Source organism: Myxine glutinosa, chromosome 2 (genome assembly GCF_964187855.1).
Source record: "Myxine glutinosa chromosome 2, kmMyxGlut1.1, whole genome shotgun sequence".
NCBI lineage: Eukaryota > Metazoa > Chordata > Myxini > Myxiniformes > Myxinidae > Myxine > Myxine glutinosa.
Window position 1 is genome coordinate 250,902,216 of NC_136262.1, and position 144,179 is coordinate 251,046,394.

At 45.4% G+C, this 144,179-nt stretch overlaps 2 protein-coding genes across 2 annotated transcripts; one reads left to right on the plus strand and one right to left on the minus strand.

Annotated features, from left to right (window-relative positions):
• Window positions 1-35,091: 35,091 nt before the first annotated feature.
• Window positions 35,092-89,494, minus strand: SUCLG1 (succinate-CoA ligase GDP/ADP-forming subunit alpha). The gene is made up of 9 exons (XM_068105942.2): window positions 89,245-89,494; window positions 73,228-73,328; window positions 56,297-56,413; window positions 46,284-46,496; window positions 43,765-43,822; window positions 43,325-43,408; window positions 42,798-42,949; window positions 42,437-42,625; window positions 35,092-36,471 (listed from the first exon to the last, which is right to left on the minus strand). The coding sequence occupies exons 1-9, from the start codon at window positions 89,285-89,287 to the stop codon at window positions 36,445-36,447; spliced, it is 984 nt and encodes a 327-aa protein (XP_067962043.1). The 5' UTR covers window positions 89,288-89,494; the 3' UTR covers window positions 35,092-36,444.
• Window positions 89,495-90,723: 1,229 nt separating this feature from the next.
• On the plus strand, window positions 90,724-92,411 carry LOC137433623 (uncharacterized). The gene is made up of 2 exons (XM_068125923.2): window positions 90,724-91,279; window positions 91,418-92,411. Exons 1-2 carry the CDS (start codon window positions 90,755-90,757, stop codon window positions 92,264-92,266), a joined length of 1,374 nt encoding a protein of 457 aa, XP_067982024.2. The 5' UTR covers window positions 90,724-90,754; the 3' UTR covers window positions 92,267-92,411.
• The last annotated feature ends 51,768 nt before the right edge of the window (window positions 92,412-144,179 follow it).

The window sequence follows — 144,179 nt, forward strand, 5'->3', positions numbered from 1 at the left end:
CTCTCTGCCGCTCCATTCCTCATCCCTTAGATCGGCAGTCTACAGTCTCCTCGCTCTCTGCAGACCTGGACAAAATCACAGACTGGGCAAAGAAGTGGAACATGTCTTTCAATCCTGACAAATCTCACACTCTTACGATGTCTCTCCGAAAAGACCGACTGGACAACCCTCCCATCTACTTTCTCAACAATCCTCTCCAAGAAGTTCTTTCACTCAACCTCTTGGGTCTCACAATCTGACATGATCTTTCCTGGGAAAACCACATTTCCAAACTGGCCTCCAAAGCCAGTCGACGACTGGGCATCCTCCGTCGTGTGAAGTCCTTCCTTGGCACACCTGAGCTCCTCACCACATCCAAGGCTTTCATCCGCAGCTCAATGGAATACTGCTCTCCCCTCTGGGCTGGTGCTCCTGCCTCACATCCAGCTCGGCTTCACGCTGTTGAAACCAAAGCTTTCAGAATCATTGGAATCTCCCATGATGAAACTGACTGAGGGCCTTTCACTCTCCCACAGCAGGCAGGTGGCTGGTCTTTCTGTATTCTACCGACTCCTCTCCGACCTTGCTCCCCCTGCTCTGTCTGTGCTTTGTCCCACAAATACTCCTTCAGGACGCACAAGATCTGCCACCAGCCCTCTTCTGGTGAAATTGCCAAAATGAAGACTCTCTGCTCACCTTCACTCTTTCATTCCTCTTTTCTCCTGCCTCTGTCACAACAGCTGTTCACCACCATCTCGTATCTTCCCCCATCCAAAACCTTGATCTTTTCTACCCCCGTTCATACACCCCAAATCTACCTTTTTCAAATTCCAATCTCTGTCCTGAAAGTTCTTGTAGTGTCCATGTTGTTTATCCCGTGTACCCTGCCCTAGCCCTCTCCCTTCCACAGATCTCCCGATGTCCCTGTTCCTTACTGTTGTTGTGCTTCCCTCTCACCCATATTGTCTCCTGCTCCCTTTATTATATGTTATATAATCCAAGTGTTAGCTCTTACACGAGGCTCGACTGAGTATACAAAACAAGTAAACGAAAAAAACATGTTTTAGGGCTCCACACTTTTTTTTTTTTTAACGCTTCAAAGCAATTTTTTTAAATATATATTCATTTTTAAAATTACATTTTGATGGATGAAAATGTACCAGAAAAGAGGACCGTGGCCTAAATTTCAGCTCTCTCTGACGTATGGAACGTCGAAAACGAATGGCTCAAAGATTTGAAACAGGACAAAGTTTAGATGAAGTTAAATAAAAGTGTGTAATAACAATAAAAAGCTTGAGAAGATTGATTGATTGTGTGCTCTACTCGAAGGCAGGTCCTTGGCTGCTTAGGAAAGGTGATTTGCCATTGTCTTCACAGTAGGAATTTGTAATATGTTCAGGATGCCAGTGATAACTCGCCTTCTCTCTGCACAGGACATCACGGAATCTTTAACATACACCAACTAATGACAGCAGATGGGATACCCGGCTTAACTTCCATCCGAGGGATGACACACACACACAATGATGAATCACCCTACCTGTGAAACACTGGTATGACAGACAGTGTCCATGTCTACTTATCCCTGCCTAGTGGGTGCGGCGTACACTGTGACGTGTCTGCTATGCCCCGCCCAGTGTGCATATCATTAGCGCTGTGTCTCTTGCACTTGATCAAGCTTTCCCTGAATCCAAGATGACGATTAGATGATATATTTTAGTTCAATATTCTGTTAATGCAACATAATCTATGTCCACAAAATAAATCCAGAGATACGGAGAGAAAAGGAAATGACAATGGTCAGAGAAATGCAACAATTGGATACAAAGGTGAGGAGATGAAAGTCAAAAGTGATGGAAATATATTTTGGGGAGAGGGGGGGGGGATGGGTGGGGCCAATCTGATTTTAGGGCCTGATTTTTTTATGCCGTGAACAAACTTTGGTACATCATGGGTTATGAAGGTTGTTTCATCGAAATAGTGCGAGTAGTTTCAGTTGAAAAAGCAAATTTCTATTTTGGGGGATCAAACCTGGCTCCACTTTGACCCCCGGTCGACCCCCTTCGGCCTTGATTTTTTTTTTTCAAGCCGTGAACAAACTTGAGTCGCAACATTCCAAATATCATTTGTGCCAAGTTTGGTCACAATCCCATCAGCGGTTTCGGAGAAGTTGCAAGTGTTTACGGACTGACAGACGGACGACGCACCATCGCATAAGATCCCCGGCACTTCTTTCCAGGTGAGCTAAAGATAGATCGTGAACATGACGAACGAGTGAAAAATTATTATTATAAGGAGAAAAGATAACAATGAAATAGAGCTAAAACTACATTTAAATTGTATTTGGCCATCAAGAAAAATGTCTTTCTCTAATGTCGATGTTTTTATCATATTTCCCACCAAAACATGATGCATCTTGTCATATTCACTATTTCCCCGCAGAATGGAACCGACCGTTTCGCGGGAAGGAAACAAAATGGCGTACACAGCCCACGTGACCAGAATTTACCGGACACATCATGGCGTAACTCTGTTTTTCAGGGACTCTGGGGACGAGAGAGAGGGTGAGGATAGAGAATGGAGGGAGAGCGGTGTGGGAGGTAGGGGTGAGCAGAGGGTGGAAGGCGAGGAGTGTGGGGGAGATAGGGAGTGAGGCTAAGGATGGGGGGGGGGATGAGAGGAGTGTGGGAGAGAGGAGTGTGGGAGAGAGGGAGTGAGGAGAGAGGGTGGAAGGAGAAGAGTATGGGAGAGAGGAAGTGAGGATGAGAGGATGGGCAGAGACAGAGGGTGGAGGGACAGGAGCGTGGGAGAGAGAGGGAGCGTGGATGAGAGGATGGGCAGAGACAGAGGGTGGAGGGAGAGGGGTGTGGAAGAGAGAGAGGATGGAAGGAGAGGCGCGTGGGAGAGAGAGGGAGCGTGGATGAGAGGATGGGCAGAGAGAGAGGGTGGAGGGAGAGGGGTATGGAAGAGAGAGAGGATGAAAGGAGAGGAGCGTGGGAGAGAGAGGGAGTGTGGATGAGAGGATGGGCAGAGAGAGAGAGGGTGGAGGGAGAGGAGTGTGGGAGAGAGAGGGAGTGAGTTGAGAGTGGAAGGAGAGGGTGGAAGGAGAAGAGTATGGGAGAGAGGAAGTGAGGATGAGAGGATGGGCAGCGGCAGAGGGTGGAGGAAGAGGAGCATGGGAGAGAGAGGGAGCGTGGATGAGAGGATGGGCAGAGACAGAGGGTGGAGGGAGAGGGGTGTGGAAGAGAGAGAGGATGGAAGGAGAGGAGCGTGGGAGAGAGAGGGAGTGTGGATGAGAGGATGGGCAGAGAGAGAGGGTGGAGGGAGAGGGGTGTGGATGAGAGGATGGGCAGAGAGAGAGAGAGAGGGGGGAGGGAGAGGAGTGTGGGAGAGAGATGAAGTGTGGATGAGAGGATGGGCAGAGAGAGAGGGTGGAGGGAGAGGGGTGTGGATGAGAGGATGGGCAGAGAGAGAGAGAGAGGGTGAAGGGAGAGGAGTGTGGGAGAGAGAGGGTGAAGGGAGAGGAGTGTGGGAGAGAGAGGGTGAAGGGAGAGGAGTGTGGGAGAGAGAGGGTGAAGGGAGAGGAGTGTGGGAGAGAGAGGGTGAAGGGAGAGGAGGGTGGGAGAGAGAGGGAGTGAGTTGAGAGTGGAAGGAGAGGGTTGTGGGAGTCAGGGGTGAGGGGAGAATGGGGGGGGGGGGGGTGGAGAGAAGGTGAGGGGGGGGTGGAGAGAAGGTGAGGGGAGAGGGGTGTGGGAGGTAAGGGTGAGCAGAGAGGATGGGGTAAGAGGGAGTGAGGGGAGAGCGTGGGGAAGAGAGGTGAGGGAGGGAGGAGGTGCGGAGAGGAGATTTTCCTGTTGAACTCAAACAAGCAGAATCTCTCTGCCAATGCCGATGCATTGCTACATGCGACTACAATAAGCTCGACAGTTGAAATTGAAAGCGCGAAACGCGCAGGAACTTTTAACGCACAAATGAATGCGAAAACATTTATTTTCCTCCAGCTTATGGCGGTTTCTCTTTGCTACCTTCAAACATTTTCCCCAAACAAGCTGTCAAGATATACTGACTTGGGCGAAGCTATAATGAGGCACCGAAAAGCTGATAACGTTATCCGAGTGAACCTGAAAATGGAGTGAAGGCGAATTGTCTCTATTTAAGATATCGCACAAGCACGATACAAGGATGTTGGAGAGATTCGTTAAATCGAGAGGTGGAAATCTGCTTCTTGGAAAATGGAGGTACCCTTCAGCATCGGTAGAAAAGGGAATACAATAATATACTGGTAGCTATTTTAATATGTGATATGTCACAAAAATCACGACTATATAACTCCATCAGAGCAGTTTTATACTTGAATTTGAATGATGTCACGTGATCAGTGCTATGGACTCAATCAACAAAGAATATATCCTCTCCAAGAAGTTCTGTCGCTCAAGCTTTTGGGTCTCACTATCTGCCATGATCTTTCCTGGGAAAACCACATTTCCAAGCTGGCCTCCAAAGCCAGTCGCCGACTGGGCATCCTCCGTCATGCGAAGTCCTTCCTTGGCACACCTGAGCTCCTCACCACATACACGGCTTTCATCCGCAGCTCAATGGAGTACTGCTCTCCCCTATGGGCTGGTGCTCCTGCTTCACACCTAGCTCGTCTTCACGCTGTTGAAACCAAAGCTTTCAGAATCATTGGAATCTCCTGCGATGAAGCTAACTCCAAGGGCCTTTCACTCACTCACCGCAGGCAGGTTGGTGGGCTGTCTGTCTACTACCGACTCCTCTCCGCCCTTGCTCCCCCAGCTCTGTCTGTACTATGTCCCCCAAATATTCCTACAGGTCGCACAAGATCTGCCAGCAACCCTCTTCTGGGGAAATTGCCAAAATCTAGGCTCTCTAATCACCTTCACTCTTTCACTCCTCTTTTCTCCCACCTCTGGAACAAACTCCCTCACTCTCTTCAATCCCATTCCTCCCTCCTGGTCTTTAAAACAGCTGTTCACCACCATCTCTTATCTTCCCCCATTCAAAACCTTGATCTTTTCTTCCCCCACTAATTCACCCCAAATACACTTTTTTGAAATTCCAACTTCTTTCCTGGAACTCCTAGCAGTGTCCATATGTTTTATCCCTCTCCCACCTCCCCCCAAGCCCTTTCCCTCCCACAGTTCTCTCGATGTCCCTGCTCTCAAATGTTGCGTTTGTGTCCTTCCCCCTCTCTCCCCATCTTGTCTACCGCTCCCCTTATTTTGTGTTTTATGTGTCGGTCTGACTTTTTGTGTGATTAATGTTAGCTCTTTCACGAGCCTCGACCCTGTATACAAAAATAAGTAAAAAATTTATATATACAGTGAAACCTTGACTTACGAGTTTAATTCGTTCTGTGACCGAGCTCGTAACTCAATTTGCTCGTTTCTCAAATTAAATTTCCCCATTAAAATGAATTGAAATGTTATTAATCCGTTCCAGCCCGCCAAAAACCACACCAATTTTTTTTAAAATATATATATATATATAAATATCTCGCGCTTTATATTTCACCTGTATGCAGCATACAAGTTGGCAGGATGGCCTGGACTGGAGGTACGCACACTTGACTCCAAACTGTCCAGCCTGGGTTTGAATCCCGACCCAGCTATAACCTGTCATGGGTGAATCACAGGCAGGGTGATTCATCAATGTGTGTACCGCTAAACTGGGTGCCCCGTTTGCGTCCCATTAGTTGTTGGATGTTAAGGATCTCACCGTGTTTTCCACATAGAGAAGGCGAGCTATCGCCGGCACTCTGAACAAGTTGTGGCCTGGCATGCTCTTCTCCTCTGCCGTTATATACGTCCTCCTCGGCATCTTTTTCCAGAAGAGCCCGGTCTCGTCACAGTTGAAGATTTGCTGGGGGATGTATCGTTCGGCTTCTATCAGTTCGGCAAAAGTTATAATAAAATCTTCAGCTGCCTTCACATCCGAGCTTGCTGCCTCGCCATGCCTGACGACGGAGTGAATGCCGGTCCTCTTCTTAAAATTATCAAACCATCCCCGACTGGCTTTGAATGACTCTTCCGATGCCTTGTCCGTTGATGTTCCCGCCGTCTGCTGCACCAAATCCCCGTAAATGTTACGTGCCTTCTCACACATGATGCTCTCGGTCACGGTATCTCCTGCGAGCTGCTTCTCCGTCAACCACACAAACAACAACTTCTCCATCTCTTCATGGATAGAGGTCCGGAGCTTTGAAATAATCTTAACGCCCTTGGCTGGCGTTATAGCCTTTATCGACTCCTTCTGCTTCAAAATCGTACATATCGTAGAAGTACTACGATCGTACTGCCTCGCCAAGTCGACAACACGCACACCTCGCTCATGTTTTTCGACGATTGCGTGTTTTATATCCAAGCACATCATCCTCTTCTTCTTCTCAGTACTGCCCTTGGCACTCAATTTCTTAGGACCCATGGTTAAAACTAAGAAATTTTCCAAAATAACCAAAATGCGAAAACAAAGCAGCAGCGATATACGGCAGAGATGCTTGCACGGCAAGATAACCACGTGACTGGAACCCACCTGGTGCCGGGTGGCGTAAGCTCGTAACTCAGATCTCGGCTCGCATCTCAAAGCAAAAAACCGCCCGAGCGACGGCTCGTATCTCGGAAAACTCGTAAGTTGGTGCACTCGTAAGTCAAGGTTTCACTGTATATATATATATATATATATATATATATATATATATATATATATATATATATATTGTTGCGGATCTTCCACCGGCCTTCTCCCCTTACCAAGGGGGGATTAGTCCCCTTGTCTTTGACTGGCCTGGCGGGACTCGGGACCTATGACGTCCCTCCCAGACAGCGCGAAATAGGGTATTAGGACTAGAATTCGCTATTACCTAATTACTCGCACTGCCCTGAAACGAGGAAATAGGCCCCGCACGAACCACGCGTGTTGAGACGCCGAGCGGTGCGTACACGCGATCCGTGCTGTTTAGATGGTGAACCCGGTTCTCGCGATCTTATTCGTGCCACGCTGTCAATGGCGAAATCACAAAGGCGATATAATTGGAAAAAGGAATAACAGGTTTATTTACACTATTCACAATGATTCCAGAAAAAGGGGACACAGTGCAGCCTTAAACAGTCTTACTTAATACCCAGGACAAACGGGCCCATCACACACACACACACACACACACACACACACACACACACACACACACACACACACACACACACACACACACACACACACACACACACACACACACACACACGGGGCTTGCAGCTGCAGGATGATGTTCACCATGTCCAGGAACGGCTCCCATGCAGCTCCCTCCGGTCTCCGGCTCGTCCCGTGCAGATGGTAAGAGGAGAAGGCAGGAGCTCTCCGCATGTCGTCTTGTACGCACAGGGTTATTACGGGGCGAACGGTCGGGTGTGGGCTCTGGCGGCTAATCACTGGCAGGTTTATCCGCGTCTACTCGCGTGGCTGAAGTAGGCGCCATTCGCCACCGGCGCGTCTGGCTGCAGCCGTGTACTCGTATCGCCAACGCCTCTTCTTCCTCCCCTCTGGCGCGTACGTTATACTGCGAGGTACAGTTCAAAGCCTCAAAGCGAGTGATGCGAGTCGAGTTCTCCTGCCGACAAGTCCTCTCTGTAACAAGCCCTTTCTCTCCTCTGCGAGTCCTTTCACCAACCCCTCTCCCAACAAGTCCTTTCTCTCCTCTCTGCGAGTCTTCTCCAAGGGCTTTGTGCAGCGACTTATATAGGCACGCCCTGCGAACCTTCTCAAACTCACCAGACGCGCCTCTTCACACCCCCTCACGCCATGCCGCTCGAGCCCTGGCTGGCTGGTGGCTCTTACCGTCATCGCCTCTGACGCTCCGATCTCAACGCCGCCCCCACCCCGACCCCGCGCTCCTCCTTCTCAGGCCTACCTCGTGTTACTTGACTAGTGAGCGAGAAAAGGGCAGAAAACTGAGCGGGCAGCCAAAGCATAACAAACTGAGCGGGCAGCCAAATGGGGCGCGGGATCAATTACGCCCATAGAGGTGGAATTGGAGGGTGGACGCAAAAATGAGCGGGACCTAATCTCATGTCTTTACACAACGCAGATATTAATAGGGGAAATGGCCTATACTTACACATACTATGACATAACTAATACTACAAGTGGGCCTACGTGTTGCTCATGTGACTAACTATGGGGGGCAAACCTTTCGCCTTTAATGATCAATATGTGCAAATCTCAAAACCGTAGCAATATATATATGGAAGTTCCACAGGTCATCATACATATTATACATGTACAGGATGCCTCAATCAAATGCACACAGACTTTGAATGTATAATCAAATGGTGATTGGCCAAATTGAACCCAACACGAGAACAAAGTTACGAAATAAATGACTTCTATATTCTACTTCATGAAGAGTATGATAACTGCAGGAGAAGTGTCCTCAATGACAATCAAACTTAATTGAAATTAAGAAGAAGAAAGAACTAGAAAGAGCAATCAGAGACTGCAGACCCACGCCAGGACGCGTTTTTAATGGGGTTTTTTAAGGCTTTTGCGTGAAAACAAATGTGGCGTCCGAACCACATGACCGATGACGTCATCATTTTTGGTTTCTCCACCAATTTATCCCTGGATGACGCTCAATACATTTCATCTTGATCGGATAAAGTTTTGTACTTGTCGAATTATGACGTCAAAATGGAGGCACCTATGACATAATCATTAACATATTGTCGCGTTCCTGGTGATTAAAATCTTCCAAGGAAACGGATTTTCGAACAGGCTTTAACTGTGAGGCGTTCAGTCAAAATATAGAGGAGAATACGCGTGGGGGGTGGGGGGGGGGGGGGAGACCGAAGAGCTTACCTTCACGAGTCCACCCGACGTCCTCGACCCTGCAATAAATTAACTAAAACAAAACGGAATTAAAATGTACAAAAATAAACAGGTTTATCAAAGAAAATGCCGGTAACAAACAAAACGCACACATGCACGGACGCACGGACAGAGGGGAAAACCATAGTCCCCCTTTCGCTCCGCGGTGCGATTTTGTGGCACTTGTCTCAAATCGGCTCATGTATATCGTCAGGAATCGCCAAATATAGTATGAGGCCTTGGCAGGAAACGCATGTTCGCTGGCGCGCAGCGCGTGGGTGGGAAGAAAAGACCAGGCCTCCGTGCACAGTTCGCTCTTCCAGCCGTGCTTATTTTGTCGTACTCGCACGGGAAACCGCAGCTCTCGGTCCGCGGCTTTCTCTGCACACGACCACTAGTAAGATCTTTGAACACGGCCGTATGCGATGGTGTCCAAAATCAGAAGGGACAAGATGTCGGCAAACGACCGTTCACGATGAGATCCACAACGAGAAGAACCAAAAGGACGTTGACGACGAGAGAGATAAAATGTTGACCGTTCACCAACAAAGTCCAGAACGAGAAGACGCAAGAGGAAAAAATGTCGACCAGAGCGTTCTTTTATTGTCCAGGCTCTGACGTCATCTCAACACATCATCCTTGCCTGATCCAACCAGTGCGTGCCACCTCTTCGTAGTCCATCTCTGCTCGACGAACCGAAACAAATCTCCTGCTCTGCAGGGCGTGGCTCTCGACCTGCCTGTCCTTGTGGTGATGTAGCGGCTACGGCGCCAGCGGTACTGCTTGATGCCCGGTTTGCGGTTAGTTTTTATATTTAGTGCCATTAAATGCACAATTCTGGCTCTTTGTGTGGGTGCTGTGTCAAAAGGAACAAAGGAATAGATTACAGAGGCAACTACACACAGGGGATTAATTTACCCATAATCCCTCGCTAATTAACAAGCCCCACCCCTCTGATGAGGACGAAAATACAAGTTTACCCGACATCCGGTCTACACAAATTCCCTACTTATGGTACATCAAGGTTTCTTCTTCTTCATGACAGTCGCAGCACACTACCTATGCATCCTACCTGGTCTACAGTATCACTACCTCCCTACCCCCCACACAAACTTAACAATACGTTATTCCTCATGGAGTTCCTTACAATGAGACGTCTCAATTTTTTTCGATGCAGTGCTTTCGGAGATATAGAGGTGCAAAGTTTTTCATTTTTTCCAAGATGGCGCCTGTACCACGTGACATATGACGCCATAATTATCATTTTTAAAAATTCACAGGTGGAGGTGCATCTATGTTGAAAATGTCCGAACAATCGGACCAACGGTTGCAGAGAAAATCATATTTATTCTGTGCAGACAGACAGACAAACAAATGGACTCAAATGTAATACCCTCTCCTCTGGCGAGGGTAAAAATTGGCAAACTTTAATAATTCACCAGCACAGATCTATTTAATAACCAACAAAACTAATATGACAACAGGGTGACCATGAACCATGACAGAGCTCTGATGAGACAGCACAGAACATATACAGTACTTAACCGAATAAATAAAGAACCACACTAAGGCTGTGAGCCTGCACAACAACATTAATTGTCGAGAAAGATATGGATTGGAGAAACAAAGAAAAAAAAGAAAAAAACAAGTAGATACATTCAAAGTACATCGTCCCCATGCCAAATAAATAAATAACATCCTCCGACGCTGCATTGCCAGGGCGCGGCGATACTGGTGATACCGCCGAGCAGCACATAGAGACGGTATCGGGAGGGTGAGGTGTACAATTGATTAATTGCATAATTAAAATCAATAAATAATAATAGTAAAATAATTTCTTAATCAATTGGCTCATAGCATACCTCAACCACCATTGTTTCATCTGAAGCTGTAACTTTTTGAAAATTAATTTAAAGTCATCAATCGAAAAAAAACAAAAAAACAATTGAACAATTCAAAGTTCAAGTCAATCGGATGAAAATTGAGGATTTTAGAAATTTGAAAAAAGGTGGTTGACCTTTGGACTGTTGACCTTTTGACCTCGAAAATATATAGGATTTTGTCGGACCACGAACTCTACCATTTGGTGAAGTTTGGCTAAGATCGGTTTAAAATTGTAACCTGTAGGCGAGTACAAGTGAGCGGACAGACAAACACACAAACAAACACAAACCAGAGTGATCAACATACTTGTCAAAAAACATTTTTATTTTTTTTCCAAGTAACAAGCACAGATACATTTCAAAATACACAGCCCCCATGCCAAATAAATAAATAACATCCTCCAGCGCGGCATTACCGCCAAGCAGCGCATAGACAGCTTTGGGAGGGAGAGGCATCTTACTATAATTCACCAAATGTCCATCCGTCTGTCTGTCTGTCTGTCTGTCTGTCCGTTTGAAGGTACCGCAAAAACGGCTGAACCGATCGCAACGATATTTTGGGTGGGTAATCCTAGGACCACCTGGAGTAAAATAGGCTATATCGTTTTTCCAATTTTTCAGATTTTTCCAAACACGATGGAATAATATTTACCGATATGAGTAGGTGATAAATGTTGCTTCTGGGACACCTCCGTTTAACATGGGAAATCCCTATCTAATGTCATTTACCCCCTTGTCTTTTTCAAAAATCATAAACACCTCTATTTCTCCCTCTATGAACCTATAATCCTTCTCACCTTATGAACCTATAATCCTTCTAGCCTTATGAATCTATAATCCTTCTCACCTTATGAACCTATAATCCTTCTCACCTTATGAACCTATGATTTTCTTCCTTTATGAATCTATAATCCTTCTAGCCTTATGAACCTATGATCCTTCTCACTTACATGTAATTTTTACCCTATTCCCCCCACTAGCCCCTTAATGTAGTTCCTTAGACCACTCTACTAATGAGCCTATAAATATATTATCTCTTTCTAACTTTTTAAAGAGTTCCATTCTCCTATAGAACTCATCCCCATCAAGTATATTTATAAAGTATACAGGTTCCTTAACCTTTTGTTGTGAAAGTATAAAGTGGTATGTTTCACGGAGGGTTCTTGTTTGACCTCCTCCTCTCCCACATACCATTTTAAAATTATAATATTTATTATCCGATTGATAACCATTAAAGTTCTCACTCCACTCTAATATATTTTTCTTCCCGCCCTCCATTACCCCACTTAACAAATGAATACGTTTATCCGTCTTGAGAACCTTCTGACCAGTGATTCTCTCAACCTCTTGAATCTGATATTTTTCACATTCGTTGTGTTTTCCATTTATATACCAAGGTTGATTACACCTCCACTCTTTAGTCTGGTTGATACTTGTGGTTCTATCATTTATATAATAGAAAAAAGGTGGTGGTAGCCCGTTAAAATCCCTAACCCCCCTTTTTAACTTATCACTTATATATATCTTATCACTTATATATATCTTATCACTTATATATATCTTATCATTTATATATCTTATCACTTATATCTTATCACTTATATATCTTATCACTTATATATCTTATCACTTATATACTTATATAACCATAAGGGAGACTATCAATTCCATTTTCTAAAATAAACCTCTTATCATCAAAAGCCCCCAATGCTTTCTTATTCACCTCTTCTGAATATAATTGATGTTTATAACTTCTTATTCCATTAATCTTTCTAAACTCTTCTTTCTTTGTTGTTAAACAGTTATAATAATCCTTAAAGTTTATTGTTTCTTTAATGACATTTTTCTTTACACCTTTTAACTTCTTATCAGTCTTTTCAACGTTATTCACAATGTATTTATAAGCATAAGCCTTCGACCTCAATCCCACAAATTCACTCATAACATTTCCTCCCAATTAATCCTTGAACTTTCCAATCACCTTTTTATTTTTAGAAGAGAACAACTCACTCTCTGGACTGTAATTACTTGTATCATAGATATTAATGTCCTTTTTCATGTCTGAATAAACATCATCAGTATTAATTTTCAAAATAAAACTATCAGTATCCATATACAACAATGACACATTATCCTTATACTTTGATTTTAGATTAATATAAAAGTAATCATACATTAATGACTTTGACAAGTCAAGAATTGATGTTCCAATGTAAATAGGTTTGTCCATTTCAATACTCTCTTTAACCAAATGGATCGCACAAAAGTTCTCAGTAAAGACCTCAGCTCTAGTAAAACTCGGTCTATTAATTAATTTTGATGCTTGTTCCCAAGATGTTGCTAGTCTGATATTTTGTCTTTTCCTCACATTCTCCATGGTCTTACCAAAGACCGCATTATTCATCAATTTATAAAAGTCTTTCTCAAAATCTGTTTTTGACTCTGTTCTTCTTTGTGTATTAAAATCAATGTACCCCTTTAACCAATGACTTTGATTGAACTTTAGAACCCTGTGGATCTTCTCTACTCTTAGACCTTTTGATAAATATTGTCGCAAATTTCTTTGGTGTAGTACATAATTTTTCTTGTTATATAATGTAGTAAGTAATTTTTCTGTTGATTCACCTATATCAAACGATCGTTGATAATCACTCAACCATTCTTTCTTTGGACTTTCTTTCTCACAAGCAAATGGAAGATCTTTATGTTTGATATGAAGTTCTTCAGGATATTTTAAATCGACCTCAAAATAATAACCAACCTTTGAATCATCCAATTCTTTTTGTGTAGAGATACATACATCTTGTAAAACCTTTGTGTAGTCTTTTTCCTTTACCCATCTTAGTTTCCCATAAGGAAGAGCTTGAGACATTGCCCAGCCATACAAGTTGTTTGCGTCATAGTACATCAAGTAAGAACTCTCTTTCGTTGAATCATAATTTGGAAGATATTTGTTATTTGCTTTTGCGTATCTGCTTGAGCATACTTGTGAAATTCCACCTCTTTTTGCCTTTTCAATCATCAAAAGCATATCGACATCGGTTATCAAATCCAAAGCTTGTTTTGTCATTTTCAACATCGCGCTCCAAGCCAATCCAGGTGCTGTGTAGTAGTGAGCAGGATCCAATCCATATCCAGTGCGACAAACAGATCTAAAGGCTTCAAATACATCGGCCAATAAAAGCACATCAGTTTTGAGATACAAATCGTGATACTCGCCAAGATTCTTGATGTTATATTTTTCCCAAACATTTTGTGCGTGTACATAATCTTTATCAGATATATGACTGTTGTTTAATTTGTTATCGAAATTTTCTTTTAAAGGAAGTTGTGTTTCATTGAATCTCTCAAATGAGTCCATATAGTCATAGGGGTAAATTCCCTTTTGTGTTATAAAATCTTTATCTGAAAAATACTCTGAACGACATGGAAACTCTTTTAGATTTTGAAGCAAGTTAGCCAATGGACTTGCCATGAATTTAAATGCATCAAGAAATCTGATGAGTAATAGGAGATGTGTGAATTGTTTTTGTGAATGAAATGTATTTCTGATCTGTGTTAGGAATTGCTGAAATGTGTCCAGATGTCTTTGAAAGTTCATTAATAAATAGATGCGTATCATAATGAGCATTGTTATGAAGAAAGACAGGAATGAAAGAGGGGAGTTGATAATTAATATTACAACTTTGATGAGCTGGACCTCTATATTTACCAGTGAGATGACAATGATCTCTAACCTTTAGACCTTCACCAATTTTTTCCTCACAAATATGACAAACATTGTTTTTTCTAAATTCCCTTTTCTGTTCACTCGTCAAGGACATTGGTTTATTAGTTTCTCTCATTATCTTGGTTAATCGGACACAGTCTTTTTCTAGTCGTTTCACAAACTCCTCTGGGGTATTTGAGCCTCTATGCTCCTCTAACTTGTTATATTTATCACCAACGGATGATTTGATATAATAACAAAAACCGCAAGGAGTATGTTTTTGATATTTATTTGTGTATGATTCTTTTGAATCTGGAGAAGCAGTATCTATTTTTTCTGGAATACTTTCAAAATCAGCGTATATAACAAATGGATGTTTGATCTTTTTCTTTTCATCTTTGAATGTGATATTTGAGCCTTCTTTAGGCATATTGATTACCATTGATTTATGTTCACCACAATAATTTGAATGTTTATCTAATCTTTCTTGTGTATGGAAGAAGTTAAGACAACACAAACAAATATATATTTTATTTGTTCTTTTACATACTTGTGGTTTTATTAATTTAGCAATATCTTTAATGTATGTATAATGTGATTTTCCTCTGAATTAAAATATAGAAGATTAATATGAGTTTGTTTACAATTGTCAGAAAGCTTTAAAACCTGAATGCTGTTTGTTTCTGTTAGACCATAAACATTAACTGATAAATTATTTATCTTTTCAAATTTAGGAATATCATTTAAAGCCATCAGAAACTTTAGATCTTTTGTATTTAATGTATTCTCATATTTTTTATAATGAGATACTCTTTCATCATGAAAATGTGGAGGATGTAAGTGTGCTAGAATAGACCAGAGAAAACATTTATTGTCTTTATTTTTGATATTGATAACTGCTTTTCTATTTTTGATAACACTGGGTAAATCAATGTAGGAAGAAGCTTTTAGAGGATCTGATTTAAGAATATGAATGTCTATGTAAATAATTTTTCCTATATTGAATCCACTTCCTACGATTGAATTATCCACATCTTGCTCTTGTTTAATAAGTTCATCATAGACTCCTGATGTTTTAAAATCTTGATATGAAGATATAAAGTGTGGCTCAGTTCTCATGTATGGTGTATCGATAACTCCTTCGTCCTTTGTCATTTCTAATTTTACTCCCATATAAAATTTAAGTGGTTTCATTTCTTTTAGTGTTTTTTCAATCAACGTTTGAACAGCAGGTTTAACCATTTCTACAGCATCAACTACAGACTCTGGTTCAGGAGGTTTGAAGTTAAAGACTCTTATTTTAATATGTCCTTTGAATGCGCCATCAGAGTTTTTAGTTGTGATAAAATTTGATAAATGTAGAATTGTTTTAAGATGTATTTCGAAGCCTTTCTTGAGGATATTTTTATTACATGCAGAACAGTGTTTTGTTTCCTTCTGAATAGGAGATAGTAGGTGAAGTAGATTAAATGTGTGTTTGTTAGTTTTAAGGTGTCTTTTGTATTGTTTATATTCTTGTTCACAAACGTCGCAATACGTTGCTTTGATCATATTTATTTATATAGTAAAATTATACTTCAAACAAAGTGCCTTTTTTAGAGGCTTTTTAAAAGATGAAACTGTGCTTAAAGTAAAACACCTTTGAGCTTTTCAACTCGTTTTATGTATATAACTTTACTTAAAGTAAAACACCTTTGAGCTTTTCAACTCGTTTTATGTATATAACTTTACTTAAAGTAAAACACCTTTGAGCTTTTCAACTCGTTTTATGTATATAACTTTACTTAAAGTAAAACACCTTTGAGCTTTTCAACTCGTTTTATGTATATAACTTTACTTAAAGTAAAACACCTTTGAGCTTTTCAACTCGTTTTATGTATATAACTTTACTTAAAGTAAAACACCTTTGAGCTTTTCAACTCGTTTTATGTATATAACTTTACTTAAAGTAAAACACCTTTGAGCTTTTCAACTCGTTTTATGTATATAACTTTACTTAAAGTAAAACACCTTTGAGCTTTTCAACTCGTTTTATGTATATAACTTTACTTAAAGTAAAACACCTTTGAGCTTTTCAACTCGTTTTATGTATATAACTTTACTTAAAGTAAAACACCTTTGAGCTTTTCAACTCGTTTTATGTATATAACTTTACTTAAAGTAAAACACCTTTGAGCTTTTCAACACGTTTTATGTATATAACTTTACTTAAAGTAAAACACCTTTGAGCTTTTCAACTCGTTTTATGTATATAACTTTACTTAAAGTAAAACACCTTTGAGCTTTTCAACTCGTTTTATGTATATAACTTTACTTAAAGTAAAACACCTTTGAGCTTTTCAACTCGTTTTATGTATATAACTTTACTTAAAGTAAAACACCTTTGAGCTTTTCAACACGTTTTATGTATATAACTTTACTTAAAGTAAAGCGTCTATGTATTAGCCAGAAAGTTTAGATACTCTAGTTCATCAATTTCAATTTCACTATCTGAGTCATCAATAAAGCTACTCTCATAACTATCATTTGTTCACCAACTATTAGTATCATAACTATCTTCAGATCCTAGACTCTCAGGATAATAACTCTCAGAGTATTGACTGTTAATATCACTCATTTACATACCATTAAACTTCCATCAATATCTATATATTTTCTTTCATTAGAACTAATAACCACAATATTTTTTACATTAAATGTTATTTTCAAATAATCTCTAATAATCAGAGTACGGAATGATAGTTCACCACTAATATTCATATTATTAATTTCACCCACATCTTTGGGTCTATTAAAGAATATACAAATGTTTCCTCTAGAATCGTTGATGGTCTTATCATTCATTTTCAAAGCTTCTTTATCAATGACCTTTTCAAGCTTTGAGTAAATTGTTAGTAGTAGTGGAGAAACTTTTGTCAAATTTACTTTAATAGAGTTATTAATTAACATAGCTTGTCCCGTAAATTTAATAAAAAGACACATGTTATTCTCCATTATGGGTTTAATCCAAAAATTTCCATATTTATCTTTGTTCAATTTAACATCTTTGACATATTTTTCTATATCTTCCACCGAAGTAGAGATTGATTGAAATTTGTCTTTTGTGTTTTACTTTAAGCACAGTTTCATCTTTAAAAAAGCCTCTAAAAAAGGCACTTTGTTTTAAGTATAATTTTACTTTATAAATATGATAAATTCTGAAGGATATTTAGAATTTCCAGACTCTCCATATGATAAATTAGAAATCTGCCACCATTGTGGTAGAATAGGGCTTAATAATGAGGGTTCATATAAACAATGTATTTTCTGTGATTTAATTTTAATTAATGATAATAAAAAATATAGAAAAATATATAACTCTTTTAAATTAGAACCAATAATGAATTACTTTACAAGATTAATAAGAGAGATGAATGTTAAGTATTATGGTGATAATACACCATTTCTTACAAGGGAAGAGACTATTTGTATTGAGGAAATGTATAAGGGTTTAATGATATTTATTATTCAAAATAATTTTAATGGAAATGTTAATACAAGATACTATATAAACAAAATAATGGATTATTTTGAAATTAAACCTGAACTCAGGATAAAATATAGAGTTTCTCAAAAAAACTCAAAAAAAGTTAGATGACTTGTTTTCCAAATATATAAATGAATGATTTTTTACCCGTTTGGGAAAATAAGATAAAATTTAATAACCATAAAAATCTTCCAAATTCATTGAGATGTCTAATAGTCGGTTCAAGCGGATGTGGAAAAACCTGTTTACTTTTAAAGATGCTCCTTAGTCCTAATTTTTTAGATTATGATAATTTAATAATTTTTACAAAGTCAAGTTTTCAACCCGAGTATCAACTACTCTCACAGGGTTTTAATGCGGGTCTTAAAAAGGAAGACATTATCGGTTTATTTAAACTTCAAAACAAACTAAATGATTATAATATTGATGATATAATACAATTATTTTGTGATACACAGAAATCAAAATCAAAACCAAAACCCATAACTTGTATTCTCAGTGATAATACGGATGATATACCTTCACCTCAAGATTTAGATAAATCAAAAAAGAACCTCGTTATCTTTGATGATTGTGTTAATGAGAGAAACCAAACAGTAATGGATAGCTACTATACAAATTACAAGAGGGAGACATTCTTCTTGTAATTGTATTTATCTTAGTCAGTCATATTTTCAACTCCCTTGGCGCTCAATAAGAAACAATGCTAATACTTTTATTTTATTTAAGTTAAATTCAATAGATACAAATAATTTTTGGAGAGATAATTGTTCTACATTATGTAGTAAGAAGGAATTTGAAAATAATATGAAACACACGATTGGAAAATATAAATATATTGTTGTGAAACAAGATGAGATACTAAATGATATTTTTCAATAAATAAATACAGAAAATGAATACCGAAGAAAGAGTAAGAAAGTTTAAAGAACATCAAAAGTTGGTTTCAAAAGTTGTAAAGCAACAGGAAGACATAAAGAAGAAAAGGAGACAGAAACTAACTGGTGAAGAAGCCTTTGAAAGAAAACAAGAGAAATTTTTTAAACCACTTTTAAAAACTCAACAAACGATTTCACCTACAGTTCCCACGGTAGAATTTACTCCGAAAAAATTTCAAATGCTCAAAGATTTCAGTCAAATGACAGAGCAAGAACTTGGAGAATTAGAATATGATGATGAAGGATTATTTCAGCATCTTGAGAAGGTAAATAAACTTTCCAATTATATTGTAGAAGCTCTTCAAAACAATGAATATTTGAAGGGTTCAAAAACCAGAGCAGGTCTCATTCCAACAGAAGAACCAGCACAGTTCCATCTTGTGAAAGAAAAGTTATTGATATTTAATGATAAATTGGTGTTCTTAAGTTCTGACCAACCAAATGTTGAATTAACCCCAAGATTAATGTTTCTTCTAACAAAAGATGGACATGCTAATTCACCTTATTTTGATGAACCGCTTGATATGGAAAGAGAGGAAGATAGAGAGTATATTGAGTTGCTAAACGCACTTGATTATGGAGTTTCTGTTGCTGGTAAAAGTAAGAAGAATGAGAAGGAGAAACATATTATTGATGCTTTAAGTAAGCTTGGTTCGGGTGTTAGTTTTCTTCCAAATGACCCATCACAATTAGTTAATAGGTTATTATTGTTGTTAGGTAGTAAGAAGGCTGGAAACAACAATTGTTTTAATGAAGCATCTGCCATTTTAGATCAGTTGATGAATATGAAAATAATTAATAAATGTCAATACAAAGATATTTTATTAGATATTAAATAAGATGAGAAGCACAATTCTTAGTTTTAATTTCACAACGAGTGATTACACAGCTTCATTCCCTTACCCACTACAACTTGACCCCACAAAAGAATATGAGGCTTCTTTGTTGTCAATGGAGACTTACAATACCCTTTTTAATATCACAGAGAAAAACAACAAGTTTAGTTGTAATCCAGGAAGTGGATATAAAACTATAACCATTTCACCCGGTGCTTACGAGATTTCTCAAATATCTTCAGAAGTCTCTCGCCTTATGAAAGAAAAAGGTGATGAACCAAAAAATATTGTAATAGATATTCAAAAACACACTTCAAAATCAACTATTAAACTTAAAAATAATTATAAAGTTGATTTCACGATTGAAAATTCGTTCAGAGAGCTATTGGGTTTCTCTTCTAAAAAGATTGAAACTAACGGGACGTCTTACAGTGATAATGTCATTCAAATATCCTCCAGTATAAATTCAGTATTAATTCATTGTGATTTGATTGATGGTGCTTATAACGATGGAATAAGAACAAATACAATATTTTCATTCAGTGCATACTCAACCCCGATTGGTTATAAATTTAATATGGAACCAAAAAATCTTGTCTATTTACCTGTGTCAGGAAAAAACCATATACAGAGTAAATTTTAAGATAACCGACCAAGATAATCGTATATCCTTTAATGATGAAATTATATCCATCAGAATTCACCTACGTGAAGTTTTTCAATAAATAAATAATGGTTATTGTGAGAAAACACGAGTTGGGAAAATATAAAATAATTACAGGGGATGGGATGTTCCTTTCACCATATTATAAGGGTGAAGGTATGTTTCTTGGTAGAGGATACTATAAACCAGAGACAACGGGGTGTGGGACATCAATTTAGAAATAAAGGAGATGGGATAATTGATACTCTAATGGGTATTGGTTCAACCATCCTTAAACATAAAGACCTAATTGGTTCAACTGCTTCAGCCGTGGGCTCAGTTGCGGGTGCTATAAAGAGTATAAAAGATGCTCAAAAGGAGTCTCATAAATTACAAGCAATCAAAGAAATAAAAAAAGGTAAAACAACTATCTTCACAAGAACGACAAAAAATCATTAAAATACTTGGGTCAGGGTTTCAACGATTTTAATGCTATATAAATACAAGTATGGAAGCGATTGATAGTATCTATGATTTGGATGATACGATTATCATTTCAAACTCTACTAAAAAGGAAGACTATTTTAAGGTAAATGCTATAACAGGAACAGACTGGAATTCAAACGGAACAAAAAGTTTTGAAATAAATAATCAACAAACTTACTTGAATATAGCTGATAAGTTTCTTGCTGTGTAAATTTAAATTCACTAAGGCTGCGAATAATACTAATGCTACACTCGTAAATGATTTCTTCTGGAAAATGTTTGATAGTGTCCGCCTGTATATTGGAACACAAGAGGTTGAAGCGGTTGATTTATGTCTCTGCTATATCTGAAATGATGAAATTTACACTATATTCGTTTAGTGATAGAATGGGTAAGGGAGCTGTTCGTTTGGTGATAGAATGGGTAAGGGAGCTGTTGAAGGTTTTATTCCTGATATGTCAACGGGAACAAATGCTGACCCTGGTTATAGTCAAAGGAAGTCAATGTATAATGATGATACAAAAGCAGAGAATAGTTTTACCGTAGCAGTACCTCTGAAAGGTATATTTGGATTTTGTGATTATGATAAAGTTTTGTATGGTCTTAAAATTAGATTTCAACTACAAAGGAATGATAATGTAAATAGATTGCTTTTTGGGGTTGAAAATGCTTTTGGCAACAATAATAAATTTGTTATTAATGATTTGTGTTGGTATATTAGTGAATATACTCCTAATCTTAAAACGGAAGAGATGTTAAATAGAAGACTTAACTCAAAGAAACCGCTAAATGTATCATACCTTAAAAGAAGATGTCAACACGTTAAACTGGAACACACTACCTACACTTGGAATTTGGGTGTTCTTGAAGGAAAGCCACGATACCTATGGCTCATTTTTAAGAAACCAGATGGAGAGGAGGGTACTGATAAGAATAATGCACTGAGTGATAATGCTAAGGTGAAACAACTTCGGGTTTCTCTTGATGGAACATTTTATCCGCGAGATAGATTGGAAATTGATTGGGAAAAAAATGATTATGCGGAAGCCTACAAGTCTTACCAAAAGGTGTGTGAAAGCAACGGTAATAATGAACCTATTTTGGATATGGTTGCGTTTCAAAAACTTTATACCATCTACGCAATTGACCTGAGTTCTCAAAAGGAAACTATAAAGTCTAATAGAGTGGATACTTCTCTATACATTGAAAGAGGAGAGAATGAAGAAGTTGATGCTTATTGTTTGCTTTTGGAGGAAACAGAATTACAGATTAATACAGATAATGGTGTTATGATTAATATCACATAGGTTTTTTCTCATAAATAAATGAGTAGGAAAGAACTAGTATATGTTAATCAAATCAATCTTAATAAATTAACATCTTGTATTCAAAATCAAAAGCCTTATATTATTAACGTTAATACAATTCAAAGAAAAGGAGCAGTAAGAATTGATGTTTTACTCACAAGAGAGCAGGTAAAAACACTAAATGATGCTGGTTCACTTAAAATTAAAATGACAAAACCTATGTTAAAGAAATATTCAATACAAGAGGGAGGATTTCTCCCGTTTCTAATTCCTTTATTTGCTGGTTTAAGTGCGGCGGGAGCATTGACTGGTGGTATTTCAGCAGCGGTAAAAACTGCTAACGAAAGGAAGGCACAACTAAAAGCTCAAAAAGAATTGGAAAGACATAACAAGGAGTTGGAGAAACAAATTAGTGGAAGTGGTGTAATTGTGGATTTTGCTCAAAAACTTGAAAGTCTACCTGATAAAGCTAGATTGTTAGTTGGAGATATGCTTTCCTCTATCGCTCAAGCGGGTGTTAAACTAACTAAAAGGGGTAATGGGTTATATCTTTCTCATAAATAAATGGATAAATGGTTTAAACAATTTGGAAAGAATACAACGTCAAATATAGAACTTACTAAATATTGTAAAAAACTAAAAATTGATAATGTGGTTATTTGTATGAGAGATGAATTTAAAAAGTTGTCCAAGAATACAATGAATATTATTATGAATTTAGACACACAGAATGGTTCTCATTGGGTTTGTATTCATAATAGTCAGGATAAATATTATTTTGATAGTTATGGTATGCCACCACCTGTTGAAGTAATACAATTCTTACAGAATGGTGTTTATCAAACATTTCAAGTTCAAGAAATTAATTCTAAATGTTGTGGTCAATTATGTTTATATGTATTATTTCAACTCAACAATAATGAAAATTTTTATGATATCATTTTAAATCTAATATAAATGACTTATGTTGGAAAAGATGGTTCTATCTTTGGAAAATCCTCTCAGGATATTGATTTATCAAATTATTATACAAAGGCACAGGCTGAACGACAAAAATATAGTATAAGTAAAAATATTAATATGAAGAATACTTATAAATTAATCAATTATCCAAACCCGACAGATGCGAATGACTTAATTAGATTTAGTGATTTATCACAATATATATTTTAAAAGAAAACAGCACGTTTTGTTAAACAAGTAAAATTTACAACCACAACACCCGGTTATACTGACCATACACCTTTCCTCATTCAATTTAACTATCTGCTTACAATTGAATTTTATAAAGAAGGACATATAGTTAATATGTGAATCAATAAATGGAGGTATGATATGCCTGATTTAGGGTATAATTGGTATTTTTCAATAAACTTAGAAGACCTACATGATTTGAATCAGTCTCGTAAAGAAGAATATTATCCGCTTGGTGAGGATAAGGATTTATGTGGAAGTACAATTGGTAAACAACAAATACATGATTTTAAGAAAAGAAAAATATATGATAGTATAGCGATGGTTAACATGACAAAGAAGGAAGGTAATGAGATAAGGATAGAAAGCCGAGGAATACAAACCGATTTGGTAGTGGGAAGATGGGGTGGTATTACCTGTTATAATATTAATCTCACATATATTTCTGATACATAAATGGCAGGAAAAAGACTACAAGAGAATTATAATTTTTGTATTCAGGGATACCTACAAGAAAAGGGCGCTCGGTATTACATACCTTATGATTTGGAGCATATACATGGAAATTTTGTCATAAAAAAGTGGCCTTATACTGATATTGCTAAACCCACAAATAGAGACTTGTTTAAAATATTAAATAAAAATGAACTTCTCAAAGTTATCTATATAATTATAAAATTGAAATCTTGCGTGTTTGTATGTAACATTCGATCGGTCCGGGGGCGTGGCTTACCCCTTTGACAGAGTAGTAATATCCACCATTTTATTAACTCGCATAGCTTTGAGGCCTGTTTTGTAGGCCCGTGGTGTCTTGCTCTCTCTCTGTTTTATTTCAAATCAAATTCGATATATAATTTCATTTTTCACAGTCGCTAACATAGTTTTAGACTCGGTTGAAAAAAAACGGGAAGAAAATCCGATGAAAGTTTCCGTTTATAGAACGAAATGAATTCTGAAAGGCTTGTATCTTCAAGGCCATTGAGTCTGTTTCACGCCTTTATCTTCAATCTAAGTCGCCATCTGATTTCATTTTTATCGATGGTTTTAGACTCGGTAAAAGAAATAATTGAGAACATTCACGCACACACGGGAAATTGCAGAGATATATTTTAAAAATCGCGCCACGTTGATATACGAAAATACACCGCCTAAAATAACAGGCATACAGTATATATCTTCGTCATTTCATTCCACATTATTACCCGGAAGTAAAATATGTTTCAGGAAATTACCGAGAGATATTTCTTCGATTTTTTTAATTATTTATATGCGCATACACTTTAAATAGGTTTATTTGAAATCTTTAATTTTCACAATGTAATTTATTTGTCATTTGAAGATCGGCAAAAATATGTTTCAGGAAATTACCGAGATATTTCTTCGATTTTTTTTATTATTACCGCTTCCATCTGATTTCATTTTTATCGATGGTTTTAGACTCGGTAAAAGAAATAATTGAGAACATTCACGCACACACGGGAAATTGCAGAGATATATTTTAAAAATCGCGCCACGTTGATATACGAAAATACACCGCCTAAAATAACAGGCATACAGTATATATCTTCGTCATTTCATTCCACATTATTACCCGGAAGTAAAATATGTTTCAGGAAATTACCGAGAGATATTTCTTCGATTTTTTTTATTATTTATATGCGCATACACTTTAAATAGGTTTATTTGAAATCTTTAATTTTCACAATGTAATTTATTTGTCATTTGATGATCGGCAAAAATATGTTTCAGGAAATTACCGAGAGATATTTCTTCGATTTTTTTAATTATTACCGCTTCCATCTGATTTCATTTTTATCGATGGTTTTAGACTCGGTAAAAGAAATAATTGAGAACATTCACGCACACACGGGAAATTGCAGAGATATATTTTAAAAATCGCGCCACGTTGATATACGAAAATACACCGCCTAAAATAACAGGCATACAGTATATAGTTTCGTTATTTCATTCAACATTATTACCCGGAAGTAAAATATGTTTCAGGAAATTACCGAGAGATATTTCTTCGATTTTTTTTATTATTTATATGCGCATACACCTTAAATAGGTTTATTTGAAATCTTTAATTTTCACAATGTAATTTATTTGTCATTTGATGATCGGCAAAACGATAGCACAAACACAATACTATTTGCAGGAAGAATGTCGTATCAACCCTCCGACGGCGCTACGGACGCGGACAACGAATCACACCTCACGTCTATGGACGCGAATAGCAACATCCGCACGAATCAGTCATCAATGATTTTCATTGACGCGCCTGGAGGCACAGGGAAGACGTTTCTTATTAACCTGATTCTCTCTAAAGTGAGAGCGAGTGGAGAAGTTGCCCCCTGCGGTGGCCTCATCTGGCATAGCTGCTACCCTCATGCCTGGTGGAAGAACAGCGCACTCAAGGTTCCAAATCCCTCTGACACCGAGGGAAGATGGCGTATGCAACATCGATAAAAATTCCACTATCGCAGACCTCTTTCGAAGTACAAAACTCATCGTGTGGGATGAGTGTCCTATGATCAGGAGAGAGAGTTTCGAGGCTGTGGATCGCACGTTGCGTGATGTATGTGACAAAGACGAGCCTTTTGGAGGGATCTTGACGATATGCTGTGGTGATTTCCGTCAACGTGATCGGAGATAAGGGCCGAAATCACGTGTCACAGGTAAGTGATTTAGAACGCTGGAGAGGTGAGCCTTATGGCTTGCTGGCTCAAATAATCTCCCTGATGATGTCCAGCGTTCGCTTTAATTCTATTCTCATATCTATTCAAACTGACATTGACCCAACGGGTCATGGGTCGTCTAGGGGTAGCATCATCATCATCATTGGTTGAGGGGTAGCATCATTGGCTGAGGCGTAGCATCATTGGCTGAGGGGTAGCATCATTGGCTGAGGGGTAGCATAATTGGCTGAGGGGTAGCATCATTGGCTGAGGGGTAGCATCATTGGCTGAGGTGTAGCATCATTGGCTGAGGGGTAGCATCATTGGCTGAGGGGTAGCATCATTGGCTGAGGGGTAGCATCATTGGCTGAGGGGTAGCATCATTGGCTGAGGGGTAGCATCATTGGCTGAGGTGTAGCATCATTGGCTGAGGGGGCACATCATTGGCTGAGGGGTAGCATCATTGGCTGAGGGGTGGCATCATTGGCTGAGGGGTAGCATCATTGGCTGAGGGGTAGCATCATTGGCTGAGGGGTAGCATCATTGGCTGAGGGGTAGCATCATTGGCTGAGGGGTAGCATCATTGGCTGAGGGGTAGCATCATTGGCTGAGGGGTAGCATCATTGGCTGAGGGGTAGCATCATTGGCTGAGGTGTAGCATCATTGGCTGAGGGGTGACATCATTGGCTGAGGGGCGGCATCATTGGCTGAGGGGCGGCATCATTGGCTGAGGACCGACATCATTGGCTGAGGGGCGACATCATTGGCTGAGGGGCGACATCATTGGCTGAGGGGCGACATCATTGGCTGAGGGGCGACATCATTGGCTGAGGGGCGACATCATTGGCTGAGGGGCGACATCATTGGCTGAGGGGCGACATCATTGGCTGACGGGCGACATCATTGGCTGAGGTGTAGCATCATTGGCTGAGGGGTAGCATCATTGGCTGAGGGGTAGCATCATTGGCTGAGGGGTAGCATCATTGGCTGAGGGGTAGCATCATTGGCTGAGGTGTAGCATCATTGGCTGAGGGGCGACATCATTGGCTGAGGGGTAGCATCATTGGCTGAGGGGCGACATCATTTGCTGAGGGGCGACATCATTGGCTGAGGGGTAGCATCATTGGCTGAGGTGTAGCATCATTGGCTGAGGGGCGACATCATTGGCTGAGGGGTAGCATCATTGGCTGAGGGGTAGCATCATTGGCTGAGGGGCGACATCATTGGCTGAGGGGCGACATCATTGGCTGAGGGGTAGCATCATTGGCTGAGGGGCGACATCATTGGCTGAGGGGTAGCATCATTGGCTGAGGTGTAGCATCATTGGCTGAGGGGCGACATCATTGGCTGAGGTGTAGCATAATTGGCTGAGGGGCGACATCATTGGCTGAGGGGTAGCATCATTGGCTGAGGGGTAGCATCATTGGCTGAGGGGTAGCATCATTGGCTGAGGGGTAGCATCATTGGCTGAGGGGCGACATCATTGGCTGAGGGGTAGCATCATTGGCTGAGGGGTAGCATCATTGGCTGAGGGGTAGCATCATTGGCTGAGGGGCGACATCATTGGCTGAGGGGCAACATCATTGGCTGAGGGGTAGCATCATTTGCTGAGGTGTAGCATCATTAATCGATTAATCAATAAATCCAAAATATCCTTTATAGCCACATCACTTGGTCACTATCGTGTCCACATCACTTGGTCTTCCAAGCTCAAAGGATAGCTAAGATATCACCCGGACAAACAAACAAGAAACCAGAGTGACAAGCATTACGCTTAGGTCCCCCGTCGTTGGTGATGAGTTGACAAAGTGGAAGACGCAAGTCGGCCATCTTGGATTTTGACGTGGCGACCCAATTTTCAATAGCGTTCTTCCTTTTGCGTAGATACACCCACACACCTGATTAGAAGTTAGAAGTTCGTCTATTTTTCAAGATACTTCGCTCACAAGGTTCAGACATATATATGGTGGCGGCCATCTTGGATTTTGACGTGGCGACCCCATTTTCAATAGCGTTCTTCCTTATAGCGTTCGAGATACACCCACACATCAGATTAGAAGTTGGTACTTCGCTTATTTTTCAAGATATTCCGCTCACAAGGTTCAGACATACATGGCGGCGGCCATCTTGGATTTTTACGTGGGTTGCACCCACACACCAAATTAGATTTCGGTCCTTCGCTTACGCATGCACAGACGCACGCACGCACGCACGGACGGAGGGGAAAACCATAGTCCCCCTTTCGCTCCACGGTGAGACGGGGGACAAAAACTGAGTACTCCCTTTCAGCGCGCGTCATTGCCGGGCCTCCTTCGGTGCCCGGAAATGACATCATGCAGCGCTTGGAGATGACATAGGAAAGGAGCGTTGTACAATAATGGAGCAATTGTTTGTGATTATGTAAGTATATTGTCACGTGACTTACCTTGGTGAATACCTTAGGGAAGCACAGATGACCAAACGAGCTGTTACTCCGAGGCGTTCAGTTGAAAAAAAAATAGCGGAGTTATTACGTGTGGGGGAGCAAAAGGGAGGGGGGAAACCATAGCCTTACCTGAACAGCTTCCACCAGACGTCTTCACACCTCGATAAATAATCTCAACCGACACAGGTTTAAAATGTACAAGAATAAATGCCGGATTTATTAAAAGAAATGCAGGTAATACAAAATAATGCACGGTAAATAAAATCTTAAATGGGACGTCCCCGCACACAGACAAAGGGGAAGATAACTGAACATAAACATGTTTGGTTATTCAATTGCACAGCTCGACTCGACCGGTGCGTCTAGTCGGGACTCGTCCAGGCCCCGAGCGCGCAGACTGGACGCGGCTCCGTTCTTGGTGGGAAAGTGCGCTCGTTCGTTGGCACGAGTAGGCCTCAGTCCGCCCTCGTTTCACTAGGCCGCGCACTTTGGAGCGAAGTAGGCCTTCCGCGCAAAGCGAACAGCAGGCGTGCAGCACGCTCTTCAACCCCGTGCTCATCCACCCATCCTCCACACGGAAAACCGCAGTTCCCGGGCCACGGCTCTGCCTCCTCATGACCACCAGCAAGATCTCCAAACACGGCCGTTCACGATCACTTCCTTGAGCCCGAGAGCAAAATGCCACCGTTCGTACGAGGTTCAGGGCGAGAATGCACAAGAGCAACCAATAACAGTCAGAGCGTTCTGAACTCCCCACGCGAAGAGGACAAAATGTCGGGAACACAGTCTTTTGTTCCTCGGGCTCCAACGTCATCTCCACATGTCTCCGTCCCGACCCTATCAGCCAGTTCCATCTCACCCTTACCCGTCCTTTTAATCAAACCCCACCCAATCACGGTTCCTCGGGGTGTGGCCTCACAGATCTTTTGTCCCGTGTGCTTCCAAAGTCAGGGTTGTTAGCACCAGTGCTTCATGCATGATTTCCGGTGGCTTTTTAATTAGTGAGCTTAATGGGGAGTCGATTGTGTGGCTTGGTCTTGCCGATTCTCACTTGATTGCGTGCCTATGGTGTGGTGCCAAAAGGGACATAGGAATAAAGTACAGAGGCAACGACATACAGGGGATAAATTACCCATAATCTCTTAACTAATAAACATACCCCACTCCTAGTAATGGGTACGAAGGTGCACTTACATGACACACGGTCTACCGGATCCATACTTATAGTACATCGAGGTGGTTCTACTTCTTCGTGACAGTCGGAGCACACTAATCTATACACTCTACCTGGTCTATGGTATCACTACCCCCTGCAAATGTAATATATGCACGTCCGCTCTTCACAAATTGGTTGGTCAGCTGACCTGATGCCACCCACAATTGTAACCTGAAATACTTAACCCAAATTACCCAGAGGACCCAAAAGACCTCCCCGCCACCAAAACTACCGTCCCCCCTGGGAGGACCCAAAATATCCTGATGACACTAAAGACCCAGAGGACCCAAAAATTTGTAAGGCTGAGGCTTCAGACTTTGGCATGCTCACGCAGCTGTACCGTCAAATAAACTGTTCCAACCAGTCATTTTGACGGACTTTTCTACGAGTACAGTATAACCAAGCTTAGCAGAATTCCATTGTTGCATTTCCTCCTTTCCTATTCCATACACCGCTCCTTTCCTATTCCATCTCCAGGCGCTGCATGACGTCATCTCCAGGCAACGAAGGGGACCCAGCAATGACGCAAGCTGAAAGGGAGTACTCAGTTTTCACTCCAGTTTCTTGTTGTTGTTTGTTTTGTTTTTTGTTTTTGTTTTTTTTGTATACTGAATCGAGGCTCGTGAAAGAGCTAACATTTATTTCACAAACAAATCAACCAGACAAACAAAACACACAAAGAGGGAGCGGAAGACAAGATGGGGAGAGAAGGGGAAGCACACAACCACAACATTTGAGAGCAGGGAGAAGTGTGGGAGGGAGAGAGCTTGGGGGCAGGAGGCGTGGGAGGGGGAGGGCGGGGGGGAGAGGTATAAAACACAAGGGGACCGAAATTAGCGGGGGTAGAAAAGATCAAGGTTTTGGATGGGGGAGGATAAGAGATGGTGGTGAACAGCTGTTTTAAAGACCTGGAGGGTGCAGTGGGATTGAAGAGAGCGAGGGAGTTTGTTCCAGAGGCGGGAGAAAAGAGGAATGAAGGAGTGAAGGTGAGCAGAAAATCTTGATTTTGGCAGTTTAACCATAAGAGGGTTGCAGGCAGATCTTGTGCGACCTGTAGGAATATTTGGGGGACATAGCCCAGAGAGGGCTGGGGGGGCAAGGCCAGAGAGGAGTCGGTAGAAGACGGAAAGACCACCAACCTGCCTGCGGTGAGTGAGTGAAAGGCCCTTGGAGTTAGCTTCATCGCGGGAGATTCCAATGATTCTGAACGCTTTGGTTTCAACAGCGTGAAGACGGGCTAGGTGTGAGGCAGGAGCACCAGACCAGAGGGGAGAGCAGTATTCCATAGAGATTTCTTGATTCCATAGAGATTCCATAGAGCAGTATTCTTGTGAAGGTATATTGGTTGGTCTTGTGCGTTACTTGGCAAAACAAAAAAAAATTGACAAGTATGTTGATCACTCCGGTTTGTGTGTTTGTTAGTGTGTTTTTTGTCTGTCCGCTCACTTATACTTGTCTACAGGTCACAATTTTAAACCGATATTCACGAAACTTCACCAAATGATACAGTTCGTGGTCCAACAAAATCCTACATAATTTTGAGGTCAAAAGGTCAACATAGGCCAAAGCTCAACAACGATTTCAAATTCCTAAAATCCTCAATTTTCATCCGACTTGAAACTTGAATATGATTTGCATATCAGCTTAATGAAACCAACCACTCACTATTTTTGAGGTCAAGATAAGCCGAATTTCTAAAATTGTCAATTTTCATCCGATTAACTTGAGATTTGAAGATGATATGCATATCTGGTCACCGAATTCAACCCCCAACAATTTGAGGTCAACATAGGCCAGATTTCTAAAATCTTCAATTTTCATCCGATTGACTTGGAAATTTGAATAGGATTTGCATATTAGCTTACGGAAACCAACCACCAACTACTTTTGAGGTCAACATAGGCCAAATTTCTAAAATTGACAATTTTAATCTGATTAACTCAACTTGAATAAGATTTGCATATCAGGTCACATAATTCAACCACCAATAATTATTTGTGAAGTCAAAAGGATGCTCGACCGAGTGCCATTCTACTTTGTTCTATTTTACCAAGTGTCTCTCCATGAGTGATTTTTAATTCTGTCTGTTTGTCTGTCTGTCTGTATGTCAGTCACCATCAGGTCACAATTTTCAACCAAACTTCAACAAAAGCAAGAAGCCTATTGTTTTTGGGGTCAAAAGTTCAATAGGTCAACATAGGTCAAAGGTTACCAACTGTCAGATTTTTTAAATCCTCATTTTTCATCCGATTGACTTCAAATGTGAAGAGGATTTGCATATTTGGTCACTGACATCAACCACCAATTATATTTTAGGTCAACATAGGCCAAATTTCTAAAATCCTCAATTTTCATCCGATTGACTTGAAATTTGAAGAGGATTTGCATACCAGGTCACTAAATTCAACCATCAATTATTTGTGAGGTCAACATCGGCCATAGGGTCAACATAGGCCAAAGGTTAACAACTGCGATGGAGCTTCTAAAATCTTCAATTTTCATCCAATTGACTTGAAATTCGAAGAGGATTTGCATATCTGGTCACTGAAATCAACCACCAAGTATTTTTGAGGTCAACATAGGCCAAAAAGTCTACATCGGCCCAATTTCTACAATCCTCAATTTTCATCCAATTAACTTGAAATTTGAAGAGGATTTGCATATCTGGTCACTGAATTCAACCCCCAACTATTTTTGAGGTCAAAGGCCAAAAGGTCAACATAGGCCGGATTAGTAAAATCCTCAATTTTCATCCGATTGACTTGTAATTTTAAGAGTATATGCATACCAGGTCACTGAATTCAATGACAAATTATTTTTGAGGACATCATAGGCCAACAATTTATTTTCGGGAAGTCGCAAGTATCGTGCTATGAATGATCGTTTTTAAGGCCATTTTCCCCCGCTGGAGCGGGGGTTAGCCTTGCGGGCCCCATGACAATCATGGTTCCCTGTTTGAGGCAATGTTTTTATGGCCAGATGCCGTTCCTGACGCCATCCCTTGGTCACGCTCTTACGATGCGCAGGGATACGGTGTACCTATTCTAAACCGGGGTACACACCGGGATCATTCATCCAAGCAAGCTGGTACTCAATTTGCCGACCTCGGAAGGATGACAGGCTGAGTCAACCCCCCTGGCGTTAATTCAGCGATCGACCGGGATTCGAACCCAGGATCCTAGGATCCCAAGCCGGCACCCTGACCGCTAAGCCAACACCAGGCTTATGCACCAGGCTTATGCACAAATATGCTATGCACAACATATTTCTTGTTTTCTTGTTTGTCCGGGCAATATCTCAGCCATCCTTTGAACACGGAAGTTGACATTTCGGCATAATAGTGAGCAAGTGCTTTGGCAAAAAAAGGTATTTTTTGTTTTTAGATGAATCAATCAGTTGATTATTTAATTAATTATTATCGGTTCATTAAGTACTTATTTATTTCCTTTCTCATCTACCCATTATCTCAGGCACCTTTTGAGTTAGGAAGCTGATATTGGGACATGCCAATGACCAAGTGATTTGTCTATAAAGGATATTTTTGATTTATTCATTAATCAGTTAATCGATTAATCAATTAATTTTTATTTTTTTCAATTAATGACTTGTTTAATACATTTTCAAAAAGTTACAGCTTCGGATGAAGCACTGGTGGTTTAGGTGTGCTATTAGCGAATTGATTAAGAAAATTTTATGACCATTATTTATTGATTTTAATTATGCAATTAATCAATAAATTATTGTACACCTCTCCCTCCCAATACAGTCTCTATGAGCTGCACGACGGTATTGCTGAAGGCGCTCCGGCAATGCCGTGCTGAAGGATATTTCTTTATTTGGCATTGGGGCAGTGCACTTTGAATGTATCTGTACTTGCATATAGATTATGTTCATGACAAAGCGTGGACACCACCTGGTGGTGGAGACAAGTAATGCATAACTGCCCCTGTCCTGTACTATGAATCCCACCCGGCATGCATCAATGACACCCATAAGAGGAGGTGGGAGTATTACGTGTTTGGGTAGAGGAGCAGCCCCCCTGTGTTGTATACATATTATATAAAGGCCCCACATCTTCACACTGTGCTGTGTGGATACAAGAATGGAGTCAGCTATTAATTAGAGAGAATGCCATGGAGATGTCCCATGAGCATGGGTTCCCAGCACACGGGTGCTTTTCAGCACACGTTATTGTCGGGAAGGCCAAGGAGAGTTAATGACCTGTCTTTCACGAATAAGTTGGCCAGTACTGATGTTCGATTGAAGGTGGCAGGGTGCCCAGCGAGAACTTCCCTAGTCTTCACTAATGACACCATGGGATCTCTAACGTGCACCAACGACCATAGCTAGTATATGGAACATCTACATTAACATCTCATAGATGACGCGCACATTGATGCATCACCCTGCATGTGAATCACCTGGGTGGCCGTTAATATCCAAGTTGAGATTGAAACCCAGGCTGGTTACAGCTAGAGGGTATATATTATATTCGTATATAAAATACATAATTTGATTCCAGCAGGAGTCAGTGAGTTAAAATGCAGTCCAGTGTATTGAGGTGCCATATAATGAAGCGTGCCTTCTTTTTATCTGGCTGGCCTATGCAATTCCACCTGTTCCATTTTAAAATATCACACAGCAACTTTTTCAGAGGATACATATACACCAATACCAGATAACTAGAATCGGTCGTGTAATGGTAGAGCAGCCACTCTGAGTCTGGTAGGTCGGCGGTTCAGACCCCAGCCGAGTCACACCAAACAACCTGGAAAAATGGTGCATGCAGTTTCCTTGCTTGACGTTCAGCATTTAAAAGGATAAAAACATGGCCAATCCCAATAGGTTGGCATCCATTTCTCTTCAGGAAATGCACCAATGATTGTTGTGAAAAAGCAGCGCCATTGTTGTGACATCGCTGGTACCCAGAGTTCTCTGGGAAGTGACGGCGCACACCTCAAATTCAGTGGCTCTGTCTGTCTTGTCTAACAATCTGGTGTTGTCGGTATGTTCGTCTGTATGTCAATGTGTGTGTGGCAGCTCTCCACCACGAGCCTTATATCCTGTAAAAAAAAGCTCAAAACACCTGTGTGGGTCAAATGTTGGGTGATGCCCCCAGGCCCTTGCATCTTTTGAACTCCTCGTCCATCTAACCTCTAAGCAAATGTGAGCCTCCAACAAAGTAAAATCACATCTTCAGACATGTGTACTGTTCAAGTAGTAAAATCCCTCCGCCATTCACCAAAGCATTTGACAGCAAACATCCTCGAGATGAAAAATTCCCAACATTATCCTATTAAGAAATTCTAACGAATTACCAGCTTAGTGCTCCCACCAGCATAGCATCCTGTACACTGCCACATTATGCCTGCACAGCAGCAGAACCACCTCGTGGACAGCAGAGAGTACCTTTAATCAATATACTGATCAGGAGTACATGTTACACATTCATGTCGTAAACGTTTCTCCAACAAGATTAAATCAACGGTGTTGCAAAACGTTTTTTGTTCAATATCATTGCTAACGTAGTGGTCCATATAGTATACATTGATGGCAAGTTAAGCCGGTCAAACACTGTGGTCATTCGTCCATACGATTTCAAGGCAATTCGCCTCCGTCTCACTGGGGTGCAACCCAAGAGTCGCCTCGGGTTTGCATCACAATCGACCGTACGTTTGCTTGGATTAAATTATTCCACAAATGACTTCTCTCGCCGCTCGAGCACTGGAATCGGTGCTGAGTATGATGTCCTACAACATAAGCAAGGCCAGTGAGGAAATGTCACACATTTGATATCTCTTGAGGCAGGGTTGGTAAAGCTGTCTGTGAGGGTTTAGTAGAGCCGTCTGCAAAAAACTAATAAATAAGCAAACACATTCAATCATCGTATGCCATGTCCAATTAGTTAAGAGTTGGCTGCCCATAAAGCATTGGCCCAACGTTTACACAAACCGGCTGGCGTGGACCGACGCTTGACTAAGAATCACCACTGAGCAAACATGCTAATTCAACCAAAACCCTGCGAGAGAAATGCAACATGGCTTTACACCCACTTGACCATCAAATTGCTCGAGAACCATCCACACGCTTCTGGTTCAAAAATTTAAACTGGAATATGAAAATGCAGAAAAAAATCATGCCAATACATTTAAAATTCGCTTGGAAAAGGCTTCTGGTTTGCACGAGTGGGTGCCTGTAATGCTGGCAATACCTCCTGAATAATTGTGCAGGGTACGCATGGACGCGTCCGCGCAGTATGTGGTTGAGTTTGGAGATGCAATTATTGACTCACGTAACTTGTAACACATGAAGACATGTAAACATCATGCAAGAGGTAAAGGGCAATGAAGCCTCAGCAGGTGCGGCTGTGGCTATATCAAAAGCAGCTCAACAATCTGTATAATCATGTGATGCATAAAGCGCGACTCCAAGCCATCCTGGTCAAGTGTTGGCCTCAAAAGGATGAGAATTACACCCGTTTGACCTCCACTTCCGAAGACAAGTAGCCAAATTGGTTTTGTGCCACACACAGGAATAATAAAAATAAAATCGAAACTTGTAAAGCATCATTCTTATCATCACACTAAGATGTGGCGTCATGCCAAAACAGGCAAGTGCATAACACTTTTATTGGGTGAAGTTAAACAAACGCCGGTAACCGTTGCCTCGTCTCACGTAAAAGAGCCGCATTTCTTAAGCACGCAACAATTGATGGAATCACATGTATTTGGTATTGGTCGTCAGACGTCACAGCATCTTCATTTTCTCGAACTCCTACGAATGTAAAAATATATATATACACATTAAAAAAAAAAAAAAAAAAAAACCTGCTGAGTACAACAAATAAAATCGGATAATCCTTCATATTTAATTTTTAATTTCATTCCATATTTGCATTTTACAATATTGCACACAACACACATGCTGTATGCCTTAAGGCCTTTCAAAATAGCAGAGAATAAACTTTATATATCGTCAGTAAGATGGCATCGAAAACAACTTGAGAATCATTAATTTTGGTGGGCAAGTTTGGATTTTATTATTTTGTATGCAGCCCGGGGCTGCTGGTTGCATCGTCGCTGGGAGTGCTGTGCCACTGATGCAGTGGCCCGTTTCCAGAAGCCGGTACTCATTTAACGGCATGGCAGGTGCTCAAATTCAAGACATGAAGATCTTAAGCCAGCCTCCTTTGCTGTTAAGCCGAACACCAAGGCTTGGCTGCCAAGCTTGGAGAGATTATTCCAAATCATCTTCCATAGGTCATACTCCGTCTGTTACAAAATCAGCCAACATCACTGCATTGTTAAAAAAAAAAAAAAAGGTGCAAAAACTGATCCTTTTAACTACAGACCTTTCAGCTTACTTCCAATCAGCAGAAATGTCATGGCATCAAACATTACAGTTAATATGAAATCTTTCCTTTTCTCCAACAACCTCATCTCACATCACCAATTCGGATTCAGACCAGGTCACTTTACCCTGGACATGCTGCTTCTACTCACCAAACAATGGATGGAGGCCCTCAATGTCAGACATTAGATCATGGCCGTCTCTCTGGACATATCTCGTGCTTTCGATACAGTCTGGCATTGTGCCTTACTGTCCAAAGTATCTACCTATGGCATCCGAGGCAAACTCCACACATGGATTGCTTACTTCCTCGACTCTCGTAGCAAACGTGTGGCTCGCAATGCAATCATTTCATCTCGTCTCCCTGTCAAGGCTGGAGTGCTCCAAGGCAGTGTTCTAGGCCAGTCCTATTCCAAATCCTCATAAACAACTTCTCTGACTCTGGAAAATCCTCCTTATCCAATTGCTGATTACTCCATTCTCTGCCATGAAATCACTCATCCTTCAGACAGGCAGGCTACAGCCTGTTCCCCATCTTCAGACCTTGACAAAATCACAAGCTGGTCAAACACTGAATGCTTTCAATCCCGACAAAGCACACACTCTCAATATTTCTCACTCCAAAAGCAACGTCTGGCAACGTTTGGTGGTGGAGGTAAAGAGAATATAAATACTAAAATGCAATTTAACATACCCAGAAATTAAATGAACAAATGACCAGCCCTCAAATTAAAAGATATGACAAAACAGTTACATAAAAACTCCAGGAAAGAGCAGTTGAAAAGGCAATCGATTGGAATGAATGGGAAAAATCCTTTGATTTAATCCCAAAGGCAGACTGGACCAATGAGAAATTACGCAATATCCATTGGAATTGAGAATGAAAAGCAAGAGGAAGTAAAGTAAAAAGTAAAGAGTTATTTATCGAGTGGGCAAAAACAAGGCTCCTTTTGGTTCTCCCGAGTTTCCTTGTAAGCACGCCATGCAATTGACAAGCAGGAGCAGACGTCGATTATTCCTTTGACACGGGAGAGATAAAACTAAGAGCCATTTGCCAAACCAAATTGCATGTCTTGGAGCGAAGTTGCAAACGCTGATCAAAATCAGTTGGACCACAATTGACAGTGGATTTGTGCCGTTGATGCATCAATGGATTCTGGGATTAGCTTGCAAAATATGGCTTAAAGTCCATATTTTCAGCATTATGTAATAAACATCTAAATAAAAGATGGCCTTTTTGATCAATGCCACCTGAAATTGTAGGTTTATGATGCTGGATGGTCAGGTGGGAGGTTTAATGCAAGTAAACATCCTTTTTTAGACAGTGCAAATGCAAGTGGATTATAGGAAGGATTGTATGCAAGCGAATGCTTACAGGTCAGAATCCTATTGAAACTCCATTTCGGGTGATTATTTTGCTAATCAAACTGTGAATGCTGATCAGGTTTAATGATTTCTCTATCCAAAGTTGACATGCTGGGGCTTTTTTTGTATAAAGAGTCAGGGCTGGTGAAAAAGATAACATTACACACGAGAACAGGCACGGACCCATAAAACATACAATAAACAAGCATTCTGAGTATTGCGCTGCAATACATGTCCCCTACCAAAGTTCAAAGTGCCATAACTTTGTCAAAAATGATCGAATATGCAAATTTATGCACGGTTGATGCTGGTTTTCAAACTTGATCTGAGGTATGCTGAGACACATGTGTGTCATGCCTCGCCTCGTTGATAAGCCTGCAAGGTCACTCCGTGGAGCAGCCTGCACGTATTGCACTGTGTGAATTATATAATTACCAACTCACGGTCTGATGTACGAGCGATTCAAGAGATATCCATTTTTTTTAATATTTCCGTTTAATTAACGATATCTGCCAAACCACGTGCCCTATCGCAAATTCCAAAAGGACATTTTAGTGCTGAACAGATCTGTGAAGTTTCCCCTCGATTGGATCAAAAATGAGGGAGGAGCTCGGTTTTAAAGGTTCATGCTTAAAAACATCATAACTCTGAAACCATGTGACGCATGACGTCATGCTCGCTGACTTTTTTGCTCGTAATGGGTATGCGATTCTGCCTGCAAAGTTTGGCCTCGATCTGTTCAGCCATTGCAGAGAAAAAGGGGTTTTCGTGGTTTTCACGAAAAACATTATGGCGGCCGAACCACGTGACCTGTGACGTCATAATTACCATTAAAATATTCTACAGACCGAGTCCCCCCTACGGTGAAAATTTGATCTCAATCGGTCCAATTTATTGCAGAGAAAATGGTTTTTAAAGGAAATTAAAACTTAAAATGGCACCGAGTTAAGGAGCATCAGAATTATCAGAATTACCAAAGTCCAAAGTGCCATAACTTTGTCAAAAATGATCGAAACGTCGTGAAGTTCGAACTTGATCTGTAACTTATCACGAGGAAGCCATGTACCAAGTTTGAAATCATTAGCATTAAGAGTTTCGAAAAAAAGTCCGGAAAACTGTTCTTTGCGTGACGGACTGACAGACTGACGGACTGACGGCGTGCAAACCTATAGTCCCCTCCGGTTTACACCGGTCGGGGACTAATACAGGGAGCGGGAGACAAGTGGGGGAGAGAGAAGAAAACATACAAGCACAACAACAGTTGAGAACAGGGACGTCGGTAGATCTGTCAAAGGGAGAGTGGAGGCCGGTGGGGAGGGCGTGGGGTGGGGGGGGGGGGGGAGGGGTGGAGGGGTTGGAGGGGAGGGAAGGGAACGTGGCATAAAACAAATTGACACAACTAAGAATTTCAGAAAAGAAGTTGCAGATTGAAAGAGGTGGATTTGGGGTGTTTTAACAAGGGTAGAAAAGATCAAGTTTTTGGATTTGGTAAGATAAGAGATGGTGGTGAACAGCTGTTTTGAAGACCTGGAGGGAGCAGTGGGATTGAAGAGAGTGTGGGAGTTTGTTCCAGAGGCCGGAGAAAAGAGGAATGAAAGAGTGACTTCCTCACCAATGAAAGGTGAGCATCGAGTCTTGATTTTGGCAGTTTCAGCAAAAGAGGGTTGCTGGCATTTCTTGTGTGTCCTGCAGGGACATTTGGGGGACAGAGCACAGACAGAACAGGGCGAGCTAGGCTGGAGAGGAGTCGGTAGTAGACAAAGACCACCAACCTGCCTGCGGTGAGTGAGAGAAAGGCCCTTAGAATCAGCTTCATCATGGGAGATTCCATTGACTCTGAAAGCTTTGGTTTCTGCAGCGTGAAGCCGAGCTAGGTGCGAGGCAAGAGCACCAGCCCAGAGGGGAGAACAGTATTCAATTGAGCTGCAGATGAAAGCCTTGTATGTGGTGAGGAGCTCAGGTGTGCCAAGGAAGGACTTCGCATGATGGAGGATGCCCAGACGGCAACTGGCTTTGGAGGCCAGCTTGGAAATGTGGATTCCCCAGGACAGATCATGGCAGATAGTGAGACCCAAAAGCTTGAGTGACAGAACTTCTTGGAGAGGACTGTTGAGAAAGTAGATGGGAGGGTTGTCCATACTCTCACATAGTGAGAGTGTGAGATTTGCCAGGATTGAAAGACATGTTCCACTTGTTTGAGCAGTTTGTGATATTGTCCAGGTCTGTAGAGAGTGAAGAGGCTGCAGACTGCCGATCTGAGGGTTGAAATATGGTGCTGCAGAGAGTGGAGTCATCAGCAAAGAGATAGAGAGGATTTTCCAGAGAGTCAGAGAGATCATTAATGAAGACCAGAAAAAGCACAGGGCCCAGAACACTGCCTTGGGGAACTCCAGCCTGGACAGGAAGGGGAGATGAGAGAATTCCATTCAGGGCCACAGGTTGACTGTGACCAGAGAGGAAGTTGGCAAGTCATGTATGGAGGTTTCCATGGATACCTTTGGAGGAGAGTTTGGTGAGCAGAGCGGGGTGCCAGACCGTATTGAAGGCACGATATATGTCAAGGGAGACGGCTCTGAATTCCTGTTTGACATTGAGGACCTCCATCCATTATTGAGAGCAGAAGCAACATGTCCAGAGTAGAGTGACCTGGTCTGAATCGAAATTGATGATCCAAGATCAAGCCATTGGAGAAGAGGAAGGATTTGATGTCAGAAGCGATGATGGATTCCATGACCTTGCTGATGATTGGGAGCAGGCCGATTGGTCTGTAGTTACAAGGATCTGTTTTTTGCCCCTTTGTTGCATAAAGCGGTAATGTTGGCTGATTTCCAAGCAGATGGCAGATGACCTTGAGCAAAAGATAAGGTGAAGAGAACAGAGAGCGGGTGTGAAAAAGCGGCAGAGCAGGATTTTCGGACCAGTGGGCTGAAGCCACCTGGTCCAGTTGCAGAATTAGAGTCGAGGTTTGATATAAACTTCTCCTCCTTGTCAGGAGAGAACGGCAGAGTCCTGGAGCAGCTGGGTACGACTGGGTAAGGTGGATGCAGAGCAAGATGAGTTTGGGACACAAGATTTTGAGGCAAACACAGAGTTGAGGCATTCGGCTTTTTCACGTGCAGTGTCAGTTGTGTAGCCTTTTGAAGTAAGGGAGGGGATGGAGGGGCAGCAAACACCAGAAACAGATTTGACCAGATGCCACCAGGATTTGGAGGAGAGAGCCAGGTTTGAGAGTTCAGTCTTGAGAGTAGAGAGATATCGTTAACACAACAATGGAATAATATTTCTCATATCACTTGAACAAAATTTAAGTGTATGTCTCAGCAAATATTTTCAATTTGAAAATGTGCAAATAGTCCCCAAAAATAGGAATGTTTGAAAAGTAAGCAAAAACAGCTGTTTTAAGAGCAAAACAGCAATATACTCGTATATATGCATATAATATATATATATCTATATATATATATCTATATATATATATCTATATATATATATCTATATATATATCTATATATCTATATATATATATATCAGGCTAATGTCTGTCTGGCTTTCTGTCCCACCATGAAACATGGAAATGCTCTTCGTGGGAGAAAAAAAAGCTTGAGTGACAGAACTTCTGCTTCTGAAGCTGTTTCAAATTCATCCAAACCTAAGGGAAAATTTAAATTCTTTTCAATCAGACAAAAACAAAATGAATCCTGGCAATGTATAGGCAACAGACTACCGCCTCGATCGCTGCAGATTATTTTTTGCTGTTAAGATTGTTGTTAAGATTGCTGTTAAGATTTTTTGCTGTTAAGATTAAGATTTTAAGATTAAGATTAAGATTTTTGCTGTTAAGATTTTTGAGCTTTCAACGAGTGCAAAAATAAAAGGCTTCCATCTTCTTTTTCTCGTTTTTATACCGTGGTATTTTTACCATGGGCTTCTGCTAATCAATATTAAAAGGTCAATCAATGCTTGTCAATCGGAATTTTAAAAAATTTCATCAATAACCCTAAAATATACAGGAATGAAGCCCCACCTTATACATCATGCTGCCTAGTTGTGCAGGAGACTTGCTGATCAGAACACCAGCAGATTGCAAGGCCTCAATCTTTTCTTTGGCACCGCCCTTCCCACCCGCTATGATGGCTCCTGCATGGCCCATGCGCCGACCCGGTGGTGCAGTCAGGCCAGCGATGAAGGAGACAACAGGCTTGGCGTTAGAGCCCTGAGGAAATTATCGTGCAACCGGGCAACCAAGGTGGGTGGGGTGGTTTGTGGGGAGATAACAAAACATTTGAATGTAAAAGTTTCACCCTAAGGACATCAACAGAAAATAATGAAGCCCTTGAAGATGGCTCAACAATTGCATGGGTTTACCACAATGTGTGCGCACTCACAGTGTTGTGCTTCTTGAGGAATTCTGCAGCATTTTCTTCAGCTCCACCACCGATCTCTCCAATCAGAATTATGCCCTCGGTATAGGGATCATTGAGGAACACGTCCAGGCAGTCAATAAAGTTTGTCCCATTGAACGGGTCACCCCCAATACCTGCATGCCAAAAAGGGAATAATCCGTAAAATGATCTGTTGCAGTATGCGCGCGCATGCACACACCATTACAGATATGTCAAAAGAACAAAAAAAAGCTCTTAAGAATAAGTGAATGACATTGGATGTTGTTACTTTTCATACAGAAAGAAAAACTTGAAACTCTTAATAGACTACTTTTGGTCAAACCTGCTGTAGAAGCAACTGCTTGTTACAGCTGTTAAGCAACCAAATCTAGAAATGTGGAACAATGAAGTATGAAAGCATTTTTTTTTCTGTTTTAAAATACACATTCAATAAGTCGCTTTATCACGGCCGAGCGGTCGATGCAAAAATGGAATATAAAAAAGGAGGCAGAAAATATGTTTCCACGCACCAACGCACAGGGACTGGCCCAATCCAACTTGTGTGGTTTGGTATACTGCCTCATATGTCAAAGTCCCAGACCGAGACACGATGCCTGGCAAAACAAAGCGACGGAAGTAACCATTAGTGCAGAACAAAAATAAATAAAGAAGAATTTCAGAGAAGTAATCCTGAATACACAATTTACAAGTTAAAAGCGACATTGTCCATTGATTTAAGCAGGTGATCAATTCAGGCTGAAAGGCATCACCATTTTACAGGGAAGGTGACAAGGCAATTTTTTATTTTTTTTAATATCAATTCTTGAAAATGGTATTTTTAAAAATCTGCCGTATATTTAAATAGTGCAGTAATCCAAAACATTTTTGTCAACTAATCATCAATTTTATCACTTTCTGCAAATAAAACATTTGCACCAAGGGCATATCGAAGGCTCGAAAGACGTCTCACCAATGCGTCCCTTCTTGTGGATGTGTCCTGGCATTATACCGATCTTGCACTCGTTTGGCTGCACAGACGTGGCGAGATAGTCATCAAACAAAGGGATGAGTAAACACTCGTAGGCAATTAAATTGGTGTACATTTGAACTGTTGCTCATATGCAGCCTGCTTGCATCATTTTCTGGAAGATATTTCTGGAAGTGCTGCTGATGCAATGCCCCGTTACCAGTAAGCTGATACCTTGCCGGCCTTAGAAGGATGACAGGCTCAGTCAACCCACTTGGTGTTATTTAAAAAGCATGACAGGGACTCAAACTCAGGACCATAAGATCTCAAGACAACCACGTTAACCGTTAAGCCAACACCAGGCTTAAATTTGAACTGAACTACGAGCACAACTAATGTTTGCAGATTATTGCTTTCTGCTCTCAATTACAAAGGATTCACTGCTTCACGAATGCACAAATTGCACCAACGATCGTTTCTTCCATGCTTCAGTTACAGTCAACATGCTGTGGAACCAATTTGCCATTCTTGCAAAGATAAAAATAGTCAGAAAAAAAAAAACATCAATTTGGCCTCGGCAATCAGATACGAAAATAATAAATATTTATAAATTAATGAATAAAAATAAAAACACGGAAAACATCTCACGTTAAGTTTTGATGTTTACACGAATGAGGGTAAATGTTGTGCAGTACTGTCGTTTGAAAGTTCTTCTCCACCTTATCAGGTGGAGCAGAAAACTCGTCATTTCTTGCTGTCGTTTGAAAGATTATCACAATTGAAAACCGTTTCTTTCAGGAAGCTGTTCTTACTGGCCTGCTGATTGAATGTTGAGAGGAACCATTTAATTAGGCCAAGATGTCGTTGAAATTCGAGACCAAACTCGTTGCGTGCAACAGCATTTGACAACCATTGGTGTCAGTCAAACTGGGGGAGAGCATTTATTGAAAACGTTTAAGAAATAACCATTACACTAACATTGTCCCATTAAAGATTCACAAAACTTAGTTGACCGAGAGAATGAGTCAAGATAATGATTCATTAATATTCTATCCACTAACAATTTTCATACATTTATTGTTCCAGTCAACATTGTGTGAGACCTCTCATGATGAAAAAGTATCAAAGACATATTTTGCAATTTTAACTAAAGGCATAAAAATGTCCAATTTTGAGCAATAATAACAGGTATTATTCTCCTTGTTACCTTCGCCACCGAAGGTGGATGGAGGTTATGTTTTCACCCCTGTTTGTATCAGTTTGTTTGTCTGTTTGTCAACAAGATCTCTCAAAAAGTTGTAGATGGATTCGGACGAAATTTGGCAGAGATGTACCGTATGTGACAAGGACGAAATGATTAGATTTTGGTGAAGATCCGGATTCGGATCCGGCTAGTAGAATTATTTAAAGTGATTCTTCACCATTGGGAGAAAGGGACAAAAACGATACATAGCAGGATATCTCAAAACGTTGTGGACGGATTCGGACGAAACTTGACGGAGAGGTTGGGTGTGTGACAAGACTGAATCGATTCGATTTTGGTGAAGATCTGAATATGGATTCGGATCCGAGAATTATTTAATTTTCGAAGTGATTCTTCACCATTGAGAGATCGGGTGAAAAGCGTTGTATAAGATGATATTTTAAAAAGTTTTAGATGAGTTATGACTAAACTTGGTCGACGAGTTGGTTTCGGTGACAAGAACAAGCCGATTCAATGTTGGTTCAGGTCTGAATCCAGATTCGGCCTATCAGTGGGGTACAAAATGCAAACTGTTCCACCTGGAGGAGGTATGCACTCTTATCTACCGAGTGCACTTCTAGTTGTTGTTCTGTATTTAACAGGATCAAAGTAGTGGAGCTGCCAGACACATCTCACACACATAGACATACAGATTAATGCACGAATCAACACATGACTGCAAGATGAGACAGACAGCCACTGAGCTTGGTGGGAAGTGCCCGAATCAACACATGACTGCAAGATGAGACAGACAGCCACTGAGCTTGGTGGGAAGTGCCGTCACGTCCTGTCACGTCCCGCTCCTTTCTGATGTTGGCTTAGCGGTTAGAGCGCAGGCTTGGGATCCTAGGATCCTGAGTTTGAATCCCGGTCGATCGCTGAATTAACACCAGGGGGGTTGACCCAGCCTGTCATCCTTCCGAGGTCGGCAAATTGAGTACCAGCTTGCTGGGATGAATGATCCCGGTCTGTACCCCGATTTAGAATAGGTACACTGTATCCCTGCACATCGTAAGAGGCGACTAAGGGTTGGCGTCAGGAAGGGCATCCGGCCATAAAAACATTGCCTCAAAAAGGGAACCATGAGGTCATGGCATCCGCAAGGCTAATCCCCACTCTAGCGGAGAAAATGGCCTTAAAACGATCATTCAATCGCTCCTTTCTACATTTATCTCCGAGAAAATTGGTTATGTAAATCCGAATGGGTTAGCGGAAAACCTTTTATGCAACACATTTTTCAGTCATGCCAAAGTTTCAATTTGTGCAGCCCTGCACTTACACGGATCACTCCAGGACAGTTGGGTCCAAGGAGGCGCGTGGTGGACTGGCGTAGCAGCTTGTGCTTTACTCGCACCATGTCCTGCTGTGGAATGCCTTCTGTGATACATACGGCCAATGGCATCTCAGCTTCAATCGCCTCAAATATAGCCGCTGCTGCAAATGGCGGTGGTACATATATGACCGTTGCCTCAGCACCTGTCTGCTTCTTGGCCTGACAAACAACAGTCACACTTTTGCATTATAAAGGGTTTCAGAAGAATCATGATTAAATGTTCTTGTCTTTGCATAATGAGTAAATATCAAAGTAACATGCTAAAGCCTGAACAATGCTGTCAAGTTCTTGCAGTGGATAAGAAGGAGCTCAGCCATAACCACAAACAAATCTACGGGCAAGGCTTTTGATATGGCATGATTACACCAACTATGTCGAATGTGCTTCCTCAATGCAGTGATCCACATTATTCAGATGATTTTTGTCTACAATAAGTAAGAGATAAATCACTGATCATAAGCGTACCTGTTTTCAGATGCCAGTTGTAAACGGCTACGATCATATGCTTAGGTCAACAGCGCCATCTGATGTCAACATACTGAACTAGCAGACACAGTGCCTTATGGTGTAGTACAGAGGGCAGCAGCACGTGCTTGATGTTGTACTCCACATCCAGGTATGGGTTATTATTTCAAAAAGTAATACCCGAGTTGTAACCTTGCAATCAAACTACTCGGCTAACTTGTGAACAGTCCCTCACATGATAGCTCAAAGCAAAATTACACATCAAAAATAAATCTCAACTTAACTGGACATTGACTAGTGAATGAAAATAACTTGATCCTCTTAAAGGTAACCAAATCAGGATGTAGAGGTAAAATGGAAACTTGAAAAGGTCAAGTGCAAAATATGTACAGGAGGTGCTGCAAGTCTCCGCACTATCTGTTGTTCTGCATACAAGTCCATAAGCTACTTAGGAACATTTTCATTACATATCCAACAATTCAAACACCATCGTCCATTGGACAGAAGACCAGCTACCAGGCATCCCACCCATAATGATTTGCGTACCAACTTCCCAGCGATCCACCCCACAATGCACTGCGTCCTCTCCCTCTCAGACTATATCTTACGCTGTGCATTGTTAGACAAAACACCGCTGCATACTGTACTGTTACAGTATTTTATCGTTGTGTACTTTACAGCAGTAATCGTTGAACAATGAGTGGTAAACAAAGTGGTAAAAAAAGGGTGAACCTGCCCCCAAAGCGGCAACGCAGTAGTGGGACTCTCACTTTGTCTAATTTGACCTCCAAATGAAATAAGATTGATGAACAACCAGCCAATATCTATCGCCATATTAGTTTGGCGCTGATGATTGAATGAATGAATGAATGAATGATCGTTTTAAGGCTATTTTCCCCGCTAGAGCGGGGGTTAGCCTTGCGGGCCCCATGACAATCATGGTTCCCTGTTTGAGGCAATGTTTTTATGGCCGGATGCCCTTCCTGGCGCCAACCCTTAGTCGCCTCTTACGATGCGCAGGGATACGGTGTACCTATTCTAAATCGGGGTACACACCGGGATCATTCACCCCAGCAAGCTGGTACTCAATTTGCCGACCTCAGAAGGATGACAGGTTGAGTCACCCCCCTGGTGTCAATTCACCGATCAACCGGGATTCAAACCTAGATCCTGACTGCTCAAATTATTATAAAGAACGCCGATGAGGGCCGTGCAGATGGCACGGCGTCATCCATCTGATGAGGTGGCATGGCCCATGCTGCAGGCATGCCCAAAGTGGGCGTGATGGCCATAGTGGGAGTGTCAACCGTGGAAGCTCTTCGTGAGGTCTTGTGTTGGCATCGCAGGGGTCGCGGCACGGGTGTCGGGTTTCGCGGCACGAGTGGGTGTGCTGGCACAAAGGCTGGAGCCTGAGTCCATGAAGGAAACCACCTGGCCTAGTCGGAAAGATAATTTAGAGGGGCAAAGGACTGATGCAGCCAGAGAAGATTAGAGATTTTGAAGGTGTTAAGGCTGCTAAAGCATCATGATAAAATAGTTTAACAACATGGTAAGCAAGATCAATATATGTGTTGGGGTTTTGTAATTTGTTTGATTTCTTGTATTTTTCCTATGTTTTGTGTGCTTCATACGTATTTTTGATCGTTAGGCTTGTTGAGTGGTGTTGTATGAGACGTAAACCAAGTGTTGGAACACATCCCCCTTAATTAAACCAATTCTGAGAGGGAAAAATTCCCCGTTATATGTTGTTTCGCTACAAGTCCAACTTTTCTGGAACATATTGTTACGTTTGTAGGGGGTAGGCAGTGATGACTTTAGACCAGGTAGATTTGTATCGCCTAGTGTGCACCGATTGACATGAAGAAGAAGAACCACCATGTAATAAGTAGGGAATTTGTTTTGCCCGGATGGCGGATTAAGGTGTATCTTCATCCCCATTACAAGGAATGGGGCATGTTAACTAGCTCAGGGATTATGTTAATTCCCTGTGTGTCTTTCCCTCAGTGATTTATCCCTAATGTCTCTTTTGGCAACACACCAGCACCACACTTAGGGCGAGAAAACGCAACAATAAAAACCAACCGGAAGCCAGTACTGAGCACTGCCGATGGCACGGCAACCAGCTACATCACCACAAGGTCAGGCAGGCCGAGAGTCACGCCCAAAAGGGGCAGTGATTGGTCAGGGCTGTTGATTGACAGGAAGGCCGGAGTAAGAAAGGACTCGCTGATTGGTGAAGGGAAGGACGAGTAAGAAGCAAATCACTGATTGGAAAAGCACCACAGATGGCATCGGAGCCGGGACGTTAAAAGAACGCTCTGACCGGCATTTTGCCTCTTGCGCCTGGTCGTTTTTGGATGCCATTGTGAACGGTCGTAGTGCTCCTCTCCTCTACTCTACTCTACTCTACTCCCCCTGCTTGGTTCCTGACTTTGGTGGGAGACGGCTGTGCGCTGACATTTCTCTCTTCATTGGGCTTCATCACAGTGGCCGTGTTCCGGGACCTTGCTGGTGGTCGTAAAGAGGCAGATCGTCAAGAACGAAGAGCCGCAGTGAAGATGGGATGGTATCGTATTCGGGATGGATTAGATGGTATTGTATTCGGGCTGCACGCCTGCTCGTTCGCCTCGCACGGGAGGCCTTCATCGAGGCCTAGTGAACAAGGGCGCATCAAGGCCTTCTTGCCACCAAGGCAGAAGCGGTGTCGGGCCTGCGCGCAGACAACGATCCGAGTTAAGTCCTCACAATTCAATTACACCATTATTTTCCAGTTCTTTTTACATTCCCCATTGTCCGTGTTTAAGTCTGGTGTGGAGGATCCCATAGGAATTTATTTGCACCGTCGCGCTTTTCTTGTTTCTTGTAACAAATTATTTTGTTATTTTTTGTACATTTTAAAGCCGTCTTTGTTTGAGTTTATTAATTGCAGATTTGAGGGCTGCCGGTGGGATCCATGCAGGTAAGCGCTCTTCAGCATCCTCCTCATCCTCCACCCATTCCCCTTCCCCTCCCCGCGTGTTTTAACTCTGCCACATTTGATGAACGCCTTGGAGTAACAGCTTGTTCGGTTATCCGTTCCTTGGAAAGATATTAATTGTGAGGAATGCGATAATATGTTGGACGTATAAGCGATATGTTGGACTTCTTCTTTTTTTTTTTTTTAAAGAACGAGGTTGGTCTTGATAGGTTGGTTGGTGGGTTGGTTGGTTGGTGGGTTGGTTGGTTGGTCTTTTAATAATCATTTTATAGCCAATTAAATATATATACACTACCAGTCAAAAGTTTTAGAACAACTCAATTTTTCCAATTTTTATTAAAATTTATGCAGTTCAATGTCTCAATGTACTCTGAAATTAAGCATAGAACAAATAAACAATTGGAGATAAAAAAGAGAAATCATAGAATCATTTTGTAATTTAATTGAAATTTTTGACTCAGCAAAGTAGCCACCTTTTGCAGATTTAACCGCCGAACACACTCGTGGCATTCTTTCTGCAATGAAAATCAAATATTGTTCGGGAAGTTCTTCCGAACACTGTTGCAGAAGTTCCCACAAATGTGTTGCACTTGTAGTTTGCTTTGCTTTCACCCTTCTGTCCAGCTCATCCCAAACCAGCTCGATGGGGTTTAAGTCAGGAGACTGTGCTGGCAATTCCATGATTTGAAGTCTACCGTCTTGTTCTTTTCCTCGAAGGTAATTTTGACATAGCCTGGAGGTGTGTTTAGGGTCATTATCTTGCTGTAGGATGAACCACTGACCAACTAGCGTATTCCAGAGGGTATTGCATGGTGCTGAAAAATGCTGTGGTAGCCCTTTTGGTTCAGGGTGCCAGTCACTCTGTGCAAGTTGCCAACTCTGGATCCAGCAAAAGAGCCCCAGACCATCACGCTTCCTCCTCCATGTTTGACAGTTGGTGTCACACACTGAGGAACCATCCTTTCCTCTACTCGATGGCATACAAAATCCCTGCGTGATGAACCGAAGATTTCAAATTTTGATTCATCGGTCCATAAGACCTTCTTCCAGTCTTCAGTAGTCCACTGGCGGTGCTTCATGGCCCAGGCAAGCCTCTTTTTCTTATCTGCCATCTTAGCAATGGCTTTCTTACTGCCACTCGACCTGTCAAACCTGCAGTTCGAAGTCTTTTCTTCACAGTTGAAACTGAGACTTGCTTACTTCGACCAGTGTTAAGCTGTGCATGAAGCTGTTGTCCTATGAGCCGCCTATCACGCAAGCTGTTGACTCTCAGAAACTTGTCTTCTGATTCTGTTGTGGCTTTGGGTCTGCCAGACCTCTTCGTGTCAGAGTTTCCTCCAGTTTCCAAGTGCCTTTTGATGTTGTGGGAAACTGTGCTCACTGACACCTTGGCTTTCTTTGCAATTTCTCCAAAGGAGAGACCTACACTTTTAAGGGTCATCATGGTCTGTCTGTCTTCCTTTGTTAATTGCCTTTTTCTCACCATTATGATAGCAACATACTACTTCCTGCAGTGCAATATTGTCCAAATAATGCTTCAGAGCGTGTAATAACAGTCTGTTCCAATACTGCTTTTATACAAACAGGGGGTTTGTAATCAAGTAATCAACAGAGGTTGGGACACCTGTAGGAATTGTTTGCATCAACTTTCAAGGCTTGATACACTTCCATTGCTGCAGAACAGCTGTAAGGTCTTTCCTGGGAAAACCACATTTCAAATCTGGTCTCCAAATCCAGTCGCCGACTGGGCATCCTCCTTTGTGCGAAGTCCTTCCTTGGCACATCTGAGCTCCTCACCACATACAAGGCTTTCATCCGCAGCTCAATGGAATACTGTTCTCCCCTCTGGGCCGGTGCTCCTGCCTCACACCTAGCTCGGCTTCACGCTGTTGAGACTAAAGCTTTCAGAATAATTGGAATCTCCCGCGATGAAGTTAACTCCGAAGGTAGGGTGCACACGGTGCCCCCATATGAGCATATTGCCCTGTCCCTGTTTTTATTTTGTTCCAATCATTAAAATAATAGTCCTAGTCAATTTTTATGAAAATTGGACTCTATTTATGTGTCCCACCATTCACTTGAATATTTCCACAAAAATGGCCATAAGCCACCATTATAACAATATTATGGTAAATAGGCTGTCTTTAATTCCAGCACTAGTATCATTATTTGTTGTTGTTTTTCTTGAGAGTTCAATGTGAATTGATTTACCTGTGTAAAGTTGTAAATAGAAATGCCAGGGATGAAATGTCCAGACAGTTGCCATGGAAACTGCTGCTAGATTTGGGCTATTTTTAGACATGCACAGTCTAGACATTGTCTAGACATAACAATGCAGTCACAATATAAGCTGATTGACTGATCTGCTCTGTAGCAAGTATATGCATTATGCAGGAACTGATCCTGATGTAGCTGACATGTTTGCCTTTGGCCTGTCATGACACAGATGCTATTACCCAGTTGTAGATATTGACACACATTTGTGATACGTTTGTGTGCGCTGCCAGAATTACTAGCAGAGAGGAAATATTATGGAGGAGGATAAATCATCACAAGATGCTGGTGTTCTTGATATCTGCTCAACTGATGAACTCCAGCATGAATCTACGCCAGGCTCGCCAGCAACTGCAGCAGGATCTAGTAGAATGAAAACAAGAAACTCTTCTGAGATATTTGCACTAGGTCAATCGATCACGGACGTTGATTCAGAAATAACTGGATCTCGCTTGCCTACAGCACTACAGGTCCTTCGGTGTCTGATATTCCATATACAGGATGGATATTCTACCAACAAAACCAAGTGGGATCGTTCCAAGCTGGTGCTTGCAAAGATTCAGCCCTTTTATGAGAAAGCAAACGTTCCTTTGATATGTGATCGCAAAGCATGTGAAAAGATCTTGAAGCTGCACGATGAGAACTCAAAACGAAGACAAATCCACAAAAGTCGCCGTGACATGCCAACTGTTTTGAGCAAAGTCCATGAACATGAGCAGGATCTTTCCAAAACATTCCCACTCTGGCCGCTTGATGCTGAAGAGAAAATGAAAACCCCTGAGGACATCAAATTCCTGCAGTCCATGAAGACAGATCGTATTGCTAGCTTTGGAGGTTTTGACGCTTCCCTCGCGAAACAGAAACAGAGATCAGAACGACGCAAGCTTCTGGACAGACGAAGGCAAGAAAAGGCAGAAGCTGAGATGGCGGAGTTAACTGCTACAGCAACATTTGAGAGCAGTTCTGATACTGATCCTGGTGACACCGAGGATGGAGTGGATCTCTTGCCAGGAACCTCTATGGATACACATCCGAGAAGAAAGCACAGACGAGTGGTACATTCTGGGACAGAGGCTTTCATACCTCATAACATCATGAAATCCCCCAAAAATGGTTGCACTTGCTACCAGAATGAAGATGACTCCATCACAACAGGCTGCTTTCACTGAGGCATTCATCCAGGAAGCTGGAGGGGATGTGTCCAAAGTATATACATCGTATGCTGTGGCTGATAAATCCAGACGAGAAATCGGAAAGCAAATAGCTGAAAGTTACCAGGAGAAGCGGGATGTTCCACAGTTTGCTTCTCTTCACTGGGATGGCAAGCTGCTTCCCTCGCTCACAAATAAATATGAAAATGAGGAGAGGCTGACTGTGGCGGTTGGAGATGTGACAGACATCAAGGTTCTTGGTGTGCCTGCTTACAAACCTGGAACTGATAAAAAATCTGGAGAAATCATTTCAAAGCTCACATTTGATTTGCTGTGCAGTTGGAACTGCACAGACTCCATTTGCAACATGGTGTTTGATACGACCGCTAGCAACACAGGGCATGTGTCCGCAGCATGCATTCAGGTACAGGAAACCCTAGAACGTCCACTTTTGTGGTCTGGTTGTAGGCATCACGTAGGAGAAGTCATTCTTCCGCATGTGTTTGAGGATCTCAAGATCGAGACATCTTAGTCTCCAGATGTCATGCTGTTCACCCGTCTCAGGAAAAATTGGAACTTGGTTCCCCATGAGAGCGATCAGCCACTGCACCGAATACAGTTAGCGTCATTTCCCGAGGAAGGTAAAGATCTAATTGATGAATGGCGTGCAGAAACCTTGCAACTCGTGACATCACAAGTTGACCAGAAACAGGACTACCACAAAGAATTTCTACAGCTGTGTGCAGTCTATCTCGATCCTGACTACCCTACTACAACATTTCAGCGTCCTGGTGCCTTACACGAAGCTAGGTGGATGGCGAAATTGATCTGCTGTTTGAAAATCTGCCTGTTTGAGACACAAATCCAGGATCTCCCATCTGGAACAATAACAGCCAAGCACCAGGGAAAGAAGCTCACAGAATTCGTCACCTTTGCAACACTCGTCTATTCCACTTGGTGGATGCAATGCTCCATCAGTGTAGATGCGCCCTGAAATGACCTCCTCCTGTACAAGAAGCTGCTACGGTATCAGGAACTCAACACCATAGTGGCCAGTAGCGCACTGAAGGCGTTCAGTCGACACCTGTGGTACCTTACCGGAGAGCTAATACCACTGGCACTATTCAGCAGTAACACCCCAGCTCATGAGTGTCGCCTACTTGCAGACCAACTGCTCCAAAAAAGACCTGACACACCGCGCCAGCTTCCTGAGAATCGTTTCGGAACAGGCTTCGGCAAACCAAGGTTCCCAACAGAAGTCAATCTCGGCTCAAAACTTGCTGACTTTGTCACCGAAGATTCATGGTTTTTCTTCCATGTTCTGAAGCTGGAAGCAGGGTTCCTGTCCCTGGATGTTTCCGAGTGGCCTGAATCAGAATTCTACAAGAATGCCTTGATCAATGTTGGAGCAATCAATGTAGTGAATGATTCAGCAGAACGAGGCGTGAAGCTGAGCTCCGACTTCTTGGCAGCTGCTCGCGGTGAAGAGCACTATCAGAATGTTCTCCAAGTTGTTGAAGAGAACAGAAAGATGAGGCCCAATCTGAGAAAAAGGACAACTGAACCAGATGATAAAAGTCAGGGACAACAAAGACATTGTTGGACCAAAAGTCATAAGCAGCTGATTCATGAGTTTGTTGCCTTTCTGTTTTGTGTATGTTAGCCAAATTGGCCATTATGTTCAATTAATACATTGTTGAATACATGTGTGAACTTGTGAATGAATATAAAATGTACTTTATATCAATATCTGAACTATGTCTGTGTCTGTCATGCATTAATATTTTCTGTCGATGTTTGCTAACAAAATAAATCCCGACATGTGTCCTTTGTATGTATACCACCTATTTCTGTAAGCGTTTATTGCCGTTTATTTGTTTTTGCCAGTGAATATTCAAAGCAGTGGTGGGACACATAAATAGTTTCCAATCTTCTTGAAAGTTTGCCTGGCTTTCTTATTTTGGTATAGGAATACAATGAGACCAGGGACAGATCGATTCTATAAATATATTTTTTTAAAGGGGCACCGTGTGCACCCTATCCGAGGGCCTTTCACTTACTCACCGCAGGCAGGTTGGTGGGCTTTGTCTACTACCGACTCCTCTCCGGCCTTGCTCCCCCAGCTCTCTCTGGGCTCTGTCCCCCAAATATTCTTACAGGTCGCACAAGATCTGCCTGCAACCCTCTTATGGTTAAACTGCCAAAATCAAGACTCTCTGCTCACCTTCACTCCTTTATTCCTCTTTTCTCCCGCCTCTGGAACAAACTCCCTCTCTCTTCAATCCCACTCCTCCCTCCAGGGCTTTAAAACAGCTGTTCACCACCATCTCTTATCTTCCCCCATCCAAAACCTTGATCTTTTCTACCCCCTCTAATTTCACCCCAGATTCACTTTTTTGAAATACCAACTTCGTTCCTGGAAGTCCATGCAGTGTCCTTGTGTTTTATACATCTCCCACCCCTCCCCCCTTCCCAAACCTCCTCCCACCAAGCCCTCCCACAGATCTCCCGATGTCCCTGCTCTCAAATGTTGTGTTTGTGTGCTTCCCCTTCTCTCCCCATCTTGTCTACCGCTCCCCTTATTATATACTTTGTGCCTGTTTTGATTTTTTTTGTGTGATAAATGTTAGCTCTTTCACGAGCCACGATCCTGTATGCAAAAAAAAAAAAGAAAAAAAGTTGTTAACCCATTACTTGTTCCCTGAAGAAGGCCGTTTTTACAATATAACTGTGCAATTTACATTATTTTCCCATTTTTGCGAACCTAAACTTTTTTTTAAACCTCGAGCAGTTTACTGCTTACCTTTGTACCATTTCAAGTTATTCACTGGACTTGAATTGCTTAAATTTCAATAAAAACTGGAAAATTGAGGTGTTCAAAAACTTTTGACCGGTAGTGTAGTTTAATACCAAAGTTTGGCAACTTGCCCTGCAATTGAAACAACTATACAACATCAGGTGACCATGCTTGTCAACACTGAAGGTACCGGTAACTTTAAGCATTGTACAATATATAACAATCTTATGGCCATGCCGTCACAAGCAACAAAAATTAAAAAAATAAAACAGAAAGATATTAGATGGACACTCACATCTGCAACATTATTGAAAACAGGTAAACCCAGATGGGTTTTCCCTCCTTTCCCAGGTGAGACCCCACCAACAATTTGTGTCCCATACTCCAGAGCTTGCTGGCTGTGAAATGTTCCCTGCAACAACACAATATTCATTTGCAATGCATATTGCATATCAAGAACAAACTCAAAAACTTGTGGTTAATGACAAAGTCTAAACAGAAATAAGAAGTCACCCATTGAAACAGCACCATTCTGCATCAAAATAGAGGACCAATGGTCCTGTAGCTCACCTGGCTGGTTGCCAAAAAGACTAGAATACAACACCCATCGCTTCGCTGACAGGAATACCAATGTTATAGATGGAGGTAGATTTATATAGGCACATGAGAAGAATTTTTGAGGTCACGTGCATCCTCCCCTCCATGAAGCACCATGTCACATTAGTCCGCCACTCTTAATGTATAGAGAATACAGTACAGAGGAGAGGAGGGAAATTCTATTTTTGCTTACGTAATAAATAGATGGTATAGTATTTTGACCGACACATTTTCAGAGAAAATAAATAAAAATTAACTTTCACACTTAACAAAATTGTGTGAATAAATAATTGAAATATCAGCTGCTTTTTTGTTCTTATCCTTTTCTTGCTTGTGTTGCAGGTAAAACGACCTGCTTTGTGGTGCTTGAAAAGGCGATGTATAATCAGAAATACTGTTTGATGGAGCAATATATTACTGTTATATGAATAAAATGGAAATGATGAAAGAAGAAGTATTGAGTACGGCAAGCCTTTTCTGAATCTAATCGATATGAGAAACGGGATTGAATGAGACACCATTATTAAAGTGAAGAAGAAGATGAAGGAGGAAGAGTTTTTATTTTAATGTAAATTGACACCAACCCATCTATCCTCACCTTACTCAACTATACCATACTGTTTGCAGAATGCCTAGCATCTGATTAATAAAAAGATGGCGATCAGAATTGATGGCGAGCATACGCACAGAGTAGAAATCCTCCGCAGGATAATTGTTGAGGGGCGTGCGGATGCATGCAGGCACACCGAGACTGAACTCCTTTTATATTATGGATTTCGGAATTTCTCCGAAATAACCTCAGCCACGGGCCCCCTCCCTGAATCCGTCATTTTCACTAAACCACCTCCTTCACAATTACCTGGCCGATACGGACAAAAATTTGATACAATGCATCAAGACGCTAGGCATCAAGACGCTCTGATGGTTAAACTGCCGAAATCTCGGCTCTCTGCTCACCTTCACTCTTTCATTCCTCTTTTCTCCCGCCTGTGGAACAAACTCCCACACTCCCTTCAATCCCTCTCCTCCCTCCAGGTCTTTAAAACAGCTGTTCACCACCATCTCTTATCTTCCCCGATCCATAACCTTGATCTTTTCTACCCCCACTAATTCACCCCAGATCCACCTTGTTTGAAATTCCAACTTCTTTCCTGGAAATCCTGGCAGTGTCCATATGTTTATACCTCTCCCACCCCCCCCCCCCCTTCACATGCCTCCCCCCCTTCACATGCCTCCCCCCCAAAGCCCTCTCCCTCCCACAGATCTCTCGATGTCTCCATGTCTCTCGGTCCCTGCTCTCAAATGTTGTGTTTGTGTCCTTCCCCCTCTCTCCCCATCTTGTCTACCGCTCCCGATGTTATTTGTTTTATGTGTCTGTTTGTCTTTCTGTGTGATTAATGTTCGCTCTTTCACGAGCCTCGATCTTGTATACAAAAAAAAAAAACAACAACATCGTCTTGTAAGGTTGTGCTCCCCCTTCCAGATACACCCATGTAAAGGGGGATAAAAGTGGGGTTTAGCCCTAATTTGGATATTTCATTCAAATAAACTTCTGAAAAACTGACCAAACTGTGATGCGTCATCGATACCATGCCCTAACCTTAAGTTGTACTCCCCATGGCCATATCTCCCCTGGAAAGGGGCCCATGTGCCTCCTCCCCGAATCCTTCATTTTTCACTAAAATGTCTTCTGCTCCCAGATTACATGGCTGATTCAAACCAAATCTGAAAGGATGAATCAGGTCATCTTGGGGTGTGCTCATCTGGATTTGCCTCCTTGAACGAGGTCCTAAATTCGGATATTTATTTCTAAATCTCATCCTCTGAAACTTACAAGAAGATTCGAATGAAACTCGCTTGGAGGCATTAGAACCAGGCCTGGATGTAAGGTTGTCCTCCACATAAGCACCATCTGCAGTGAAACAGGTGGTGTGGGGTTTCCCACCCAATCCGCCATTTTCACTGAAACATCTTGTTCACAACTACGAGCCTGAATTGAACTAAATGTGACAGGATTCATCAGGGCAGCAGGGTCTTCGAGGAATGTACTTCTCATCTGGATCCGCTAGCCCCCACTGTGCCAAAATCTAATCAGGACCCCACTAACCAGTCGATTCCGTTCAAACAGTCCCTACCCGATTCTTCTTTATCGGTCCTGTCTCTGGTCACCACGCCTGTTGGAGTGTTGGTGAAGTAAACGTCAGTCCACCATACGGCTATTTTTTTTTCTTGCTTTGAGATTACTATATACTGCATGTACATTTTGTGTTCTCCTTCTGTGTCCTTCGAAAGAGTTCCTGTTTTGGTAGAATAATAAATGTTTCCATTTGAACAGCTGCGTGAAGAATTCATTATCACTTCTTCAAACTGGAAAAGAGGCTTTTAAAACAGGCAACTTCGTAATGAAACAAACACATTCCTGTTCCAAGTAAATCGACTATGGTGTACCCTCTCCCTTCACAGGGGGTACATCTCTGCGATCACTGGAAATGGCAGAACCATGAATACTGATACTAAGGCCTATGGGGAAAAGGGGGATAGGTTCCCGATGCACAAAAGTAACCATATTTCGAACAAGAATAAATGATATAAAAGTGCAGTAAAAACGTGTGATCGATATATTTATTTACAATGCAAGATAAATACAGAATAAAATAAAAGCCTGGTACTGAACGTATTGTTAGCGATCGGGTCAACCCAGTTGCCCAGTCCGAATCCCGATGAACCACGTCAAAGTGGTCACGACTGTGCATGCGTTCACACGAATAGCGACTGAGCGAATTGTTAGATACAGGCATGGTCTTGTACTGGGTCCTATTTGCCAGAACCCATTCGGTCCTTTAACGGATGTGTATAACTCAACTAGCGATCAGAGACACTCAAATCACCCAGCCACAAAGTGGTTTATAAAGTGTATTTAAGGAACGCTGGGCAAGAATCCAAAAGGAAGCAATAACAGTAAAAACTAACCCCAAAAATCGATACACACCCTGAGTCTACGAACCAACAAGTTGAGGATACTTAATTATCCAAAACCAGAAGGCCTCATTCACACCTCAGGAGATAAACAAGAGATAGATTGCACAAGACAGTAACACTGCAAATGTTATAACATTAATGAACAGGATCACACGATCACGCACACACGCGCGCACACGCACGCGCACACGCACACACACACACACACACACACACACACACACACACACACACACACACACACACACACACACACACACACTATTGGCACCCTTGCACTTTTTTCAAATAACTCAGTTTTCTCCAAAAAGAAGCTGAAATTGACAAAAAGTATTTGGTCTCCACAATTCTTTATTTCACTGTTAATGTTACAGAACCTTTGTTTTTGATTCAGGATTTAATATATCCTTTTAAATTAGAAAAAAAAAGAAATGGCATATTTCTGTATTTCATTTTCAATAAATTTGTAAATAAAAATTCTGAAAACATGTTTTCACTTTGTCATTGTCGGGTATTTTGTGTAGATCGATGACAAAAAAAATTAAATTTAATCCATTTCAAATTCAGGCTGGAACACAACAAACTGTGAAAAAGTCAAGGGGTGTGAATTCTTTCTGAAGGTGCTGTATATATCCAGTTTAATTTAAAAGGGAAAAAAATAATCCAGATCAATATGCTGAGCTATTTTGCAATAATTATGTCCGATCAAGAAAACCAATGGCAATGTTCAAAGTCATAGGCAATGGTATCATACAAATTGCAATAAAAGCATATAGTACGGCAGATAGGTGAAATATTTGGGAGAATTGTGACTGATGATACAAGCACGAGAATTGGCACACAGTTAGAGTATGCCCTAAGGAAGATATTTGGCTATAGGGCCATCAGAGATTTGTCCTGTGGCAACAATGGCGGCCATTTTTCAAAATTGCCTCCATTGCTTGTTATTTTACATATATTTGGTACATTACTGTGTATAAACTGTTGTTGTGGTCATACAAGCTTGACATTTGGCACATAATTAAAGACCCCTAACTATATGGTTATCATATATTTGTCCTGTGACAAAAATGTTTTTAAAATGGCCGCCATTTATATGGTGTATTATGGTATATGGTATGTGGTATATGGTATATTAATTTGTATAAACTTGTTTGAATCATACCAGCATGGTATTTGGTACACAGTTAAATATTCTGACTATTAGAGTCATCACAGATGTGTCCAATAAAAATGGCGCCCAATTTCTAGTACGGCAGATAGGTGAAATATTTGGCAGAATTGTGCCTTTGAAGATACAAGCACAAGAGTTGGCACACAGAGTATGCCCGAAGGAAGATATTTGGCTGTAGGGCCATCGCAGATGTCTCGTGACAACAATGGCGGCCATTTTTCAAAAAAGGACAAATCTGCAATGGCCCTATCGCCAAATATCTTTCTTCGGACATACTCTGTGTACCAAATGCCATGCTTGTATCATCAAAGGCACAATTCCTGCACCTATCTGCCATACTAATAATGCTTTCAGAAGAACACCTTTCAGAAAATGTCAACCATGTCAAATACAAGGTCTTAATTGGTTGACACATTAAGAGCCTAATGTTATCTTTCACAATAATTAAACAAAAAAACATGGCAGCACTCTCATTAAGGTCTCAGACCAAACAGATACCACCATGATGAATCGCCATGCACTATTGTTTGTTGGGAAAGAAAACTACCGAATCATCACAGAATCTGCCAGCCAATCAATCTGAATTGGAATTTGGAGGAGAACATACCCTTTGGAGAAAATACATGACACAATGGTCCGCTGTTCTTTATGTGAAAGTTTGCAAACCATTAAAACATTCCATTCAAATGAATTTTAAACTCCCTGGCAAAAGTTCGAACAATAAAGAACATCCAATTATTTTTTTGCAGTTAGCATAATACTCCTATATTCAGGTGAGAGTGCTTCGGTTTGAAAAATAAATGCGAATGCGTGAGGATCCTCACACTACTCCCTTTCTACTCCCTACTCTCTTCAAAATATTGCTCATTTTAGATTTAATATGGGATATTGTTGGCCACTTGTGAAAAGTTCATCCAATTCGTTTACAAACAATTGTTGCCAATTTCAAATCTATTCATAAAAGTTAACCAGTTTTTCAAGCCATAAACAGGTCGATTTAAAACAAAGGTAAGTGTGGCCGAGAACACACCCTTGGGTGCTATCTAGTCACCCCCTAATCATATCTTGCAAAATTCACCTACATATGTGTATGTACGCTATAATCAGGTGTTGGTTTTGAAAAGCTTTCAGCATTCTCATGCAAGAAATTCAATTGGTTGACACAATAAAAGCCTAATGTTGTATTTTACAATAATTCCAAAAAAATAATAATAATAATAATAATAACAAAAATGCTGAGCTGAACATAAACGAGCGTTACGCCTAGGTCCCCCGTCGGTGAAATGATGCGAGTTGACAAAGTGGAAGACGCACGGTGGCCATCTTGAATTTTGACGTGGCGACCCAATTTTCAATAGCGTTCTTCCTTGTGCCTAGATACACCCACACACCAGATTATAAGTAGGTACTTCGCTTATTTTTCAAGATATTTCGCTCACAAGGTTCAGACATATATATGGTGGCGGTCATCTTGGATTTTGACGTGGCGACCCAATTTTCAATAGCGTTCTTCCTTGTGCCTAGGTACACCCACGCACCAGATTAGAAGTCGGTACTTCGCTTATTTTTCAAGATATTCAGCTCACAAGGTTCAGACATACATGGCATCAGACATACATGGCGGTGGCCATCTTGGATTTTGACATGGGTTGCACCCACACACCAAATTCGAATGCGGTCCTTCGCTTACGCACGCACGCACGCCCGCACGCACGGATGGACGCACTGACGGAGGGGAAAACCATAGTCCCCCTTTCGCTCCGCGGTGCGACAGGGGACAAAAAAACATGGAAAGCAGGCAGAGGGCAGAGGGTGCAAGACCAGAAAGGAGGCAGAAAAAGATAGAGACCACTCACCTGTCTGCGATGGCAACGTGATAGACTCAGCTTTATCACGGAAAATTCCCATGATATTGAAGGCCTTTGATTTCCACTGCGTCAAGCTTGGAAAGGTGTGAGGTAGGGGTGCCGGTTCCAAGGGGAGAGCAGTACTCTCATCCGTGGATGATGGCATTTTAGGTGGATGATGGCATTTTCGGTGGATGATGGCATTTTCGATGGATGATGGCATTTTAGGTGGATGATGGCATTTTAGGTGGATGATGGCATTTTAGGTGGATGATGGCATTTTAGGTGTATAGGGGTTCAGGTGTGCCAAAGACAGACTTTGCACGACGGAGGATGCCCAGCCAGTCACTGTCTTTGGAGTTCAACTTTGAAATGCGGTTTACCCAAGCAATATCATGGCTGAGAGTGAGATTCAATAATTTGAGAGACTGAACTTCTTTGAGAGGGTTGTTGAGAAAGTATATGGGAGGGTTTGCAGATACAATCTTTTCAGAAACACACAGACAGATAAAGAGAAAGAGAAAGAGAAAGAGAGAGAAAGAGGAGAGAGAGAGAGAGGAGAGAGGGAGGAGAGAGAGAGAGGAGAGAGAGCGTAAGAGTGTGAAATTTCTCAGGATTGAAAAACATTCAAGTGTTTGACCAGCTTTTGATTTAGTGAAGGTCTGAGTAGAGGGAAGAGGCTGCAGCTTTCCTGTCTGAAGGATGAGGAATGTCACGGCAGAGGGTGGAGTCATTTGCAAGAAATAGAGTATTTTCCAGAGAGTCAATGAGATCATTGATGAAGATTAAGAATAGGACTGGGCCTAAAATACTGCCTTGGGGAACTCCAACCTTGACAGGCGGAGGACGTGAAAGCTGAGAGGGGGCGGGCACATCTGCGGGAAGCTGAGAGGGGGCGGGTACATGTGCGGGAAGCCGAGAGGGGTCGGGCGGCACACGCGGGAAGCACACGTGGGAAGCCGAGAGGAGGGCAGGCGACACACGCGGGAAGCAGAGAGGGGGCGGGTGGCACACGCGGGAAGCTGAGTGGGGGCAGGCAGCATGCGCTCGGAAGCTGAGAGAGGGCGGGCGGCACGCGTGGGAAGCAGATGGGAGGGGAAGGGTATGGACATAGAAGGCTTTGCTACCATGAATGGACATGAAGGGGAATTGATTGTCATGTAGACACAAACTCTGCAAAATGAACTTTTCAGGATTCGCAAACAGTATATACTGCAACAGACTTCACGAGTGGGGTGGTGCAAATGTTTTCCCTTGAAGGCATGTTGGAAAATGGGGCCGTAGGTATGGGAGAAGGCTGGATGAATGTGTTTATGAGTGAAAAGGATTTGGGAAAATATAATGAGCCTTATGAATAATATGAGGGCAAGATTATGATAAAGAAGAATGAATGGGTTGTTGCTGATGGAGTAGAAAGCAGAGCAAGGCTTCTTAAAATATTTGTTTAAGTGCTTATTACCTCTGCCACCAAAGGAGGATGGGGGTTATGTATTAACCCCTGTTGGTCTGTTTGTCTGTCTGTCTCTGAGTAGGATATCTCAAAAGTTTATGGATGGATTCCAACAAAACTTGGTGGACAGACCGGTTAGATGTGTGATTAGGACAAATTGATTACATTTTGGTGAAGATTTGGACACTATAAATTTTAAGTGATTCTTCACCATTGAGAGATGGGGCCAAAAACGATATATAACACAATATCTCAAAAGTTTATGGACAGATTATGACAAAACTAGGTGGATGAGTTGGGTCGGTGACAAGAACAAGCAATTAAATTTTGGTTCAGGTCCGGATGCAGATTTGGCCTATCAGTGGGATACAAGACAAACTGGTCAGCCTGGCAGAGGTATGCCCTCTATCCGATGCAATTCCAGTTACCCTCGCCAAATGAGAGTGTATTGCATTCGGGCCAGTTTGTTTATATTTCAGCATCAAATTTGCTAATGTAAGCCACAAACGCCACCTAGTGGTAGCAGGTAGTACACATTCTCTTTTTTCAACCTGCGCACAATCAGAATGTGAGTATGTCTATAAAGTAAGTACTATTAGAACGTGAGTATGTCCATAAATTGCATACTATGAACCAAGTCTGGACAAGGATATGTAACATTTGATTGCTCGTTGTTGTTACCGTCGCCAGAGGAGAGGGTATTGCATTTGGATCCGTTTGTTACTTGCGAAAATCGAAAAAATAATTCAATTTCAAGTGTATTGGTTGGTCGCGTGCGTCATTTTGTCTGTCTGTATGTCAATCGCATACAGATCACAATTTTATACCGATCTTCACGAAACTTCATCAAATAGGGGAGTTGATCATAAGCAAGAAGCCTATTGTTTTTGAGTTAAAAAGATCAAAAGGTCAACATAGGCCAAAGGTCAACAACTTAGGTTATGTTTCTAAAATCTTCAATTTTCATCAGATTGACGAGAAATTTGAAGAGGATTTCAATGTTAGGTCACTGAATTAAACCACCAATTATTTGTGAGGTCAACATTGGCCATAGGTCAACAACTGAGGTGGAATTTATAAAATCCTCAATTTTCATCCAATAGACATGAAATTTGAACAGGATTTGCATATCCAGTCATTTAGTTCAACCACCAATAATTTGAGGTGTAAAGGTGTCTGAGAGGGGGCAAATAGGCCAAATTTGTAAAATCATCAATTTTCATACCATTGACTTGAAATTTGAAGAGGATTTGCATATTTGGTCATTTAACTCAACCACCAATTATTTTTAAGTTCAAATTTGTTTTATGGATTTGCTATGCACGTCGTTCTTGCTTGTTTGTTTCTGTTTGTCTGTTTCTTTGTCTTTGTTTGTTTGTCTCTCTCTTTGGCCACACAAAATGTATGTGTATTTATTATATTTAATCTTTTATAACCCCAAGACCCTTTCAAACCTTCACAACCCCGATACCTTTTAATACCACAAAGACCACAAAGACCCAAAAAACTATTAGGACCGTGAAGACCCCTTAAAACAGCTAAGATCCTACAAGAGTCACAAACCCTTTTATAATGCCAAGACCATTTCAGACCCCTAAAATGTCTTTCAAACTCGAAGACTCTTTAAGACCCTATGAATGAATGAATGATCGTTTTAAGGCCATTTTCCCCGCTAGAGCAGGGGTTAGCCTTGCGGGCACCGTGACAATCATGGTTCCCTGTTTGAGGCAATGTTTTTATGGCCGGATGCCCTTCCTGACGCCAACCCTTAGTCGCCTCTTACGATGCGCAGGGATACGGTGTACCTATTCTAAACCAGGGTACACACCGGGATCATTCATCCCAGCAAGCTGGTACTCAATTTGCCGACCTCGGAAGGATGACAGGCTGAGTCAACCCCTCTGGCGTTAATTTAGCGATCGACCGGGATTCGAACCCAGGATCCTAGGATCCCAAGCCTGCACCCTAACCGCGAAACCAACACCAGTATCTTTAAGACCCTATAGAATCATAAAAAGCTTTAAATACCCTTGAGACCCCAAAGACCCTTTCGACCCATAAAACCCTTAAGAACCAAAAACACCCTTTAGGATCCAAAAGGCATAGAGGATACCAAAGGCCCGGAAGACCCGAGACACCCATCTGAGGACCCAAAGGACAAAACCACACATGTCTGGGCGAGGATCTGCAACCTCTCATTGCTTTCTTGTTTTTAATGTTATTTTGAGGTAGAAACATTTTATTCAGTTTAAGAAGAAACATTCAAAAGGAGAAGTGGTAGGGAATACAGGAGTATCTGTTCATGGCAGATGGAGTTTGGGTTTTAATGTTGTTGGTGTTGTTGTTATTGCTGTTTGGTTTTGGAGCGATGAGTTTTTACCCTCGCCAGAGGAGAGGGTACTGCATTTGGGGCCATTTGTTACTTGGCAAGAAAAAAAATTTTGGACAAGTATGTTGATCACACCGGTTTATGTGTTTGTTTGTCTGTCTGCTCACTTGTACTTTCCTACAGGTCACAATTTTAAATCGATCTTTACGAAACTTCACCAAATGGTGGAGTTCGTGGTCTGACAGAATCGATATATTTTTGAGGTCAAAAGGTCAAAAACATAGGCCAAAGGTCTACCACTTTCTTCAAATTTCCAAAATCCTCAATTTTCATCCGGTCGACTTGAAATGAACCACCTTTAGAGGCCATTTTTCCCTGCAGAGCAGAGGTTGGCCTTTTTCGGGCACCGTGGTCCCCTTTTTTGAAGCAATGTTTTACGGCCGGATGCCCTTCCTGCCGCCAATCCTTTTAGTCGCCTCTTGCGACACACAGGGAATTACCAGTGAACTGGTACTCAATTTGCCGACCTCGGAAGGATGACAGGCTGAGTCAACCCCCCTGGTGTTAATTCAGCGACCGACCGGGATCCCAAGCCGGCACCCGAACAGCTAAGCCAACACCAGGCTTGGAATATGAATAAGATCGACTTGAAATATGAATAGGATTTACATATCAGCGAACTGAATTCAACCACCAACTAGTTTTGAGATCAACATAGGCCAAAAGGTCAACATAGGCCAAAGGTCAACAATTTCGAATGTCTAAAATCCTCAATTTTCATCTGATTGACTTGAAAACTGAATACGATTTGCACATAAGCTTACTGAAACCAACCACCAACTATTTTTGAGGTCAACATAGGCCAAATTTCTAAAATTGTCAATTTTCATCCGATTAACTTAAACTTTGAAGACTATTTGCATATCAGGTCACTGTATTCAACCACTAATTATTTTTGAGGTCAAAAGGATGCTCTCCTGAGTGCCATTCTACTTTGTTCTGTTTTGCCAAGTGTCGCTCCGTGAGTGATTTTTATCTTGCCAAAACGAAGTTTTTGCAAGATGTATCAGTCAGCTTGTATGTTTGTTTTTTTGTTTGTTTGTGGTTAATCATTTTTTTTCACGTTTAGATCACTCTGTAGACCACAGTTATTATTGGAAACTCCTGTAACTTCGCATATCAGAGTCCTATAGAGATACCCTTCAGCACACAAAATTTTGAAGGTCAAGGTCAAAGGTCAAGGTCACTTTGTGGTCAATCATGGAGGTCGACGAAACACTAATTTTTTGAGTAACTTTGATCGGATCGTCTCCAAACTTCATGGGAATCTAGTATATGGTCCGGCGCTCAGCTGATTAGTTTTTGGTGGCGATCGGCCTTGACCTTCATGGTTAGCGCTGGAGGTCGAAAATTATTGACCCCAAGGTCAAATTACGAAACCCTTATTTTTTGAGTAACTTTGATCTTATGATCTCCAAACTTGGTGGGTATATAGGGTGTGGTATGGCGCTCAGTTGATTAGTTTTTGGTGTCGATCGGCCTTGACCTTCAAGGTCATTTTGAAGGTCATTCAATTTTGACCAAAAGGTAAAATTTTCAAGTTTCAGTTACCATATCGAGTAGTACCTCAAATTGAAGCCCTTGTTGAGTGCTTTCCAAACATATAACTAGTTTGACAATGTGACGTCATTTGACGGCGTTATGACGAAAAAACTGCACTTTTCATGTATATTGTATTGCTTTAGTTCGCATTGTTTAGGTCACTCTGTAGAGCACAGTTCCCTTTGGAAACTCTTGTAAGTTCGCATATCAGAGTCTTTTAGAGATACCCTTTAGCACACAAAATTATGAAGGTCAAGGTCAAAGGTCAAGGTCACTTTGCGGCCAATCATGGAGGTCGACGAAACACTAATTTTTTGAGTAACTTTGATCGGATCGTCTCCAAACTTCATGGGAATCTAGTATATGGTCCGGCGCTCAGCTGATTCGTTTTTGGTGGCGATCGGCCTTGACCTTCATGGTTAGCGCTGGAGGTCGAAAATTATTGACCCCAAGGTCAAATTACGAAACCCTTATTTTTTGAGTAACTTTGATCTTATGATCTCCAAACTTGGTGGGTATATAGGGTGTGGTATGGCGCTCAGTTGATTAGTTTTTGGTGTCGATCGGCCTTGACCTTCAAGGTCATTTTGAAGGTCATTCAATTTTGACCAAAAGGTAAAATTTTCAAGTTTCAGTTACCATATCGAGTAGTACCTCAAATTGAAGCCCTTGTTGAGTGCTTTCCAAACATATAACTAGTTTGACAATGTGACGTCATTTGACGGCGTTATGACGAAAAAACTGCACTTTTCATGTATATTGTATTGCTTTAGTTCGCATTGTTTAGGTCACTCTGTAGACCACAGTTATTATTGGAAACTCCTGTAACTTCGCATATCAGAGTCCTATAGAGATACCCTTCAGCACACAAAATTTTGAAGGTCAAGGTCAAAGGTCAAGGTCACTTTGTGGTCAATCATGGAGGTCGACGAAACACTAATTTTTTGAGTAACTTTGATCGGATCGTCTCCAAACTTCATGGGAATCTAGTATATGGTCCGGCGCTCAGCTGATTAGTTTTTGGTGGCGATCGGCCTTGACCTTCATGGTTAGCGCTGGAGGTCGAAAATTATTGACCCCAAGGTCAAATTTTGAAATCGTAGGTACCATATCGAGTAATACCTCATATGAATGCCCTTGATGAGTGCTTCCCAGATCTGTAAACAGTTTGACGCTATGACGTCATTTGATGACGTCATGACGAAAAAACGGAATTTTCATGAAAAAATTATTTCCTCAGTACTCATCAAAATCTTTCAATATTTCATGTGCGTTGGTCATGAAGACATACTATTCACCATACGAAATTATTAAGGTCAAGGTCAAAGGTCAAGGTCACTTTGCGGTCAATCATGGAGGTCAACGAAACCCTTATTTTTTGAGTAACTTTGATCTTATGATCTCCAAACTTGGTGGGTATATAGGGTGTGGTATGGCGCTCAGCTGATTAGTTTTTGGTGTCGATCGGCCTTGACCTTCAAGGTCATTTTGAAGGTCATTCAATTTTGACCAAAAGGTAAAATAGACAGATGCAGGGGCAAGATACGGTTCACCCTGTGGGTGACATATGTTCATTTTTCATTTGTCTGTCTGTCAGTTTGTCCGCACAGAACGTGGAGTATGCTTTTCTCTGCAACAGTTGGTCCCATTGCCAGGAATGTTTCACCACAGGAGTGCTTCCTCCTGTATAATTTTTTAATGATAATTATGACATCATAAGTCACGTGGTATGGGCGCCATCTTGGAAAAACCCAAAAAGTAGAAAGCTTGATCCTATCAGTTTGAAATTTCTTGAGCATGATATACACATAAATTGTGTGGGAGAATTAAAGTAATGACGTCATCGGTCACATGCTTCAGCAGCCATATTGGATAGAACATAAATCTACGTCATCAATAAACCAATTTATCAAACCACGTGCGTTCGATACGATCTGGCACCCCGCTCTGCTCACCAAACTTTCCTCCTTTGGTATCCATGGAAATCTCCACACATGGCTGGCGGACTTCCTCTCCAGTCGTAAGCAACATGTGGCCCTGAATGGGTTTCTCTCATCTCCTCTTCCTGTTCAGGCTGGAGTTCCCCAAGGCAGTGTCCCGGACCCTGTGCTTTTTCCTGTCTTCATCAATGATCTCTCCAGCCCTGGTGTTGGGCTAGCGGCTAGGGTGCCAGCTTAGGATCCAAGGATCCTGGGTTCGAATCCCGGTCGATCGCTGAATTAACGCCAGGGGGGTTGACTCAGCCTGTCATCCTTCCAAGGTCGGCTAATTGAGTACCAGTTCACTGGTAATTCCCTGTGTGTCGTAAAAAGGCGACAAACAGGGTTGGCGGCAGGAAGGGCATCCGGCCGTAAAACATTGCTTCAAAAAGGGGGCCAAAAAACAACAACAACCACGGTCCCCGGAAAAGGCCAACCCCCGCAAAAAATGGCCTCTAAACGGTGGTTTTTATCAATGATCTCTCCGACTCTCTTGAAAATCCTCTCTATCTCTTTGCTGATGACTCCACTCTCTGCCGCTCCATTCCTCATCCCTCAGATGGGCAGTCTGCAGCCTCCTCACTCTCTGAAGACCTGGACAAAATCACAGACTGGGCAAACAAGTGGAACATGTCATGTCTTTCAATCCTGACAAATTTCACACTCTTACGATGTCTCTCCGAAAAGACCGATTGAACAACCCTCCCATCCACTTTCTGAAAAATCCTCTCCAAGAAGTTCTTTCACTCAAGCTTTTGGGTCTCACTATCTGCCATGATCTTTCCTGGGAAAACCACATTTCAAATCTGGCCTCCAAAGCCAGTCGCTCACTGGGCATCCTCCGTGGTGCGAAGTCCTTCCTTGGCACACCTGAGCTCCTCACCACGTATAAGGCTTTCATCCACAGCTCAATGGAATACTGTTCCCCCTCTGGGCTAGTGCTCCTGCCTCACACCTAGCTAGTCTTCACGCTGTGAAACCAAAGCGTTCAGAATCATTGGAATCTCCCGAGATGAAGCTACCTCCGAGGGCCTTTCACTTACTCACCGCGGGCAGGTTGGTGGTCTTTCTGTCTTCTACGGACTCCTCTCCGGCCTTGCTCCTCCAGCTCTCTCTGGGCTCTGTCCCCCAAATATTCCTACAGGTCGCACAAGATCTGCGTGCAACCCTCTTATTGTTAAACTGCAAAAATCAAGACTCTCTGCTCACCTTCACTCCTTCATTCCTCTTTTCTCCCACCTCTGGAACAAACTCCCTCACTCTCTTAAATCCCACTCCTCCCTCCAGGTCTTTAAAACAGCTGTTCACCACCATCTCTTATCTTCCCCCATCCAAAACCTTGATCTTTTCTACCCCCGCTAATTTCACCCCAAATCCACTTTTTTGAAATACCAACCTCTTTCCTGGAAGTCCTTGGTGTCCTTGTGTTTATACTTCTCCCACCACCCCCCCCCCCCCCTTCCCACGCCGCCTCCCCCCAAGCCCTCTCCCTCCCACACATTCCCGATGTCCCTGCTCTCAAATGTTGAGTTTATGTGCTTCCCCTTCTCTCCCCATCTTGTCTACCGCTCCCTTTTCATATACTTCGTTTGTCTGTTTCATTTGTCTGTGTGATAAATGTTAGCTCTTTCATGAGCCTCGATTCTGTATACAAAAAAAAAACAAAAAAAAACACAAACACAGCAGGTAATAATTTGTTTGGAAAATAATTCTAATAGTTTGCGAATAAATAATTATATTTCATGCTTGTGTTACGGATTCGTCACTTCCGTTGTGGTGGTTTTCATCCACTGTAAACATTTTCGATTCCATGTACTATTATTGTTGTCAAAAGGTTTATTGTTTATGAACTGTTTTCAAAAGGTGAAAAAGTTAAGTTTAAATGAAACCGGAACCGGACAACGAAGAAGAGGAAGAGGAAAAGAAGGTGGAGCGAGTGGAGTCGGACAAGAAGGAGCCGAGCTACTTACGGTCTGGAGCGAACGTTGGCGAGCAAGAGTCACGAGTGAACTTTTGGTTTCCCGGGAAAGGGATTTCTGCGACAGAGATGTTATCGCTGTGACAGATCAACCTGCGTGTCAGGTTTTGCGGTGGATTCTGAAGAGAATCATCGTCATCATTGTCATGTCGCACGAGACCGGGCCGTCGGCCATTTTGACTCGCGCAGGACTTGCGCTTCGCTCAAGGTTTCGTCTTGTTTTGACCATTTTCACCGCATTCAGACGTCGATCTGGGGTGTGTGCGTGTGACGTGGCTTTTGAGTGGAAAGTCTGCGTGTCGCCGACTGAGCGGTGGAACGTCCATACCCGAGGGTGTGATTTCCCAGTCGCCTGGAGGGCGCCTTTGGATTTCCCAGTCGCCTTGAGGGCGCCTTTGTGCAGCTTTGGCTGCGTGACTGTAACTGTCATCCGAACAGGATTCTGGTCTCGATTGGACATTGATCTGACGATCGCTGGAGCGAATCCACTTTGGCTTGAAGCTGGGAATTAGAGACATTGGGAATCTTCTCTTTCCGCTCACTTGGAGCACAGCGAGTTATATATTACGAAACTGATGGTACCATCATAGGACACATATTGATTGTACTTTTGATTACTATTATTGTTGTACTGTTGTTCTTGTGTGATCTTAATACAATATTTGTTTGTTGGTAACAATTGGTGTGGCTTCACCATTGATCTTTGACATACAGAATAACACATTTTTCTGCCGTGACTCCTCTCGGGGCTCGGAGGTACACCGTGACCAGGGGGTCGGGGAGGAGCACGTAACACTTGTTTTCTTCTGTTTATTTCTTATTTTAGTGTTTTTATTAATGTATAAATGTTTAACATTGTCTGTTATGCACGGAAGGACTTTTATTACCATTTGAAAATAACCATTCGAATTTATCGGACTTTCAGCATTAACGGACAACCCTTCCCCCCTATTCATCCATTATATTGAGGTTTTACTGTACTTCTCTGTGTGTATCTTACTCGTGATGGTATAACACAATAACCAAAAATAAGAGTTTTTACAAACTCACATGGAGTTACAATCGCACCAGTCATGGTAGAAAATTAGTGGAAATTTAAAAGTGAAGTGATGTCTGGCAGCTGTCAATTTCAAGTAATGTAGTAACAGTAATACTACATTTATTATTATAGATTACTTTCTAAGCAAGTAATAATGGTAACAAAAATAATTCACCAAAAATACCAATCATTGCATCCAAGCCAATCACAAAGTGATGACTGATGAGGTGTTATTTTGAATCAGCAACATACCTGCTTTCCTGTGAAACCTTGACATATCACCTTAGTGTCCTTGTCAATGTACATGTGGTTACGAGATGCAGTGTAGCAATTTCGAGCACCTTTCGTCTCACCTACAAACAGCAACAGGCAAACTGTCCGTTGGTACAAATGGCATCTATAAAGAGCGTAAACAACCAAGAGGATACAAAATGAGGATAATATTTACAGTAGCATCACAAAATGAGTTTGAAAAAAATGTTGGTCGACTTGAGATATTGTCCCAACCTTTTTATATGCAGTAAGGGGGTTTTTTTGTAGTAAGGGGGTTTGGGTGAAGTTGTCTTTTAACGGGTAGCATTATAATGTCCATCCCAAATTTCCCTGAGGGGACAAACAGTCACCCAGAGTGTAATAGCAATGCATGTAGACAATAAAAGGTGGACAGGCACATTATCCCCTTGTTAGCAGAATGAATGAGGCAGCTAAGTTTTTACCACCACTCCAATTCACATGAGAGGAGTTTGGTTTTTCAGAGGCTTGCAATCCAAAGGATTAATATTGAAGCCCTTACCGGATTTCAACACGCAACCGCTGCCTTACCCGTTAAGTAACCCCAGCACCGACAAAGGTAAATATTTCACCATACAAAGTTTAGGAAATAAATATACAACAAAACATCAGATTGAAACAAAAAAATGTTGCTCAAAAACATTTGCATCAACATGAAACATAAAACGGATATTTAACAAAAGAAAACACATTTGCATCTCGCACATTTTTTGCCAAGAAACTTGCGACGCTTTGAACAAACTCAAACAAATTTAATAATTTGATCTATGTTTGGGTTCACTCATCGGAGCATCACCATGACATCAGTACCAAAAGTGAGCTGTGTTAGACATTAAATACAGAGCGGCCACACCTCTAGAGTATCATTAGATGTTACGATTATTTGACCAGGTATTACAGTGCAAATTAAATATACTGTACTTGTATTTTCAGGATGATGTCCAAAACGAAATGTGGACTCAGCAATGTCAGAGAGAGGTGAGAGTGTAGATCCACTTTCTCCATGCCATACTAGCATAATTTCAACAGTGTGAAAAATGCTGTAGAACAAGCAAGGCTCGCTGCATTCATCGATGATCAGGCTTTGTTCCATACTAGCAAGTTAGTTGTTTGTTCCCACACGGGATTCGAAACGAGGTATAGTCAGGGCCCTTAGGGATATTTTGGTTCAAATTCTTCCAAAAGAATCAAATTTGGCGCAGATGTTGCCCATGCCATACTCTTTCGATTTTTGACGGGCGCCAAGGGCGGTATGATCCGGGGACCATACCGGTCCATCCCGCCATGTCACCTGAACTATGACGTCATAATTAGGATATGCATCCAATCACATGGCGTACTATAAGTGGTCAAAGTTCAAAATGAATCGATCGAAAAATGAAGGCAGGGATCCATTTTTAAGGTTTTCATAAAATCCAATATGGCCGCCAGGTCACATGAGCTATGACGTCATATTTATGACATGTATACAATCATGTATACATGAACCCGGATCATGATCGCACAAAAATTAAACACAAGGATATGGCATACAGTTCATAAAACATCAAAATCCGTACCCTTGTAATTTGACTGGTGAACTGCATATGCCTGAAAATTAGGAAATACACATGTAAATATTTCCTCTAATTGTCAAAAATACGGTCAGAGTTCGATTACCCAACCCAGAAACATAAAATGGTGAACCTCGAGGAAATCTTGACAAAAAACTCAAAAACCGACATGTTTGACTCAAAAATGACCTTTAAGATGACCTTGAGGGTTGACCTTGACCTCGAATCATCAAAATAACATCATAATTGGATTCCTCGACCTAGAAAACCCCTGAAAAGTGGTATCATACATGATTCCAACGCTTTTGGTTATTTAACTGATTTTCCTCTAATCCGGGTGGCGGCCATTTAGCATTTCGCCAATATGGGGCCCCCGGGGTCAAAAATCGAAAGAGTATGGCATGGGCAACATCTGGGCCAAATTTGGTGCTTTTGGAGGAATTTGAACCAAACGGCCCCAAAATATCCCTAAGGGCCCTGAATAGTAGGGATGCAGGCGGCAAAAATAAAATTGCCGTCTTCTGCTATTGAACCGGCAAGCTGGGAGAAACAATTCACATTTATTGCTACATGTGATGCAATTTAAATGCTCTAATAGTGGTGAGGTGCTCCATTTCCTTCGTTTGCATAAACAGTAGAGGCTGACAATCTGGTTGTTGTGGTGGAGAGTGGGTGGGAGATGCAGGAAGTAGTGAGGGAGTGGAAGGAAGGAGGCAATTGAGAAACATGGTTTGAAAATGAACATGGAAAAGACGGAGGTGATGCTGGATGGGCAGTAGAGAAAACGAGATGGTATTCATAGAATACTTACGCTGCGCAGTCAACTTGGTGCGAGCCAACTCTTCTGTTTTTGAAGGGGGTTTTTTTTTTGTTTTGTTTTTTGATCCAATATGGCTGCCAGACCACGTGAGCGATGACATCATAAATATATATTCTCTAATACAATTGTTGCGTAGATCACACTTAATAAATTTCAAACTAATCAGATTAATCATTATCCCTGTCGAATTACGACGTCATAATTACGGCACCAATGACGTCATCGTTAACAACACCTATTCCCCATGCAGAGTTCTTTACAATGAGCTACGTTTCAATTTTTTCCATGGAGCGGTTTCGGAGATATAGAGGTGCAACGTTTTTTGGTTTTTCCAAGATAGCGCCTGTACCACGTGACCTATGACGTCATGATTATCATTAAAATATTCTACAGGAGGAGGCGCTCCTAAGGTGAATATTGCGTGTCAATCAGACAAATGTTTGCAGAGAAAAAAAAATTCATACTGAGCGGATGAAGCATTATACTTGTCGAATTATGACGTCACGACGACGACACTGATATAATCATTAACATATCTTATTCCCCATAGTGAGTACTTGACAATGAGCCATAATTAAAGTTTTTCCATGGACTGGTTTCGGAGATATAGAAGTGCAACATTTTTCGATTTTTCCAAGATGGCACCTGCACCACATGACCTATGAAGTCATAATTATCATTTTTAAAAATTATACAGGAGGAGCTCCGATGGTACACATTTCGTGTCCATCAGGCTAACAGTTGCAGAGGGAATTTTTTTTTTCATACTGATCAGATAAAGCGTTGTACTTGACAAATTATGAAGTCATAATGAAGGCACCGATGACAACATACACTACATGGACAAAAGTATGCGGACACCCCTTCTAATTAGTGGTTTGGCTGTTTCAGCCACACCCATTGCTGACAGGTATATATAATCAAACACAGCCATGCAATCTCCATAGACAAACATTGGCAGTAGAATGGGCCGTACTGAAGTGCTCAGTGACTTTCAACGTGGCACCGTCATGGGATGCCACCTTTCCAACAAGTCATTTCGTCAAATTTCTGCCCTGCTAGAGCTGCCCCGGTCAACTGTAAGTGCCGTTATTGTGAAGTGGAAACATCTCGGAGGACCAACAGCTCAGCCGCTAAGTGGTAGGCCACACAAGCTCACAGAACGGGACCACTGAGTGCTGAAGCGCGTAGTGTGTAAAAATTGTCTGTCCTCGGGTGCAACACTCATTACTGAGTTCCAAACTGCCTCTGGAAGCAACGTCAGCACAACAACTGTTCGTCGGGAGACTTCATGAAATGGGTTTTCATGGCCGAGCAGCCACACGTAAGCCTAAGATCACCATGCGCAATGTCAAGCATCGGCTGGAGTGGTATAAAGCTCACCGCCATTGGACTCTGGAGCAGTGGAAACGCGGTCTCTGGAATGATGAATCACGCTTCACCATCTGGCAGTACAACGGACGAATCTGGGTTTGGCGGATGCCAGGAGAACACTACCTGTCCAAATGCATAGTGCCGCCTGTAAAGTTTCGTGGAGAAGGAATAATGGTCTGGGGATGGTTTTCATGGTTTGGGCTAGGCCCCTTAGTTCCAGTGAAGGGAAATATTAACGTTACAGCATACTATGACATTCTAGATGATTGTGTGCTTCCAACTACATTGTGGCAAAAGTTTGGGGAAGGCCCTTCCCTGTTTCAGCATGATGCCCTCATGCACAGAGCGAGGTCCATACACAAATGGTTTGTCAAGATTGGTGTGGAAGAACTTGACTGGCCTGCACAGAGCCCTGACCTCAACCCCATCGAACACCTTTGGGATGAATTGGAACGCCGACTGCGAGCCAGGCCTAATTGCCCAACATCAGTGCCCAACCTCACTAATGCTCTTGTGGCTGAATGGAAGCAAATCCCCACAGCAATGTTCCAACATCTAATCTAATGGAAAGGCTTCCCAGAAGAGTGAAGGCTGTTACAGCAGCAAAGGGGGGACCAACTCCATATCAATGCCCATGATTTTGGAATGAGATGTGTGATGTTCGGGTGTCCACATACTTTTGGCCATGTTGTGTATTTCATTCCCCATGAGGAGTACGTGACAATGAGCCACGTTTCAACTTTTTCCATTCCATTGATTGGTTTGGGAGATTGAGGTGAAACGTTTTTCCAAGATGGCGTCTGTGCCACGTGACCTCTGACATCATAATTATGATAAAAAAAATTCTACAGGCAGAGGCACTCCTATGGTAACATTCCGTGTCAATCGGACTAACGGTTGCTGAGAAAATTAATTTTAAAAATACAGACACGCACGTAGACATGCCAAACATAAGCACACAACAGAATGCCTAACCCTGCTTTTCGCTTTGCGAGTGCAGGGTAATAAATTAATATCAGTTTAGAGGGGAACGAGCTCAGCACAGGAAATAGCTTTTTGAGTATCTGAGTGAAACAGTGACAAGGGATGGCAACTCTGAGGCAGAGGTGCTGAGTAGGATTCACGTAGATGTGAATGCGCAAACGGTGGAGTGGCAGACAGACGTAACACCAGCCTATCTTTATGATCTGGAGACGGTGACACTGACAGAAACAGGCTGCAGGTTTGCGAGAACAACTGGGTCAGGAGGAATGTGGGAGTGAAGAGGGTAGATAGTAGGAGAATGGATGAACTGAGGGAGAAGATTTGGGTGCAGATGAGCTTGACAGGGAGATTGGTGAAATGCCGGCTGAGATGAGTTGGATGCATGGAGCGGATGCGGGAAGCGAGAATAGCAAAGAGAGCGGATAAACAGTTGGGAAAAAAATCATCAAATTTGGTGGTATTGATAACTGTATGGCACAAAGGTGTAAGAGCTGTCATTTTTGGCCCTGTCCCCTAGGGCAGAGTGGGAAACGTGGGGATTTGCGATGGTGCACCATCGACTTCACTCAAGTTAGGATTACAATACCATGGCAGAGTTCCTATCTGATGGGCGATCATGTTGCAAGCATGCAACACGTTCTTCTGACGCATACCTTTATTTTGGCAGTGTATAGGAAACAAACCGTTACCTCGATCGCTCCCAAAAATAAACTACAACAACACTCTTAGACATAACGACGTCGACCAATGCGCTTCCGCCCACATTTTTCATCATTATACATACTTGTCCCAATCCCTGGTGTTGGGCTAGCGGTTAGGGTGTCAGCTTAGGATCCTAGGATCCTGGGTTCGAATCCCGGTCGATCGCTGAATTAACGCCAGGGAGGTTGACTCAGCCTGTCATCCTTCCGAGGTCGGCTAATTGAGTACCAGTTCACTGGTAATTCCCTGTTTGTCGTAAAAAGGCGACAAAAAGGGTTGGCGGCAGGAAGGGCATCCGGCCGTAAAACATTGCTTCAAAAAGGGGACCAAAAAACAACAACAACCACGGTCCCCGAAAAAGGCCAACCCCCACTTGCGGGGAAAAATGGCCTCTAAAGGTGTTTTTTTTTTTTATACATACTTGTCCCAAGTTTGATTTAAATCCATTCAGCTGTTTACAAGTGTCACGTTTTTATGTGGCATAACCTCTGACCTCACCAAAATCACCTCAGTCCTCACCTTTGATGCCAAAATATAATCAGTTAATCTTTGCATAATATATATTTGTACCAAGTTTTGTCAAAATCCCATCACCAGTTCACAAGCTGGTGCAGCAACATAAGTTTTACTGAACATGACCTCTGACCTCTTGACCCCATAATCTAATTACCTTCACCACCAAAGGTGGATGGAGGTTATGTTTTCATCCCTGTCTGTCCATCTGTCTGTTTGTCTGTCTGTGAACATGATATCTCAAAATGTTGTGGAAGGATTCGGACGAAATTTTGCAGAGATGTAGCGTATGTGACAAGGACGAAATGATTAGATTTTGGTGAAGATCCGGATTCGAATACAGCTAGTAGAATTTTGAAAGTTATTCTTCAACTTTGGTAGATGGGGCCAAACATGATAAATAGCAGGATATCTCAAAAAGTTGTGGACGAATTATTTTGATTAAATGTGATTTTGTATTGTGATTTTATGGTCTACTCTGGGATACAAAACGTAAACTGTTCACCTGGCAGAGGTGTGCTCTCTACTGAGTGCCGTTCTAGTTAGTTCATGTTTACATCATCATAGCCCCCACAACTCTGGCTGTGTTCTGTCCCACAAATATTCCTACAGGTCGCACAAGATCTGCCAGCAACCCTCTTCTTGTGAAACTGCCAAATTCAAGACTCTCTGCTCACCTTCACTCGTTCATTCCTCTTTTCTCAAGCCTCTGCAACAAACTCCCTCACTGTCTTCAATCCCACTCCTCCGTCCAGGTCTTTAAAACATCTATTCACCACCATCTCTTATCTTCGCCTATCCAAAACCTTGACCTCTTCTATCTCCGTTAAAACACCCAAAATCCACCTCTTTCAATCTCCGACTTCTTTCCTGAAATTCCTAGTGGTGTGCATTTGCTTAATACCGTGTACCCCTCCAACCTCCCCCCCCCCCCCCCGCCCCCTGCCCTCCAGCCCTCTCCCTTCCACAGAGCTTGTGTGCTTCCCTCTCTCTCCCCCTCTTGTCTCCCTCTCCCTTTATTGGGTGTTTATGTGTCAGTTTGCGTTTTTGTGTTTAATATGTTAGCTCTTACACGAGCCGCGACTTCGTATACAACAAAAATAAATTTAGAATCAAAATATTATAAATACTTGCACCAAGTTTGATTTAAATCCCTTCAGCTGTTCTCACTTCATCACATTTTTACCTGACATGACCTCTGACCTTTTTGATCTCGATGCCATAATCCAATCAGTTCATCTTTGCATCATATATACCACTACCTGAATGCACCCGGGGTTGCCCGGGTTCTTTTTGAATGAATTTACTACTATAATTCAACTTTTACTCGCGGCCATAGAAGATTGACTACTATAATTCAGCTCAGCTTTTAATTGCGAAATGGGCCCAGCCCGGCTGAGCGGGCTCGACCGGCCTCGCCACCTAGCCTATAACCTTCCCAGGGTCTGTCCCGTCATTTTTGGTTCTTTTTGAATGAATTTGCTACGATAATTCAGCTTTTACTCACGGCCGTAGAAGATCGACTACTATAATTCAGCTCAGCTTTTAATTGCGAAATGGGCCCAGCCCGGCCGAGGTGCCCTCGACCGGCCTCACCACCTAGCCTTCCACCTTCCCGGGGACCGTCCCGACATTTTTTGTGTCAGAGGTTTCCTCCTATCTTTCACTGTTCAGGAGATAAGCGCGTGCAGACAAACAAACAAACAAACAAACAAACATTTTATTTTATATATGTAGACAGAAGATAGATAAGAAGATTACTTGTACCAAGTTTGTTCAAAATCCCATCATGCGAACATAATTTTAACTTAACATGACCTCTGACCTTTGACCTCTTGACCCCAAAATCAATTCGTTCATCTTTGCATCATAGTTGTAGCCAAAAATATTGGCACCCTTGCACTTTTTTTATTTAATGCAACATTTATTCCAGAAAATTGTTGAAATTAAAAAATATTTTGGTATCCACATTTGTATTTCTTTGGTTTGCAGTGGAACAAAGAAAAAAGCTGACACAATTACTAAATCTGAGCTTTTTCCACACAGAAATCCTAAAATGGCCTTGACAATATTATTGGCACCTTTTAGAAGTTGTTAGAAATAATTAGATTTCAAGCAGGTGATTCTCCTTTACTTTGGAATTCATTTTACTTTACTTTACTTTGGATTCTCCTTTCTCCATCGCTGCTCCCACCCTCTGGAACTCACTACCTCACACCATCAGAGACTCCTCCTCACTCACCGCATTCAAAGCATCACTCAAGACCCACCTGTTCAACACTGCATTCAACATTTAACCCACAGCATTTAACCCCTGACTATCTCTTCTCCTTCTTCCTCCCTTTTGCTTTGTATATTTCACTATTGATTAGTTTTTTGCAATTGTTTTTATGTTTTGCTATGCATTATGTTTTGCACTCTGTCAAAGCATCTTTGGGCTCCCTGAAAAGCACTATATAAAATAAATGCATTATCATTATTATTATTACTAGGGCATTGCCCGTACTATATCTATATCTAAAATTATATCCCCCCCCTCTATTTACATGAAATGGTTTGGTCCAAAGCGAACGGCTTGCGAGTACGGTGACAATCCCCCCCCCTCTATTTACATGCAATGGTTTGGTCCAAAGCGAACGGCTTCCGGAGTTTGGTAAAGAAATCGCCATCGCGTGCACAAACGCGCAGGAAAGCGAATGAATCGCAAATTCGGTTTTATTAGTTTTAAAACATAGTTTAACGCCAACATAGTTTGCAAACGTGAAATAAATGAATACGCTCTCAAATGTGCCATCCGAGGCAGAGTGTGTCCTCCACGTTCGGCACACGCGATCGTTCGCTGCTCTCTGATTGGTTGAATCGTTTTTTGGACATAGCTCGGTAAGTAATTGTCCGATTAATATGAAACCTTGAAAAGGCACATCCTCGGGTCCCCAGCAATATACCTGGCAAGTTAAAAGTATATCGGACCCGTGGTTGTCGAGAAACAGCGGTCACAGACAAACAGACGTACAGACGTACAAACGTACAAACAGAGATTACTGGAATTATAGATAGATTATTATTATCTCACCTGTGGTGAGTCGTAGGTGCCTGCACTATAAAAATCACTCATTCAACCAGTTTGAATGGAGAAAAGGAATCATTCTGCTGTTTTGTGTCACCATGTGTACCGCAATGAGCATGGAGAAAAGAAAGAAAACCAGAGAATTGTCTGAGGAGGTCAGACACAAGATTGTAGCCAAGCAAGGACAATCTCAAGGCTACAAGTCCATCTCCAGAGACCTTGAGGTTCCTGTGTCCACTGTACACAATGTTATCAGGAAGTTTAAGGCCCAAAACACTGTAGCCAACCTCCCTGGACGTGGCCGCAAGAGAACGCTTGATCAAAGATTGTAGCGAAGGATTGTTTGAATGGTAGAGAAAGCACCTCGATCAACTGCCAAACAGATGCAAGCTGACCTTCAGACACAAGGTACGACAGTTTCAATTCGCACCATCTGTCACCAACTCGATGAAAGCGGGTTCTATGGTAGGAAGACCCAGGAGGACCCCACTGCTGAGAAAGCCCAATTGGAGTTTACCAAAAGTCAAAACACATCAGAACAAGCCGTTTTCACTCATTCACCTTCAATGTTTACACTTTCCCCTCAAGTTATGTATTCCGTCATATTTTATAACACCTTTTTCTTCTTCTTCTTTAAAAGGCTGCTTTCGACTTGCTCACCAAATCAATTCATCCCAAAAAAAATATCCATCTCCTATAGTGCCTTTTTTCTACATTCCCTAAACTCTCCTGCACTCCATCCTCCATCCAGCGTCCTTAAACGTATTTTTAACTCGAAGGTCACAAGAAACTCATTTTGCAATAAATGTTCGTTTCCCATAAATCGTACACTTTCAAAAATCCAATCTCACCCCTCCCCTCCAAATCTTCCCCATAACCCCTCCCCTCCAAATCTTCCCCATCACCCCTCCCCTCCAAATCTTCCCCATCACCCATCCCTTTCAAATCTCCCCCCTTGCCCCCTCCCTCCCAAACTCCCCCCTCACCCCTCCCCTTCAAATCTCCCCACCCTCATTGCTTCTCAATTTCCCCCCTCTCACTCCCCCTCCTCAAAGCGTCCTCCCCGCTTCTTCCCCCTTCAAACTCTCACCTCCATCTCCCCCAACCTTCTGCCTCGCTCTTCCCCCTCCTCAAATAACACCTCATTGTGGCTCACCCAATCACCATCAAACCTTTTGTCCGCCCCATCCTTCCCTTTCTCCGAGCTATTCTGAAATCTCTGACACACCTTCAACAGCTCTCCCTACCTCTTCCACCTCTTCCACATCTTACCCTACCCCTCCTCCCCCCTGTTCTGTATCTGATGCTCCCCCTTCCTCTTCATCAACGGTATGGACCTCAAACATCCGGGGCCTTCGTTCAAACTTAACTGATCTCTAAATACAGGTTGCTTCTGTCAAACCAGACGTGATCTGCTTAACAGAAACTTTCCTCCTTTATGATGTCTCTGATTCCATAGTATCTCTCCCGGGCTACTCCCTCCTCCGGTATGATAGACCTGAGCCTCGTCCTGGAGGCGGGGTTGCTATCTTCATCAAAAACTCTCTTCCTCACTCGCCCTGCACTGCACTCTCTCCACCTCACCCCCAGGAATACCTCTGGCTACGGCTTCCCCTTCGCTCCCACCTCTTGTTCATATGTGTGTTGTACCGTCCACCAAACAGTGATAACTCCATCTACATCTCGCTGTCTGATGATATGGACCAACTTCTATCTACTCATCCCAACTCTCTCTTCCTCATATGTGGTGATTTCAACTGTCATCATGCCAGTTGGCTGGGTGTGGGTACCTCTCTCACCAGCCATGGCTCCTCAGCAAAGGACTTCTGCGACTCACTGGGACTGACACAATCTGTCAATTTCATGACCCGGATCTCAGTCAACGGAACATCTTCTCTTCTGGACTTGGTTATGACTAACTTCCCTGAAAATGTCTGCTGCTCTTCTTCTGCTCCGATCGGATCATCTGATCATGTCCTTGTTAAAGTGGACATCTCTCTGACCATCCTCAGGGAGCCTGCTCAGCGTCGACGAGTCTGGCATTTCACTCAGGCCAACTGGCACGGTCTTCAAGCAGCCATCAATCATCTGGACTGGTCTCCCATCTCTACCACCTCTGACATCAACTCATCCTGGGAATTCTTCCAAAGTAAATTGCTCTCTCTCATGCACAGATTTATCCCATCTCGTCTTCAGTTGTCATACCCTTCCTCCCGTCCATGGTACACGGAATCTTGTGGTGAGGCTGTTGCCCAGAAACAACTTGCCTTCGTCTCCTGGAAAGCAAATCCAACGGAAGGAAATCTCATTTCCTTTCACAAAGCCCGAAACAAGTGTGTGTCCACCCTCAGGAGAGCCAGGAAACAATATCTCTCCGTTCTCAAGACCGAACTCTCTATCTGTCTCCCTCTTCCAAATCCTGGTGGCGTCTGGTCAAATCCGTTTCTGGTGTTTGTTCCCCCTCCATCCCCTCCCTTACCTCAAACGGCTACACAGCTGACTCCGCACGTGAAAAAGCTGAATGCCTCAACTCTGTGTTTGCCTCTAAATCTTGTGTCCCAAATCCATCCCTCTCTGTACCCACCATACCCAGTCGTACCCTGCTGCTCCTGGACTCCGTGTCCTTTCCTCCTGACAAGGTGGAAAAGTTTCTGTCAACCCTCGACTCTGATTCTGCAACTGGACCCGACGGCATCAGCCCACGGGTCCTAAAATCCTGCTCTGCTGCTGTATCTCACCCTCTCTCTGTTCTCTTCACCCTCTCTTTTGCTCAAGGTCAACTGCCATCTGCTTGGAAATCAGCCAACATCACCGCTTTGCACAAAAAAGGTGCAAAAACAGATCCTAGCAACTACAGACCAATCAGCCTTCTCCCAATTATCAGCAAAGTCATGGAATCCATCATTGCTTCGGATATGAAATCTTTCCTCTTCTCCAATGGCTTGATCTCTGATCATCAATTTGGTTTCAGACCAGGTCACTCTACTCTGGACATGCTGCTTCTGCTGTCTCAACAATAGATGGAGGTCCTCAATGCCAAACAGGAAATTAGAGCTGTCTCCCTCGACATATCACGTGCCTTCGACACGGTCTGGCACCCCGCTCTGCTCACCAAACTCTCCTCCTTTGGTATCCATGGAAATCTCCACGCATGGCTGGCGGACTTCCTCTCTAGTCGTCGTCAACGTGTGGCCCTGAATGGGTTTCTCTCATCTCCTCTTCCTGTTCAGGCTGGAGTTCCCCAAGGCAGTGTTCTGGGCCCCGTGCTTTTTCTGGTCTTCATCAATGATCTCTCTGACTCTCTCGAAAATCCTCTCTATCTCTTTGCTGATGACTCCACTCTCTGCCGCTCCATTCCTCTTCCCTCAGATCGGCAGTCTGCTGCCTCCTCACTCTCTGAAGACCTGGACAAAATCACAGACTGGTCAAACAAGTGGAACATGTCTTTCAATCCTGACAAATCTCACACTCTTACTATGTCTCTCCGAAAAGATCGACTGGACAACCCTCCCATCTACTTTCTGAACAATCCTCTCCAAGAAGTTCTGTCGCTCAAGATTTTGGGTCTCACTATCTGCCATGATCTTTCTTGGGAAAACCACATTTCCAAGCTGGCCTCCAAAGCCAGTCGCCGACTGGGCATCCTCCGTCGTGCGAAGTCCTTCCTCGGCACACCTGAGCTCCTCACCACATACAAGGCTTTCATCCGCAGCTCAATGGAATACTGTTCTCCCCTATGGGCCGGTGCTCCTGCCTCACACCTAGCTCGGCTTCACGCTGTTGAAACCAAAGCTTTCAGAATTATTGGAATCTCCCGCGATGAAGCTATCTCTGAGGGCCTTTCACTCACTCACCGCAGGCAGGTAGGTGGTCTTTCTGTCTTCTACCGACTCCTCTCCGGCCTTGCACCCCCAGCTCTCTCTGTGCTCTGTCCCCCAAATATTCCTACAGGTCGCACAAGATCTGCCAGCAACCCTCTGATGGTTAAACTGCCGAAATCTCGGCTCTCTGCTCATCTTCACTCTTTCATTCCTCTTTTCTCCCGCCTCTGGAACAAACTCCCTCACTCCCTTCAATCCCACTCCTCCCTCCAGGTCTTTAAAACAGCTGTTCACCACCATCTCTTATCTACCCCCATCCAAAACCTTGATCTTTTCTACCCCCGCTAATTCACCCCAGATCCACCTTGTTTGAAATTCCAACTTCTTTCCTGGAAGTCCTGGCAGTGTCCATATGTTTTATACCTCTCCCACCGCCCCCTTCCCATGCCCCCCCCCCCCCAAAGCCCTCGCCCTCTCTCAGATCTCTCGATGTCTCCATGTCTCTCGGTCCCTGCTCTCAAATGTTGTGTTTGTGTCCTTCCCCCTCTCTCCCCATCTTGTCTACCGCTCCCGATGTTATATGTTTTATGTGTCGGTTTGTCTTTCTGTGTGATTAATGTTCGCTCTTTCACGAGCCTCGATCTTGTATACACAAAAAAAAAAAAAAAAAAAAAAAAAAAAAATCCTTCTGGGAGAGTGTCCTGTGGACAAATGAGACCAAATTCGAGCTTCCTTGTGAAGCACATCATCTCTATGTTTACAGAAAACAAAATGAAACATTCAAAGAAAAGACCACCTTCCCTACAGTCAAACATGGAATAGGTTCAGTGATATGTTGGGGTTGCTGTACTGCTTCTAGCACTGGGTACCTTGAATGTGTGCATGGCAGCATGAAATCAGGAGATTACCAAAGCATTTTGGAGCACAATGTTCAACCCAGTGTCAGAAAGCTGGGTCTCCTTCAAAGGTAATGGGTCTTGCATCAGGACGATGACCCCAAACACACTTCAAAAAGCACCCAGGAATGGTTCAAGACAAAACGCTGAACTGTTCAGAAGTGGCCAGAAATGAGTCCAGATCTAAATCCCATTGAACACCTGTTGGGAGATCTGAAAACAGCAGTTGGGAGAAGGCACCCTTCAAATCTTGGAGAACTGGAGCAGTTTGCACAAGAAGACTGGGCCAAACTGCCAGTAGAAAGGTGTTGGAAGCTCATTCATGGCTATAGGAAGCGCTTGACTGCTGTTATTTTGTCCAAAGGCAAAACGTACACCATCAGTACATCACATCACACACCACCAGTAAGTCACACACCACCATTACGTCGAGCACCACCAGTACGTCGCGCACCACCAGTACGTCGCGCACCACCAGTACGTCGCGCACCACCAGTACGTCGCGCACCACCAGTAGACCATACACCACCAGAAGACCATACACCACCAGTAGAGTAGACCATACACCACCAGTAGAGTAGACCATACACCACCAGTAGAGTAGACCATACACCACCAGTAGAGTAGACCATACACCACCAGTAGAGTAGACCATACACCACCAGTAGAGTAGACCATACACCACCAGTAGAGTAGACCATACACCACCAGTAGAGTAGACCATACACCACCAGTAGAGTAGACCATACACCACCAGTAGAGTAGACCATACACCACCAGTAGAGTAGACCATACACCACCAGTAGAGTAGACCATACACCACCAGTAGAGTAGACCATACACCACCAGTAGAGTAGACCATACACCACCAGTAGAGTAGACCATACACCACCAGTACAGTAGACCATACACCACCAGTAGAGTAGACCATACACCACCAGTACAGTAGACCATACACCACCAGTACAGTAGACCATACACCACCAGTACAGTAGACCATACACCACCAGTACAGTAGACCATACACCACCAGTACAGTAGACCATACACCACCAGTAGAGTAGACCATACACCACCAGTACAGTAGACCATACACCACCAGTACAGTAGACCATACACCACCAGTACAGTAGACCATACACCACCAGTACAGTAGACCATACACCACCAGTACAGTAGACCATACACCACCAGTACAGTAGACCATACACCACCAGTACAGTAGACCATACACCACCAGTACAGTAGACCATACACCACCAGTACAGTAGACCATACACCACCAGTACAGTAGACCATACACCACCAGTACAGTAGACCATACACCACCAGTACAGTAGACCATACACCACCAGTACATTAGACCATACACCACCAGTAGACCATACACCACCAGTAGACCATACACCACCAGTAGACCATACACCACCAGTAGACCATACACCACCAGTAGACCATACACCACCAGTAGACCATACACCACCAGTAGACCATACACCACCAGTAGACCATACACCACCTGTAGGTCATGCACCACCAGTAGGTCATGCACCACCTGTAGGTCATGCACCACCAGTAGGTCATGCACCACCAGTAGGTCATGCACCACCAGTAGGTCATGCACCACCAGTAGGTCATGCACCACCAGTAGGTCATGCACCATCAGTATTTGTATGCCATCATTGTGTAAAAGATGGAGTCTCACGCATTGGGTTAATCTCCAACGAACGGGCTTGTGCTCGACGCTCCCTTCAGACACAATTAACTTTCCTTACGACGGGTCGGTCTCGAAAAGCTGATGATGGTCGTTTAAAAAGAAATAGCCTACAACCCTAACTGACAGAGGCCTCTGTGACAATCATCTGATCTAAAAGCTAAGAAATACTCCATGAACCAGACTAAAGCCAAAGGTCAAGACGATAACAGCAAATACACTTCTGGTGAAAGGTCAACTCGGGCGGGTTTGCCCCGACAGCGCCAAAAGTTAGTCACGTGGCAAATATGAAATAAGCGAGCTGTTATCCAATTTTACTTCAACACAAAAAAGTTTAATTCGCTACAGAAGGAAAGGTGAAAGAAGAGATTGAGTGCACAAACACTTTCCACAGCATCAAAACAACGATCGGTATCTGTATAACTCAGCCCAACCATAGTACAAACTATAAATAATATGTTTGTCTGAAACTTTAACTCCGGATTCATTCACATTCTACCAATATAAGGTTTAAAAATAATTTGTGCAACTCACGGAGCAGCCAGCGAACCGAACAACGCAGACCAAGCGCCGCCATCTTGGAGATGGTAACCTTCGCCTCACGAAAAATATCCAAACATGCTCAACTAAGTTACGCCATATTATAACACAATATGCGGTCAATGAGAAAGTTAAAATGGAAGTTTTAAACTCAAAGCACAAAATACTTGGCCGGCATCATCATAATGATGAGGGTAACAGAGCAAGCAGTTCACAACCTATACACCGCATAATTTATTTCGGTGGAAGAAACACTATTACTTTGCCAACGTTATAAATAAAATTGTCGAATGTAATTAAGATGATATTTGTATTTCCTAAAATGATGATGATAGAAACCTTAAATATAAAAATGACTTTAATGGAGTGTTTGCTGAAATCATTACTTGAGTGCTTGTCTGTCTGCTTCCGGTGTTCAATTATATCGAAAATGGTTGGCTGGTGTTGGCTTAACGGTTCAGATAGCTGGCTTCAGATCTTAGGGTCCTGAGTTTGAGCCCCTGTCATGACGTTGAATTAACACCAGTAGTCTAGTAGGAAGACTAGGTCCCCCTGCACCCCCGGAGATATACTTCTAATCAGTGTTTCTAGATTGGAAAAAATGTGTAGAAAATGACTAGCTATGGCCCCAAGCTGAAAAAATGTCCCACATACCATTTTTATGCAAATTACTGCTGCCATTATCAAAAAAACGATTTTTGACATATCTCAGCCAATATTGCAGATAATTGAAAAATGAAGGTGTCTAGACCCATGTTTTGAAGGGCATAGATCATGATAGAACTATTCATAACATGATTACATGTGTCTATGGTATACTAGTATGCTAATTAGTGCTTTATTTACAAAATAATCACAGTTTTACGAAATAATAGACTCATATTAAGGTCCGTCTACACAGACGTTAACACAAAGTTTTATTTTTCTAAATATTACAACTGTCAAAATAGTCCTAGCACTCAATGTGACCACTCTTCTCTTGCTTGTTTTAGATAAACATCATTAGCATTAGTGATTCTACACTGAGTCAGTCATCATCATTTTCATCGAAATCGTCAGAGTCAAACTCTTCTTCTCCTTCCTCTTCCTCCTCCTCTTCGTGCTCTCCTGTGTTCAGAAGATCCACCAGTGAGGTTGGTAGGATGGGACCACTGGACCACATTGGTTTCAACAGTCCTTCATCAGTCCTTATCCATCCTTGCTCCTCATAAGGTTTTGGCTTTTCGATGATAGGTTGATCGGCTCTTTTGTACAATGCTACGCGGTGGTTCACACGCTGGATGTGCGGCTTCAGGGCAGACTGGCATGGAGGAAGGCGAGCCAGATCAACCAGATCAATTTATAGCACATGAATAATTTTCACCTGTAGTCCTTCCTGTAGTACATATCAACCAATCACCATTTATCATTCCAGGTCATCCAGTATCAGGAGCAAAGCAACCTTGCATTCCTGCTCCTTGTCAAGTCTCAGAGTCAAGATGAGCCATTAGACCTGGGAGAACTCATGAAGTACTGCCTGATGCCAGTGCCTCCTAGCCTTGGGACACCAGATGGGTTCTTCTGCAAAACCAACAAAGCCTCCATTCTGCACTACCTTTTAGAGGACACCACACCACAAGATCTGCAATACCCCAAGGATGCCCTGTTCATCCAGGATGGAATGGCGCTGCTGCATACCCTTGCCAACCTTCCCCCAACATGTGGTGAGATATGCTTGCAGGTGCTTGATCAGATGGTGGCCAAGCAGCACTTTCTGTTCTCCACTGACAGTTACCATCCTGAGTCAATCAAAGCGCAGGAAAGGCTGAGGCGGGGCAGCTCAGAGAAGATCATTCTGGCTGGACCAGCAACCAGGAAGCCATATGACTTCAAAATGTTCCTTGCAAATGACGACAACAAAAAGCAGATGTGCCAGCTTCTTCTGAAAGTGTGGAGTGGACAAGAGGCAGCTACCAGGCTGGAGAGAACAGAGATGGCTGTGCTGATCGTGGAGGGGAAGGCCCACCAACTTGCCTCAACGAATGGCAAGGTAAAATTGAAAGCCCTTCGTGAATGGCGATTCAATTTGTAATTTTTCCTGAAAAAAAGGTGATTACCTGTGATGTTTGTCTAGATCTGAAACTGGCAGTGACTGGCGATTGAAATGCGGTGCCTTTTTGTGTTTCAGGTCGAGGTACGTGAACTCCCCACGATCTACAGCAACCAGGAAGAGACTGATACCAGGGTGGTTCTGTACCTCCATCATGCTGCTACCATCGGATACAAGAACGCTGTAGTCAGAACACCGGACACAGACATCCTCCTGATCCTGCTCCACCATGCCCACAACATCAAGCTGACGGTGTACCTGGATACAGGGTCAGGGAAGCATCGCCAACTTGTCAACGTCTCTGAGCTGGCAGAATCCCTGGGAGAGGACTACTGTGCCACTCTCCTGGGGTACTATGTGTTCAGCGGAGAAGACTGCACCAGTGCCTTCAAAGGGAAGGGAAAAGTCGGGCCCTTGAAAAAGCTGGAGAAGAATCCCAGGTTTCACAGGGCATTCGGTGAACTGGGTGACAACTGGGATGCCAACCCTGAGGTGGAGAGGCAGTTAGAAAAATTCACCTGTGTGATGTACGGCCAGAGTCGCGAGTCATCAGTGGACATTGTCCGTGCCAAGCTGCTACGTAAAATTGTGGGAGAGGACAAGACCCTCACATCCAAGTCCAAGGTTGATCTGGCTCGCCTTCCTCCATGCCAGTCTGCCCTGAAGCCGCACATCCAGCGTGTGAACCACCGCGTAGCATTGTACAAAAGAGCCGATCAACCTATCATCGAAAAGCCAAAACCTTATGAGGAGCAAGGATGGATAAGGACTGATGAAGGACTGTTGAAACCAATGTGGTCCAGTGGTCCCATCCTACCAACCTCACTGGTGGATCTTCTGAACACAGGAGAGCACGAAGAGGAGGAGGAAGAGGAAGGAGAAGAAGAGTTTGACTCTGACGATTTCGATGAAAATGATGATGACTGACTCAGTGTAGAATCACTAATGCTAATGATGTTTATCTAAAACAAGCAAGAGAAGAGTGGTCACATTGAGTGCTAGGACTATTTTGACAGTTGTAATATTTAGAAAAATAAAACTTTGTGTTAACGTCTGTGTAGACGGACCTTAATATGAGTCTATTATTTCGTAAAACTGTGATTATTTTGTAAATAAAGCACTAATTAGCATACTAGTATACCATAGACACATGTAATCATGTTATGAATAGTTCTATCATGATCTATGCCCTTCAAAACATGGGTCTAGACACCTTCATTTTTCAATTATCTGCAATATTGGCTGAGATATGTCAAAAATCGTTTTTTTGATAATGGCAGCAGTAATTTGCATAAAAATGGTATGTGGGACATTTTGTCAGCTTGGGGCCATAGCTAGTCATTTTCTACACATTTTTTCCAATATATAAACACTGATTAGAAGTATATCTCCGGGGGGTGCAGGGGGACCTAGTCTTCCTACTAGACTACAGGTGGGTTGACTCTGCCTGTCATCCTTCTGTGGTCAGCAAAATGAGTACTGTACCAGCTTACTGGTAATGAGGGGGGCGTTGTATCAGTGGCACAACTATGATCACCATGCTCCCAGAAAATGATGAAGCTAAGCAACCACAGGCTGAAAATGAATGAACACCTCCTAAAATGGTTAATTTTGCTTTTTTTTCGGGTGTGCAAATGGTGCTAATAGAGAGAGTGTGTCATTTTACCTGCAACATGTCACAGGTCTACAAGACCTTTGTGTAATTGTGTTGTTGGGGTTTTTGTTGGGTGTCGATTTTTTTAATGTGCACCCATTGGTGGGACAGCTGCCGGACCACACCCACATCTGTTGCTTGACTCGACCCACCATAGTACCAAGACTAAATTACATGGCCGCCATCTTCGTTTTCTTGTGGGCCGAACATAATAGGCCTGTAGGCCTCTGATGATTACACAATGCCCGGGTTTGTTGCGTCAGATTCCCATTGGCTTTGTTTGGATCAAGTGTTCTTCACGATGAGGGATCCTGAAAAATCTAACATGTCGAAGAATAGCAAGGCTAATCAAGGCCCTTAAAACATGTGGTAATCAAGCGTGACATTACGTGAATGAATAAAATTAAGTTAAAGCGTGGCGTTACGCGCGCTGCTTGCGAGCAAGGAGGAAGCGGACAAGCGGTAACTTATAAGCGTCTTTATTTGGGCCGCGCCGCGCCGTCAAACGGCACCTCGGTGACGCGGAGGCCCGTGACGGCGGTCCGCAAGGCCTGGACGCCGGGGTCGGCGGCCTGGTCCGCCGCCATCCGGGCATAGTCGATGCCAAGGTGGACTGCGTGGGCGACGGACCGGGAAAGGCAATCCGCCACCGGGTTGTCCTTCCCCGCGACGTGCCGGATGTCCGTCGTGTACTCGGACACGGCCGAGAGGTGACGCTGCTGCCGGCCCGACCACGGCTCGGTGACCTTGCCCATCGCGAAGATCAGCGGCTTGTGGTCGACGAAGGCCGTGAACGCACGGCCCTCGAGCAGATGGCGGAAGTGCCTGACCGCCAAGTGAAGCCCGAGCAACTCGCGGTCGAAGGTACTGTAACGGCGTTCGGGCGGGCGAAGCTGCCGGCTAAAGAACGCCAGCGGTTGCCAAGCTCCACGCACCCATTGCACGTGCACCGCGCCCACCGCGTAGTCCGAGGCGTCGGTGGTGAGGGCGATCGGTGCATCGGCGCAGGGTGCGCGAGCATGGTGGCGTTAGCCAAGGCGAGCTTCGCGCCCATGAACGCCGTGTCCATCTGCTCGGTCCAGGTAACGTCGCCTTTGCCCGGCTTACCTCGGAGAGCTTCGTGCAGGGGGCGCAGGAGCTGGGCGATACGGGGCAGGAACCGATGGTAAAAGTTCACCATGCCCAGGAACTCCTGCAGCCCTCTGATCGTGCGGGGGCGCGGAAACCCCTTCACCGCCTCCACCTTGGCCGGCAGGGGGACGGCTCCATGCCTGGTGACACGGTGCCCCAGAAAATCGATTACGGCGACGCCGAACCGGCACTTTGCGAGGTTCACAATCAGGCCATGCTGGCCCAGGCGTTCGAAGAGCGTGCGGAGGTGGCGTAGGTGCTCTTCGCGGGACGCGCTGGCGACGAGCATATCGTCCAGGTAGACGTAGACAAAATCCAAGTCGCGCAGGACGCTGTCCATCAGTCGCTGGAACGCCTGAGCCGCATTCTTCAGACCGAAGGGCATCCGCAGGAACTCGAAGAGTCCGAATGGCGTGATGACCGCCGTCTTTGGGACGTCCTCCAGCCTGACGGGGACCTGATGGTAGCCGCGTATGAGGTCCACCTTCGAGAAGAAGGACATGCCCGCCAAACGGGCGGAAAAGTCCTGAATGTGGGGGACGGGGTAGCGGTCGGGAGTGGTGGCGTCATTGAGACGGCGATAGTCCCCGCACGGTCGCCATCCCCCGCCGGGCTTCGGCACGATGTGCAGCGGCGACGCCCAAGCACTCTCCGAGCGCCGAACGATGCCGAGTCGCTCCAGGGTAGCGAACGCCGCTTTTGCCACCACCAGCTTCGTCGGCTCGAGGCGGCGTGCCCGGGCGTAGACCGGTGGCCCGACGGTGGGGATGTGATGGGCCACCCCGTGCTTGACGGCCCCAGCCGAGAAGGTGGGCCGCGTGAGGGCCGGGAAGCCGGCGAGGAGGCGGGTGAATTCGTCCGCTGCCGGAAGCGTACAGATCAACGTGGCCGGAACCGAACCGTTCGGCAAGCCGCTTGGCAAGCCGCTCGGTGAGCCGCTCGTTGAGCTGCTCGACGAGCTGGGCAGCGCACAAGCGAGCGAGCTGAACGTCTCGGCCTGGACAAGACATCTGCGCTTTATGTCGACCAGGAGCCCATTAGCGCACAGGAAGTCCGCGCCAAGCAGTGCCATGGGCACGTCGGCGGTGACAAACGTCCATCGGAAAACCTGCCCTCTGAACCGCAGAGAGAGGCAGCGTTTTCCGTACGTACGGATGGGCGTCCCGTTCGCGGCAAGCAGCGCGGGGCCCCCGCCCGCGGCGTGCTTGTCTGACGTACCGGCGGGAACGACACTCACCTGCGCTCCCGTGTCGCACAGGTAACGGCGCCCGGATAAGGTGTCCGTTATGAACAGCAGGCTGCTCGAACGGCCGGCGCTCATCGCCACTATTGAGCGCCGGCCCGGGCGTTTCCCGACCTGTTGAAGGAGCATGGCGGATGACACTGCCGAGCCTCATGGCTGAACTTGGCGTGGAACCAGCACCAGGTGGTGGAGCTGGGGGAGTGCGGCTGGCTCCGCCAGGCCGGTGGCGTTGGCGGTTTTCCCCGCGGTGGCGGTTTTCGCCGCGGCGGTGGGCGGGGCGTGGCGGTGGTCACGAGGGGCGTATCGGCATGCTGCGTATGCTGTGTATGCTGATGCTGTGGATCAGCATCATCAGCAGCATCAGCCTCGAGGTCCGTGACGGCCGCACCGGCTCTCGCCCGCGTGTCCGAAGCCGCGAAGTACCTGTCCGCCTCGGCTGCCAATGCTCGGGGTTCCGTTAGCACGGTTCCGGCCAACGCGAGGCGAACCTGCGCTGGAAGTTGGCGACGGAAAAGCGCCCGGAATAGAGAACCGGGGGCTTCGTCGCCCAACAGTGACAGCATATGGTCCATTCGGACCGACGGGCGCGTGTCGCCGAGCTCGGGGAGATCCAGGAGGCGGTCGGCCCATGCGTCGTCCGTGAGGCCGAACGTGGCTAGGAGTAGCCGCTTGAGTGCCTCGTACTTGTGGCCGTCCGGTGGGTGGCGAAGGACGGACACAACTCGAGCGGCCGTGCCAGGCCCGAGGGAGGCGACGACGTAGCAGTAGCGCGTGTCGTCGCCGGTGAGGCGCCGAAGCTGAAATTGGGCTTCGGCTTGGACGAACCAGACTTCGGCCTGGGCCTCCCAAAATTCGGGAAGTTTAATCGACATTGCGTTGTTGGCCATGGCAGTGGCGTCGTGTGTGGAAGGATCGCTCCGGCAGATCCAACGTCGAGGGTCACCAGTAAAGCGCGGCATTACGCGCGCTGCTTGCGAGCAAGGAGGAAGCGGACAAGCGGTAACTTATAAGCGTCTTTATTTTGGGAGCTCACTGTAACACTAGCGCGCTCCGCGCTGCGCGCCCCTTGTATATCCTCAGGCCACGGCTACCCCTCGGGCGTGGCCGCCGCCCACTTGGTGCGCGGAATGATGTCACCACGCCAGTGGGCTTTCGTGTCCGCCACAAAGTAATCTTTGGAATGGCCCGACATTGAACCACATTTTTAGGTCATTTTAAGGTCATTTATCCCTGCAGAGCATGGGTTGGACCTTTTTGGGGCACAGTGGTCCCCTTTTTGAAGCAATGTTTTATGGCCAGATGCCCTTCCTGCCGGATGCCCTTAGTCACCTCTTGCAACATGCAGGGAATTACCAATGAACTGGTGCTCAATTTGCCGACCTCGAAAGGATGACAGGCTGAGTCAACCCCCCTGGCGTTAATTCATTGATCGACTGGGATTCAAACCCAGGATCCTGGGATCCTAAGCCAGCACCCAAACTGTGAAGCCAACACCAGGCACACGTACGTACATACGTACGTACATACATACATACGTAGGTACATACATACGTACATACATACATACGTACATACATACAAACATACATACATTATATATATATATATATATATATATATATATATATATATATATATATATATATATATATATATATATGTCAAGTCGTAGATTCGTTATTGCTTAGAATTCTGTATAAGACGTCGGTCGAATAATATGTTATGATTTAAAATGTTGCTTAATGTTTTTCATAAGTAAATAAAGGGGTTTTCGCTTTGCTGTGGATAAATGGGAAAGTACTCGATGCATTTCGTGCTGGACGGATGGCTCGTCCTCCGTGTGCCCTCTCGATGCAAGATAAGCCCGGTCATAAACTCTCTCCATTCGGTCCGCAGACGGCGCCTCGAGCCGCGGATGGAAGGCGCTTGGAATGTGTAGCTTCATGTAAAATGCTCGGATTGTATACACTAGGGCATGCCCGTACTATATCTATATCTAAAATTATATCCCCCCCTCTATTTACATGAAATGGTTTGGTCCATGAAATGTTTTGGTCCATTCGCAACGCCAAAGCGAACGGCGAACGCTTTACATGAAATGGTTTCGTCCATGAAATGTTTTGGTCCATTCGCAACGCCAAAGTGAACGGCGAACGGCTTGCGAGTACAGTGACAATCCCCCCGGGGTTTTAATTAGTTTTAAAACGGAGCTTGGCAACCGCTGGCGTTCTTTAGCCGGCAGCTTCGCCCGCCCGAACGCCGTTACAGTACCTTCGACCGCGAGTTGCTCGGACTTCACTTGGCGGTCAGGCACTTCCGCCATCTGCTCGTGCGAGTACAGTGACAATCCCTCCCCCCTCTATTTACATGAAATGGTTTTTATTAGTTTTAAAACATAGTTTAACGCCAACATAGCGCCAACATAGTTTGCAAACGTGAAATAAATGAATACGCTCTCAAATGTGCCATCCGAGGCAGAGTATGTCCGCCACGTTCGGCACACGCGATAGTTCGCTGCTCTCTGATTGGTTGAATCGTTTTTTGGACATAGCTCGGTAAGTAATTGTCCGATTAATATGAAACCTTGAAAAGGCACATCCTCGGGTCCCCAGCAATATACCTGGCAAGTTAAAAGTATATCGGACCCGTGGTTGTCGAGAAACAGCGGTCACAGACAAACAAACAAACGTACAAACGTACAAACGTACAAACGTACAAACGTACAAACGTACAAACGTACAAACAAACACACAGAGATTACTGGAATTATAGATAGATAAACCTTTGAATAATGGTCTTATCTGGGCCAAGCATGCACTCTTCTCTCTGTGAGTTACATTTTCTGTCACCTCGGAGCTTTGAAACTACATCTGGTCCGAATGATAAGGTGCGTGCTGCACTCCCCCGAATGACAGAGCGGATAACGGTGGGGGCTAGGGATAACGGTGGGAGGAACTCTCGCCAGTTCCTTTGTTCTCTCGGAGATTTTCTGATAATCGTGTTCCTATTTAAGTGAACTGTGAATCTTTGCATTTTTCAGGAAGGGCTGAACGTGGCATGAGGGCAAGTCGTGCTGTAGAAAGTTCGCTTCCTCCGGATCTGTATAAGTTGGTATTAATAAAGATCGTCATTCTCAGGCTGTTGGTGGAACTTCTTTTAAGAGCCAAGAGTTGTTTCTTGACAAATTGGTACCAGGAGTGGGGTGCAGCAAGACAGTGACAGTCGAGGCGAATCCTGAACGACCCGAGGGGGGCTGCCTGAGGCCGGGACGCCGGTACGCTGATTCGTTTAAGGTGAGCATTGTTTTTTTTATCAGAGGGCAATCCAAATTCGTACCCCCCTCCTCGAACAGGCACAGTTCGTCTCCCCTGTCACCTGTATTGCCTGCACTCCGGACAGAAAATGTAAACAGAATGACGTGTCTTTGTTAAAATCACCAGGATAAACATTAAGGGTAAAGCTAAGGATAGATTTTGCGCAGGATATCAGTAAGGATTTAACAGTAAGCTTAAAGTTACAGTTAGCACCAGGAGGGGAAAGTGAGGTCGGACAGCCATATAGGTTGAAGCTAAGTGGCCAAGATCTTTCCAGGAAGGAACAGCCCAGAGACAAGATGGGGTATGCCATTGCATGCCAGGGAACGAAGGGCTGTGGCTAACTTAGAGGGCCATAAGAACATGGCCAGTAAAAGGATAACGCGCAAGTACCAGGTAGGCTTGACAGAGGAAGCAAGCAACAGAGGTCCAGATAGAAACAGGCCAGGACCTGGTGGACAAGAGAAAATAAATAGGCTCACAGGAAAATGGGCCAGGTAACCACAGGTAAGGACAGGAGTGGTTTTTGAAATATTGAAATTTTAAGCATTGCAGCTATGGTTATTGAAGCTACAAGGACAGAGGACAATTAAGTAAGCAGTTAAGCAAGTAAATCAGCGGTTGATGCCGCTGGACCAGATGCCAGACCAAGACCCCCCACCCCCCCAAGACCTGAGCTCAGTCCCGGGGCTCTAGGCAACACCCCCCACCCCCCCAAGACCTGAGCTCAGTCCCGGGGCTCTAGGCAACACCCCAACACCCCCCACCCTGCCTTCCCTTTTTCACCTCAACCCACCCCGTCCAACCCGTCCCAAAAATCCTTTTCCTTGAATGAGAGACGTAACATGAATGAGCAAAGATTGTACATGAGAGTGGCTGGAGAAAGGCATGATTTGAGTCGATCTGATTTTCGCGCGAAGTCTGGGAGACTCACTGGTATATGAATGAGGAATGAATGTATATTGGGATATTAATTGACGTGTGTATCTGGCCAATGTATTTGTCTGTATGACATATGCAAAGCAGAGGGTTTCGGTGTGAAGCATTGTAAGTGGTCTGCTTGACATGCGGAAAATTCAGGCCGGGAATGTCCATTTTAGCGTCTATCCGAGGGAACAGGTGAGGTCCTGAACTGAGTCCGGATTTTCATCTGTTTGGGAGTTGTTTGGGAAGCGAATTGATATAAATCGGGTCAGGAAAGCACTCGGAGTGCCCTTGTCGACCTACTGTTGATATGAATTCTGACAGCTCACTGTTATGACGGCTCAATGTTATGACGGCCCTCATTCGAGAGCGGCGCGCGGTTTGGTTGCCACGGCTACGGGCCTCGCAGGAAACCGCGAGGCGGGAGTGTTGGGATTCGTGTGGAGGCACGAGGGTGCGCGCCAGGACGGAGGGCGGCGTGGCGTCGTCGCGTTGAGATGGTTGTGCCAGGTCGATCGGCGATCTCTGAATTTAAATCGGATTTTTGTCGTGTGTGTTGTGAAATTAACGTCTATCCGAGAATCCTGGCGATGTTCGTTTAATTAAAGTGTGGTACAAACCTGTGTTTCCGCCGTGCGGCTCCGTGGAAGTTTGGGTAGAGTTATTGTGCGTTCGGGCAGGAGCCGAGCGAGCCGCGAGTCACGTGGGCGCTGTATGAGGTTGCTCGGAGGATGTGTGCCCAAATGCATTGTGGGTCATTTCGACTTTGCTGGATGTCGGACGTTCATGTCAGACGTTCATGTCAGAATCAGACATGAGTCATGAGCCATGTCAGAATAGTGGGCGCCTGCGACATACATGCCATGCAATGTCACAGGAGGAATACGTTATTCAAGATGGATTTATATAAGGGGAATACTAAACAAGCGGGATAGTACGCGAAGTATATAAACTGAGGTGATTATCGTAGTCGAATGAAGGATTTCAAGACAGAGTAATTAATTTCCGGTGCCAACAGGAAGTCTTGTTCATACAGTAAGTGAGGTACAGTGCGAATGATGAAATTCAGAGAGATCTCTGATTGAGGTAGGCAGAAATGTCACGTTTTCAACAGAACGCTTATCCGAGGAAGGAGGATGGTCGAGGTTTCAACTGTCGGTATGTGGTGTGGCTTGTGCCAAGGTGTGGGCGCGAGGAGGATGTGGTTGTGTTTGTCTGTCTGTGGAGTTATACGGTTGTTGGATTCGTAGAAGCTAGCATTTTGCGATGTGGAGCCACGATAGTGGTCGTTTGCCTGTCTGGATGTGGAGTTCTTGCAAGGAACGGGAATGTCGCCGGACTTGTATTAGTTGTGGAATGAAAACTGGTACCACCTTTCTCCGTTTGAAGTTTGACCTTTTAAAGTTCATTTGACCTTTGTTCGAGATTTGTAAGGGAAAGAGGTCGGAGATAATTCACTAACCTTGGAAGAACGACAGGCTGTCAGTCTACTGGAGGTTGATTTAACGGCAGGATATATAGGACTTAAATCTGGAGAATATCGGGACATTATATTGTGGGTTAAAACTGAAATCACGTACGTAATTAGTGAACAGAGAATATCGGGACATTATATTGTGGGTAAAACTGAAATCATGTACGTAATTAGTGAACAGAGAATATCGAGTTCTGTTTGTCGTTGTAATTGTCGTTGATGTCCCGATTCAGGGGTCTCAAGAAATAAACAGACTTCCGGTGCCGACCGGAAGCGTCAGGTACAGTACGCTTGAATTTAATTTAACCGGGCCGAGCACAGTGACGTGCGTGATCGAGCAATGGGGATAGTCATGGTAAATGGAGGATATTTGGGAGGATGAAGAGATGCAAGTAATATGGATTAAGTTGTGGTATCAAGAGGTGGGTGCTGTATATTGGTATATCAAGTAGGTATATTGTGGTTATTATAACTCGCTGATTATAGGGGGCTCCGGGCGCACCAAGTACAGATCGGGTTGCATGATGGAGCATGGAGCAGGGTGGAACACCCCGTGTGGTTGGAGGTTGAAATGCAGTGAAATGCAGTGAACATGCCCGATTTTTGGCTTTGCGAGGCTCCGGATAGAAGTTGGCATTTCGATACTGTGGATTATATTGTGCCTGCCTGGAAAGGTGATGTCCTGTGCGGAGGCTGGCGACATGCCTCTGTTATTTGTCTGTCTGTCGGTCTGATTGTAAGTCTTTGGTACTGGGAGGGCTAATTGAGTGCTCAGGCGTCATTGTTCCATGAAGGCAAGTACTGGGCCCAGGTACTCGTGGGAATGAATTAAACCCACAAGGAAATTCAGTCGCTGAAGTTGCCAGAACTGAGAATCGAACCCTGGGCTTCTCAAATGGTCACAAATTTGGACCTGGGATGGGATATAAGGTCAATGAATCAGGGAAAGGTAGATGTAACACAGAGAGATGGACAGGACAACAATGGAGTTTATATGGACGGGTTTGGGGCAGTTTCAATCTGACGATTACAGAGTGCTTTGTTCTGTTCACGAAACATGTAAAATTCATGGAGTTGAAGTGGTTTGCAAGAAGGCAGCAGAGTCAGTACTGGGATGCAACCTCGTCCAGGGGTTTTGGTCCAGCCTGCAAGGAGTCCAGGGGCTTGTTTCAGGGGTTTTGGGGAGGTTTTGGATGCAAAAAAAAAAAAAAAAAAAATGGGATGCTGTGCCCATCTGGATGTAAAATTATCCATCAAGGACGGGGAATGATGTGCAGTGTGATTGGGTAGGAGGTAAAGGCCATAAAACACCAACCCCATGAGGAACGAAATAAATGGAGACGTCGACAATCACATGATGGTTGGGATTGAAGAACAACCTACTGGGATTTCATGATGTGCAACAGTGTATGAGTGAGTAATTGTGATCTGTTTAAGTGTAAGAGGCGGTGGAGAAGAAAGGGGTGATGAAAAGTTATTTGTTTTAGTGTGAAGTAGGTTGGTTGCTTATTTGTCACAGTAAGGTGAGAGTTGTGTTTTTAAGCTTGGTTGCTGATATCGAGCTGGACTTGGTGTCAGTGAACTGCTAAAGGGCATAAAATCGTGTTGTGTGCATGGTAAATTGCATTTTCCCTGAGTTGATTTATCTGGTATGATTTATCTGGTACATTGGTGTTGAAATAATTGTGGCTTTGAATGAATTGTTGCTTGGAATGTGTTGATTGGAAAGTGATTTCTGATCGCTGATCCGATCTGGTTTTGAATTGTTTGATTTAATTTTGAGTTGATTGGAGGTAATAAGGATTTGTGTTGATTTCTTGATTTGAGTTGATCTGGAAATGTACAAATTCTGGTTGGGTTTACAGTTTGCGTTTTGGTTATGCGATTTACTGGTTCTGGTATGTGTATTATTGGTCATAGATTTGCGATTCGTGGAATTGTTTGCACGGCATTGGTTGCATTGTTGTAAGTAATTGCGTGCGTGTCTTGAATTGTCATAGGAAGAGTGGTTTCAACAGTAATGGTGAAAATGGTGTGCTTTGAAAATGGTGTGTAAGTCATGGGTAAATGAGAATTGATATGTGTGAAATACATTCGACGTGATTGATGTTTGCAGACGGGCTGACAGATACAATCCACGCGGATTGTGACCGACGCAAACAAATGTATATAAAGCATGGGTTTATGTAAAGTGACGGTGCAGCTGCCTCAGTGGGATGGTATGTTTAGTAAACAAAGACAGATGGGATTAATGTGTATATCAGGAACATTTTGGAAAAGAAATATGGATATATGACATTACTAAAATATAACCAAGCAATTGAGAGTTCTTGGGTTAATGGGATATAAATAAATGCATCTACAAGTTGATGGTTTATAAAAATTTAGTTCTGGATGATACTTAAACGATGAACAATGTTGGCAATATACAAAGAATGTGACTTGTTTTTTGGGGGGAAAACATGTGGTTTAAAAATGGTTGGCTAAGTTTTAAAGATGGAGATGTTTCGCAGAACTCTTATGATTATTTATATGAGTGGTGGACTATTCCATGGCGAGAGAAAATGGTTGATATTAATAGAAAGGAGGGTATAAATGTAATGAATTTGAGGATAGTTTTAGCCCCAAAAAGGACTGGTTTGCTATTTCGACCTCTAAATCGTGAAAATTGTAGGAAATACTTTTAGAGGCTGAGGTAAGTCTATTATGAAATTCATTTCCACCATTCTAAATGGTTCCTGACATGGAGTGGAAGTACGAAACGTGTGTGTTCACAAATTCAAAAGCAATGAAAGATATGTCTTTGGGAAGTTTGCAAAATTTGTGATGAATCTTGCATGGGTCCAGCAAAGCAATTTTCAGTTTATTGAAAGTTGGATTTTGTAAAATAATGGTTTAATATAACCACAGTAGAAAATAATATATAGATTTGGGACATTTTGTAAACTTTCGAATAATGAGAAGATTCATAAAATTCATTTTATTTATTTCATGGAAAATATTTGGGTTGCAAGTGGAGAAGCATGGTTGAAATTACGATCCAGTGGATGATATATATATCCCAACACCATACATTTTGATAACGTGTGACATCTACATACCGGTGCCATTTGTATTCACTGGTGAGAGTGGAAATATGAAAAATTGTAAATGTGATGATAAAACTAGTTTATTTTTATTGTAAAAAATAATAAAAATAAAAATAAAAATAAAGAGGGAGTATCCAGGAAAAGGATGTTCAAGTGAACTTTGTGCTGTGAAAAGAATGTCGAGTTAATGGAAGTGTTTTGTTCGATTAATTTTGTTCAATTTGTGTTCAAATGATCAGTTTATCACAATTCATAAAAAAATGCATCGTGCTCCAATTAATTGAATAAAATGAGTAATCTTGAACCAGAAAGGAAAGGGATGGACAGAGACGGGCGATGTTTTAAGGTGAAAGAAGGCTGTCTTTATGATCTGTTTAGTGTATTTTTCAAAGGAGAGGGTTTTGGTCAATGAGGATGCCAAGATTCCGGATGCGAGGGAAGGTGGATACTGAGAAACCATCGATGTTGGGGGCAAAGTTATGGGTGGATTTGGTGAGTGGTTTTGGGCAAACGAAGATTAATTTAGATTTATCATAGTTAAGTTCGAGGAAGTTGATTTGAAGCCAGAATTTTATTTCAGTGATGCAGTTTGTCAGGATAGAGCGAATTGTGGTGATTAAGCTGTTGTAGATGCTGTCAATTTTGCTTTGGATGAATGAAAGGAAGGAGATGCTGTTGTCTACTCTGAATGACAGGTGGTGGTATCCAGGGCGCTGAGGAGTTTGTTCACGTTGTAAAGTTTGTTTATTTATTTGTTTATTTAGTTTGTTTATTGTAGAGAAGAGTGCTTTTGGGATTCCGGAGCCAGAGTGGATAATTTGAGAGTAGTAGGTGGAGTAGAGGGCATCTTTGTAGTGCTGTAGGTGGTCCTTGTAGGCTTGGGAGTGAACTGATTTGGGTTTAATAGGCACAAGCTGGTCTAAGCAGGGTGAGGAGGATGGTGTGATTGATGATGTCAAAGGCGGCGTTGAGGTGAGGAGGATGAGAATGTTGAGGTTGCCGGCGTCAGAGGAGAGAAAAGGTTGCTGGTGATTTTGAGGAGAGCAGTTTCAGTACTGTGGCTGGAGCAGAATCCGGATTGGGATGTTTCATACAGGTTATTGGCAGAGTGGTGATGTTTGAGTTGAGTGGCCACAGCACGTTCCAAAACTTTTGACAGAAAGGGTAGGTTGGAGATGGGTCTGAAGTTATTTAGGGTGTCAGGGTTTAGTCCAGGGTTTTTCCAGAATGGGGGTGAAGTTTCACGAGTTTTTTGGGGAAATCGGTATGTGAAGCTGGATTAAGTTGGAACCGCTTGATGAGCCATGGAGATGGATTGGGTTTTGTTGTTGGTTGTCTGGGAGTTCGGTTGTTGCATTGCCAAAGGTTTCTGTGTGGTGGACACACTCGTTGGCTGTTGTCTTGTGTGACGTGGGTGGAGATGTATGTGGCTGTGTGTGGCTGCCTGGAGTCGGGAAGGCGGCTACAGTGGTTGATATTGGTTGTGGATTGTCCGGGGTGCTTCGATTTGCATAGGGGGTGAAGATTGGGATATTACATTATTTTGAGTAAGTATTGGCATGAGTAATTACATAAGTAATTATGAGTTATTATGAGTATTAGTTATGAGTAAGTGATTATTTTAGTAAAGTTACATGTTTCGCTGTGTTGTGGATCTGGGGACAAGCTAGTTTGATGGGTACCCTGGGGTCTTCGGCGTGTCTATGTGGTTGTCTGTCTGTTACACCGGACTCTTGAGTGGGTTTTCATGAGACGAATTTCAGACATAACAGTGAGAATCTATTTTGAGCGAATCACAGTGGGTGAGGAAAACATTGTGTGTGACCAGACACCAGAACGGACCATAATTGGAATTGGAATTAGACCAGGTTATTTCTATTATTTGTTTATTCGTGAAAATAAATAAATAATAGGGGGAGGTTCATGGAGGTTAATGGTGGTTTGTTTGTGTTAATGGAGGTTAATGGTGGTTTGTTTGTGTTAATGGAGGTTAATGGTGGTTTGTTTGTGTTAATGGAGGTTAATGGTGGTTTGTTTGTGTTAATTCTAGTTGAAACTCTAGCTGAAGTAATTTTCGTTTATTTTTATTATTTTATTGATTTTTATGATTTTGATCGATTTTTGATTTGATTTGAGATGATTGATTTTTATTATTTTTATAATTTTATTTTTATTGATGTTGGAAACAGGTAATGGGATGCTGAGAGAAGGGTTGAATTTAATTTGAATTGGACTGGATTAAATGGGATTGAATTTAAAAATTGAATATTGGATAAAATTGGATCCACTTGGAAAAAGTGGATTAGGAAATTGGAGAAAAGGTGTTCTATGAAACTATGAATTGAATGAATTGAATCTATGAATTGGAGACCTGGAGACCAGGTGTTCCCAGGAGACTTGTGGACCAGGTGTTCCACCAGAGGAAAAAGACCAGGTGTTCGTGGAGCACTTCACCTGCAAGAACGCCTTGGAACCAAGGTGGAAGGGACCAGTCCAGGTGTTGCTGACCACACCAACGGCAGTCTTTTGCGAGGGCAAGACCTCGTGGATCCACGCCACGCACTGTAAGTTGGCCATACAAGCACCAGACACTACACCACAGCAACCACAGTAAGGATGGGCCTAATCATAGGTACAATACTATTGATAGCGACAGCAGCTAGGGGAAGCTCCGATTCCAATAGATGCGAAAACGAAACCCGACACCTCACCGTAACATGGGGACAAAGAGTATCACTACCATGTTTCGAACAGAAAGCCCTGCACACAAATTGGGTAAGCATAAAATGGCTAGCACTGTCGGCAGGGCCTGGACGCGTTGGCATTGTACTACAAAAGCAACGAGAGTTCCGGGAAAACGGGCAAGCTAGCATTGAGACCTTGGCCCAACCAGGATACAAATGGGGAACCCCTGATTTTAAGCTACAAACACGCACGCGCCTAGAGAAAGGCATGACTATGCAGGTCCGGTGCAGCGTCTGGACCCCAGGAGCGGCCAGTGGCGAAACTAAACACACACCATGCATCGAATACATACTCACGCCACACCCCCAGGATAAGGCCCCAAAGAGGGGGGAAAACACATATTGGAAAGTGGCCAGGGAGGTGGCAACAATTCAAAATAGGACACACTGCTGGTCGTGCATGCACTTTCCCCAAGCAGGCACCACAGGAATACACATGATAGTGCTACCTCTGTCCCTCAATGACCTCTGCTCACAACCTATCGATTCCCCATGTTTAGTCACCACGCTGGAAAGAGAAGGGGTTGACAACGGCAAGAGTTGCAATCGACAATTTAATTATCGCCCGTCAATGATTGCCCATGTGGCCGAGAGGCCTGCCCCCGTCTGGGTCAAACCACAGAAAGGGAGGGTCTGCCTCCAGGGTTCCGGCCACTTGCGTATGGGAGAATCAGAATGCGCCTACACTCTCCCCGGGAAGCTGGGACAAGGGAGCTCAGGGATTACATTACGAATAGTACTGCAAGATAAACACAACCACAACATAACGGCTATAACATTCTCTAGGGGGGTTAGTAGGATTAATGGGGTGGTAAAGGGACTCCGGTGCTTATCCACCCACCTGGTCCCACCCCATGGGACAATGTTTATATGCGGCGACAAGGCTTACCCCTATTTACCAAATAATTGGGGGGGCACATGTTATCTGGGTTCAGTCCTTCCCGACGTTGAGATACTGGATGAGCTAGACCCAAAGTCCTTGGACAGGCGTTATAAGAGGTCAGTCATGAACGAAGATGGAACCACTAAACTACACGGGAGCCTATGGGAAAAGGTGTTTGGTTTCTTCTTCCCAGGAGCGGGCACAGTCATGGATAGTTTCCGGATAGATAAATTGGCTTTGGCCCTAGAAAAGGTGGCAAACGACACCGCTACGGCTCATGACATACTATTGGATACGGTGATTCACATGCGTACAATGGTGATGCAGAATCAGGTGGCTTTGGACATGCTCCTGGCAGAGAAAGGAGGGGTATGCGGAATAATAGAGGGAAAATGTTGCACTTACATACCTGATCCGTCTGAAGGAGTGTCAGCCGCAATAGTGAGACTAAGGGAAACTAGCCACGCCCTGACGATCGATCGGATCGCGCGCGAAAATTCTTATACATTTAGCTGGCTCACGGACTGGTTCCGGGGATGGACGGGCACCATAGTGAAGTGGTTATTGACCGCACTGGCTGTGATAATCGGGGTAGTAATTTGGGGGGCACTAATTAAATCTCTAGTCCTCCTCTGTATGAGAAAGTATTTTACAGGATGGAAAGTGAAGAAGCCGCCGACAACGACTATGGTTCTGACCACAGAGGCCGTCGACCTGAATGAGCCCTTCAACAAGGCAGTTGCGACCAGCGCTCCAGAAAATTGTATTGAATTTTGTGACGACTGTGATACTTGTGTGGATCCCATGTGGGAACTGGCTGCTGCCTGTAACGGTGTATGTGATGACTGTGATACTTGTGCTATAAACCCCTTGCGTGTACTGGCTAACGCTGCTTATGTATTACAAGCTGACAGCTGCACGCCCCCTTCCGACCCAACTATGGATCTGATTGCGACGCTGGGCCTGGCGGTCGAGGGACCCGACGTGGATATCCTAGACCCGCAAGCCGACCAGGCGCCCATGGGAGACTTTGACATAAAGGAAGTTCCTCTCTTTGCTTCATATGTTTTAAGTTCAAATGCTTCAAGTGAATCGGATTTTTACGCTCTGTACCCTGACCAGGAAATTGAGACACAAGATACTGACAATATTATGTATTCCCCAGAACAGCAGCACGTGAGGGACCTCATGGGCATGATCGTTGATTAACTTCGAAGATCTGCAAGGACTGAGTCTGCAAAGGGTGGGGGGAGCAAGTTCCGCAGGGGAGGTGATGGGCCCCCTGGCGGAGCAGAACCTCATCTGGACCAGACGCCTTCGTTGTGGATCCGAAACGTTAATGGACTTTCATGTTCTGAGCCCTCAGGCTCCAAGCACGCACCACACGACACGTTCGCCAAATGCACGGGCGAGGCGCTTTGGGCGCACGATATGCCCTTGGGAGATACCCGCATTACACAATTATTTTTCAATAAAGCCCGATGTGGCACGTTGTCTCTTAAGATACTTTGTCTCGACGAGACAAGAGGAAGGAATGTCAAGTCGTAGATTCGTTATTGCTTAGAATTCTGTATAAGACGTCGGTCGAATAATATGTTATGATTTAAAATGTTGCTTAATGTTTTTCATAAGTAAATAAAGGGGTTTTCGCTTTGCTGTGGATAAATGGGAAAGTACTCGATGCATTTCGTGCTGGACGGATGGCTCGTCCTCCGTGTGCCCTCTCGATGCAAGATAAGCCCGGTCATAAACTCTCTCCATTCGGTCCGCAGACGGCGCCTCGAGCCGCGGATGGAAGGCGCTTGGAATGTGTAGCTTCATGTAAAATGCTCGGATTGTATACATAAACCTTTGAATAATGGTCTTATCTGGGCCAAGCATGCACTCTTCTCTCTGTGAGTTACATTTTCTGTCACCTCGGAGCTTTGAACCTACATCTGGTCCGAATGATAAGGTGCGTGCTGCACTCCCCCGAATGACAGAGCGGATAACGGTGGGGGCTAGGGATAACGGTGGGAGGAACTCTCGCCAGTTCCTTTGTTCTCTCGGAGATTTTCTGATAATCGTGTTCCTATTTAAGTGAACTGTGAATCTTTGCATTTTTCAGGAAGGGCTGAACGTGGCATGAGGGCAAGTCGTGCTGTAGAAAGTTCGCTTCCTCCGGATCTGTATAAGTTGGTATTAATAAAGATCGTCATTCTCAGGCTGTTGGTGGAACTTCTTTTAAGAGCCAAGAGTTGTTTCTTGACATATATATATAATGTATGTATGTATGTATGTATGTATGTATATATATATATATATATATATATATATATATATATATATATATATATATATATATATATATATATATACATACATATATATATATAGATATTCATTCATTCATTCATTCATCATTCATTCATTCATTCATTCTACCTTTATATGTCATTTATATAAATATATAAATATATTATATGAATATAAATGGGATATGAATATATGCTTGTGTGTTTATGTATGTATATCTCTATATTTGTATATGCACGTGCACCCTAACTGTAACGCAAACGGTCACTTCCGTTGAACTTGGGGCTGGTGAGTGAACTTTGGCGTGGCTCTTCCTTCTGTATGCATTTTCTACACACATCACACATCTCACACACATATCACCATACATACTTGACTGATATACATGCCTGCTGTTTTTGTAGACTCAGAAGAAGACCTTTGTTGGTCGAAAGCTTGTCGACAATTAAAGATCGACGTCCTGAAGCTACGTCCGCGTCTTATTTAATCTAACGATTATATATATATATATATTGTTGCGGATCTCCCGAAGCCCGTCCACGTTACAAAGGGGGGATTAAACCCCTTTTTCCCTTGGGTCTTCGTGTCCACGAGGCCGAATCGCCACTTCCGCAGCAAGCGTGAAAAAGGGTATCGGGTCGACGCTGCACTTACCTTTGACCCACGCTGCCACGAAAACGGGGACCGGACCTCGCACAAGCCACGCTTAATCGAGTACGCCCAAGCGGTGTGCGTATCACGTGACTCGTGCCGTTATTTCTATTGAACCCAATTCGAGCGGTTCTATTCGTACTATGCTAGGCCAATGGATGGAAGGGACGGGAACGATCAAATTGAAGAGGGAGAACACAATTTATTATTTATGTACAGGATTCGAAGAGACACAGAGCAGGCACTTAAACAATGTTAACTTATACCCAGACACAGGGCCCACTCACTCACACGGGGAAATGGAGGAAGAAAGTTCGCGCACCAAACGCGCCTTGCCGTCCGTCGCTCCCGGACAGCTCGCCCGGCGTGGTCCTCTGGCGGTCACGGCACGTATGCAGGGAAAGGCAGGCAGGAGGAGATCGCACGTCTGTGGCCCGGAACGGGTCGTCTTCTCAAGCATGATTAATATAGCACAGAGCACAGGGCATGGGGCACGGGGAAAGTTTGTGTACAACCAGATTATTGCAACGGTTCAATCCACTCGTTCTGATGTGGTTCAACTCAACTCAATGCCTCAACCCGATTCGACTCATGGGCTGCGCAACTCTCAACTCTCGACTCAGAACTCACGCGGGGGGTACCTGAGCATGGTTTTATGGCTCCGCCCCGGCCCAACCCGAATGTTCCATGCTCCGCCTCCCATTGCCGTGGTTAGCCACTCCCCTCGAGCTCTGATTGGCGGTTCGCGCTTACCGGCCACTCCCCCTGCAGCTCCTCCTTTCGGCCTTGCCAGACTTGTTCAGGCCGAGCACGTGGCATTCCAGCGCCAAAAGAACACCTAAGCTCACTGGCCTACTCAACGGAAAACTAACACAGGAAAGGAGACTACCTTACATTTACTAAGAAATAACTATACTATCGCGAGGCTACATGTTGTGGTGCATCTACCTACGAGGGGGGTTATCCTTTATTCCAAAACCACAACACTACACCCATCTCAGCCCCAGACTCGTCCCGAGTCGAACCCAACAACCAGTAGAGCCTGGCATGCAAAATTACCATGACGTTTAAATGTGACACATAGGTGTGGTTCCCCCTAGCATTTACTCTGACCCATGTGTGCGACAGTTTTAGCACTAAATATGTCCCTCCTATTGCGTCCAGCAGCTATCTAACAGTTTCACACCCACAAGTACCCGAGTATTTCCGGAATTTCAAACTAAACACATAGCCGGTGTGCACATTCTTATATTTACAAGCACGTATATTTACAATTCTATGACCCAGGACCTGTTCTTTTTGGAAGAGAAGATTGGAGGGGAGAGAAAACACAACAAAACACACTCATAAATGGCACTTGCTGCTTGCATCTTGCATCTTGCTTCTTGCTTCTTCCGTATGCGTCTAACAAACTGGCTGGCCCCCTGACCGGCATACAGGCCATTTGAAGCGTCAGGGCCATCTAAACTTGCATAACTTCTTTATCCCTAGCACACAATAATAAAAATGCTTTTATTTGCTTTTCATTGGCCAGCAGGGCCGTTCTCACGTGGTCCAACTGCGTGGCATCAATGCCACTCAACAAGTGGTCCGAAGGTGCAAGATGATTTTGCAGCAGGATGCTGCACAGCAGATGTGCAAGGCCACACGTCTTGTGGTCCTTAAGTGTAGCAAGGTGCAACAAGAGGTTTGGCAGCAAAGTGCTGCACAGGTCGGCTGCACAGATGTAATAAGGGTGCAGCAAAATCTCCCGCGATGAAGCTATCTCTGAGGGCCTTTCACTCACTCACCGCAGGCAGGTAGGTGGTCTTTCTGTCTTCTACCGACTACCGACTCCTCTTGCTCCCCCAGCTCTCTCTGTGCTCTGTCCCCCAAATATTCCTACAGGTCGCACAAGATCTGCCAGCAAGCCTCTGATGGTTAAACTGCCAAAATCTCGGCTCTCTGCTCACCTTCACTCCTTCATTCCTCTTTTCTCCCGCCTCTGGAACAAACTCCCACACTCCCTTCAATCCCACTCCTCCCTCCAGGTCTTTAAAACAGCTGTTCACCACCATCTCTTATCTTCCCCCATCCAAAACCTTGATCTTTTCTACCCCCACTAATTCACCCCAGATCCACCTTGTTTGTAATTCCAACTTCTTTCCTGGTAGTCCTGGCAGTGTCCATATGTTTTATGCCTCTCCCACCCCCTTTCCCATGCCTCCCCCCCAAAGCCCTCTCCCTCCCACAGATCTCTCGATGTCTCCATGTCTCTCGGTTCCTGCTCTCAAATGTTGTGTTTGTGTCCTTCCCCCTCTCTCCCCATCTTGTCTACCGCTCCCGATGCTTTTTGTTTTATGTGTCGGTTTGTCGGTTATGTGTCGGTTTGTCGGTTTGTCTTTCTGTGTGATAAATGTTCGCTCCTTCACGAGCCTCGATGTTGTATACAAAAAAAAAAAAAAAAAGGACATGGCAGCAAGGTGCTGCACAGTTCGGCTGCACAGGTGGAACACAGGTGCAGAATGGATGCTGCACAGTTCGATGGTGCTGCACAGTTCGGCCTCCAAAATGGTCCTGGGGCGGGGGGGAGAGACAAAGCACAACAAGCAAAACGGAAAGCACACAGTAGTACACAAAAAACAAGGTGACCAGGCACCACCATGCGGAACGTGGTCCAACTGCGTGGCACCACCATGTGGGGACGTGGAAGAGCGAGCAGAGCAAGCTCGTCCCTATCCGTCCGTACCCCCAACCATTGGCTACACTACCCTAGCCCCCCTTGTATTTACAATCCATCTCCACGTCTTGTCTCCCATATCCCCCTCTAAGCCAAATCCATCTCCCAATCCCTCCCAAGAAGGAAGAGATGGAACAAACACAATGTCACCCTTACGTCGTGATGCATCTCACTACTCAAACAGCCCACAGAGCCTCGGAGTGGAGCTCGTCCTCCTCGGTGAATGGCTGTTGATGGTGCGAAGGGATTTCTCTTCCTAACTACTCTACTAACATTTACTCATTTAAACTACCCGGGGTCATACCCTCCCAATGGGCCTCTTTAAACTATGTGGTTCTAAGAACCCGAATTCCCATTGCCCACACTGTGGTGCCCTCCGAAGTTGGGTCTCACTCCCGCAAATTTTCTCTCGTGCCCTCGCACAATTTCGGAGCTGGGTCATGTGGCCCTACCAGCAGGTCTAACTACCTGCGCACCTCCACCACAGAAGCCGCCACCTGAGCTTACCTGCTCCTGCGACTACACTAACTGGGGAAGGCCCTCCCTGGCACTTACCCCCTCTGTGCCCACCTTGGCATCGGGCAACCCGGGTCCTTCCTTTGGATGTTCGGGCCCCACTCACAACTACAACTAACCGGCTCCCAGAGCCTACCTACGGCCTCACCTGGCCGACAAACTACCAGTGGCGGAGTGCCCCAATAACCACACGCACTAAGTAAGCCACACGCCCAGCCATTCCACAGACTACTGCACCCAACAAAGCACTACTTTTCCTCTACCCGCACCACAGGTGTTCCATACAATTTACCTATGCCCTCTACCTGGCTTTACACTACCCCCCCCCGCCCCCCCCGGGCTTTTGCGAATGGGTTCCACTCTCCCCCCATTCAGTCCTTCGCACCATGCACTCCACACCAATCATTCCACACCATTTATCTCGCACACCATTGATCTCGCACACCACTTATTCCTCACACCACGACTACACAACTCCATTTGTTCTTCACACACAATTCCTCCAACACACAGCATCATCTACCTAACTGGTTTCCCCTAAAACTCGTGCTTCCCCGTCGTCCCTTTACACTATGCACTCCCTTCTCTTTATCAACCATCTAAGCTCTCTACGTGCCCTCTATAGGTCAGGTGTCACTACTTAAATCTCTGTCCCTAAGGTCTTCTAGTTCCCTAACATTATCCTAGCCCTCCCTCGGCTAGCTTCGGTGCCCCATGGAGGCAACCATTGCTGGCACCTCTATGTGCTTATCACTGCCATCCCCTTAAACTAATGCTCATGCCCCCCCCCCCCCTTGTGTGAGGAAAGGTGACACTACCATTCCCCCACGTGGGGGACACTACTCCCCAACACTACTCCCCCCAGTCCTCTGAACTATGAGCCCCCATCCTTGGAGGTACTGGGTCCTGCCTCGGCCTCGAAGGCCAAGGCGATCCATGAGGGCGCCTGCTCGCCCGTGTAGGGTCTCAATCAGTCGGCATGGACGATCCGAGGGAGAGCTCGTGGTCCCATTTTGATCTTAATGACCACGTCACAAATTTGCGCCAGGACGACCCCCAGGCCTTGCCAAGGCGAGGTGAGTTTGGGGCATCTGCCCTTCCGTCTCCGGGGATTGAAGAACCAAATCTTCATCCCCGTAGAATACTGGCTCCCCTGGCTCTGGTGGTCATACCTGTGCTTCATTTTGGCACCTGCTAGCTGAAGCTGGCGGCGTGCGAAGGCATGGACCCTCTCCATGCCTTCCTCCAAGTGACGTGCATAGCCCTCCCTCGGCGGTCTATCAGGGACTTCTGGCATGGGACCGCATATCAGATCGGCGGGAGCCCGCAACTCCCACCCGTACATGAGCAGCGCTGGACTGCATGCGGTGGCCCCGTGCTGACTAGTGCGGTAGGCCATTAACAAATACGGGAGATGTTCGTCCCAGTCGTCCGGACGGGTGGTGGTGAACAGGGCCAATTTTTGGACCAGGGTTCGATTGAACCTTTCCACCATCCCGTCAGATTGAGGTCTCAAGGGCGTTGTCCGTGTTTTCCTAATTGACAGGAGCCTGCACACATCTTTTAACAATTGCCTTTCAAAATTTCGACCCTGGTCGGTATGCAGCTCCTCCGGAATCCCATGCCGATGTACAAATCCTTCCACGAAGGCCTGTGCCACAACACCGGCTTCTTGGTTAGGGAGGGCATAGGCCTCCGGCCACTTGGTGAAATAGTCCATTACTACGAGGATGTATTTATTACCTTGGTGGGTGCGGGGTAGTGGTCCTAATATGTCCATGGCCACCCGCTCAAGGGGGGCCCCCACCTGGTGTAATTGAAGGTGGGCCCTCATCCTCCGTGCTGGTCCCTTTTTAGCAGTACAGGCGTCGCATCTCTGACACCAGTCCTGTATATCGTTCACCCAATAGAACCTCCGGCGGACTCGAGATGTTGTCTTTGTTCTGCCCAAATGGCCGCCGAGGTGGGCACCATGCACCTGCTGCAAAATAGTGGTCTTAAATTGTTCTGGGACGATCACCAGCCAGGAAGTTTTCTCAGAGGGAATCTCTACCCACTTGCGGTACAAGATGTTGTCTTTCAATTCCAGGGTTTGCCATTGAGCCCAATATGCTTTTGTTGTTGCCCCGAGGGGGGTGACCTCTTCCCCACTAGGTCTTCTCCCCAATTGAACCCGTTCGTGCACAGGTCCCAGGACGGGATCCTCCCGCTGGGCCGTGCTCCAAGCCAAAGTTCCAAATTCCTCATCACTGGTTAGTGGCAAGATTGGCCCTCTCACCTGGGCTGCATGGACTACGAGGGTAGGGGTGGGGTGTGCCAATTGTTCCCTGTCCTCGTGTCTCGCACAAAATTTACCATTTTCCCCCAAACAGGGACGTCGAGAGAGTGCGTCGGCATTCCCATGGGCCTTTCCGGCCCTATGGGTCACACTGAAATCGTACTGCTGCAACTTTTCCAACCACCTTGCAATTTGGCCCACCGATTCCATGAACCAGAGGAGCCATTGCAGAGAGGAATGGGCAGTTCGAACCACGAATTTCCGCCCGTACAAGTACGGGTGGAAATGGCTCATGGCAGCCAGCAGAGCCAATAACTCTTTACGAGTGACGCTGTAGCGGCTACCGCTGGGTTTTCACAATCGCCTTGCACCTATCAAGGACGCGGAGCGATCACCATGCCGGGCTCGTCCAGGATGCCCGGGCAGGCCCGCGCTCAACTTGCCAGGCCTCGGTCGGGACGCCCGGGCATGCCCGGGCATGCCCGGGCAGGCTCGCCCTCAACTTGCCAGGCCGCAGCCAGGACGCTGGGCCACGCCCCCTCTCGCCTTTCCTGGGCAAACGCTCCGGGATAATATGTATATATATTGCTGCCCGATAAACGGGCTTTTCAGAGTGCCTGAGTGTTTGGTTTGATTAAAGCAACTCGGATGAATTCCAGCTTTTTGTCGCGTCCATTCTTCCGATCGACGTGGGAGCCCCAGCTCCTTCATTGGTGACCTACCGACATGGACACGGCAGTCGCCCTTAAACTGCCTACCTTCTGGGAGGCTCACGCGGCGGTTTGGTTCGCACAGGCGGATTCCCTGTTCACCCTGCGAGGCATCACGGCCGATGACACCCGCTTCCACCATGTGGTAGCAGCGCTCGGTTCGGCCACCGCGGCCCACGCCCTGAGCCTCCTCGAGAGCCCGCCAGCCGCTGACAAATACGGCGCGATTAAGAAGCTTCTCCTCGATGCTTTCGCCCTCCCATCGGCGGAACGCGCACGGCGCCTGCTCGACCTGCCCGAGCTCGGCGACACGCGCCCTTCCGAGCGAATGGACTACATGCTTTCACTGCTCGGCGAGCACTCTCCGGCATTCCTGTTCCGGGAGCTGTTCCTCCGTCAGCTGCCTAACCCGGTACGCCTCGCCCTGGCAAGCACGACGATCACAGATCCCCGGCCCCTTGCCAGAGAAGCCGACAAGATCTCCGCCGCAGGACAGCGCATCGCAGCGGCGACATGGGACCCACCGCCGTCCGACGCAACACCCATGGCGCCCGAGCACCCGGCACGGTCGACGACCGAACTGCCGACGCAATTGGCGGCCGCTACACCGAGCCGACCACCTCCAGCACGACGACCGGGGCCTCCACCTGACCAAGCGTGGTGTTACTATCATGCCAGGTTCGGACAGAAGGCCCGGACATGCCGACCCCCGTGCACCTTCGGCAGGCCGGGAAACGGCCGGGCCGGCGTTCATTACCAGCCATGAGCGCCGGCCACACGGGCAACTTACTGTTCATCACGGATAAAGCGTCCGGACGGCGCTTCCTGTGCGACACCGGCGCCCAACTGAGCGTCATACCCGCCTCTGACCAGGACAGGCAATCGGCGGTTTGTGGCCCCTCCTTGGTTGCGGCCAACGGATCGACCATCCGCACCTTCGGCCCGCGCAACGTCACCCTCTGCTTCGGCGGCCAACGCTTTGCTTGGACGTTTGTAACCGCAAACGTGCCCATGGCTCTGCTAGGCGCCGACTTCCTCTGCGCACACGGACTGCTGGTGGACGTCCAACGGCGTCGTTTAATCAACGCCGAAACCTTCAGCTCCCTGGTATGCACATTGAGCAGCTCCGCGCCGACCGAGCTGGCATGCGCCATCCCGGCGGCGAACGAGTTTGCTCGCCTGCTCACGGAGTTCCCGGCCCTCACGCGGCCGACGTTTTCGGCCGTCGCAGTACGGCATGGGATCGAGCACCACATACCAACCACGGGCCCGCCGGTCTACGCCAGGGCCCGCCGCCTCGACCCAGCCAAGCTCGCCATGGCGAAGGCCGAATTCGACGCGTTGGAGCACCTCGGCATCGTGCGGCGCTCCGATAGCGCGTGGGCCTCGCCACTGCACATCGTGCCAAAGCCGGGGGGTGGATGGCGCCCGTGTGGCGACTACCGCCATCTCAATGACGCTACCACCCCCGACAGGTACCCGATCCCGCATATCCAAGACTTCTCCGCCCGTCTGGCGGGACGGGTCATTTTTTCGAAAATTGATCTCATACGGGGATATCACCAGGTACCTGTCAGGGCGGCCGACGTCCCTAAAACGGCAGTCATCACGCCGTTCGGCTTATTCGAATTCTTGCGGATGCCGTTTGGTCTCAAGAACGCGGCTCAGGCATTCCAGCGCTTGATGGACGGCGTGCTGCGTGACCTGCCGTTCCTTTTCGTTTACCTGGACGACATCCTCGTCGCCAGCACGTCCCGGGCCGAGCACCTCCTCCACCTCCGAACACTGTTCGGGCGCCTCAGCGAGCACGGCCTCATCGTCAACCCGGCCAAATGCCACTTCGGCACGACGGCCGTTGATTTTTTGGGCCACCACATCACCAAGAACGGGGCCGTGCCGCTGCCAACCAAGGTCAAGGCCATCACCACGTTCCCGCGTCCCCGCACCATAAAGGCCCTGCAGGAATTTCTGGGAATGGTGAATTTTTATCACCGCTTCGTGCCCCGCGCTGCTCAACTCATGCGGCCCCTCTACGAAGCCCTCCGGGGCAAGCCGGCCAAGCACGACATCGCCTGGTCCGCAGCAATGGATGCGGCCTTCCAAAGCTCAAAGCGGGCCCTCGCTGACGCAACACTGCTCGCTCACCCAGTGCTCAACGCTCCCATCGCCCTCACCACGGATGCCTCCGACTACGCGGTGGGCGCCGTACATGAGCAATGGGTGAACGGGGTTTGGCAGCCACTCGCTTTTTTCAGCCGGCAGCTCCGGCCGAACGAGCTCAAATACAGCACGTTTGACCGGGAGCTCCTCGGTCTACACCTGGCCGTCCGCCATTTCCGCCACCTCCTGGAGGGCCGACCTTTCACGGCGTTCGTCGACCACAAGCCGTTGGTTTACGCCATGGCCAAGGTCACGGAGCCGTGGTCGGCCCGCCAACAGCGCCACCTCTCCGCCGTGTCGGAGTTTACCACGGACATCCGGCACGTCGCCGGCAAAAACAACGCCGTGGCCGACTGTCTTTCCCGGGCCAGCGCGAACGCGGTCCACCTGGGCGTGGACTTTGCGCTTATGGCGGCGGACCAAACCACAGACACCACGGTGCAAGCCCTCCGGGCGGCGGACACGGGCCTCCGCCTGGCCGACATCCCCTTCGCGGACACTGTCCTGCTCTGCGACGTCTCCCAAGGCCAGCCTCGCCCCATCGTGCCCGTCACCTGGCAACGCCGCATCTTCGCCTCCCTCCATGGCCTTTCCCACCCGGGCCGGAAAGCTTCCCAGAAGCTGGTGTCGGCGCGATTCGTCTGGCACGGCCTTCGTCGGGACGTCCGCGATTGGACCAGCACCTGCATGGCCTGCCAACGGGCCAAGGTCCACCGACACACCCAGGCCCCGCTGGCACCTTTCACCGTGCCCGAACGACCTTTCGACCACGTCAACGTGGATCTGGTGGGCCCCCTCCCCCCGTCACGGGGGTTCACACACCTGCTCACCATGGTGGACAGGACCACCAGGTGGCCGGAGGCCGTTCCCCTCGTCTCCACCACCACCGCCGACGTGGCACAGGCTTTCATCGCCACCTGGGTCGCCCGCTTCGGCGCACCGGCGGACATCTCGTCAGACCGCGGACCACAGTTCACCTCCGAGCTGTGGGGCGCGGTCGCCCGCAACCTGGGGGTCAAGCTCCACCGTACTACGGCCTACCACCCCCAAGCAAACGGGTTGTGCGAGCGATTCCACCGCTCCATGAAGGCCGCGCTCATGGCCGGCCTTCAAGACGGCGGTTGGGCCGACCGGCTGCCGTGGGTCCTTTTGGGCCTCCGCACGGCCCCCAAGGAGGACCTCCAGGCATCCACCGCCGAGCTTGTCTATGGCCAGGCGCTACGCGTCCCGGGCGAATTCGTGCCCGACGCTACCAGTCCCTGGTCCGCAGCTCACCAGCGCTCGGACCTCCAGGAGGCCGCCCGACGGTTTGCCCCCGTGCCAACATCCCACCACGGTGACCCCCAGTCCTACGTCCCCCCAGCACTTCGCACAGCGGAGTATGTTTTTGTGCGTCACGACGCACATCGGGGGCCACTCCGGCCGCCGTACGACGGGCCCTTCCGGGTGCTGCGACGGGACGACAAGTCGTTCGTCATCGACATCGGCGGCAGGTCGGACCGGATTGCGGTGGACCGCCTCAAGCCGGCGCACGTGGACGTCGACCACCCACCACGGGTGGCCCTTCTGCCACGGCGAGGCCGCCCCCCGTCCACGGTGCCCCCCACTCGACCGCCCACCACCACACCGGACCCCCTCCCACGACCCGCCAGGGGTCGCTTCGGCCGGGTCATCAGGACCCCCCTCAAATTGACCCTGCCGGTGCAAGTCGATTCTGGGGGGACGTGTGTAGCGGCTACCGCTGGGTTTTCACAATCGCCTTGCACCTATCAAGGACGCGGAGCGATCACCATGCCGGGCTCGTCCAGGACGCCCGGGCAGGCCCGCGCTCAACTTGCCAGGCCTCGGTCGGGACGCTGGGCCACGCCCCCTCTCGCCTTTCCTGGGCAAACGCTCCGGGATATTATGTATATATATTGCTGCCCGATAAACGGGCTTTTCAGAGTGCCTGAGTGTTTGGTTTGATTAAAGCAACTCGGATGAATTCCAGCTTTTTGTCGCGTCCATTCTTCCGATCGACGTGGGAGCCCCAGCTCCTTCAACGCAATAATTTCGCTCGGGCCTACTCATGGCCCGACTAGAATACGCGATCACTCTCTCCACGCCCCCCTGTGTCTGGGTCAAGACTGCGCCAAATCATTCCTGGCTTGCATCCGTGTCCAGGGTAAACGTCCCGTCACTGGTGGGGTAAGCTAGAATGGGTGCGGATGTCAAACACCCCTTCAATGCTCGGAAGGCCTCATTGCACTCCCTTGTCCAATTAAACCTCGTCCCCTTCTCCGTAAGCCGGTGAATGGGCCTGGCTATCTCCGCAAATTTTGCCACAAAACGCCTATAATAGGAGCAGAGTCCCAAAAACCCCCGCACCTCTTTAATGTTGCGAGGTGCGGGCCACTCCTCTACCACTGTAATTTTACCTGGGTCTATTTTCACCCCCTCGCGACTGATGACGTGACCTAGATAGGCCACTTATTTGGCAAACAAAGTGCACCTACTCGGACTCAACTTCAACCCTGCCTGTCTGAGGCACCCAAACACCTGGTCCAAATTAGCTATTGCTTGGGGAAATGTTTTAGCATGTACCAGGACGTCATCCAGGTACACCAGGCATGACTGCCATGGCATGCCACCCACACCCAGCACATGCTCCATCAATCGTTCAAAGGTGGCGGGGGCGTTACACAAACCTGTGGAACGTGGTCCAACTGCGTGGCATCACCGGAATTACGAACGAACAACAGGATTTGTGCTCAGACTGTCAGAAATTGGCTTCGTTCTGTGGGTCTCAGGAGCAGACGCCCTTACAGAGGTCTCCCACTAGCTCGTCAATACTACCAAGTTGCCCGTGCCCGCACAGGGTTCTAAATGGGGTAGGGATGGGGAGGGCAAAAATACAAATTGCCTCTTCTGTCATTGATCCGGCAAGCTGGGAGCAACAATTCACATTGATTGCCACATCTGATGCAACTTAAATGCCCCACTCTTCTGTCACTGATCTGGCAAGCCCCTACCCCCCCCCCCCCCCACCCTCCGCCTTCCCATGCCTCCTCCCCCCAAGCCCTCTCCCTCCCACAGATCTCCCGATGTCCCTGTTCTCTGCTGTTGTACTTGTGTGCTTCCCTCTCTCTCCCCATCTTGTCTCCCGCTTCCTTTATTGTATGTTTTGTGTGTCGGTTTTTTTTTTGTGATTGATGTTAGCTCTTACCGCAAGGGAGATATTGTTGCTACCTCGGAGACATGCTGAATGGAGAAGGTGGATCAGACTCGGCAACGGTTGCTAGAGTGAGATGTGCATGGAAGAAGTTTGGGGAACTGAGTGGCATGCTGATGAGGAGGGGAGTGTCGTTGAAGCTGAAGGGAAAGGTGTATGCTGCATGTGTGAGAAGTGTTATGATTTATGGGAGTGAGACATGGGTAATGAACGTAGAGCAGCAACGAAGGTTGGAAAGGGTGGAAATGCGAATGGTTCGACGGATGTGCAGAGTATCGATGAGAGAGAGGAAGACAAATGATGAATTGCGAAAAATGATGGGAATAGAGCCTGTGATTGATGCTGTGAAGAGGAACAGGTTGAGATTGTTTTGGTCATGTGTTGAGGAAGGATGAAAGTGACTGGTTGAGAAGAGTGATGGAAATGAATGTAGAAGGAAGTAGAGGACGGGGAAGACCGAGAAAGACTTGGCTAAAGATGGTGGAAGAAGAAATGCGGGCAAGGAGGTTAACAAGGGGAGATGCAGAAAATCGGGCAAAATGGAGAAGATTGTCATGGGGACCGCAAGGCTAACCCCCGCTCTAGCAGGGAAAATGGCCTTAAAATGCATGTTGTTGTTGTTGATGTTAGCTCTTACACGAGCCTCGATCTTGTATACAAAAAAAAAGAAGAAGCTGGGCGTAACAATTCACATTTATTGCCACATCTGATGCAACTTAAATGCTCTAATGGTGGCGAGGTGCTCCATTTTCAACTGTTTGTCATATATATGTTGCTTTTTGATACTTAGGGCCCATAATAAAAATTTGTATGGTGTCAATGCCAGTGACCAATTGCAAATTAATAGTAGGATTCAGTCAATTTGTTCAATGCTTGTATTAACAGAAAAGCCAAATTTGTTTGTTAGTTTAATACAGCAACAGTCAATGTAATAGCCTTGTTAATCACAGTAAATGGAAGATGACGGAAAACAATTTGTGAAAATTAACGCCTTTTATGAACCCCCTTTAGACTTGTGGGATTTTAGAAAATTAACCCCCTTTAAACGAAGGATATGTGTCAGATTTTTTTTTGTCAAAACAAGTTGCAGAAGAATGTTGATCGTTTACGGCGTAGCCCGTAGGGCAATGCCGTCTGGAATAGCGTTTACCTGTCCATCCAGTGTATGTGTGTGTGTTCCTCACAAACGTCCACCAATCAGAGCTGAGGATCTGATCACATGTCAGACATGTTTAGTAGCCATTGCAGTTGCATATTTTACGAAAAGGAAATATAATAACCTTCTGTGGAAGGTATTAGGGTTCCAGCAGGTGTAGTAAGGTAGGTAGGAGGTTTCAGAAATCCCTCAATACAAGTGTGATTTTGAAATGCGATCGACACGGACCTTGCTCCAGAATCCAGAAGTGAACAGATGACGATGGTTCGCTGGTTTGATAATGTGTGAATATATTAGTTATTGAACATTATATTTTGATAATTAATACTGTAGTGTTTATACGTGATTGGAATGATGAATGATGCTGTTTGGATTTAAAATATCGAGATATTGAGTTTAAAGCAGAATGAGGAAATGACGGAAGGGATTCAATCCGTGACATTCGCGGATTACCCACTTGCATTTTCGCTCTTTGCAGTTTCGCCATTGATTGAATATAGCAACATTCAGACTGCTTACGATTTTTGTCTAAGTCCTTCACGAACCTGCTGTCAATGCCTGATGCTCGACTGAAGGTGGCACAGGAATGTCGAATTCATTGATTTTTCTTTTTAATACTTACATTATTCGCTAACTGCTAACTGGTGTCCCCACCCAGGCCATACTATCCTCTTCAAGTATAGTATTGAAGGAGCTGGGGCTCCCACGTCGATCGGAAGAATGGACGCGACAAAAAGCTGGAATTCATCCGAGTTGTTTTAATCAAACCAAACACTCAGGCACTCTGAAAAGCCCGTTTATCGGGCAGCAATATATATACATATTATCCCGGAGCGTTTGCCCAGGAAAGGTGAGAGGGGGCGTGGCCCAGCGTCCTGGCTGCGGCCTGGCAAGTTGAGGGCGAGCCTGCCCGGGCATCCTGGACGAGCCCGGCATGGTGATCGCTCCGCGTCCTTGATAGGTGCAAGGCGATTGTGAAAACCCAGCGGTAGCCGCTACACACGTCCCCCCAGAATCGACTTGCACCGGCAGGGTCAATGTGAGGGGGGTCCTGATGACCCGGCCGAAGCGACCCCTGGCGGGTCGTGGGAGGGGGTCCGGTGTGGTGGTGGGCGGTCGAGTGGGGGGCACCGTGGACGGGGGGCGGCCTCGCCGCGGCGGAAGGGCCACACGTGGTGGGTGGTCGACGTCCACGTGCGCCGGCTTGAGGCGGTCCACCGCAATCCGGTCCGACCTGCCGCCGATGTCGATGACGAACGACTTGTCGTCCCGTCGTAGCACCCGGAAGGGCCCGTCGTACGGCGGCCGGAGTGGCCCCCGATGTGCGTCGTGACGCACAAAAACATACTCCGCTGTGCGAAGTGCTGGGGGGACGTAGGACTGGGGGTCACCGTGGTGGGATGTTGGCACGGGGGCAAACCGTCGGGCGGCCTCCTGGAGGTCCGAGCGCTGGTGAGCTGTGGACCAGGGACTGGTAGCGTCGGGCACGAATTCGCCCGGGACGCGTAGCGCCTGGCCATAGACAAGCTTGGCGGTGGATGCCTGGAGGTCCTCCTTGGGGGCCGTGCGGAGGCCCAAAAGGACCCACGGCAGCCGGTCGGCCCAACCGCCGTCTTGAAGGCCGGCCATGAGCGCGGCCTTCATGGAGCGGTGGAATCGCTCGCACAACCCGTTTGCTTGGGGGTGGTAGGCCGTAGTACGGTGCAACTTGACCCCCAGGTTGCCGGCGACCGCGCCCCACAGCTCGGAGGTGAACTGTGGTCCGCGGTCTGACGAGATGTCCGCCGGTGCGCCGAAGCGGGCGACCCCGGTGGCGATGAAAGCCTGTGCCACGTCGGCGGTGGTGGTGGAGACGAGGGGAACGGCCTCCGGCCACCTGGTGGTCCTGTCCACCATGGTGAGCAGGTGTGTAAACCCCCGTGACGGGGGGAGAGGGCCCACCAGATCCACGTTGACGTGGTCGAAACGTCGTTCGGGCACGGTGAAAGGTGCCAGCGGGGCCTGGGTGTGTCGGTGGACCTTGGCCCGTTGGCAGGCCGTGCAGGTGCTGGTCCAATCGCGGACGTCCCGACGAAGGCCGTGCCAGACGAATCGCGCCGACACCAGCTTCTGGGAAGCTTTCCGGCCCGGGTGGGAAAGGCCGTGGAGGGAGGCGAAGATGCGGTGTTGCCAGGTGACAGGCACGATGGGGCGAGGCTGGCCTTGGGAGACGTCGCAGAGCAGGACAGTGTCCGCGAAGGGGAAGTCGGCCAGGCGGAGGCCCGTGTCCGCCGCCCGGAGGGCTTGCACCGTGGTGTCGGTGGTTTGGTCCGCCGCCATAAGCGCAAAGTCCACGCCCAGGTGGACCGCGTTCGCGCTGGCCCGGGAAAGACAGTCGGCCACGGCGTTGTTTTTGCCGGCGACGTGCCGGATGTCCGTGGTAAACTCCAACACGGCGGAGAGGTGGCGCTGTTGGCGGGCCGACCACGGCTCCGTGACCTTGGCCATGGCATAAACCAACGGCTTGTGGTCGACGAACGCCGTGAAAGGTCGGCCCTCCAGGAGGTGGCGGAAATGGCGGACGGCCAGGTGTAGACCGAGGAGCTCCTGGTCAAACGTGCTGTATTTGAGCTCGTTCGGCCGGAGCTGCCGGCTGAAAAAAGCGAGTGGCTGCCAAACCCCGTTCACCCATTGCTCATGTACGGCGCCCACCGCGTAGTCGGAGGCATCCGGGGTGAGGGCGATGGGAGCATTGAGCACCGGGTGAGCGAGCAGTGTTGCGTCGGCGAGGGCCCGCTTTGAGCTTTGGAAGGCCGCATCCATTGCTGCGGACCAGGCGATGTCGTGCTTGGCCGGCTTGCCCCGGAGGGCTTCGTAGAGGGGCCGCATGAGTTGAGCAGCGCGGGGCACGAAGCGGTGATAAAAATTCACCATTCCCAGGAATTCTTGCAGGGCCTTTATGGTGCGGGGACGCGGGAACGTGGTGATGGCCCCGACCTTGGTTGGCAGCGGCACGGCCCCGTTCTTGGTGATGTGGTGGCCCAAAAAATCAACGGCCGTCGTGCCGAAGTGGCATTTGGCCGGGTTGACGATGAGGCCGTGCTCGCTGAGGCGCCCGAACAGTGTTCGGAGGTGGAGGAGGTGCTCGGCCCGGGACGTGCTGGCGACGAGGATGTCGTCCAGGTAAACGAAAAGGAACGGCAGGTCACGCAGCACGCCGTCCATCAAGCGCTGGAACGCCTGAGCCGCGTTCTTGAGACCAAACGGCATCCGCAAGAATTCGAATAAGCTGAACGGCGTGATGACTGCCGTTTTAGGGACGTCGGCCGCCCTGACAGGTACCTGGTGATATCCCCGTATGAGATCAATTTTCGAAAAAATGACCCGTCCCGCCAGACGGGCGGAGAAGTCTTGGATATGCGGGATCGGGTACCTGTCGGGGGTGGTAGCGCCATTGAGACGGCGGTAGTCGCCACACGGGCGCCATCCACCCCCCGGCTTTGGCACGATGTGCAGTGGCGAGGCCCACGCGCTATCGGAGCGCCGCACGATGCCGAGGTGCTCCAACGCGTCAAATTCGGCCTTCGCCACGGCGAGCTTGGCTGGGTCGAGGCGGCGGGCCCTGGCGTAGACCGGCGGGCCCGTGGTTGGTATGTGGTGCTCGATCCCATGCCGTACTGCGACGGCCGAAAACGTCGGCCGCGTGAGGGCCGGGAACTCCGTGAGCAGGCGAGCAAACTCGTTCGCCGCCGGGACGACGCATGCCAGCTCGGTCGGCGCGGAGCTGCTCAATGTGCATACCAGGGAGCTGAAGGTTTCGGCGTTGATTAAACGATGCCGTTGGACGTCCACCAGCAGTCCGTGTGCGCAGAGGAAGTCGGCGCCTAGCAGAGCCATGGGCACGTTTGCGGTTACAAACGTCCAAGCAAAGCGTTGGCCGCCGAAGCAGAGGGTGACGTTGCGCGGGCCGAAGGTGCGGATGGTCGATCCGTTGGCCGCAACCAAGGAGGGGCCGCAAACCGCGGATTGCCTGTCCTGGTCAGAGGTGGGTATGACGCTCAGTTGGGCGCCGGTGTCGCACAGGAAGCGCCGTCCGAACGCTTTATCCGTGATGAACAGTAAGTTGCCCGTGTGGCCGGCGCTCATGGCTGGTAATGAACGCCGGCCCGGCCGTTTCCCGGCCTGCCGAAGCTGCACGGGGGTCGGCATGTCCGGGCCTTCTGTCCGAACCTGGCATGATAGTAACACCACGCTTGGTCAGGTGGAGGCCCCGGTCGTCGTGCTGGAGGTGGTCGGCTCGGTGTAGCGGCCGCCAATTGCGTCGGCAGTTCGGTCGTCGACCGTGCCGGGTGCTCGGGCGCCATGGGTGTTGCGTCGGATGGCGGTGGGTCCCATGTCGCCGCTGCGATGCGCTGTCCTGCGGCGGAGATCTTGTCGGCTTCTCTGGCAAGGGCCCGGGGATCTGTGATCGTCGTGCTTGCCAGGGCGAGGCGTACCGGGTTAGGCAGCTGACGGAGGAACAGCTCCCGGAACAGGAATGCCGGAGAAGGAGCTGGGGAGAAGGAGCTGGAACCAATGAAGGAGCTGGGGCTCCCACGTCGATCGGCAGAATGGACGCGACAAAAAGCTGGAATTCATCCGAGTTGCTTTAATCAAACCAAACACTCAGGCACTCTGAAAAGCCCGTTTATCGGGCAGCAATATATATACATATTATCCCGGAGCGTTGCCCAGGAAAGGCGAGAGGGGGCGTGGCCCAGCGTCCTGGCTGCGGCCTGGCAAGTTGAGGGCGAGCCTGCCCGGGTGTCCTGGACGAGCCCGGCATGGTGATCGCTCCGCGTCCTTGATAGGTGCAAGGCGATTGTGAAAACCCAGCAGTAGCCGCTACAGTATCAAGTAAGCTCGGCTACACCGCAGTTAGACTTTCGGTCTTGCTTTTTATTTTATAACTAGATGTATAATTTTCTGAACAGACTTTAGGCCTCAGTCACACTGGATCGTACAATTTCTGGATCGTGCGATTGATGGCAATCTGGCCGAGGTACGACCAATCATCAATGTTTGCTACGATCTCCATTTGCGATCGCAAACAGCGATTGGTCTTAGGGGTCATCGTACGATTGGTGGTATGTGTGGTTGTGCGATCACCAACGATTGGAGAAGATCGATCGCAAGATCAATCGTACGGTCAATCGTGGCGACTTGCGACCGCTCGGACAATCAATCGTGGCGACCTGCGAACGCTCGCACTACCGATCGTGAGGTTAAACGACAGGTGGCACCACCAATCGTCAGGTGGCAGGACCAGTAAGTAGCACGACCAATCGTGTGACTACTTGACCTGCGATCATGCACGACTGGTGGTGCGTCCATGCGCGACTAGTGGTACGACCATGTAAGACCTGTCTGCGACCTCTTACGATTTGGAATCGCAGGTCAGAAGTTTTGAACATGACCATCGACCTTGCTGCGACTGATTTTGCTCTAGCGATCACCCACGACCTCTGCGACCAGTCGCGCACTCTTTCTACGATTTGCCCGCGATTCACAAAATTTTCGGTCGCAGCTAGGTCGTAACCTGGTCGCAGGCCCAGTGTGACTGGGGCTTTAGGAGTTGCCCAACATCCCAGAGACCTTTAACCCAAAGAGTGTTGAGGCTTGTATTTATTTAAGAGTAATTGTTTATTGTTTTGAAATCGAGCAAAATAAATCAAATTCAAAACGGACTTTTTTTGTTGTGGTCAAGCAGACAAACTGAAGCATATGGACCATTTGTAACCGGTCCTGCAATTGGTTCAGCAAGACTTATGAGACCATTAATTGTAGCTCTCATTTATAACAGGCATGCTGAATTTAGTTTATCATTCACAGTGAGATAACTGCAAAAAGAGAATCCCAGAATATTGTGCTTCTCTGTTTATAATATGATTTTAACGAGTTGAAAGAGAGCCATAAGGATGACAAATGTTATTGCAATAACCCTGTTCATGTATAATTAGGAATATAACTCTTCGGTGATAAATAGGCAGGGAAAATAAATTCTGAACGTTTTGGATCATAGTATTACTTTATTACCTCTGCTACTGAAGGTGCATGAAGGTTATGTTTTCACCTCTGTCTGGTTGTCTGTGAATAAGATATCTTAGAGCTCAGACAGTTAGACACTCACAATTTGCAGACATATTATGGACAGCGGTCGGGACAACACCTTTAATCTTTCCATGTTGAAAGCGAATGAGAGAATGTACAAATTCCTTTTCACGACACAATCTGCGGTCCATGTAATGGATGAAGGTTGCTTCGAACATACGTAGATGTAACGTACTCCGACCTCGGCTCAATATGTTGATTCAATATGCTCAATATTTATGTTTTTGTCAATATGCTCAGTTTCTATAAACAAGTTTAACCTTATGGTTAAACTGACAAAATCTAGGCTCTCTGCTCACCTTCACTCCTTCATTCCTATTTTCTCCCGCCTCTGGAACAAAATCTTTCACTCTCTTCAATCCCACTCCTCCCTCCAGGTATTTTAAACAGCTGTTCACCACCATCTCTTATCTTCCTCCATCCAAAACCTTGATCTCTTGTACCCACGTTCATTCACCCCAGATCCACTTTTTTTAAATTCCGACTTCTTTCCTGGAAGTCCTAGTAGTGTCCATGTGTTTTTTTTTTACCTCTTCCCCTCACTAATCCCCCCTTTCCACGCCTCCTCCCCCCAAGCCCTCTCCCTCCCACAGATCTCCCGATGTCCCTGCTCTCCATCTTGTTCTCCCGCTCCCTTTATCATATGTTTTATGTGTCAGTTTGTTTTTTTTGTGATCAATGTTAGCTCTTACACGAGCCTCGACCTTGTATACAAAAAAAAAAATGCAAATGGCGAGTCCCCGGCTTTGGGGGAACCTCATCCCCTCTCCCTCCAAGGTTTTGATACTGATGAGACATCGCCATCAACTCTGCTCCAGCCAATCGGAGCCAGGGATAGTGGTGACTGAGTCAACCAAGGTTGTTCAGAGTACCAATTACGTCAAGACTGATGAACCAATCGGTGTCGCTCTTTCATAGACATGCTTATAAATGCACGATCTCTCACCTTTTCCTTTCTCTTGATGTGAATTACCTTGAGGAGTAAAGCACAAAAAGCTTCGGTTATTCTCATTATGTCGTGGTTATTTTCATGTATTTTAAAATAAATAATAATATAAGTTCATGCTGGCATTTTACCTCCGCCTTCAAAGGTGGATGCAGGTGCTATGTTTTCACCCCTGTCTGTCTGTTTGTCTGTGAACAAAATATATCAAAAAGTTATGGACGGATTTGGACAAGATTTGGCAGAGATGTATCGTACATGACAAGGTACATGACAAGGACGAAATGATTAGATTTTGGTGAAGATCCGGATTCGGATCCGGCTACTAGAATTTTTTAAGTGAATCTTCACCATTGGAAGATGGGGCCAAAAATGATACATGGCAGGATATCTCATAAAGTTATGGACGTATTTGGACGAAACTTTGTGGACCGGTTGGGTGTCTGACAAGGATAAATAGATTCGATTTTGGTGAAGATCTGAATATGGATTCGGATATGAGAATAATTTTATTTTTAACTGATTCTTCATCATTGAGAGATTTGGCGAAAAGCGATGCATAGCAGGATATTTCAAAAAGTTATGGACGAGTTACGACTAAACTTGGTGGACGAGTTGGTTTGGTGACAAGAACAAGCCGATTAGATTTTGGTTCAGGTCCGAATCCAGATCCGGCCTATCAGTGCATTCAAAACACAAACTGTTCAGCCTGGCGGAGGTATGCTCTCTACCAACCTGGCGGAGGTATGCTCTCTACCAGCCTGGTGGAGGTATGCGCCCTACAAGCCTGGCGGAGGTATGCTCTCTACCAACCTGGCGGAGGTATGCTCTCTACCAGCCTGGTGGAGGTATGCGCCCTACAAGCCTGGCGGAGGTATGCTCTCTACCAGCCTGGTGGAGGTATGCGCCCTACAAGCCTGGCGGAGGTATGCTCTCTACCAGCCTGGTGGAGGTATGCTCTCTACCAACCTGGCGGAGGTATGCTCTCTACCAGCCTGGTGGAGGTATGCGCTCTACAAGCCTGGCGGAGGTATGCTCTCTACCAGCCTGGTGGAGGTATGCGCTCTACAAGCCTGGTGGAGGTATGCGCTCTACCAGCCTTGTGGAGGTATGCGCTCTACCAGCCTGGCGGAGGTATGCTCTCTACAAGCCTGGTGGAGGTATGCGCTCTACCAGCCTTGTGGAGGTATGCGCTCCACCAGCCTGGCGGAGGTATGCTCTCTACCAGCCTGGTGGAGGTATGCGCTCTACCAGCCTGGTAGACGTATGCGCTCTACCAGCCTGGTGGAGGTATGCGCTCTACCAGCCTGGTGGAGGTATGCGCTCTACCAGCGTGGTGGAGGTATGCTCTCTACCAGCGTGGTGGAGGTATGCGCTCTACCAGAGTGGTGGAGGTATGCGCTCTACCAGCGTGGTGGAGGTATGCTCTCTACCAGCCTGGTGGAGCTATGCGCTCTACCAGCGTGGTGGAGGTATGCTCTCTACCAGCCCGGTGGAGGTATGCGCTCTACCAGCGTGGTGGACGTATGCGCTCTACCAGCCTGGTGGAGGTATGCGCTCTACCAGCCTGGTGGAGGTATGCGCTCTACCAGCCTGGCAGAGGTATGCTCTCTACCAGCCTGGTGGAGGTATGCGCTCTACCAGCCTGGTGGAGGTATGCGCTCTACCAGCCTGGTGGAGGTATGCTCTCTACCAGCCTGGTGGAGGTATGCTCTCTACCAGCCTGGTGGAGGTATGCGCTCTACCAGCCTGGTGGAGGTATGCTCTCTACCAGCCTGGTGGAGGTATGCTCTCTACCAGCCTGGCGGAGGTATGCTCTCTACCAGCCTGGCGGAGGTATGTGCTCTACCAAGTGCCGTTCTTGTGAAACCTGTTTTCATCTACATCACCAGCCCAGGTATCACATGATTAGAACTTGGACCTTGTAAAGCGTTTGGTACATGGTGAGCACCACGTGACATTGACTTGAGAGGCATCTCAAGCTGTTCTAATACACATCCGGTACATGACTATAGCCACATACATTAAAGAATGCATTGTTCAATATTATCAAGTAGGTCCTCGAATTTATTGATGTCCTGAGATTGTGGTGACCAGGAAGATGCCTGAAATCGATGGCATGCTCTTCAATCCAATTGTGTACAATTTTTCCGCAAGCTTTGCAATATTTCTTTAATTACAGAGTTTGTGTTAACCTTCAGCATTACCATATATAAATAACAAGAGACCATGACGAACACTTATGATGTACACCAGGATTTTACCATGCCCCATACCATCATTTTTCTGTTTGGGTGTATGTGTAATTGAAAGTAGAGTGATTTGTAAAACATTCATCATGTTTTATCCATAAGATGGATACAAAAACTTACATTTAGGTAAGAAGATGTTCCTCGTTCAACCCTAGATGTTAAGTGCAGTGTACAACAACCATGTTTGAAGAGAACCAGTTCAGCAATTTGATCCACATACGTTGGGTCTTAAGGGTCTTTTGGTTCCTCTGGGTCTTTAAGGGTATTTGGGTCTTTTTGGATCTTCGTGGTATTTTGGGTCTTTGAGGTCTTTTGGGTCTTTGGGGTATTTTGGGTCTTCTATGTCTTCGGCGCCATTTGGGTCTTCAGGTCTTTTGGATCCTCTGGGCCTTTAAGTGTATTTTGGGTCTTTGGGGTGTTTTGGGTCTCCAGGGTGTTTTGGGTCTTCGGGTGTTTTGGGTCTTCGGGTGTTTTGGTCTTCGGGGTGTTTTGGGTCTTCGGGGCGTTTTGGGTCTTTGAGGTGTTTTTGGTCTTCCGGTGTTTTGGTCTTTGGGGTGTTTTGGGTCTTCCGGTGTTTTGGGTCTTCGGGTGTTTTGGTCTTCGGGGTGTTTTGGGTAATCGGGGCGTTTTGGGGTCTTCGTGGTGTTTTGGGTCATCGGGGCGTTTTGGGTCTTCGGGGCGTTTTGGGTCTTCGGGGTGTTTTGGGGTCTTCTGGGCGTTTTGGGTCTTCAGGGCGTTTTGGGTCTTCGGTGTGTTTTGGGTCTTCGGTGTGTTTTGGGTCTTCGGGGTGTTTTGGGTCATCGGGGCGTTTTGGGTCTTCGGGACGTTTTGGGGTCTTCGGGGCGTTTTGGGTCTTCGGGGCGTTTTGGGTCTTCTGGGTGTTTTGGGTCTTCGGGGTGTTTTTCGATTTTGATCATGTTCCTTGGGAAATCACATCAAAATAGAAAAAAAAAACATTCAGTGTTCGGTATTGATGAGCAAGGCTTATTCCTTCAGGGCCTAGTTTGTGAGCTCCAAAGACAAACCACAACATCTCTCACTGGAGAGCATACCAATGCCAGGCTGAACAGTTTACCTTTTGTATCCTACCGATAGGCCAGACATGGATCCAGACCTGAACCAAAATCGAATCGGCTTGTTCATGTCACCGAACCAAATCAGCCGCCAAGTCTCCTCCAAATCCATCCACAACTTTTTCAGATATCTTGTTATATGTCGTTTTTGGGCCTATCTCTAAATTGTGAAGAATCACTCACCAAATTATAGTATCTGGATCCGGGTCTTTTTTTTGTATGCAAGGTCGAGGCTCGTGTAAGAGCTAACATTGATCGCAAAAAGACAAACTGACACATAAAACATATTATAAAGGGAGCGGGAGAACAAGATGGAGAGCAGGGACATGGGGTCTAAAAATCTAAACATCTTCACCAAAATCCAATAATTTTGTCCTCGTCACACAGCCAACCTGTCCACCAGGTTTCGTCTAAACCCATCCTTAACCTTTTTGAGATATCCTGCTCACAGACAGACAGACAGACAGACAGACAGACAAACAGACAAACAGGTGTGAATGCATAACTTCTGTCCACTTCCTGTGTTTGTTTGTTGGCACGATGCGCTTTCAAGGAATCCAAAAGAATAACAAAAACTACTTTGTCAAGGCAGAGAAGTAAGAGCAGCAGACAGAAAACAACGTTGGTAAAACATGGCGACAATTGCATTAGGCAGTTGCGAGCACAGAAAGTTATGATTTATTGACCGAGTTTCCGTGTCCAATGGCAGGTCGTCCTCGTGAGACAACAGGGTCGCGATGACCCGATTTTACTTCTATCCAGCAGGTGTCACCAGAACCTTGCTCTTCCCTGGGACAGATGGACCTCATTATCCCAACATGGTTTTTATTGTCCCATGACGGCTTGATTGTAAGGAGAGACATATTCAACGTCAACATTTGAGTTCATCATGGCGTCTGTAGAAGCACGTGACCTCATTACACATTGGAGGACAAGGACAAGCAAAGCAAACACCCTCAGGGTTACATACCTGTGTTGATCAAAGCTAGCAATGTCTGCGAACAAACGATGTCATTTTGTCTGGGTATGCCAAGGAAAACCCTGTGGTACACACCCAGAAAGGTCTTTAAACAAACAGCATGACCTCGGACATGATCAATTGGGAAATGAAGTTTTAAACATTTGTAATGATGCTCGATTAGGTCGTTGTAAGCGATGTAGGCCTCGACTCAACAAAGCATGGATATAAATATGAGATCATGACTGGATCCGGGTTCACAGGTTTCATGAAGAATCTACGTACCAAAGCTCCTGGCAATCATGTGCAGGTGAAGAGAGCTTTGGAGCCATGTTGTTATGCAAATAATGCTGATGAGGCATATGGTATGTTGAGAAAAAGAGATGATATAGAAAAGGGGGGAATGGTGGAGAATGGCGTGAGGGAGAAAATATAGAATTGAGTGAAGCTTTGGAGGGGTTGGGGAAGAAAGGGGGTAGGAAAGAGAATAACTCAATCTCTACCAAATTTTTCAAACATCTTGGGGGCACCCAGGGCCAGGTGATGGGCACAACCCTCTCCCGCCCTCCCCCTTCCTACCCAGGGCCAGGTGATGGGCACAACCCTCTCCCGCCCTCCCCCTTCCTACCCAGGGCCAGGTGATGGGCACAACCCTCTCCCGCCCTCCCCCTTCCTACCCAGGGTCAGGTGATGGGCACAACCCTCACCCCCCTTCCTACCCAAGGTCAGGTGATGGGCACAATCCTCCCCTCCCCCCTTCCTACCCAGGGCCAGGTGATGGAGACAACTCTCCCTCCCCCCCCCCTTCCTACCCAGGGTCAGGTGATGGGCACAACACTCTCTCCCCTTCCCACCCAGGGTAAAGTGATGGCTACAACCCTCTCTCGCCTTCCCACCCAGGGTAAAGTGATGGCTACAACCCTCTCTCCCCTTCCCACCCAGGGTAAAGTGATGGCTACAACCCTCTCTCGCCTTCCCACCCAGGGTAAAGTGATGGGTACAACCCTCTCTCCCCTTCCCACCCAGGGTAAAGTGATGGGTACAACCCTCTCTCCCCTTCCCACCTCGGGTCAGGTAATGGACACAACCCTCTCTCCCCTTCCCACCCAGGGTCAGGTGATGGACACAACCCTATCTACCCTTCCCACCCGGGTCAGGTGATGGACACAACCCTCTCTCCCCTTCCCACCCAGGGTAAATTGATGGGTACAACCCTCTCTCCCCTTCCCACCTTGGGTCAGGTGATGGACACAACCCTCTCTCCCCTTCCCACCCAGGGTAAATTGATGGGTACAACCCTCTCTCCCCGTCCCACCTTGGGTCAGGTGATGGACACAACCCTCTCTCCCCTTCCCACCCAGGGCCAGGTGATGGACACAACCCTATCTACCCTTCCCACCCAGGGTCAGGTGATGGACCCAACCCTCTCTCCTCTTCCCACCCAGGGTCAGGTGATGGACACAACCATATCAACCCTTCCCACCCAGGGTCAGGTGATGGACACAACCCTATCTACCCTTCCCACCAAGGGCCAGGTGATGGACACAACCCTCTCTACCCTTCCCACCCAGGGTCAGGTGATGGACACAACCCTCTCTACCCTTCCCACCCAGGGCCAGGTGATGGACACAACCCTATCTACCCTTCCCACCCAGGGCCAGGTGATGGACACAACCCTCTCTACCCTTCCCACCCAGGGTCAGGTGATGGACACAACCCACTCTACCCTTCCCACCCAGGGTAAAGTGATGGGCACAACCTTCTCCCCCTTTCTCATCCAGGGTCAGGTCATGGGTACAACCCTCTCTCTCCCCCTTCCCACCCAGGGTCAGGTGATGGACACAACCCTCGCTACCCTTCCCACCCAGGGCCAGGTGATGGACACAACCCTCTCTACCCTTCCCACCCACGGTCAGGTGATGGACACAACCCTCTCTACCCTTCCCACCCAGGGTCAGGTGATGGACACAACCCACTCTACCCTTCCCACCCAGGGTAAAGTGATGGGCACAACCTTCTCCCCCTTTCTCATCCAGGGTCAGGTCATGGGTACAACCCTCTCTCCCCCTTCCCACCCAGGGTCAGGTGATGGACACAACCCTCTCTACCCTTCCCACCCAGGGCCAGGTGATGGACACAACCCTCTCTACCCTTCCCACCCACGGTCAGGTGATGGACACAACTCTCTCCCCCCTTCCCACCCAGGGTCAGGTGATGGGCACAACCCTCTCTCCCTTTCCCATCCAGGGTCAGGTGATGGGCAGAATCCTTTCCTCCTTCCCACCCCGCAAGACAATTAATTGTCTATGTACATGTCTGAAAATCAAGAAACTGACCTCAAACAAGAAAATGAGGCCATTTGGCACATCACTGCCATGATGGACTCTCAGCTTAATTTTTCGAGAGTATTAAACATCAATCTTTTTGATTGTTTGCTTAAACTTAAATAATAAATATTCTTGATTGGGTGACCCATCTTGTGTGTTCTGTTTTTGGGTTTTTTAAGTCGATCCTTTTTCCCCCGAAGTCTGGGCCTCGACTCCACACAGAATCGACTTGTATAGATAGATTAGAGGATCAATTGCATCAATGAATTGTTTTTGCAAAGTGTGATATTTTCTAAAATAAATTGTGTAATTGTTAATTTAAAAGACACGACAGCAAGTTTCCACATTGTCGTCTGCAACACTGAAAGTTGTGCGAAAGGAAATCGTGTGAAATAATTCAAATAACTAAATAATAGGGATTTGTTGTTGTTGTTTTTTTATTATATAAATATATTTAATTACTAAATCAAACCGGAAGTGCGTCATTATTGTTTACCGGGCAGGAAACGACTTTATAAATGGAGGGCCTGTGTGTTGATTTGTGTGCTGCTGAATTCATGTGTATATTCTGTGATGCTAAGGTAATAAATAGTGATGTATTTCTGGACAATAGGTGTGTGTGTGTGTGTGTGTGTGTGTGTGTGTGTGTGTGTGTGTGTGTGTGTGTGTGTGTGTGTGTGTGTGTGTCTGTCCAGGCCGTAACTTTTTCTTACCATTTTAGCTATTGTTATCAAATTTTCTCGACATCTTATAGCGCGTGTGCGTACGGTACCTTGAGGTCATCCTGCCAACCCAACACACTTGGTGAGGCCTCTCACCATGTTTACCTTTTTGTCCAGACCTGTGGAGTGCCAGCACCTTCGCTTTTTTCCCTCACACGACCGTTTATGTCAAATGTCACATGTCTATATGTCATGACGTATCTTGTGTACACACGTGGGCTCGGCTTGAGGAAACTCGACCCGTGAAAAAGAGAGAAAAAAAAGAAAAGAAAGAGCGCCGATTAAAATGATCCTCGGATGGCCGCACACATTATAAAGAGCGTCGAGCGTGAAATCTATCTATAATTCCAGTAATCTCTGTGTGTATGTATGTATGTATGTATGTATGTATGTATGTTTGTCTGTGACCGCTGTTTCTCGACAACTACCGGTCCGATATACTTGAAACTTGCCAGGTATATTGCTGGGGACCCGAGGATGTGCCTTTTCAAGGTTTCATATTAATCGGAGAAGTAGTTACCGAGCTATGTCCAAAAAACGATTCAACCAATCAGAGAGCAGCGAGCTATCACGTGTGCCGAACGTGGCGAACAGACTCTGCCTCGGACGGCACATTTGAGAGCGTATTCATTTATTTCACGTTGGCAAACTATGTTGGCGTTCAACTATGTTTTAAAACTAATTAAAACTAATTTGCGATTCATCGTAACTGCGATATGCGACCTTCCGGACAGTGAAGACTGCACTTCCGGCAGCCAATCACAGAACGCGTTGTTGCGTAGGCGTGGCCGATGTGAGAGCGAGCCGAGCCGAGCGCGTGCGCCATTACGGTTCGTAATTCGATTTCTTCCGGAGAAAATAATAATTTCTCGATTTATTATGCGCATTATTTCTCCCAATTCAGTCAGAGCGAAGGGCGGAAGCGAAGAGCGTTGTTTTTTTTGTTTACGGGCGTACGGGCGTACGGGCGGGGTAGAGCGTACGGGTAGCGTTTTTTTTTTTTTTTGGCAAGGAACGGGCACCCACGTACGGGCATGCCCTAGTGATAGAAAAGTGGGGATTCCAATCCAAGACGTTGAAAGGAAGAGAGAGAGGGACAAGGAAGTTAAAGAAGTAACTTGACACGTGATCCTGGTCATCACTAACCCGAACCCTAACAGACATTTAGATCTAATTGATATGCTCTTACGTCATCTATATAATAATACCGTAAGGACTCGACTTTGTTATCCCTTTTACGCCGCACCCAGTGACCCGATGCCCACGGCACTCATGGATTTACGATCTACAAACCGCGCTCTTTGTTTGTCACGTACAGCCATACTCGAAAAATCTGAATTAGCTGACGTTGGGGCCCAAAAGCATCCGATTAACTGCCGATACGATGCCATCTTACGACGCCATCGTATTGGCGTCTGCTGGGCGAAGGCGAAGCGAGCCGTCCGCTGATTGGACAGTCGAGTGGTGTGAACATGGGTGGTGTGAACCAAATGGTCTTTTTATTCCCTTGAACATTTTAAATTAGGATATATAAGGAAACGTCTTCATCGTCATTTTAATAAAGTTAAATGGAGTGACGTTGCGATACTCGGGGTGCGTTGCATAAATCCTCATAACTCAGAGAGGTGTAGCAGGTGGCGAGACGTAAGGAAGCTTAAAGATAACGAGCTGAAAACAGACGAACGATATGTCAATCTCTTTCTACACCGAACGGAAATAAAAGTATGAGAGCGGGAAGGCATGGCCTGAGCACTTCGAGCAGAGAGTGCTGATTGGACTTAACTTAAAGAGAAAAAATTGGAGCTTAACGGAAGAAGAAGATCCCATGAGCGCTCCCCTATGCCATCCATAATGGTACACTCTATCCATACACCACATCCTCCCTTCCGTGGATGTTCCATGGGTTTCACGTCTTTATCGTCATTTTAATAAAGTTAAATGGAGTGACGTTGCGATACTCGGGGTGCGTTGCATAAATCCTCGTAACTCAGAGAGGTGTAGCAGGTGGCGAGACGTAAGGAAGTTTAAAGATAACGAGCTGAAAACAGACGAACGATATGTCAATCTCTTTCTACACCGAACGGAAATAAAAGTATGAGAGCGGGAAGGCATGGCCTGAGCACTTCGAGCAGAGAGGACTGATTGGACTTAACTTAAAGAGAAAAAATTGGAGCTTAACGGAAGAAGAAGATCCCATGAGCGCTCCCCTATGCCATCCATAATGGTACACTCTATCCATACACCACATCCTCCCTTCCGTGGATGTTCCACGGGTTTCGGCTAGTCTATATAATAATAGCGTAAGGACTCGACTTTGTTATCCCTTTTACGCCGCACCCAGTGACCCGATGCCCACGGCACTAATGGATTTACGATCTACAAACCGCGCTCTTTGTTTATCACGTACAGCCATACTCTAAAAATCTGAATTAGCCGACGTTTGGGCCCAAAAGCATCCGATTAACTGCCGATACGACGCCATCTTACGACGCCATCGTATTGGCGTCTGCTGGGCGAAGGCGAAGCAAGCCGTCCGCTGATTGGACAGGCGAAGGCGAAAGCAAGCCGTCCACTGAGTGGACAATCCTGAGCATGCATTTGTGCCGGTGTCGGCGATCGTTGTTCATATACGCACTCTTCATTCTCATCTTTCTTCCTAACTCTTACTCGGACAAGCAAATCCCCTATGCCATCCATAATGGTACACTCTATCCCTACACCACATCCTCCCTTCCGTGGATGTTCCACGGGTTTCGGCTAGTCTATATAATAATAGCGTAAGGACTCGACTTTGTTATCCCTTTTACGCCGCACCCAGTGACCCGATGCCCACGGCACCAATGGATTTACGATCTACGAACCGCGCTCTTTGTTTATCACGTACAGACATAGTCGAAAAATCTGAATTAGCCGACGTTGGGGCCCAAAAGCATCCGATTAACTGCCGATACGACACCATCTTACGACGCCATCGTATTGGCGTCTGCTGGGCGAAGGCGAAGCAAGCCGTCCGCTGATTGGACAGTCGAAGGCGACAGCAAGCTGACCACTGAGTGGACAATCCCAGAGTGGTGCTATGCCGATTCCTATTACAAATCCATTCATTTTCCAAAGTATATCGTAGCGTTGTCATTTAAGTAGATTGCAATAAATACGTTGTTCATATACGCACTCTTCATTCTCATATTTCTTCCTAACTCTTACTCGGACAAGCAAATCCCCTATGCCATCCATAATGGTACACTCTATCCATACACCACATCCTCCCTTCCGTGGATGTTCCACGGGTTTCGGCTAGTAGCCTACCAAAATAAACGTCCAATAGTTATAATTAACAACTCTCCATCCCTTGGGCCTAGGGACGATTTCCATATTACAGAATGAATGACCAAGACAAGACTATTACAAGATAAGAGGTCTCCGCAGCAGGCAGCCCCATAATTACTAAATCCGTAATATAGATTTATTATGCCTAGGTCACACATAGGCGGATTTGTCGGCGACTACTGGCGACTGGAAAAATCGCCACCACCCGCCGACAATCGTAATGAAACCGTAATGGACGGTCGCCTGTAGTCGTGGTTATCCTCCCCAGGTCGGCTGCAGTCGGCAAGAGCCGCAAAGGGGCCAAATATTTTTTTAAATGTTTAAAAACGGCGCGCTCAGTCGCACTCGAAAAAAGTCCGCCATGCTGTCGTGATGGAACCGCCATGCTGTCGTCGGTATCCGTAATAAGAGCGTAAAGCGGCCGCAACCCAGTCGCTCATAGTCTTCCGCAATCGCCCCACCAGCTAGCACGGCAGAGATGCGAATGCCATACGGCCTTCCTGCGGCATCTTCCCGACTACGGGCCGACACTGTTGCGGCTGCATATCGACTACAGAAGAACTGCCACGTCTCCCCTGCGGCTATGGGAGACTGACGACGACAGCAGTAGGACTAGTGGCGGCCGAGTTACGGCCATTGGCGACAGAGATACGACTGCCTGGCGACTGCATCACGACATACCACGATTCCATGGCAAGACAGGATGGTGTGAGGGTCTCCGTGGAGTGAGGTCCTGTGGTGCCGACAAGGACTAATGGTTTTATTGTTTGGACTTGGGACTTTTGGGAACTTTATTTTTGGGACTTTGGTCCTTTGGAGACTTTATTTATGGGACTTGGGACCAGTGGAAATAATTTGTTGGACTTTATTTCCATTCTCTCTCCCTGCAGAAAAGTTTGATTATTACATTACAATGATACATCTTTATTAACTTTCTTATTGTACATCAAACATCTTTATGCTTCATGTCATACATCATTGAAATGAATAAAGTGAAATGTAAAATAGAGAAATAAAGATTAAAAAAGTTGTGTGAATCGTCTCCAATCGCCGGCGGTCTTATTGCAGTCTTGCGGACGTCGGAGTAAACCGCCACCCGGCCCCAATGCAGTCGCCGCGATCCGCCATCGGTCGTAATCTAGCCGCCAGACTGTCGCAACGCTGCCGCCGTGCATCCGCAATGCAGTCGTCGTCGATCTTCAACAGTCGCCATCCCACTCGGGGCGTCTTCGCAATGCAGTCGCAATGTGGCCGCCTGCAGTCGCCATACTGCCGCCTGACCATATTTGACCGCCCGAAATCGCCAGTTGTCGCCGAAAAATCTTTATCGCCGGCAGTCGCCAGTAGTCGCCAAAATATCCGCCTATGTGTGACTTAGGCATTACCTCCGCCACTGAAGGTGGATGGAGGTTATGTTTTCACCCCTGTCTGTCTGTTTGTTTGTTTGTTTGTTTGTTTGTTTTTGTTTGTCTGTCTACCTGTGAACAAGATATCTCAAAAAGTTGTGGACGGGTTCAGAAGAGATTTGGCAGAGAGGTAGTGTATGTGACAAGGACGAAATGATTAGAATTTGGTAAAGATCCGGATTCGGATCCGGCTTGTAGAATTTTAAAAGTGATTCTTCACCATTGGAAGATGGGGCCAAAAACGATACATAGCAGGATATCTCAAAAAGTTGTGGACGGATTTGGAAAACACTTGGTGGACAGGTTGTGTATGTGACAAGGACGAATTTATTCGATTTTGGTGAAGATCTGAATATGGATTCGGATACGAGAATTATTTAATTTTTTAAGTGATTCTTCACCATTGAGAGATCGGGCGAAAAACGATAAATAACATGATCTTTAAAAAAGTAATGGACGAGTTATGACTAAACTTGGTGGACGAGTTGGTTTGGTGACAAGAACAAGCCGATTAGATTCTGTTTCAGGTCCGAATCCAGATCCGGCCTATCAGTGGATACAAAACAAACTGTTCAGCCTGGTGGAGGTATGCTCTCTACCAACCTGGTGGAGGTATGCTCTCTACCGGGTGCCCTGCTAGTTTACGGTGCGGAGGTAATTAGTAATTACGAAAAATGTTAAACCGGATGGAAAGGGTTCGTAAACATGGACATGACACATTGGCATGCAGCACGGAGTTTAAAACGTAAAACGTAGTTCTGAGAGTTTCATCTCATGCAGTCCCTAGTCCGTTGTTTGTGATTTATGACCCGAACAACCAAATTCACCACAAATGACTTCTTGGTAGATCCCTCACCTTCCTGGTCTTTTACTTTGTCATATAAATTTAGTGCCATAGCCATAATTACCACCTGGATTAAAGGCACAGCACGCCGATTCATATCCTCAAGGGAGGTGGATAAGTCTCTCCATCTTCTCCATGAAACTGCTCCTCAATGTCGATAATTTTGTTCCACCTACAGGAGTCATGGACCGACCGGATGCTTTCATCATGGAACCAAATCCACACCCAACAGTGGTGGCACCAACATCCGATTCCATCTGCCTAACAATTTCAAATTTCAGCTCCAAACGAATATACTTTTTCTTGACACTTTTTTTTTTTTAAAATACAAGATCGACGCTCGTGAAAGAGCTAACATTAATCACACAAAAAGTCAAACCGACACAAACCGACACGTAAAACACAAAAAAGGGGAGCGGTAGACAAGATGGGGAGAGAGGGGGAAGGCCACAAACACAACATTTGAGAGCAGGGACATCGAGAGAACTGTGGGAGGGAGAGGGCTTGGGGGGAGGTGGGAGAGGTATAAAACATGTCGACACTGCAAGGACTTCCAGGAAAGAAGTTGGAATTTCGAAAAAGTGTATCTGGGGTGAATTAGCGGCAGTAGAAAAGATCAAGGTTTTGGATGGGGGAAGATAAATAGATGGTTGTGAACAGCTGTTTTAAAGACCTGGAGGGAGGAGTGGGATTGAAGGGAGTGGGGG

Excerpts from the sequence above, each read along its gene's own strand:
- SUCLG1 (XM_068105942.2), bottom strand. The coding sequence starts at position 89,287 with ATGGCGGCGCTTGGTCTGCGTTGTTCGGTTCGCTGGCTGCTCC. Across the intron at positions 42,950-43,324 it reads GGGCCAGTCCCTGTGCGTTG|GTATTGGGGGTGACCCGTTC; the intron begins GTGCGTGGAAAC and ends TTTGGCATGCAG. Across the intron at positions 36,472-42,436 it reads TAGGCAGCATGATGTATAAG|GAGTTCGAGAAAATGAAGAT; the intron begins GTGGGGCTTCAT and ends TTACATTCGTAG.
- LOC137433623 (XM_068125923.2), top strand. The coding sequence starts at position 90,755 with ATGAAGTACTGCCTGATGCCAGTGCCTCCTAGCCTTGGGACACCAGAT. Across the intron at positions 91,280-91,417 it reads TTGCCTCAACGAATGGCAAG|GTCGAGGTACGTGAACTCCC; the intron begins GTAAAATTGAAA and ends TTTGTGTTTCAG.